This window comes from Miscanthus floridulus, chromosome 6 (genome assembly GCF_019320115.1).
Source record: "Miscanthus floridulus cultivar M001 chromosome 6, ASM1932011v1, whole genome shotgun sequence".
In the NCBI taxonomy this organism is placed as follows: Eukaryota; Viridiplantae; Streptophyta; class Magnoliopsida; order Poales; family Poaceae; genus Miscanthus; species Miscanthus floridulus.
In genome coordinates, this window is record NC_089585.1 from 114,634,920 (window position 1) to 114,774,919 (window position 140,000).

The 140,000-nt window shown below is 44.3% G+C and overlaps 4 protein-coding genes, 1 long non-coding RNA gene and 1 pseudogene across 12 annotated transcripts; 3 read left to right on the plus strand and 3 right to left on the minus strand.

Annotated features, from left to right (window-relative positions):
- The first annotated feature begins 14,331 nt into the window (after nucleotides 1-14,331).
- LOC136456652 (uncharacterized) lies at nucleotides 14,332-19,198 on the plus strand. Of its 5 annotated transcripts, none has more exons than XR_010759503.1 (5): nucleotides 14,332-15,040; nucleotides 15,204-15,648; nucleotides 15,821-16,126; nucleotides 17,259-18,116; nucleotides 18,910-19,198. It is a non-coding gene; the product is annotated as an uncharacterized lncRNA (long non-coding RNA). The 5 variants fall into 5 exon arrangements; XR_010759504.1 differs by having other exon boundaries at nucleotides 17,259-18,032; XR_010759505.1 differs by having other exon boundaries at nucleotides 15,204-15,730; nucleotides 17,259-19,198.
- A 665-nt stretch (nucleotides 19,199-19,863) lies between these two features.
- LOC136456653 (sulfoquinovosyl transferase SQD2-like) lies at nucleotides 19,864-23,850 on the minus strand. 3 transcript variants are annotated; one of them, XM_066456577.1, is made up of 9 exons: nucleotides 22,786-23,850; nucleotides 22,558-22,675; nucleotides 22,403-22,476; nucleotides 21,925-21,980; nucleotides 21,761-21,823; nucleotides 21,598-21,685; nucleotides 20,980-21,057; nucleotides 20,834-20,890; nucleotides 19,864-20,709 (listed from the first exon to the last, which is right to left on the minus strand). In XM_066456577.1, the coding sequence occupies exons 1-9, from the start codon at nucleotides 23,226-23,228 to the stop codon at nucleotides 20,190-20,192; spliced, it is 1,497 nt and encodes a 498-aa protein (XP_066312674.1). In that variant the 5' UTR covers nucleotides 23,229-23,850; the 3' UTR covers nucleotides 19,864-20,189. The 3 variants fall into 3 exon arrangements, with proteins under 3 accessions (XP_066312674.1, XP_066312673.1, XP_066312672.1); XM_066456576.1 differs by having other exon boundaries at nucleotides 21,761-21,844; nucleotides 22,786-23,849; XM_066456575.1 differs by having other exon boundaries at nucleotides 21,598-21,844.
- A 20,384-nt stretch (nucleotides 23,851-44,234) lies between these two features.
- Nucleotides 44,235-81,817, plus strand: LOC136459145 (protein SOSEKI 1-like; annotated as a pseudogene).
- LOC136459146 (uncharacterized) lies at nucleotides 79,809-80,988 on the plus strand. 2 transcript variants are annotated; one of them, XM_066459044.1, is made up of 4 exons: nucleotides 79,809-79,931; nucleotides 80,006-80,395; nucleotides 80,483-80,719; nucleotides 80,833-80,988. In XM_066459044.1, exons 2-4 carry the CDS (start codon nucleotides 80,228-80,230, stop codon nucleotides 80,920-80,922), a joined length of 495 nt encoding a protein of 164 aa, XP_066315141.1. In that variant the 5' UTR covers nucleotides 79,809-79,931; nucleotides 80,006-80,227; the 3' UTR covers nucleotides 80,923-80,988. The 2 variants fall into 2 exon arrangements, with proteins under 2 accessions (XP_066315141.1, XP_066315140.1); XM_066459043.1 differs by having other exon boundaries at nucleotides 79,822-79,931; nucleotides 80,009-80,395.
- Nucleotides 81,818-83,070: 1,253 nt separating the features above from the next.
- On the minus strand, nucleotides 83,071-94,578 carry LOC136456655 (protein STICHEL-like). Its single transcript, XM_066456578.1, has 7 exons — nucleotides 94,068-94,578; nucleotides 91,232-93,260; nucleotides 90,299-90,518; nucleotides 86,542-87,105; nucleotides 84,789-85,470; nucleotides 84,382-84,457; nucleotides 83,071-84,298 (listed from the first exon to the last, which is right to left on the minus strand). Exons 2-7 carry the CDS (start codon nucleotides 93,185-93,187, stop codon nucleotides 84,266-84,268), a joined length of 3,531 nt encoding a protein of 1,176 aa, XP_066312675.1. The 5' UTR covers nucleotides 93,188-93,260; nucleotides 94,068-94,578; the 3' UTR covers nucleotides 83,071-84,265.
- A 37,734-nt stretch (nucleotides 94,579-132,312) lies between these two features.
- LOC136459147 (uncharacterized) lies at nucleotides 132,313-133,054 on the minus strand. Its single transcript, XM_066459045.1, has 2 exons — nucleotides 132,952-133,054; nucleotides 132,313-132,846 (listed from the first exon to the last, which is right to left on the minus strand). The coding sequence occupies exons 1-2, from the start codon at nucleotides 133,052-133,054 to the stop codon at nucleotides 132,701-132,703; spliced, it is 249 nt and encodes an 82-aa protein (XP_066315142.1). The 3' UTR covers nucleotides 132,313-132,700.
- Between the last annotated feature and the right edge of the window lie 6,946 nt (nucleotides 133,055-140,000).

Sequence of the window (140,000 nt, forward strand, 5' to 3'; positions counted from 1 at the left end):
TAAAAATTCAACCCTTCAAAATGCGGAACAATTAGTGTTGGAGTTTTTAAGAGATTGGAAACTCATAATCAGAGAAATAAACCCCTCACGAGCTAACCAACAGAGTAAAGAAGGTATATAGGAAATATCTAAGAGCTACAAACTTGCACCACAAAGTTAGAACGATGAATAAATAAAAATAGCACAGGGCTAAAATACCGGACACGTCCGATATTCATGGGCTGGGCACTTTAGCCCTCGAAATGCTCCTTTTGATTCCTCCTTGCTTCCAAGCTGCAGGCACTATCTAGGAACCTGTATACAAACTTAAGCAACACACAAGGATCACAAATACCAAATGAAAAGGAAGATTGAGACACGGTATTTGTTTTACCAAAGTTCGGACTCCGTCGAGTCCTACTCTCCGTTGAGGGGGCGGCGAGCGACCCAACAAAGGTCAGCTCTAGAGAACCACGAAGGCCACTCTAGCCAGAGTCTTTTCCAACTCCTTTTCCTCCTTCCACTAGCTTGATTCCTTCCCTTGCGGCGGTGGAATCGGACCGTCACAAACTTCTCAAGGCACACCATAAGCTCTTGGGTGCTCTCTGGCGACGCCTAGCCGTCTAGGACCCAAGAGTCCAAGAGTAACAAATGCAAATCATGAGACCGACAAATATGCACAAGTGCTCAAGGGTGGCTTGCTCTCAATTTGAATCTCACTCAACCCACAAGATGAATTTTGCAAGTTTGAATCAATCACTCACTAAGAGAGGGTTGAAGAGTGTTCTCAAGGCTCAAAAACGTGTCTAAAAATTAGCAGGATCAGCAGCCTCTAAGGGTGGAGGCTTGGGGGTATTTATAGACCCCACTAAAAAACTAGCCATTTTCTAGCCGTTGGAATACCGGACACGTCCGGTATTGCCTACACACCGCCAACGGTCACTAAGTCAGTTGCGAGTGTGAGGTGTTGGAACTCCGGACGATTGTCGAAACTCTCAACTCTTGTCAAAACTCCCGACAAACAACCTCGAGAACACCAAAGAAGTTGCTGCGGCTAGGTCAATACCAGACATGTTAGGTATCTATACCGGACACGTCCGGTATCTGGACCTGCAGCACACTGAGTTAGCACTTGGCTCTCTTTTTCAATCAATTCTCACATGGGTTGGCTTGAGCACTTATGAATAAATATCTGTCAACATGATGCATTCCTCTTAATAGTATGACATACCTATAAACTTAAGACCAACTAAAAATGGAGTTTGAAACGCTTAAGTTGATTTCCTTCAAACCAAATGCCATAGCTTCTCAATCTTTATCAAGTGAGGATGTCATCATGTCAATTTTGATTTTCTTCTTGAGCATAGCCATCTAGAGCATGTGACTTGATTCCATTCAACAAATGTGAGTTAACTCCAAATGTATTAAGTCACTTCCACAATTCATCTAATATTTTTGATCCTCCATTTCAATGTGACCATCATAGTTTGATTGGTACCTCAACTAAATGCAAGTACTTTCTTCTTCATCCTAGCTAGGTTTCTCGGTCGCCAAGCCGTCGCTTGCCTTTCACTCTTGCTTAGTACCTCGAAGCCTTTCCTTGCTATCTTCACCATCTCAAGCCATCAAGTCACACTTGGTGTTGAATCATTCATTAAGATCATTTGTATAATTGTCTTTTAATATAGCAAGCTCTAAAAAGTGAGACCATTCCATATGCAATCCCTCATCTCTCATTAATTATTTTTCAACATGCTTGCTTTCATATGAGTCATCGAAATCCCACAATGAATAAGCCTTGTATGAGCTACATTTGCATTGTTGTCTTGTGTTTGAACAAGATTGTTTATACAACAACACATCATTTTGGCTTTCATCAAATACCTGTGAGATAACCTATTATCTGTCCAACACTTAGCAAACGGGTTAGACCTTTAATCACGTTGCCATTCAATCATCCAAAATCCACTAAAGGGCTTGATGCACTTTCGACATGCAAATCATCCAAATCAGTAGCCCACTAGCCCATGTAATTATTATGGCATCTATATATTCATGCAAGTTATCTACGTCAGCATACCACATTATCTACTAACATGTATTTATTATTTGACCAACATGTATTTATTTATCCACGTCAGCATACCACAACATCCACTAAAATTCATTTATAATAGTTTATTCATTGATGCAATAAATATAAGTCATCTAATGTCATTCAAAATCATTCGCGATCCTCGCGGCAATATGTGGGGTATCCTTCGAGTTATTAGGATTCCCTGCAAGCTATGGGAAAGCTATTGTGAGTTGTGACCTGTGGAAATGTTGATTTAAGCTACGTGTTGTGAAAATGGTGTATGTTTTGTTAAAACAACTATGATATCCGCCCTCTCTTTTATCTCCCTTGAAACGGCTATAAAACATCTCTCTGTTTTCACACATTTGGAAAAATAGAAAACTGAGAGCCAAAAATAGGGTTTAAGGTGCTGCAGAAATTGTATCGCACAAAAACAGTTGCTTCTGATAAAAGTAGCTTCGAATTCAATCCGTTTGGTTGGTGTTCTACTTTTTGATAGCAGAAGCATTTTTTATAAGCTAAACCAAAAATAGTTGAGTCCACGTGATCCACATGATGGAGCCTAACATTTTTTTATAGCTTTCACTCTCTCTCTTTGTTTCTATATTTCACATCCATCCTGCCCCATCTGCTTGAACTTTTTACAAGTAGTAGAATTTTTTTCAACTACTTTGTTTAGACATTTTTAAAATAAATTAAGTAAAAAACTTATTTAAATGACTTAAAACCTTTTTAGCAGTACAAGTTGTGATTGATAAGTGTTTTCTAGGAAACTTTAGTTGATGAGTTGTTGCAATAAAGTTATGTATATAAAATTAGTTGAAAAAGCTGTTCTATAAAGTTATTTTGAATATGATTTTCAAAGTTTTTGAATAGTACCAGTGTTCGTAAAAGTTTCTAGAAAAATATGAAATCTATCTATATCTATCTATCTATCTATCTATCTATCTATCTATCTATCTATCTATATCTATCTATACTATAAAAGAGCGAAGGAATTGAGAAATACTTGTTACCCAAAAGTTGTGTACCCATCTGTATCAGGACCGTTGGATTGATTTCACATATTTAGATCTAAAGTTTAAATTAGTTTTGTTATGGGCCACACAAAAATCTTACGCCTATAGTCAGTGTTTACGTGTTTCTGCAGTTGAGAAACACCAGAAACTCGTGATTTTTTTCACCCACCTCGCCCGTACCGATGGATCATCACCCGATCACTTTTTTGATCACCGACGCCAATGTCTCCCTCTCCCCTCCTGCTTCTCTGTTGCTCGTGCCGGCAGCATCGGTGGCAACACCGCCACCAACGCCCCTCCCCCACGGGAGCGCCCACCCGTCGGTGCGCCGCCACCAGTGCCCCTCCCCCATGAGAGCGCCCACCCATTGGCACTGGGCACAAACCACCCGCCTATAGTAGAACCGCCTAATCTAGTGCCTCCCGGAGTACTTGTCTTCTATTAGACACTAAGTACCCAAGAGAGGACACAAAACTGCGTAGTTCCATCGAGCACACCCCGAGAAAGAACTCGAAAATTCACATTTTTCATCAGGGTCATAACTGAGAGAATAAAGCTTACAACATTCTTAAGTCATTTCTTATATCACTTTATTACAGTAGCAGGATGTTACCTCAATTGATTATAACAGTAGAGTATAACAATGTTATCAGAGTTACAGAGGAAGCAAAGATTGATTTAATGACATGATAGAGCATTAACATAGTGAACATTTTTATACAAGATATGCTAGTAGATTTAACATCTTTTCTTATAAAAACCTTTCGTGAGGGTTAAAAATAAACACTACGGTCGTAGCATGAAAGGAATCCTCTCTGAGCCCACCAAGATGTTTCCACACACAAGAGTCAGCTCTAAGTATCCTCCAATCACCTATAACAGGGGGAATAAAACTCTAAGTACTCGAATATAATCAACAAGACTTACCCTATAGGAGGAAAATAAAAGACTTCAAGGATATGCAAGGTTATCTGGCTTGTGGGTTATTGCATCTACGGAAGCATTACTAAATGTGTGTCCTTATATTCACCTTTATTGGCAATCATCATTAGTTAATTAACTAACCATTCTATGTAAGCACCTATGCTACTTTCAAACAGGTGGTAAGCAATCAGAACCATTTTACCATCTTTCATATTCTAGTTCTTACTACGATGCTAGATTATAGCCAAGTCGTACCATATCACACGACGATTTGCGAATTAATGTATCCTAGCTAGGTACCCAAAACACACGCCCCGCTTGTACCCTAGGCACAAGCAAAACTAACCCACCACTCTCCTATCAAGGGGTCTAGGTCCCCGTCCAAACTTGGACTCCAAGCCCCCACTCCTGAGTCCCAAACTCAGTGTGGTGCCTAGACCTCCACCATCCCTGCCTCCAATCAGTCGGTTCGGAAAGAGCCAGAACCCACGACAAGAGAGCAACAAGCCTTTCCGCTCCCATAAGCAAGTATGTGCTCAGGATAGTAAGTCTGTGACCTGACTACCATCCACAGCAATGAACGGTCCTCAATCGACACAGGCGGAATAAGTGCAATTCGAGCTTCACTCGAATGCCTACCCAAGTCCAGATCCAAAGTACCATTCTGCCCGGTCTCCAATTATCATTCATATATATTCCATATGATAGTAACAATAATATCTTATCCATCTCTCGCGAATGGCAGGTAATCACTCGACTTATACCGGGTCCTATAGCATAGCAATCTACATGATCCTAACATACTAGTAGGACTCATAGGATAAGTATATATATATGCAAGTGGTTTTCATTCAACTGCTTAAAACTTAACGCACAAGCATAAAATAAAGTGCAGAATAATAGGGATTATGCACCGGGGCTTGTCTGGGTAAGATATAACCAAAAGTTAGCATTCCATCATGGTGACACGATCATCAAGGCACCATCTTTCCCGCTACTCTAGATGACTTCGCAATCCATCATTGTTCCTATTATGATATACGTGGATGCAACGCAGAACACGTAATTAATCAACGGTAACCGCAACTCTTAAATATACGATTAGGCTCCGCAAGCTAATGAGCTAACTTTAATGACTAACGTACTAGGCTACATATCCACGTCGTTAGGTAATGCTTCGCCTCTAGAAAAATGTTTTAGTTCTAAAATCCCAAGGTGTTTCGGTATTTTATTGATTAAATATATATTTTTAGACTAGAGCTCATTTAGCTATCTTAGCAAACTAATTATTATGGAGCTACAAAAATTACAATGAATACCTAATAATGCTAGGAATTTACTGTGAAAGTTTCAGAGCCAACACTATCATCAATTTATCACAATAATTCCTATAAGTTTATATTTTGATAATATTAAGTATCTCAATTTAATTATATAACTCCTAAGAATATTATAAAACTATGTGAACAAAATATACTAGCAGATAGATCATGATTTTAGGAACCTAAAAAATTGATTTCACAATTTTTAGACATCTATATCATTTTATATTAATTATCAAAGTTTAGCTCAGAAATAAAAATGAAAAGTTATTTCTATTTTTCCACGAAAAAGATAACCGAATCCGACCCAACGCGGCCCACGCGAGTCGCGGCCCGCTCGCGGATGCGGCCCACGACGAGGATCTCGCGTGCGCGCTGACATATTAGCAAAAGCGCCCCTAGACTCTGAACAAAACAACCCGCAATCCACGTTACTATTTCTAGAGACAGCAACTTTGCAAGAACACCCTCGCAATCTCCCTCCTTTACAATGATATGGTCCTCAACCATCCCCGCACGTGCCGGCGCGGCGAGCGGTGGCACTGGCGCTTGCGCTGACCACATGGGACCCATGCTGACCTATCTACGAGGCTGACGCTCACCTAAGGTTTGACACGAAGCGATGGGTGGTGGCTACACGAACCGAGACACGGTAGAAGGGCCTCTCCACGACGGTGGGAACCCTACGGCAATAGCGACGGTGTTTCGATGAGCCATAGTATTAACAAGGCAGTAGGGATAGCGGATGAGCAACAGGGACTCACCACAGACCTAGCAGAGGTGATGGTTTGGCCAGAGATGCCCCGAGCGAGCCTGGCCGCGTGCACGCGGCGAGCTCGACGGTGAACCGCAGCGACACGGTCGTGCCAGTGGTGAGGAGGCAACAGGTAGAGGTGCGACTTAGGTGCGCACGATGAGGAGGGGTTCTAGGCGGGGCTAGTGGTGCAGCTAATTCGTCTCGAGACGTTGAGGAGGGGTCTGACCACGGTGAGGATGGTGGCGGGTCTTAACTGGCACGGTGGCGGGGCGAAGCTCCAAATTAGAGCTTGGCCTTGCACAGTTCAAGTCTGGGTAGGGGCAGGCAGCGAGAGGACGTGAGAGCGTAGGCACAGGTACGTGGAATTGATGGGGGTGGCTTCTCGCATGCAGGCGAGCTAGCGTGGCTCAGCGGCTGCAACAAAGAAGAGGGTGGGGGAGGGGACGGGAGACCGTGGGGACGCAGTCAAGGCTTGGCCTATGCTTGCTTGGCAGGATGCGGTTGACGTGACCGGAGCAACCACGACCGGCACTAGCCGACGACACGCGCTCGAGGTCGGCGTGGCCCACGCGCTGTAATGCCATAAATGGCATGGCGACGGCGGTTCGGCCTCGTGTGTGCAACGTGTAGGCGGGCCAGTGGCGCAGCACAGCGCAGCCATGCGACGGCAGCGGCAGCGGCGTTGTCGTGGTGCGGCATAGAGGGCAGCAGCAACGCGCGACAACGGTAGCAGGCGGGGACAGCGCAACGTGGCGAGTCGGGCAGCCATGGCTCCGCACGGCGACTAGCCCGAGGCAGCCAGTGATGCGACCAGAGTGTGGCCACGTGCGCGCGCACTGAGCGCCACTGATGTCGAGGCCGCTCGGCATGGTGATTGCACATCCAGCCGAGAAAAACAGTCCAAGAACACGATGTGTACGGATATTAAAGCGTTCGAAACAACTACATAGTTGATCCAATCCCCAAACCACCTTCACTACTCTAAAGAGGGCACCTTAGGCAATCAACAAGAGCTAAAGAACGAAACAACTCCTAAACTCAATTTTTACAGAATAAATTATCAAACATAGCTTTGTCAATCTATTTTCAGACTTAAGAAATTAACTAAGTCGTGAGTTGGATTTGCTTCAAATTCGATTTCCAAGCTATTAGAAATGTTAGCTAGCGTTATTATCTTCTTAAAACAAAAGTTGCACTATCTTCTACAAAATGTGTACTTCAAACTTTATTAAGGAGTCACATATATGTTTTATAGCGTTTTTGTTCAATAAAAATTAGTTAACATCTCTACTTGCTAACTTTATAAATCGTGAATTAACTTTTCGTTTTACATTTTTACGACTCGTTTAAGTTACAATGCTTTACCTATCCATCACACCACATACAATATCACTTAGGTAGCATTTGGTTGTAGATATTCAGGGATGGGATTTGGAATTGGAATTGAGTTTTTTCAATTATGCTGTTTGGATGCCTTTAGCATTGCGAGATGGCATTGAAGAGCAATTCCACGGCATTCGACTGCAACTAAAATCGCTTCCCTTCAATACCAAGGCAGACCCCTCGTATTGGACACCATATTGGACAGAATCGAAAAGCACGAAGGAAAGACACCAAACTACCTCCGCCGCGAAGGCTCCTGCTTGACCGGCGTCGGTGCTAGAACTCGGCCCACCGTACGACGGAGGTGGAGCTCGTCCCAGCGCACCATTTCTTCTTCCCCGTGGTCGGCGAACCCTTCTCTTCCTCCTCGCCAACAACCCCATGCCCATCTCGTGGCACAACAGTACACCTCCACACTCACCGGGGCTAGGCCCATGGCCATGGCTGTCCTCCACGCCTGAGCTTCGTCGTGGTAGAGTCCTGGGGCCGCTTTCACCTCGTGTTTGAGCCTATTGTGGTCGAGGCCTCAGGGCCACCTCTGCGCCTGAGCCCGTCGTAGCCGGGGTCAGGGTCCACCTCCATCCGTCTAGGTGCTCGAGGCCAGATCCGCCTCCTGCCTCTATGCCCGAGCTCATCACGGTAGAGTCCACCTCCGTGCCCTAAACTCGTCGCGGCAGAGGCCGCCTCCACTTCTGCATGTGCGCCTAGGGCTAGGCCCCCTCCGCCTCCATCTACAGTGCCCAAGGCTAGGGGCCAAGGCTGCCTCCGCCTGCGCGCTTGGGTCATCGTGCGTGCGATAGGGAAGAAGACAGTGAATTCCACAGTATGTACATTCAAACAAGAATTAGCATTTGATGTGTCACTGCGATTCCAGATAGCAAATCCATTTACATCCAAACTAAGAGATTTGGTATTTAGTCCATTTCAATATTGATCTGATTTGGCATTGGTACCCAATATAATTCTAGTGCCTCAATATCTACATACAAACAGACCCTTAGGTAGCGTTTGGATGTAGATATTCAGGGATAGGATTTGGAATTGGAATTGAGTTTTTCCAATTATGTTTGGATGTCTTTAGCATTGCGAGATGGCAACTAAAATCGCTCCCCTAGAATAACAAGGCAGACCCCTCCGTATTAGACACCGTATTGGACAGAATCGAAAAGCACGAAGGAAAGACGCCAACTACCTCCGCCGTGAAGGCTCCTGCTTGACCGGTGTCGGTGCTAGAACTCGGCCCACCGTACGACGGAGGTGGAGCTCGTCCCAGCGTAGCTTCTCTTCTTCCCCGCCGCCGGTGAACCCTTCTCTTCCTCCTCGCCAGCAACCCCATGCCCAGCTCGTGGCACAACAGTACACCTCCACACCCACCGGGGCCAGGCCCATGGCCATGGTTGCCTCCATGCCTGAGCTCATCGCGGCAGAGTCCGGGGCCGCTTTTGTCTCTACGTTCGAGCCTGTCGTGGTCGAGGCCTCAGGGCCACCTCTGCACTCGAGCCCATCGTAGCCGGGGTCGGGTCCACCTCCATCCGTCTGCGTGCCCCAGGCCGGATCTGCCTCCGCCTCCGCGCCCGAGCTCATCACGGTAGAGTCTGCCTCCGCCTCCGCGCCCGAGCTCGTCGCGGCAGAGTTCGCCTCCACTTCCGCATGTGCGCCTAGGGCTAGGCCCCCTCCGCCTCCATCTGCGCGCCCAAGGCTGGGGCCAAGGCTGACTCCGCCTGCGCGCCTAGGTCATCGTGCGTGCGATGGGGAAGAAGACAGTGAATTCTACGGTCTGTACATCCAAACAAGAATTGGCATTTGATGTGTCACTCGATTCCAGATAGCAAATCCATCTACATCCAAATAGGAGATTTGGTATTTAGTCCATTTCTAATACTGATTTGATTTGGCATTGGTACCCAATATAATTCCAGTGGCTCAATATCTACATCCAAATAGACCCTTAAGTATGATGCTCATGACATGTTTTAGTAAGTGATTCTCTGGTAACATCAAGGGTGTTACACCGCCGTCCGCTCCTTGGCCACGGCCGCCAAACTACACCGCCGACCACTCCTTGGCCATTGGAGCCTGGGAGGAATCCGTTCGGAATGAATGTGTTAGCAGCCGAAGCCGTAAATCAGGAATTGAGGAAGAGGAACAGTAGCTATGGGAGGTTGCTGGCCGGCGACGGTTGAGTTCTATTGCAACGTAATGTAATGCGAATACAAGTATAGGGTTCCAAGATGATTCACTCTCCCTCACTAGACCCCTCTTATCTCACTCTTGAGTGGGCTTGTCAATACAAGCGGTGCAAGCGTCCCCTTCTGGCCTAGCTAGCTTCACGTTGCGGGAACGCTTCCTCTTGGGCCTTGGAGCTGCCGACAGATCCCTAGGGTGAGGCCTGCTGACATCCCTCCCCCTTGAGTGCCGGCATGTCCCCATGCCAGAGTACCAGGGAAACGCTGCATGATGGCGTCGGCGTCCTCCCAGGTAGCAAGCTCGTCATCGAGGTCGGACCACTTGATCAGGCAACTGCTTGACGGAATGGGTACCACGTTGGTGTAGCCTCAACTGCAGTACACTGATCAGGTACTTGCATGTTGTTGTCAGGGTCGGGGAGCCTTGCGGAGACTGTTGGAACAGAGGATGACACCGGCTTTCAGAAGCGAGACGTGGAACACCAGGTGGATTGAAGACGTCGGAGGAAGCTCAAGCTTGTACGCCACCTCTCCAATCTTAGACAGCACCTTGAACGAACTGAAGTATTCGAAGCATAACTTGTGGTGGGAGCGCGGCGCCAATGATGACTGAACTGTAAGGTTGCAGGTGGAGGTAGACAAAGTCTCCAGCCTAGAACAAACACTCTGAGCGCTTCTTGTCCGCCTGATGCTTCATGCGCTGCTGTGCTTGAAGAAGATGCTGGCATACAGATGCGAGCATAGTGGCTCGCTCCGCCAGCATGGAGGCCACGTCCAGCACAGGGGAAGCAGCAAGGTCAGTAATACCAAAATGACGAGGAGATCGATCAGAACAGTACCTCAAACGGCGACCTTCCTAGAGCTGAGTGTGTATTGGTGTTTGGTGTTGTACCAGTATTCTGCAAGTGGTAGCCACTTCAACCACTGTCTTGGGCAGGAATGAACAAAACAACGCAGGTATGTTTCGAGACAGTGCATCGGTGGCCGAATTTGACGTGCCGGGCTTGCAAATGACCTTGTACTGAAGACCAGGCCTAGTTTGTTGTGCATCTTGAGCTGCCACTGAGTCTGCAAGCGCTCATCAGTAATGTGCATGAGGCTGCGTTGGTCGGTGAATATTGTAAATTCACTATGCTACAGGTATGACCGCCACTGCTGGACTGCCACTAGGATGGCCAGGAACTCCTTTTCATAAGTAGACAGATCTCTAATTCGGGGGGCAAGTGATTTGCTGACAAAAGCAAGTGGGTGTCCATCTTGTAACAGGACTACGCCAACACCCGAGTCGCTAGCATCCGTCTGCAACTGAAATGGCTTACTAAAGTCTGGAAGTGCAAGCACCGGAGTTGAAACAAGGACAGACTTCAAAGCATCCAGAGCAGCTTGATGAGCTAGAGTCCAAACGAATATAGATCCCTTCTTTAGAAGATGCAGTCAGAGGTCTTGCCAGCGTAGCAAAGTGCTTCATGAACTTACGGTAGTAACCGGCTAACCCCAAGAAGCTGCGGAGCTCTTTGATATTTTGTGGTTGAGGCCACTGCTGGATAGACTCAATCTTGCTGGGGTCTGTAGACACGCCATTATGGCTGATAATGTGTCCGAGGTAGGAAATTGACTGCTGGGCGAATCGACATTTGGAGATCTTAACTTTCCACTGATCTCTTACCAACAGGGTGAAGACCTGGCGTAGGTGCTGAATGTGGTCTTCGAGAGTACGGCTGTATACCAGGATGTCGTCGAAGAAAACCAGAGCACACTTACGCAACAGAGGGTGCAGAGTGGTGTTCATTGCGCCTTGGAAGGTATTTAGTGCACCGGTCAATCCGAAGGCCATGATAGTAAACTCAAACTGACCCCAATGTGTTTGGAAAGCCGTTTTATGTTCTTCACCGGGTGCCAGGCGAATCTGATTAAAGCCAGCCCGGAGATCCAAGCAAGAAAACCAGTGGGCTTGTGACAACTCGTCCAACAGCTCATCCACTACTGGAATAAGGGAATTTACTCTTGACAGTCAAGGCGTTGAGCATCCTATAGTCGACACAGAACCGCCACGTACCATCTTTCTTGCCGACCAAGAGCACCGGTGAAGAGAAGGCGCTAGAGCTCGGCTGTACCATGCCTGGCTACAGCATCTCGGAGACTTGTTTTTCAATCTCATCTTTGAGCACCGGCTTGTAGCGGTACTGACAGGACTGCAACCGGAGGAGCACCGGGAACCAGAGGAATATGATGGTTGCACTGGCGGCGAGGTGGCAGCTCAGTCGGTTCTTGGAACAGCTTAGAAAATTCCTCAATGAGATGCTGGATGTCTTCAGGAAGCTCAGGTTGTTCAGGTAAAGGCGCAGAAGCAGCAATGTGACAAAGTCGCATGACAGAATGCTGATCGGAATCCGGTACAACATGCCCTGAAGGACAACATGGCGCTGACCATAAGGAACACTCATCCACTTGTGTTGCCAATCAACCTTCATAGGTGAGAAGGCCTCTAACCAATCCATACCTACAATCATGTCATAGGAGCCCAACTGCAAGATGCGTAGAGTAGAGTGGAAACTGTGGCCTTGAACTGTCCATTCAGCGCAACGAACTTCAGCAGAGCAGAGAATAGATCCCCCATCAGCAACTCTGACTGTCATCGGTTTAAAAAGAGGCTTTAGGTTTCGCAGACCGGTTGCAAGGAGGGAACTCAAGAAGGAATGGCTGCTTCCTGAATCCACCACAATGATGATCTCACGGCCCAGCAGTGAACCTTTGAATTGCATTGTTCTTGGAGCAGCAGAACCAGAGACCACTGCAGATGATAGCATCATGGGTGCCTGAGCATCAGTGGTCTGTTCAGAATCTTGGACAGGAGTATCGTCAGCTTCCTGGAATGCCTCGGAACACAGATCCCAGACTTCTTGTAAAGCATGAACTTGTGGAACCGGAGCACATCGATGGCCTGGAGCCCACTTGTCGTCGCAGCGAACACAGAGGCCATGAGCTCGACGGTAATTTCGTAGTGTTGATAGCTTGTCGTCAATGGAAGTAGACTTGTTCGGAACTCGCTTCTCAGCAACGGGTTTAGGAACAGCTTGGGGACGCCTAGGGTGGAGGAGGCAACGGAAGAGCACCCTTGATTGTTGCCGTACGAGCGAACGGGGATGCCTCCGAGCACTTGAACTCCTTGCGGATACCTTGGTCCAGCGCCTCTTCATGTAGCAAGGCGAGAGTACAAGCAGTATCGAGGTCTTGGGGTCGAGCAACCATAACAATAGACCGAATCTCCTCGCGTAAACCATCAACGAAGCGAGTGGTAAAGTAGAGCTTATCAGGGTTGGCATTATAGGCTTTGAGTTGTTCAAAAAGATCAGTGAACTTTTCGATGTAATTGGAAACGGTGGAGGTGTGTTTGATGTGGAAAAGTTGGCGTAACAGCAACTCATGCTGATCACGGCTGAATCTCATGGATGAGGTTAGAGAACGACTCCCAGGATATGTTCTGCACTTCAGACTCGACAGACTGAAGCCAGCGAGCTGCGGCATGGGTGAAGTGGTGAGTGGCAACGCGAACCCAGATCGTGGGATGAACCGAGTACATTTCAAAATGGGAGCGAGCACGTGACCAGCCACAGTTTAGGATTATCCCCGTCGAATTGAGGAAACAATATCTTAGGGAGGTGGCCTAAATTGGGGTTGGTTTGGTGAGGAAGGTAATTAGGCTGATGGGAATTGAGGATGAAATTGGGATGTGGGTGGGCAGGGTGGTGAACGGGGGGTGGATGAGTTGGGGTTATGGGCTGCGGAGCGGAATTGGGAGGATAGTGTGGAGGTGAAAACGGAGACGGCGGGTATGGTTTTGGCGGTGGTGGAGGAGGATACGGATAATGGGGCTGAGGAGGGTACGTAAGCGGTGGCGGAGGAGGAGGATACGGTGGCGGTGCCGGAGGAGGATATGGTGGCGGTGGCGGAGGAGGGAACTGTAACGGCGGCGGCGGAGGAGGAGGAGGTTTGGGGGCGGGGAACATACCATTGACCGGGAACGGGGCTATGGTCGTGACCAAACCATACCCCGCATCCCGTGTTGGTGAGGCCACGCCGTGCCCACTGGGCTAGTCCGTCATTGCTCCGGCAGGGGCTCGCCCGACGACCAACTCCGGTGTACCTTTGGGCTCAGGAGATCCATCAGTTTGAGCAGCGCAGGTTCGATCCAAGAGCTTGGACAACCGATCCACCTCCGAGCGAACGGTGAAGAGGGAGCTCTCGATCCGGGGACGCCAGGCTTCGAACGCCTCCGCTGCGGACTCGAGGGCGGTGACCCTGATCGTCGCACTCGTCCTGGATCTTGACGTAGCGCACCATCTCTAGATCGTGGACGCGCTCCTCCAACTCGCTGACGCGCTCGGAGAAGTGGCCGCCCTAGTTGTTGGCAACGATGGCTGCGGTGTACTGGGTGGAAGCGAAGTGCTCCAGAGAGTTGAGGCGACTGTCGACGGCGGCATAGCGCTAGAACCGGGCAGCTTCTAAGTCGGAAGAAGCGACGATCCAGGCGAGATCCGAGGCCGTCGAACTCGGATCGGAAAGAGTCGAATCGCTGGATCAAATCATCGAACATCTGGCGAACTACTGGATCCATGGCGCCGTGGGAGTGCTGGAGGCGAGTGAAGTGGGAGTGGGCGGGTGGGAGGGAGTCCTCCAGCATGCGCGGTGGCCGAAGATCGGCGGCTCCGATACCAGTGTTAGCAGCCAAAGCCGCTAATCGGAATTGAGGAAGAGGAACAGTAGCTATGGGAGGTAGCTGGCCGGCCACGGTCGAGTTCTATTGCAACGTAATGTAATGTGAATACAAGTATAGGGTTCCAAGATGATTCACTCTCCCTCACAGACCCCTCTTATCTCACTCTTGAGTGGGCTTCTCAATACAAGCGGTGCAAGCGGCCCATTCTGGCCCAGCTAGCTTCAAGTTGCGGGAACGCTTCCTCTTGGGCCTTGGAGCTGCCGACGGATCCCCAGGGTGAGGCCTTGCTGACAAAATGGAAAGCGCCGCAGGCGGATTCGGAGGGGTTTTCGCCCTCCGAGGCTGGAAATCGCCGTACCCTCGCCAACACACCAATAGAATCGCCATCACCAGTCAGGTAAACTTCAATGCAAGCCATTGTACGCACGTACTAGCTTGTCGATGTCCAGTTTCAGGCGTCCAACAGAATGCCATCTATCCATATCTTGAGATATGCTACAATTATACACATGGAGATAACTTTAATCTGAGCAAGACTTCAATGGGAAGGGATTGCTAAGTTGTGCTATTTATTCTGACCGGAAGGTCCCGGGTTCGAGTCGCAGTCTCCTCGTATTGCACAGGCGACTGACACCCTTCCCCAGACCCCGCACAGAGCGGGAGCTCTCTGCACTGGGTACGCCCTTTATTCTTATTTATATTCATATATGTTTCTACAAGATAGCAAAAAATTCAGGCATGTTTAACGTTGATTGGCTGAGATCTCACATTTGTTGCTCATACATTCATTGGTGCTGATGTAAACCAACAAGTTACTGTTCATGAATCAATTTTGTCAGGTAGACCAAGACAGCGTGTGTCGATCAAAGACCAGCATGTCTGCACTGCCAACAACAACACATTGGAGGAAGCAAGCAGGCCCTCTGTTGTTTTACTTGCTAATTTTATTTTGTTTCTCAGTTTTTTCATAGCAGTGTGTTGCTCTGAGCAGAAATGTTTTAATTCAAAAAAGAAAATCCAGCAATGAATTGTCATGATTGTTGTTGTCCATATCTTGCTCCTCTGTTCAAATGATGAGTTTTGGTACTGAATTATGAATCGTCAAAGGTGATGCCAATGGAGAGTTTATGTAGCAATTTCAGAAGATGATGTTTGGCTGTCATCAGTAATAGCAATTTGTTTTAGACTGAACTGATACATTTTCTCCAGTTTCAGAGTGACATTTAGATTGGAAATTAATACTATTGTTGGTTCGTGCAGCATCGATGCAAGTCAATGGGCAAGGTCAGTTTTTTTATATATTATTCTTGCTGCTTTGCAGCTGTTCACGTTGCACAAATGCATAGATATTGCACTGATGATGGAGGTAGATTTGCTGTTTTACAGTTGAATATATTTGTTTTCAATTCTTCCATTCGTTACATGTGCTTAATAAAAGACGACCTCATAACTGTAGGAGCAAGAGGTCTTTTTATAAAGAGGGATATGCTGAAGAAGATGGCGGTGATGCTAATGCAGCCATTTTTTTGTTAAGTACGATAGAATGCTCCATGGTCAGGATAGAAGAAGAGACAAGAAAGCCAAGCAAGACAGACTAATTGTCAAATTTCTGAAGAAATATATTCATTATGCGAAGAGCCTTATTCAACCGAAGCTTACTGATGAGTTGACCTTTTCCAATACTGCATACAGAGCCATACAAAGTTGGCGGAGATATTATTTTTTCTATTGTGCATTAACATACCATGCTTTCCTCACCAAGGTGGGGGCTGCTTTCTTCCTCTTCAATACACTTCTGTATTTCAATGTTTCTTTTTTTTTTTCCTGCGGTGCATATTTGTTGATCTATTTGCCTTTGTTACCAATGACATTAAAAATATCTTGGGTTTTTATTAACTATGCCCATGCAATTTTACTGATTTAGGAGAGGAGATATTGGACAGACAAATTGCTGTATGCGAACTTTACATAGAGAAAGATATATCAATTCTTCAGTTAGATAGTTCTAGATGGAGCAAGGGTGAAGTCTGAATTTTGGAAGAAAGAAATATGTCTTTTTGGTTTGTTAGATAGGAGATGATACTTGTGCATGGTTACTAAATAGTAAAAGGAAACCTGCTAGGAAGTAACTACGGTTCAGCAGTCCAGAACTTGAAATATAAAATAGATAGGCCACCAGCATTGCAATACAATGAGTCCTACAATAGGCAGTCTGCATGCCATACAACTCATTTTTTATTTTGTGTTGTTTTTCTTAATGCCAAAACAAGGTTATTACTGTAATTAGTGGAGTTGCAATGTAATTGTTCAAAAAGAAAAACACCGGAGAGTATACCAGTTTGTGAAAGTTCATAAAATTTTGAACTATTGTTTCAAAAAGGAAAACACTGGAATCTAATTTGAGAGAGTATACCAGTTTGTGAAAGTTCATAAAATTTTCAACTATTGTTATCTTTATTTTTTGACTTATTCACTGCAATATATGCGCTTATTCTAAATCTTTGTGATTATGTTTTGTGGATTAAAAATTACTATTGTCATGTTAAGCATGTACATATGTTGATTAGCTCCTTGGACAATTAACATAGCATTTATGCCCTTTGGAAAGTAGTATTGGCCTGTAGAAGTGATACTCTGAAGTTCCTTTGGTTTCAGCTACATGTTTTTTTTTTGAAGAATTGATTAATGGCATAAAGATGGAAGGACAACTTGTATGTTTGGCTACCATTGTTAGAAATAATAGGGATAATAATATGATGTGGTGCTATTGGGTTCTAAGAACTAAAAAATCTGAATAATTTCAGCTTCATATGGGAATCTAGAGCATGTGTAAATTACTTGACCTAACTGCTTGTTCACATTCATCTCCATTTATGTAATGCTGGATTTTTCAGTGAAACTCTGCCTCCATACCTCAAAGAAAATCACCAGATGGCATTGTCAAGCAGATGGCACTCTGCTGAATCAACAAGAAGAGACTGAGGAGAGTGAGCCTAGAGCTAAGGTCATTGACCGAGGAAATATGTGATGGACTTTACTACACGTATGAAGATGAACATGATATGGGGGAGGACAATGATGATGAAGAATTGTAAAAAATGACATTACAGTTCCTCTGATGTTTATAATTTTTTTTCATAGGCACGTGCATGGCTACTATATGCAGTAACTATCATACTACAGCTATGCCTTCCACTTATCAGGCATGCTAGAATTTGATCCTACAAAATATAGTTTCCAGTCCACATGTTATATAGCACATAATAGATTTCCGAATGCCTAACAGCATATTGTCATTCCAGGTGGTGGTGTTCTAGCTTGTCTGAGAAACTACTTATTTACATTTAAACATCCAAATTGTAGCGTTTAATTAAATGTCGACAATAAGGATTCGTTACCTTGATATTTTAACATTAAGGTTTTAGTTCTGAAGTTCTTTTCTTTGCATCATTTTTTAATTGTTTCAGGCATGGTATGACTGTACATGTGCAAGCATCATTTTTTGTTTGCAAACCATACTGTTCAAACTTCCTTTATTTGTATAGTGCTTTGAAGGGGTTCGAAGATAGGCAAGGGATGTTTATTGAGCAAATTTGGTGCCACCAGTATTGTTGAGTTCATGCATCATGATCAATTGTTGCTAGACAGCTGGAGCTTGATCTCCCAAGGTAATTGTCATTAGGAGGATCGGATCCCATCCAATTCATTTGGTATTGGACTATCAAACTCAATTTGGCTCACCTCTACCAATTGTGAGTTACTGGTATTACTTACTCCACGTCTCCACCTATTGTGATTAGACAGAACAATATTAAATTTAGGAAAAATCGAAGTTTAACAGGGTCTTAGGGTCAATACATGCATAACTGCACATCTATAAGAGACTAGGAGTCAATATTGTTTTCGGCTTCACTGTAAAATCTTGTTTTTTCCTTCTAATCTAATGAACATATATTGGAGTCGATATTGTTTTCAGCTACACTATAAAGTTTCAGTTATCTGTTTTTTTGATTCAGAGCCATGCTGGAGTCAATTTGATTTCGGCTTCACTATAAAATCTTGTTTCAGCTTCACTAGAGTTTCAGTTATCTGTTTTTGATTCAGAGCCATGTTGCTTATCCTCTAAAGTTTCAGGGCTATCATTAGAAGGCACTACAAGTTCTCTATAAAGTTTTTGACTCAATGTTTCAGTGTTATCAGTCATATTTAAGTTCTACAGCAGTCAATATTGTTTTCGGCTTCACTCTATTTTTGGTTCAGAGTCATGGTGCTTACCCTGTAATTTGTTGTTACATTCGAGTCTTTATTATAACCTGTTTCTACTATAGTTACATTGTAAATTAACTTGGTTACATACAATTGTTGTTACCTTTCAGTCTAGCTGTTCTTACTATTATACAGACAAGTTCCAGCCGGCGTAAGTGCAGAATTTTGTTGAGCGCTCTGTTTGTGTGTGGTCTTATTCCTTTCTGAAACCAATTCATATGTTTTCTTCATTATAAAATGTGCTCCCACTTCTCAGTTAATAGAGATGTTTAAATGCAGGGTAGCTGGAAAACATTCCGTAACTGGAATTGGATAGTTGATCCCGCAAACGGTGGTCTTCTCTTGAGATCGCGATGGATGTCATACAAAACATAGAAAAATCAGATACTGAATAAATGTGTATGCCCAGAGGTGATGGTAATTGTTTATTACTTTGGGCCTAGAATAATATTGATTTGAGTTTGTGATGGCTTCTACACAATAGAAAAATCAATATTTTGTCGTTGTGCTTCTATGCATTAGAAATAATATTCTTTCCGAGTTTGTGACTAGGTCAATGGTGATATGAGTTTGAGACTGCTTCTATGCATTAGATAAATCAAGCTTTATGGTTAAGGTATATGCATTCGAAAAATATTCTGATTTTGTATTTACAATAATTAGACTTACAAATTTGATTAGTATTCTTCTATTATGGAAGATTTTTTTTAGACACAGTGCGTGCCGCACGTGCATCTCCACCAGTACAATTTAAACTTACAAAAAAAATCCTTTTAAGCTCTTTGAACTACCAATTTTTCCTTAAACTTAAATATCATCTTCAACTCTCAAAACTGTTAAAATTACCACCTGCCCTGGTTTGAAGTGACTCGTAAGGTGGGTTCATCCTATTTTATTTTAAAAAGATATATTTTTTAGACCATGAAAAATGTGTAAGTTTCTAAAAATCTTGAGAAAAATCCTAAATATACAGCAATGCATGATAAATGCAAATAAAATGTTTAGAGCTCATGAAAATATCTCTAGAAGCTTCTAAAAATAGATTTAGTTTATAAAAGTGAGAAAAATATCCATAAAAAAAATCCAGAACATCAAAATTTTCCTTTAAACTTTCTTCGCCACAAAAAAGAGGAAATTTATTTTGCAGTCACTCTCACAGCACAAGTTTGAAACACTTTGCAGTTCGTTTCACCTTCTTTGCTACTAGAAAGAGAAAGCAAGCTGACTGAATGATTACAAAAAAAAACTATTTATTATTCAAGATATATTATTATTATTATCATTGTCGACTGCAGACCAAATTCCTACTAAAGGATCAATACTAGTACTATATAGTGTAGCAAGCCAAGAAGAAGCATTACATAGACACGGACGATTTACAATCTAACAACCTAAACTGTTCATTATATTCTTCAGTGAATCGGAATGCCGAAGCTTGAGTTTCCTCCCCCTCTAATCCTGAAACATATCCAATCATCTGCCATAGCGTCCTCCGCCCATTTTATACAAGGAAAGGGGGAAAAAAGGGACCACCAACCATAATAGTCTCCTCCTATGATTCATGATTGCTTCGCTACAGCATCAGCATTGGCAGCCCCAGGCGTTGTCGGCCTCAGCAGCCGCAGCACCCACTGGAGGGGCCGCAGTAGCTGCGCCCTCTTCTTGCGCCAGAACCAGATCGCAGCACTGTACTGCTCGTTCCGGATCTTCCTCGTCGCTGCTCGCCAGTCAAACTTCTCCATCTCCTTCCTGGCAGCCCTCCCCATGGCCTCCCTCAGGTCCTCGCTCGACAGGAGCTGCTCGATCTTGCCAACACAGTCATCCACATCCCCTGGTGTGTACAGAAAGCTCGTCTTCCCCTCCTGATCATCAGGTATGATATCAGGTATTCCTCCAGCGCGAGCCCCCACTACCGGAACTCCCGATGACATGGCCTCCAGCACCACAAACCCCAGCGTCTCTGACTCAGAAGGCATCACAAACACATCCCCGCTAGCATAGGCCTGTGATAGCTCTTCCCCTTGCAACATGCCCGTGAACACCGCCGGCATACCTGAGAACATCTGCTCAAGCTCAGCCCTGCACAGAAAGACAGAATCACATTCCCCCCTTTTTCAAATCTCCCCCCACTAATCCACAAGAAAACCAAATCACTTCTTGGTTCAATACTAAAGCATAAGGGCCAGGAAATAACAATGCTGACCTGAATGGGCCATCTCCAATAAATGCGATCCTTGCTCCTGGAAGTCGATCCATGACTCTGCAAAATAACAAACCTACGATCCAGCATCAACCTTGTACATACCATAGTCCATAGCATTCAAAATACCAGGCACATAAAGGGCTCACCTCTTAAGAAAATCCAAGCTTTTCTCAACTCCTAAGCGCCCAACATAAAATATAAGTGGCTTTTCTGGTTCGCCATTCCTGCTCCAACGAAAACCAGAACACATTAGCACCACAGTTAGGCATGTGTATCTAAGAAAATATTTGCTCATCGCAATAACTACTCAGACATTAACTCCACCTATGTTGTCTCAACATAGCAGGTCCCAAGCCCTGGTAAAGGAGTAGGGTTGTGATAGGCATGGCGAGCCAACGTTAAATCTAGCCATTCTAATGGAGATGAAACCCGAAAGAAAACCGTTGGGGCGTAACCCTCTTAGCGACGCGCCATATCGGAACCCGGGTATGGTGTTAAATGGGCAAGGGCCGGGTCGACACCCCCTTGGTGACGCGCCGTGTCGCGATTTGGGCATGGTGTCAAACCCAAAGACTTAGCCTTAGATAGGAGTGCTTGGAAAACAGCTATTCACGTGCCTGAACCTTAATTGCTTTTGCTGGGTTTCAACTCTAGCCTACCCCAACTTGTTTGGGACTTAAAGGCTTTGTTGTTGTTGTAATAACTACTCAGACATTGAAATGGACAAATACAAAACTGCATGATGGGTAGAAGAATATACATACGTTAGCCTTGAACGCATTTCCATATTGCGAAAACGAGGATGGAAGCTTTCTGAATCAACACCCTTGTTCCAAAGGCGTATTTTATTGGCTGGAAACATGCACCGTTTGAGAGATGGTACAATTAACAAGAACAAGAAAGTACAGATAAAATTGTTAAGTAAACCTGCTGTAACACGGGCAGCTTGAAGATCCTTGCCGATCGCAACGGATGGTACCAGTGTGAGGTCTGCAGCTCGGTGCAAGAATTCTATATCAAGTGAGAAACATATCGGTCACTTAATCATGCAAACAGAAATGCATTCCTGTGATAAATGATTGAAAACTTACTTATAATTAGCCACATGGGCTTGACAAGCCAGCTGAAAGTATATCTGGGTATATAACTGCAATAATCAAAAGGTTCAGTTCTCCATGCAGCCGTGCAGGTAAAAACTATGATGCTAGGATATGATTCACATAGGAGTCCTCTACAGAATGCCAACAAGTCCGAACAAAGATTTTTAAGGAGCCTCCAATTAGGTTGATGTGGTTTTAGGCTTTTAGCCAAGCTAAAGAGAAGATGACTATGCTTTGTTCCAGTTGCCATTCTCTTGCTGCACACTCAAATTGTCTGGGTTATGAAATACTAGAAATACTCACAGGCCTTGTTTTTCGTTTCACGTTTCAAACTGGTGGTTCGATGAGTATGCTGGTGAAAAGCAGTATATGAGAGGAGCAGTATGCCAAGTAACTGGCAGTGGAGAGCGGTGAATAAATCTGATTCAGTTCTTTGACAATTGAGATACATTTGGAAGGAGAAACTCACATTGGAACGTGCGTGTGGTATGACAGTACCAGAGGGACGCAGAGCAACTTTGCTATGATAAGCGCGCCAAATACCTGCCAAGAAGGAAAGAAACAGTTAGCAGAAATATGAAGAAGGGATAATACAGCGTAGTGAGCAAGTGTAGTGGAAATGACCATTATCCCAGGGGAAGAGGCGTGAATAATGTCAGGCTTGAATCTAGCAACTTCTCCGATGATTCGAGGACTGAGGGCTAGCGAGAGCGGAACCTTCTGATACCAGGGGCAAGGGAAGCTGGGATCAAATCAAACAGGGTTGTTATTATTGGTGGTATCAGCATTCAGCAGCAGAGACGATAGAGAGAGCAATAGTAAAAATTAGAAGGGGAAAGCTAGCAAGCTCACCTCCATGACCCAATTAGCTTGGCTCCGTGGAATTCCTGAGGCACGCCCTCATGCGTAGTGACCACAATCACCTCGTCGCCCATCTCCCGGAGGTACTTGATGAAGTTCTGGAAGCGGTTCTTGTAGCCGGAGACGTAGGCGAAGGGCGAGGGCTCGACGAAGAGGGCGATGCGGCGGGGCCTGGACTCCGGCGCCTCGTCTTGGGCTCCATCTCCGTCTCTATCGTGGGCAAGCTCAGGCTCGAGGTCCGGGTCCGGGTCCAGCATCAAGACGGAGGAGGACGGCGATGAGGCGCACGGAATGGGGCGGAGAAGCAATCTTCTCAGGGGATGCCACGGGGAGATGCAAGCAGGGACGAACCGTGAGGGCGATGGGGAGGAGGATGCAAAGGCCCTGGTAGGCAGCGAAGGAGGCGGCTTGGGCGCTAGGACGGCCGCCGCCATGCCGGTGCCGCTCGCCCTCCTCTCCCTCTCCCTCTCCCTCTCCCTCTCGTGTGTGTCTGGGTCAGCCGAGACTGACAGAGCGGCAAATCTGACTATCCGAGGGGCCGTTTGGTCCCGGAACAGCTCCGGGGGCTGTTTTACGACTCCAGCAACCAAACGGGCCTGCCGACAGCAGCTCTACGGGAGAAGTCCCGTAAATCGCGCTGAGAGAGAGCGGAGATGGGGGACGGAGCTGAAGCCGAAAAATGTAGCTTCGCCCGGCTCCCGTGAGCTGCTGTGGGCCCAACGCAGGACGATGGCGGATTTGCCCCCACGCCGACGTCCGCCGCCGTGCGGGCGCGGGACGCCGGAGCTCGGTAGCCGGGGCGCACGGGGCCGCCGGGCGCGGCGAGCGCGGGGCCACCGGGCGGTGGAGCTCTGGGCGAGGAGGAAGGGACACGCGGCCAGGGAGCACGAATGGACGCGCGGCGGGGAGGCGGAGCTGCTAGCGTGGGGGAGGGAGGCGCGACGGCAGTGGCCCGTGGCCGGGCGCGCTCCCAGGTGCGGGCGGCAGCGGGATAAGCATGCGACTTCCAGAGGTTGAAGATGAGCGCGTACTCGCGTGCGGATGTGCGGTTGCATACCGTGAGCGACCAGATAAGGTAGGAAGAGAGAAATTAAAAGAAAAGAGAAAAAAGAAAAGAAAAAAGAAAAAAGTTAAAATAATAGTATTACGGACTACCTGCGGAAACTGTTTTGCAATTCACGAAAACGGCTTCAACTTGCTACAAGAATCTGCTCTTCCGACGAGTCAGAACCGAAGCTGTTTTTGGAGGAGCTCCTGCCAGCTCTGATTTAGATCTGATTTAGAGCCCTCTAAATCAGATCTAGAGGGTGTTCTTCCTCTCAGCTCATGGGGCCATCTGTCAGTCACTTGTTGGCTTTGATTTTTCTTCCCTTCGGCTTCATTCGCTCTCTCCATCAGAGCTGGCAGGAGCGGACGCGCTCGGCTCCATTCACGCGCGACGGCGCTCTCTCGTGTGGCGCACCGTCCTGCGCGCCGTCTCGGATGAGGCTTCCAGCGACGAACTGTCAAAGCTGATGATGGAGCGACAGGGTCACCGGATTTTTTTATAATTTAGCCCTTTTTTTAAATTTCTCACAAATAGATACCTGACAGAAAGAATTTAGGAAATGGACTCTTAGCTCTACCGCCCACCGAGCTCCTAGGCACGGTCCATGACCTGCCAGGGAGCTCGGCGCCAGAGTGACTAGCGCCGAGCTCGGCGCCGTAGATCTTGGCGCCGAGCTCGGCGCTGTAGTGACTAGCGTCGAGCTCCCTGCATTTAACCCCGGCCCAACCTTCTTGCTCGAGCGTTCTTCCTCTTCTTTCTTCTCCCTCTCGGGTTTTTCTCTCCCCACTTCACCCTACATCACGAATCGACATATTGGACCTTGAAAACCTTGATTTGATCCGTAGATCTTCGAGAGCAAGGTATCCTCGCTCCCCTCCTTGTTTTTTCGCATCAATTAGGTATATATTAGTCGGATTTTTGGACCTAAGAATCGTCATCACTCAGGGTTTCATTGTATCCCTCAATATATGTATTATACAACCATAGGTTGATTCCAAGGCGTGGAAAAAGCTAGCAAACCTAGGCGCATGTAGTTATGTTATGGGTTCGTTGTTGTGGATCAAATGAGAAATCCTAGGTTTAGGGTTTAATGTTAACTGCTTTCGGTTCTTAGAATGAAATTGGTTGTATTGTAGTTATGGTTCTCATTGATATTTATTTGTGATGTTTTGATTTATGTTTGTTAAATTACATCTGTTTTGTTAGATGCAAGAAATGTTTTGGGAGGAGTTTTGGCGAAAATGGGGTCGTCCTCGAGAATTATACCCCGACACGTCTAGCAAAGATGCCCCCGTCCCTCCTGACCTCCCTGTCCCTAACTGTGACTGTGGTTTCCCGGCCCATGTTTTTTAATCGAAACATCCGGACACAACGGCGCGTTGCTTCTACACATGTAGTCAGTTTAATGTAAGAAATTGTTTGCACTATCCTTTTTCTTTATTTGTGTAAGTATGCTACTAATATTTTATTAGAATCTCGTTGTGTAGGACCATGAGAGGTGTTTTTTCTTTCAGTGGATCGATAGTGCAGACAAGTTTGATCCTAGGTACCTTTTGTTCGACGATTGGTTTAGAGGGAGACATCCACGTGAGCACTTCAAGCGGTAGGTTCCATCCCCCCTAACCCTCCGCCAATGACGGCTAAGGAGAAGCACCTAGCCGCAGTTAGACGACTCGATGAACCTCCTCTGTGCGATTACGGAGATCGAGCTATGATAAACCCTGAGAATATATTGGAGTTTGTGTGTCCAAACAAGCATGAAGTAAGTACAAAGTGTATGTGTTGAAATCTTGAGCTATATGTGTTCATGTACTAATGTCTCATTATTTAGGTGTTTTCAATGGCGAAGTGTCATTTCAAGGAGTGGTTGTATGGTCCTAAGAACCAATGGCCGGAAGAACCGCGGAGGGTTAAGGAAAAGAAGAAAGAAAGGGTAATCTGCAAAGTACATCCTATCATGTGCGAATGTGGTATAAAATCCAACTATGGCCTAGTCCCTTCGGAGCTTGGAACAGGCCATTATTACGGCCATATAATTGAGTATGATGAGGTTCGTTATTTTTCTGGTAAACATGAAATCGTATTTTGTTTGTTTTGCTAAGACATATATGATATAATATTTCTTTTGAACATAGCACTAGGAAATGCAGTTAGGAATATTATGATGGTCAAGCTAAGTTCTTGGATGAACTGAAGAAGAGGCAACTAATTGCATGGAAGAGGGGATATGGACCTGACTACGTCAACCTATTCGTTAAACATCACAAAGAAAAAATGCATGAGTTTGCTAGACAGCGCGGTATTTGTAACCCGATCGATGTTGGGCTTAACAAATAGGGATTGGAGAGGCGGATGACGTTAGAGGAGGAGAGGGCAAGGAATGAGGCAAGGGAGGAGATAAGAGTACAGATGCAGGTCTTGAACAAGCATGTTGCTACATTATGTGCCAGTGAGTGCTTGAAAACCTTTTTTCGTTGCCTGGTTTTAAATATAATATAATCACGTTGCTAACTGATTGCATTTTATACAAAAAGGGATTGGTTGCAGTGGGGAATATGCTACAGAGGTGGCTCGTGCAAGGTATGAGGAGAAGAAGTTAGATGACCATAGATCACGAGTTGGTCGCACCGTTCAATCACCGATTGTGTTGTCTGATGAGAGAGACAAGGATACGGACGACACTGCCAGACTGAGTGAGCTCATTGCTCTAGCAGAGGCGGGCATGCAGGCGTAGGAGGCTGAGGACAACACTGGCAGACTTAGCGAGCTCATCGCTCTAGTAGAGGCGGGCATTAGGTGCAGGAGGCTGAGGACGACACTGGTAGACTGAGTGAGCTCATCGCTCTAGCAGAGGCGGGCTTATAGGCGGAGGAGGATGACGATGCGTTCTTCACTCAGGCTGCTTACTACAAGCGACAGGCAGGTCAGAGCAACGCAGTTGAGCCTAGCCACAGCAACAGGGTTGTAGTAGAGGACTGGTACTCGGATGATGAGTTGCTTACTCAGTACGTTTTAGACTGAGGATTTGGAAGTGCATTTGCCCCTATGTCTACTGTCGACACGTAGTTGTAGTATTAATATGTTGTGTAATGTGGCATAATATTGAACTTTTCATTATGTGGTTGTTTTTATTATCTATGGTCTTAATATTCCGCTTAATGATATGGACGTATTGAAATGTGAACACGTGCTGCAAAAAAACCTAACGACGTACGACATTATATAAATCAACACACAAAACATATTAAATGGCATGTGACTATATGTACCGAACCTAGGTATAGAGTTTCCTTTGACTAAACCTAACATGCCTTAGGTAATTAAACCATGCCTAGGTAATTAAACCTAACATGCCTTAGGTAATTAAATATGGATACATGTGAAAAAGATAAAGTCATCCTAGTAGTGTGGCCATATAGCAAATTGTGTTGCACCTTCTCCATAGTAGCCTCCCATTGTTGGTGGTGGTGGTGGCGGGAGTGACGGGGGAGGCCCCTTGTTCTTGTGGTTAGGGCAGGTGCAATATGGATCATTGCAGAGTGCCTCCTGTGAATCGGCACCATTGTTGTTGTCGTCCTATTCGGCGCCCTTGTAGCCGCTGCTAACTTCTCTTTCTAGATCGAAGATACGATCCTGTAGGTAGTAGATGTACTCCGCATGCGGATAAATAGGTTTAGGATCGACCCACCTACTGAACACATAGTTTTCTTCGGCCAAGGAAGACTACAATAAGTATGTCGTGTAAGTGATATACAAGACAAACATATTGAAGAAACAAATAGTAATAGCAATTACCCATGCTCGTGGGCATTTGAAGAAACGACGACCTCCATCTATTCCCTCGGTGAACATCTGCACTAGGCAGTCCTCACCATGCATGCATTTTGGCCACTCTTCTTTTCTTTCATCGTATCCTCTCAGTGGTGTCTCTTTGGTGAAATCACTTTTGCTCTCAACTGAGAACCTCTCATAAAGAGCTTCCTCAAAGAAATTGGGATCAAGAGGACCCTCCCACCCCTAGGTAGTTTCCTTCCCCTTTTCTCTCCCTCTGGGCGACCCTCTAAACATTGGTACTGCAACGAAAGCAAATGCTGAGGAGTGTTCTTCTTCCTTGTTGTGTGTGTGAATGAGAGGGAGTGAGTGGTTATTTATAGGTTGAGAGGAGGAATGGAGGCCACTCAATGTGCCATGTCAGCGATCCATGTGCCTCTTCACCTCAGCCCTTGGATCAAACAATCATAAGATGGATGGTGGAGATAGAGTGGAGTTGTGCTTCCTTGCATGCCAGTACTATATCAGTGATGTGATAATTTGATGCTGTCCGTGTATCTAAAAAGTCTATGTTTATTATCTGAAAAGCATAGATTTGTTCACTGTTACTTGATAATCCTAGATTCATCTACAAAGCGTATGTACAATACATTTGGATTATACACGTTCTAATAAATTTATAGTTAATCTGTGTACTACATTTATGCCTTTGTAGAAGTATAGTATGATTAAAGGTTCACGGGAAAAATTCACAAGATACGGTCTTGTTTTAGGAGCATCCACAGTTACAAACAGAGACATCAATATATATTCCAAACATTTAATCATCCAAGGAGCATAATGCAACCACAACAAACATCACAACCAACATAATATGTCATGCAAAGTCCAAATAGTCCACAATGTCCATACAGTCCCAAATAGTTATAGAAAAGTAAATACAAAATCCATGATAGTTCATACTAACAGCTACCACATCCCTCACTGCCTCCTACTCTTGCCCTTACCCTTGTGACCTAGAGCGCTGGTGCCTGGAGTGTAAGGGTAACGCGGATGGCGTCGTCTAGTGCCTAGAGGCGGTGTAGGATGAGTCGAGGGAGCGTCATGGAGCTAAGAGGGGTCAAGCTCATCGTGCCTCTTGTCCACGTCATCGTCGTCGTCCTCCTCCTCGTCCTCGTCCCCATCCCCTATAGCTGCTTGACTAGAGGAACCCAAGCCTCCTCTTCCTGCGGAAGGAATGTACACGTCTTGCGTCGTGTCTGTCCTGCAACCACAATGACTAGCCACACGACGTAGACGACGTGACAGCCTCTGTTGTACAAAACTATGTTAACTGAAAGAATATAACGTATTAATGATATGTTTGAAAGAATATTTTTAATCTTATGTCCAGGAAGCCAAGTATGTAGTCGTCATTGACTCTTGGCCGAACGCGCTCGATCTCTTCAACTGAGCATTTCAATGTATTGCCCTACAACAAAGTTCTCAATAATAATACTTCTGAACAGATAGCATTAGGTTTTGTTTTCTTTTGTACAAGAATCTAACGTATTATAAGGGTTATATAACTCGAAGGTTGCACTAACTACAATAGATAACTCCTAATGTCGGTCCAAGAATGCCTAATGTATTGTTATGCAATTTAACGTACAAAAATAAGGCAATTGGCTTACCACTCTGTCCAAGATTGGTCCTGCCTCCACCTGTCTTCCTGCACGAGTCGACTGGTCGTACGTTGTGTCTTCATCGTCGGAGGACTCGATGTTGGCGTAGTTAGCTTCGGTCCACTGTAGCCTCAGCCTGCATCGTGTCGTACGCTGGTACCAAGCTTGGTACCGCCTAAACTCACGGTTCATGTGTGGCTCGTTGTTGTCGTCCACGTTGTCGTGCATCTCCTCCCATTCCTTAATGAAGGACTAGTGGTGCCTCTCCCAGTCAAAAATCTTCTTGTTCCTCTAGCGATCCAACCTGCACGTATGTCATCGTTACATGAATCCATGTACATGTCACCATATTAATAGAAATAGACCATCATCATGAGACATTTGAAATATCAAAACACTTACTTGTGTAAGTCAACGCCAGTCGAGAATAGAGCCATAGGCCAAAGCTGTCTCACTCCAAATTGGCGTGCAACCCTATCTGGCAGGTGGAACTCGACAGCATAGAAGCAGATTAGAGGGCACCTCATCCTATAGAAGTCATCGTCGGCCCCATAAACGTTACTCAGCTAAAAAGGAAGTGCGTCCTCTCCACCATACGGCTCCCACTCCACCTACAATATGTCCAAATAAGATGTTAGATGGTATACTAATCCTTTTCAAAGCAGCATGGAAAATAAAATTTACTTACACTAGACGCCGTCAGCGTATCTAGCTCGTTCGTGTACTCAATGTACGCCCGATCTATCCTCGTGTGCGGAACCCTGACCTGGTCCCAAAGGTACACCCACATCGGCTGGCGACTTGGAGGCTGACCTTGGAACCACTCACGACGATCCAGAACCTCTGGACGGCCCACTAGAAGACGAGCCCACATCCACAGCTGTAACAGGTACACGCATCTACCAAGTGACGGATTGGACGAAGACCGATGACACCCCTCGCACAACTACCGGTATAGAAAACACAAGACTATAGAGCCCCAGCTGTACTGACCCGCCTAGTCCCAGTCACTGAGGCAGTGGATCCACATCCAGGACGCACTGTCACCCGTGACGTCGGGAAAGAGAACGTAGGCAAAAAGGTGTAGGATCCACGCCCGGCAGTAGTACCCAACCGTCTCCTCATCTGCCTCCTCAGGGCACTGTGCGAACTCTGCATGTAGCCAGGAGATGGGAACTCCAGAAGTGCGAGCCCCTTGCTCGCCAAGCTCACGCCCAAGGAAGGCCTCCACTCGTGCTCTCCAGCCCTCTGACCTGCACTGTCCGATGACTGGGTTGCAATGAATCCTTAGGCCTAGCATCTTCTGACAGTCCTGGAGCGAGACTATCATCTCCTCGAAAGGTAGGTGGAAGCTGTGAGTCTCCGGCCGCCACCTATATTTAAGACAAAGCAAGATTACTTGTCAAAAAGTTAATCGCATGAACAAATGCCCATGAATGGAGGCAATGATTCACTTTAATACCTGTCTACCAACGCAGTTATCGCCGCTGAGTTAAACTTGGGCAACCCATGACGAACATGAAAAGAGATGACATCTAGGCCAGCTCTTTGCAGGAAAGGAGTATACCTATCGTCGTACCGAATGTCCAAGAACCCACTATGGGTCCTAGGACGAAGGTGCGGAAGGTCCTGCATCGAATAAAACATAGTCTCCTGTTACTTCACGAATACATGTACGAATAAAACTTATAGATTATTACCTACCCCAGCGCAACGAGATGTCCTCAGTGGGTCGCCTCGTACGTCAGGTCGAGCAGGTGGAATTGCTCCATCCTACAAAAAAGTGAATGAATTAGAATTCCAATATACAATGAAACATGAACTTAGAAATGTATAAGTAATTGACACAAATACAAGCATAAATTGAGACATGCATAATTAAATATATGAATACGACAAATATAAAATAATAATATAAACCAATAGTCCTACCTCACTAATCTACCAACGGCAACTTCGTGAGTTGTGGCCAAGTCTACCGCACTTGCCGCACTCGTACTGGTCGGGATCAGTAACAAATGGAGTTCCTCTCCCATGCCTAGTTCTTCCGGGTATCTGATCCATAACCATCCTGTGCCTCGTCCTCTGCCTTGATCCACGCTTATTCCAATGGTAAGCTGGATCCGTAATGTACTTCGGCCTATCATATGGAGGCCACTTTCCAGGGTCCTAGAAAGGCACGAAGCGGGGGCTCCATGTGTTCACAAGCGTGTCGACACTGAACTCGTGAGGTATCCTCCTCTCGATATTATAGTTGCGATGCCTAGCTGCTACCACCAAATAAGAACATACAAAGTGGTATTGCCTTGGTTTATCACAAGTGCACTTGAAATCTTGGAGGACAACCACATGTATCCTCGACTCTCTGTAAGGTCGAGATGACGGACTAGAGGGGGTGAATAGTCATTTATAAAATTAATTGAGTCGGCTAATCGAAACAAGTACGGAATTAAGACTATCGGTCTAGCCAAGACTACACCCTCTATCTATGTTCTCTAGCACCATGTTGAATTTCATTCTTCACCCATATGAAATGAATACCACTTATGATCAAGTGCACTTTCTTGTTGTGGTTAGCTTGCTTTATCTTTTGATCTTTGCTTGCATGAGAGCATCAATTTGAGAATACCACTTGAAATATCATGACTAGCTCTCTTTTGGGTGTTGCTTGCTTTTCTTGATCAACCCTTTTGATTTCTTCAACTAAGTATCTCAAATGTTCCTCGAATCACCACTTCCATGTTAGCCTTCCAAGTAACACACTTGGTTCACCTACACATAGACGGCAAGCCCCTACACTAGGGAGAAGTGACCTCTCTCCAAGAATTATTCTTGATACTCACTTGAAATGACTTGATTGATTGATCCAAGTGACGGACTTAACTTGGTGAGTAACCTTGATTCCTTCTTTAAGTCCTTTTCTTTCTTCTTGTTTAAGTCATTTTCTTTCTACCAAATGATTTCCAATAGTCACTAGAACTTAAACTTCAACTTCATCTTGAGTTTGATCTTGATCTTTCAATTTGAGTACCGAATATGTGCAAAGTACACTCCACAATTAAATAGCCTTGTACTCTTTTCTTGTCATGCTTCTAAATCATCTCAAAACCAAACTTATATGCCTCAATTACTTATAAACATGTTTCCAATTTGAGGACCTTTCAATCAAAGTGACTCTAGATCAATCCAATATTTGTTACTTTTCTGGCAGATTTTATACCCTTCAAAGAAATAAGCATATTTCCTAAAGTATAAATCCAAATACCACGAAATTTGGTGGAAGTGTGCATTACTAAGTTATCTAGCAGCTGTAAAAATTTGAGCTTCATTTGACTTTTAGATTGCTACCAGATTTCAATAATTCCACCACTGCTACATGCTGAAAACTGCTGCACTATAGCTGACAAGATCTACTCCAAAACCAAAGCATCTCTTATCCATTTTTCATCAAATTTGTACAGCATCTTATACTATAAGTCTAGAGCATGTACACCAATTTTTATGCTAATCCAATAAGTGTTGATTACTCAAACATAGCTAAGATCACAGCTAGCTCAGATTCTTAATTTATAGGATAGATTTCAACAATTGAGCTATACTTCATCAAATATGAATCAAATTTGAAACTAACTTATTTGAATACTTTCATAAGACATATATCCATTCAAACCACTTACTAAAAGTTATCTCATGAATTTATCCAACACAAATCAATCCAACCTTAACTACTAATCAATTATCCATTCAATCATCTCATAGCAAGCAACATTGCATATTTATCCAATTCAATCAACTCATATGCACCCAAATGAAATAATCAACAAAAGATATACCTTGGTTAGCTCATGATCATCCAACTTGCAAGCTTCAACTCAATTATTTGTAAACCATCAAATATATCCAATAAATTACCAACAACTTGAATTTGACACTTGTATGTTGTAGCACATTTGGACTTCACTCAATTTTTCACTTGGCATTGGGTTTGGATGTGCACTAGGCTTCATATCTTGACTCAACATATGATGATCAATATGAAATCAATTGAATCAAGTCTCCAATGTCGATGGTACCTATAAACAATCATCCACTTTTTGATGGTACCCAAATAAGTTTGGGTCCTCTCAAGTTAGGAGCAACATACTTAGGCATAGCCTTAGTATGAATAGCGGGATGTTTTGTAATAGCAACCATAGAGGTACTATTACCATCCTTTCTAAGCACATTATTATCAACAATTGAAATAGGCTTAGAAATGTCACCTAGGGGATATGAATGTGCCATGTGTCCCCTTTCCTAGCATAAGTAGCACTTTCTCTTTACTTGAGCCTTCTCTTCTTTGCTCATGTGGTGCTTCTCATTGCCTTGTCTCTCATGGATTGCTTGAGCCTTCTTCTCAAGCTTGATAGGATACTTAGAGATAAAGTGTCCCACACTTCAACACTTGAAGCACTTGATGTGAGCATAATCTTTCTTCTTATCTTCATTCTTGCTCATCATCTTGGCATCTTGAGTTTGCATTGGATGCCTTGCCTTTCCACCCCTTCTTGTTTTCCTCTTCTTTATCATCAAATCACCACCATCTTCATGGTTGATCTTGATTTTCTCTTGGGGTGTCTTCTCTTGCTCAACTTGTGGCTTTGGTTGAGGCTTCACTTGTTGCTTCACCAATTGCTTGGTTGGGCACATTGAGGTAAGATAACCCCAAGTGCGGCACTTGAAGCACTTAACATGCTTTAGCCTCTCTTCTTCTTTTATCTTCTTGAGCTTCTCAATGTTAGGGCAACCATTTACAAGGTGTCCCACTTCATGACATCGGTAGCACATGGTATGAGAGAGCTTTCTTTGTTATAGCTTCTTTATCTTTCTCTCTCTCTTTCTTTCGCCCTTTGTCATCTTCTTCTTGAAGCCGAGACCACACTTGTCACCATACTTTCTTTGAGTCTTCAACATGTGCTCAAAGGTGACTTTTGAGTTGTAGCACCTCTCTAACTTGTTGCTCAATTTCTTCACTTCACTTTTGAGCTCAATGTTCTCCTTCAAAATGTTAGTCCCACAAGACATGGAAGTAGAACAAGCATCTATATGTGAAGAGCATGGCATATCTAATAAATCATCATAAGAGGTGGATACATGCTTCTTTCCTACATCACAAGGGTTAACAACAATTTGTGATTTATCATTTGATCCATTTGATGAGCTCTCATTATTTTTAAGTTTCTTTGTAAACATTTTAATGAGAGAAGCATGTTGTTCTAATAATTCATCATAAGATGCAAGTAGTGTCTCATGATTCAATTTTAGCTCATCATGTGAAGATTTATAAGCATCAAGTAATTTCTTATGTTCTTCACAAGAGTTCTTTAGAAATGAGTTTTCATTTTCTAATTTCAATGTTTTAGCTTTCTCATTTTCTAAAGACATGGTCATGCTAGCAAGTCTACTAACAAGCTTATCATATGAATCAACATGATCAACCACATTATCATTTGTTACCTTGGTGTCACCTTGTGACATGAAGCAATGTGGTGATGTAGTTGAAGAGCTTGTAGTAGCATCTTCATCAAGGCTTGAGCATAAACCATCATCACCATCAAGTGTGCATGGGGTAGCATCATCACTTGCAACACTTGTGGCATCATCATCAACCTTGTCAAGTGAACTTATGGTAGATCGATCATCATCATCATCACTTGACCATGAGGTGGAGCAATCTTCCACAATCACCAAATTGTGGTTATGCTCAACACACTCATGTGCCTCTATCTTGGACTCATCATCATCATCATCATCGGAGACCGTCCTATATTTCTCATTGAGATAACTCCAAATCTCATGGGCGGTCTTCATGTCAATGATCTCTCCAAATATACAATCATGCAAAGATCTATATATGATGTTAGTAGCTTGGATGTCGAGATCTAGGCATTTCTCTTGTGCTTGAGTTAGATTATCTTCATCCAACACATGAGAAAAGCCTACATCTACCATCCACCACATTTGAGGGCAAATAAACTTAAAATTGCATATCATTCAATTTTTCCATCGTGTAAAGTGTGTGCCATCAAAAATGTGTGGACAATCAACATATAGCCCATAAGCCACCATCCTCTCGGGTCAGTGAAGACCACAAATGAGAGACCTAGCTCTGATACCACTTGTAAGGTCGAGATGGCAGACTAGAGGGGGGTGAATAGTCCTTTCTAAAATTAATTGAGTCGGCTAACCGAAATAAGTACGAAATTAAGACTATCGGTCTAGCCAAGACTATACCCCTCTATCTATGTTCTCTAGCACCTTCCAAAGATACTAATTAAGTAACAAAGGTGTTGGGCTAGCTAGAGCTCACCTAACCAATTCTAGAAGCAAGGTCACACAAACCTATGCCACTAGTACTTTAAGCAACAAGGGAGCTCGTACACATGCTAGTAAACAAAAGCATAAAGCCACCTAATGCTCACTAACAATGCTCAATAACAAGGCAACCAATGCCAAATTAGAGAGCGCAATTACTTAGCTACACAAACTAAGCAATGTGACTAACAAGGTCACACAAACCAAATTAGCCACGCAAGAGAGCTACTTCTATGCTACACAAGCAAAAGGTAACTAGTAAGCTACATAAGCTAACTAATTATAAGAGCAACTACACAAGCACAATATATGCAAAAGTAATTACAAGCTTGTGTAACGAGGATGCAAACCAACGGGAAGAACAAGGTTGACACGGTGATTTTTCTCTCGAGGTTCACGTGTTTGCCAACATGCTACGTCTCCGTTATGTCGACCGCTCACTTGGTGGTTCAGCGGCTAATTGGCATCACCTGCCAAGCCCGCACGTTGGGCACCGCAAGAACCTACCCTGAAAGTGAGGGTAGCTCAATGACACGCTCAACTAGAGTTGCTCTTCGCGGCTCCCGCGGGGTGAGCACAATGCCCCTCACAAAGCTCTTCTCTGGAGCACCGCACAAGCTTCTTGCGGGCTTCAACGGAGACCACCACCAAGCCATCTAGGAGGTGGCAACCTCCAAGAGTAACAAGCACCATCGGCTTGCAACTCGATCACCTAGTGCCACTCGATGCAACCTCACAATGCAATCACACTAGAATCACTCTCTCACACAATCGAATGATCACTATCAAGTATATGTGAGATGGAGGGCTCCCAAGCACTACTACACAAGCCACCAAGGCTCTAGTGTGCTCTGCTCACGGCCTAAGGCCAACCATGGCTTCTATTTATAACCCCACGAACAAATAGAGCCGTTACCCCTTCACTAGGCAAAAGTCAGGACGACTGGACGCTCCGGTCCGATCGATCGGATGCTGGACCTCAGGGTCCGGTCGTGCGATGCATGCCACGTGTCCCCTTCTTCAAACGATGTTCGCCCGATCTCAACGGTCATCTGTCGACTGGATGTAGCAGCTTGAACTGACCGGACTTAGCAACCCTAGCGTCCGGTCGTTTCTAGTAAGGTACCAGACATGACCGGACGGTCCGGTCGGTCACGATCGGACGCAGCACCAGCGTCCGGTCACCTCTAGCAACACTGCTCTGCCTGTGTCATCACACGTCACCTTGACCGGATGCACCCTGTCAGCGTCTGGTCACTTCCAGCGCCAGCGTCTGGTCGAAGACCGATGCCTGCCCGCTGACTGCCACTACTAACCGGACACAGGAACCCAGCGTCCGGTCACTACGTGACCAGTGTCCGGTCCACTCTATGAGACCCTATCTTTTTGGAACAGGGTGCCGGTGGCACCGTCGGACTGTCCGCACTCTACGTGTGTGAGCTTTGCAACATCTCCAAGTTATTTTCACCTTCATGGCGTATGTTGCTCACACATATGTACCTGTGGACTAATTACCTGTGTAACTCACATAAACACAATTAGTCCACCTAGGTTGTCACTCAATTACCAAAACCACACAAAGACCTTTCACTCTCAGACCTCGCCGTCAGATGTTGTACCACCCCTATGCTCTACCTGATAAGTCCATGTGGCATGGTCAAAGCATGCAACCTCATGTGTGCCAGCCCTTTCTCTTGCTTTCTCTAGGTGTGCCTTTGGTTTCAGAGCCCATATCTCTCCATCACTCCACAACTGCAATGCATGGGTGTGTCTATCGTTGAACCAGACAACAAGCTTATAGAAGGTGAATTGAACGATTGCATTCACGGGCAGACCACGTATCCCCAATAGCAACTTATTGAATGACTCTGCCTTGTTGCTACACTGAAACTTGTACCTTTAGCCACCGGCATCGTGAGCTCTCGTCTATTTCTCTAAATCCCTCATCAAACCTGTGAGCCATTGTCTACCTTCTGCATTTGATGCGGTTCTAACCTGCTCCAACTTTTCCTTAAAGTACTTATCCTCAAGCTATCGAGCAGTCTCCTGGAACAGATCAAAGTTACCCTTGACACCATCCTTCCAGAGTAGATTCTCGGCAAGGTGCCGAGTGCACCAACGATGGTGCAACGGTGCATACCCCTCTATCTGCTCTCGCACGGCATTAAGTATGCCCTGATGCCTATCAGATATGATGCCAACCTCCCTGCCAGGCCCAACCACGTGTATCTAGACTAGCCTCAAGAACCATTCCCAACTGTCATTGTTCTCCTTCTCAACCAAGGCAAATGTCAAAGGAACCAACTTGTTGTTCGCGTCACAAGATATGGCTATAAGAAGTGTGCCCTGGTATTTGCCAATCAAGAACGTACCATCAATGGAGAAGATAGGACGATAGTGCCTAAAGGCCTCGACACACTGAGGAAAGCACCAGAAGGCATAGAAGAATACCTGCCTCCCATCCTTCCATGCATTAGGTTTTGGGATGTACTCATAATGCATGCCTGGATTCACCGCTTTGATTGCATTGAAAAGAACTGGCAGCTGCTCATACCCATCCTCCTAGTCCCCATATATGATCTTCCACGCTCGCTGCTTAGCCCTCCATGCTTTACCATAAGTTATCATATATCCTCCATACAACGCTTCAACGGTCCTGATAATTGTCCTCACCTTCATGTTGGATTCTCCCTGCAAAATTCCCATCTACCGCTTGGTAATGAAGGTAGATGTCAACTGCCGATGCCTCAGTGTTAGCTCATGGTCAGCACAATTGTGTGGCCCGACAACTTTTGTGATCTTCCATTTTTCGGTTACCTGTTGCTTCCTTGCACAAACCCTCCATGGGCAGCGTTCCTTGTCACACACAACTATGTAACGGCGCTCCACATATAAATGCAATACCCTATAAGGCCTCTTTCGTATCACTGTAAAAGTCTGCAACCACCTCTTCAAAGCAGGGAGGTCATTGAACACCCTTCCATTCTCAATTACCATGTTAGGACCGACCTTAGGAGCTTCTAGGAGCTTATCATCACGTCCTTCTGTAAACGCCTGATCGGAATGAGCAAGATCGCTAAACTCGTGAACTCTAGGATCACGATGGCCGGGAAAGATACGCCTCATCATCTCAACATCACTCTCCGTCAGCTCTCTAACAGGGCGATCATCATCAGAATCAAGAGCCCTAGCCATCTCATATGGCTCTAAATCATGCATAATTTCAACACTATTTGACCCACGGAATCCATCTTCAAAGTGCATTTGCGCAGCAACAGGGGGCACATCCACATTCTTAGGAATGTCTCCTGCAACATCATTATAGAAATGAGGAAAGAATGAAAGAAATAGATGTAAGGAATAGGGTAAGCTCCCAAAAACCATGCGGTTAAGATACTTACTCGGATGACTCTGTGTCAAAGGGATCTCATAAGGAGGATCTACCACAAAAAAATGAGTCTAACAACCATCCGTATTGGGGGCAGATTGAGCATCGGGAACCGTAGGTGCAATCTGCACAGGCAGGTAAGGTTCTAGAACAGGAGGGTCGATGTATGCCTGATGATCCATTGCTGGGGTAAACCCATGAGGGATGGGATCAACTAACACCCGACGCACAACCACGTCCAAACATTGCAGCTGGCTCTTCATAGCCGATCTTACATAGTTCTCCCACTGATCCACACAACCAATTGAGATCATTCGCCTGAAGATGTTCGGAGGACAACCTAGGTGCAGTACACCATCAACTGCAATGCCATCATCTCCAAGGCAATGCAGCTCCTCCCGAGTCCTTGCAACCATGTCATTAAATGAAGGCCTATCATTGAATAGCACAGGCACGCTTTGCATGTCAAGAAACTCAACATATACATAGCGACCGCTTTCAACGGTGCCTCCATGATATATGGTCACTAGGTTGTCCATCTAATTCAAACAAGTAACGAAACACATGTCCTTTAGTCCAAATTAGACAATAGATAGTACCTAACAAGTACTTTCTAACTACAAACTAAGTAATCAAGATAATAACTACGTATATATTTACAGTGTACTCACTAAATAGCTAGATCATATGTAGATAACTAAAAATGTAACTACATATCTAAGTAGCTATCTAACTATATCTATGTGCCTATGTGTCTATATTTCTATCTATCTACATATATATCTTACTAGATTACTAACTAAATCAACTACCAGAGTCATCATATTAACTAATAAATAACAAATACCAACTAAGTAGGTACATTGCATATTCATAATTTTTACCTTTCTGGGCTGGTGGACGATGGGCGTGGGTCAGGCTGAAGATTCGGGCCGGCGGTGGAGGGCAAGGTGCAGACGACGGTGGAGGGCGGCGGAGGCGTCGCGGCGCGGCGCGGCGGCCAACCACGGGTGACAGCGTGGCGCGGGGGGCGGCGCAGCGCTAGAGCACGCCGAGGCATGGCGCGGGGCGAGGGGGGGCGACCTCAGCGCGGCACGGGGCGGGGGGCACGGGCACGGCCTCGGGCACAGGCGCGGGAGCAAGCGCGGCCTCGGCGCGGCGTGGGCGTGGCGTGGGCGCGGCCTCGGGTGCGGAAGCAGGCGTGGCGGCGCGGGCGCGGGCGCGGTGGGGGGCGCGGCGGTGCGGGGCGGCGGCGCAGGGCGGTGGCGTGGGCTCGGTGCGGGCACTACCTCGGGAGCGGTGTAGGAGCGGGCGCGGTGGCGCGGGTGTGGGTGCGGGCGCGGGGATGGCGTGGCGGGAGCGCGGGCGCAGCGGTGGCGAGGGCAAGGGCGGCGGCGTCGACGGGGCAAGGGCGTGAGAGGAAGAAGAAGAGAGGAAAGGCGCGGGCCCGGTAGATATTTCCGAGCTCAGCGCCAGAGTGACTGGCGCTGAGCTCGGCGCAAAGATCTACGGCGCCGTGCTCGGCGCCAGTCACTCTGGCGCTGAGCCCCCTGGCAGGTCATCGACCGTGCCTAGGAGCTCGGTGTCAGAGACGCTGGCGCCGACGCTAGCATCAATGGCGCCGAGCTAAGGGTCCATTTCCTAAATTCTTTCCGCCAGGGGTCTATTTGTGAGAAACTTTTAAAAAAAAGAGCCAAATTGTAAAAAATTCGGATAGGGTCACAGGGCACTTCCTCCTCTACTTATGCATCGCAGCCGTGATGTGCGGCACTCCATCGGCAAGGACAGCGCGGTGGCGAGCACGCTTCCGGCGTACAGGACGGCACAGGCCTCGGGTTGCGGTGAGCGCGCATGGCCAGCGCGGAGGGCGACGAAACAAGCGTGCATGCGTGGCCGAGGCGGAGGGCGGCGCAACAACCTAGCAGCTCGCACAGAGAGCGACGCGGTGAGCTGGCTCCTAGCACTGCAAGCGTGCGTGCCCGAGGTGGAGGGCGGCGCGACAAGCGGCCTGCGCGGAGAGCAACGCGGCGAGCTTGGCGAGCGTTCGCAGAGGGCAGCCAGCACAGAGGATGGCGTGGCGAGCTCTCGGTCAGCGCCGTGAGTGTGCGCGGCCGGGGCGCAGGGTGGCGCGACGAGCGGCCGGCCGACCGAGGTTCCGGCGGCGGACGCGCTGGTGCGGACCGAGTGCGACGCGGGGCTGGGCTGACGCGCGAGCGGCAGCACCGGGCGCTGGCGCTCGCGGCGGCCGTGTCCGGCTTGGCGCTACGGGTACGGGAGGCGGAGGCTCAGCCGGAGGCCGCACGACGGAGCTGGAAGAGCGGGTCCGGCAGGATGCCGTGATGGCGCAGGCGTGGTGCGGCGTCGCGCAGGGCGACGAGGCCGCCGTCGCCGCGAGGCTCCGCGAAAGAGGACGAAGCCGGCAATTCTGTGGCTGCACACACTGACATACGGTCCCCTGGGATGAGATGAAGGACAACGTTCCGATCGCACTTGGAGAGCTGGGATGATACGAAAGTTACGCTGTGACTGAATCCGCGTCCGATTTAGAGGGCTAAGACGGAGAGAAAGTTACGTTGTAACTTTACTGAGCAAAGTCACTGAATCTCAATCTGGGCGCGGTTGGGTATGGAAGACGACGCGGCGTGGCTGCGGAGATTTGCGAGACAAGAGGTGAGGGAGGCGTCCGGATAAGGAGAGAGTAAAGAAAGAAATAGAAAAGGAAGAAATAAAATAAGGAGAGAAAAGAGAGAAAAAAAGAGAAATAGAAATGGAAGAAAAAAATAATAAGGAGAGAAAATATTAAAATAAACAAAATGAGGGTATTATGGTTATATCGCTCATTTTCTGTGTACTGGTAAGTTGTTTTGCAAAACGTTTATCCAAAACAGTTTTAGCTTCTACAAAAAAACACTATTTTCAAGGAGCCAGAGCTAGAGCTGTTTTTTAAGGAGTTGGAGCCTTACCAAACGGGTCCTGATATTGTATCGTACTATATCGGATGATATGCTGAACAACGAGAAATATGTATACAAGTTGTCCGTAAAAATTTAAAATGAGAGTTTCTGAAAAGAATTTCTCATGATAACGTCCTGGTTAAAGTAATGTTGAAAATGTTAATGCCAATGAGTTGTTCTCGGAAGTTTGTTCTGGAAAAAGAATAAAAGGGTTGTGTGTAGAAATAATTAAATAGGAGTATATAACTTTCTAAAATCTAGAAAATAAACTCTTAAAACCTTAAGCTTACAGGCCAGTATAGTTGTAGAAATGATGATTTTTTTTAAAGAAAATAGATAGTGTCATGCTGTAAGGGATCGATCGCCGGTTTTGCTCGCGACCGGGACAGCGAGGCTTTCATGTTCGCACTGGAGACGTTTTTTTTTCATTTATAAGGGGGTGTTGTTCCTACAGGAAAATTTTAGTCCCTGTCCCATCGAATGTTTGGACACATGCATGAAGTATTAAATATAGACGAAAAAAATAAATAATTGCACAGATTGTGGCTAATTTGCGAGACGAATTTTTTAAGCCTAATTAGTCCATGATTTGACAATGTTGTGCTACAGTAAATATGTGCTAATGGCGGATTAAATAGGCTTAATAAATTCGTCTCGTAAATTAGTCTCCATCTGTGTAATTAGTTTTATAATTAACTCATATTTAGTTCTCCTAAATAGCATCCGAACGTCCAATATGACATAAACTAAAATTTAGTCCAGAAAACCAAACAACCCTAAGAAACCTGGAAAGTGACGCTGCAATGCTGCTTGAAGCTGCTGCAGCCGTCGTTATCAAGACAACAACGCCTAACCAGTAAGTCAAGCCGGGCGAACATTTTAAAATTAAAATAAATAATGAACTAAAGAGCCCGATTTTACCCTCACCCTCGGGCTGTGCGCCGTAGCAAATCCTGCGTGTTGGAAAACGGCAGCTGTCCCTTGTCCGGCAACGAGCGCGGGCAGTAGGTTTCTTTTCTTTTCTTTTGGCCCCCGGCACGCCCTGAAAACAAATGGCAGGCCCATGGTCAGCCCTGCACGGCTGCACCACAGTAGGTAGCACGTCTGCACGTAGCAGAGGCTCCACTCAGTTTCAGAAACAGACGGCGTTTGTATATGGCTCATGCATCGAGTGTTCCTGGACTCGGAGAGAATTGTTAACCGGATGATGCCTACCTTTGTGCTTAGTAGAACCCGTGGTTGCTGTAGTTCTCGAGGTTGGACTGCTGCTTCAGTAAAGGAACAACTGTTGAAGATAATGGTTTTTTTTTGGTGGCAACTGGCAACGAACTTGCATAGGAAAAAAAAATCCGTTTGTTGGCCTTGCATTGGCCAGATAGCTTTAAATTTCGGGGTATTTTTTACAAGCTCAAGCTCGGCTGTTACCGTCCACGTGAATCTCAATCTATCATCATGTCCGTACTGCGTTCCAGCAATTACCTGTCCCACGTAGGAGTCCATGTAGCACTGCGCTTGGCGTTTACTAGCTCAGTGAAATAAAGATCACTTTGTACGCCCTCCTTCCATATATAAGCCGTATTTTTTTTAGTCAAAGAATAGTATTTTTCTCTCACAATAAATCAGCCAACAGTACTTTCAGTCATAGCTTATCAGCAAGCGAACATGACAGTAGTATCAAGCTTTGTTCGGCTGGTCTACAAGCCGCTTGTACTGATTTGTACAGCTGATTTGTTGAAAAAGAAAAATATTGTACCATGGCTGATAAGTCGACTTATAAGTCGGTTTATAATGGCAGCCGAACAGAGCCAAAATCAGCGTGGAAAAATGACTGAGATGAACCCGAGCAAAGACAATCAGCCCGTTCACTTGTTGGTTTCAGCCAGCGTTTATCAGCCATGGTATAATATTTTTTTCTCATAACAAACTAGTAGCAACCAGGGTTATCAGCGTTGAAACCAACCAGCGAACAGGCTGAATGCCAGGATCTCAATCGGCGATGATTCCTTCTATCTCTACGAGGTGGGCCATCCCATCGCCATCGGTCACCAGACCCAGTCCGTATAAATAGCGATTAGTCCCATTCCAAACGCAGACATCGTCGTATTATAATCCCCTAGACTAGATTCCCAAACCTACACCAGGCAGGGAGAGGGGGCCTGCAGCAGCTGCAGGGGCCCTCTCCTCCTCCTCCTCTATAGTATTCTGCCACACCCTCCAATCCCTCGCTGGCGATACCGAGAGGTTAAGGAGGGAGGGGCATCATGGACGCACACAAGGAGGCGGGAGGAGGAGGCGGCGGGGGTGAGGTGAGGCGGATCAATGTGGTCTACTTCCTAAGCCGCGGCGGCCGACCGGACCATTAGTGAAAGCTCTAGTTTTGTTTTGGTGAGTTGATGAAACCCTAAGTGCTAACCTAGTTTATCAAGTGATCATGAGATAGGTAGCACATTCCAAGTGGTGAAGCAAATGAAGATCATGATATGATGATGGTGATGCCATAGTGATGATTAAGTGTTTGGACTTGAAAAGAAGAAAGAGAAAAATAAAAGGCTTAAGGCAAAGGTATAAATGGTAGGAGCTATTTTATTTCGGTGATCGAGACACTTAGTGAGTGTGATCACATTTAGAATCGATAGCCGTACTATTAAGAGAGGTGAAACTCGTATCGAAATACGGTTATCAAAGTGCCACTAGATGCTCTAACTTATTGCATATGCATTTAGGATCTAGTGGAGTGCTAACACCCTTGAAAATATTTGTAAAAATATGCTAACACATGTGCACAAGGTGATATACTTGGTGGTTGGCACATTTGAGCAAGGGTAAGATACTTCACCGGCGGAGTGCGGATAGTTCGATGGTGTCATCGGCGCTCTGTACAGAAAAGACGGAGGTCATTGTAAGTGACCGGACGCTGGTCTCGGTTGGACTGACGCGTCCGGTCAGTGGCAGTAGAGGGCGCGTAGTTTTGGTCTCATGACCGGACGTTGGCGCGAAAACTGACCAGATGCTCAGGGCCTGAGTCCGGGCAGTCTGACATATGATGACGTAGAGTGACCGGACGTTGGGTGTGTCCGGTCGAACATGACCGAACGCGTCCGGTCGTGATTTCTCGCTTCTGGATGCTTACTAGAAACGATCGGACGCTGAGGTCCAACGTTCGGTCACTTCACAGCAGCGCGTCTGGTCATTACTTGATCGTTGGGATCAGGCGCTCAGTATTTGAAGAGAGGGGACACGTGGCGTGCATCGTATGACCGAACACTGTGGTCTAGCATCCGATCACCCTGTGTTGTGCCCAATGAAAGGGTACAATGACTCTATTTCATGGGGGCTTCTATTTAAGCCCCATGGCCGGCTCAAGCTCAGTCTATTGGCCATTTGCATTGACATAGCAACCTTGTGAGCTTAGCCAAAGCCCTTCCACTCATCTCCATCATTGATCCATCATCTTTGTGAGATTAGGAGAGGATCCAAGTGCATTGCTTGAGTGTTTGCATCTAGAGGCACTTGGTGTTCGTGTTTTGCTATAGGATTTGCTTGTTACTCTTGGTGGTTGCCATCATCTAAATGGCTTAGAGCAGCGAGGATCGTCGAGCGAAGGTTGATGATTGTCTCTAGCTCCGATCGTGGTGATTGTGAGGGGTTCTTGATCTTTCCCTAGCGGAGAGCCAAAAGGTACTCTAGTGAATTGCTTGTGGCTTGTGTGATCCTCATCTTGTGTTGGTTGTGTGGCACCCTATTGAGGGTTTGGCGTGTGATGCCAATTAGCGCGTGAACCTCCAAGTGAGTGAATCACCACAACAAGGACTTGCTTACCGGTAAGCAAGTGAACCTCGGTAAAAAAATCATTGTGTCATCATTTGATTCTGAGGTGATTGGTCTTCATTGGTATTCATTCTTATGACTGATTGGCTTCTTCCTCGACACGGCGGTATAACCATCTTGCCCACTCCCTTTACATTATCGCAAACTAGTTTTCAAGCTCTTTAGTGTAACTAGTTGTGAGAGCTTGTTAGTTTGGTTAGTGTGGCTCTTTAGTTAGCATTTGAGAGCACACTAACTTAGTATAGTGATATAGCCATTGTGTGGATAGAAACCATATAAACTAGAATTATGGTAGGTGGCTTGCAATTTTAGTAGGCTAGCACAACACTTGTTTTGCCTCATAATTGTCTAACCGGTTTGTTAAGTGTTGTTGTAGAAATTTTTAATAGGCTATTCACCCATCTCTAGCCATTAGGACCTTTCAACCAGCCACTACTACAAAAAACGTTTGTAGCAACGAGATAATTTTTTGTAGGGCGGCTGGTGATGATGCCGCCCCTATAGTGGGCGTCCTAAGGACCCACAAGACCAGCCGCCCCTACAAATGGCACGGTAGGGGCAGCTAGTGATACGAGCCGCCCCTACAAATGTGTCGATTTGTAGGGGCGGTTCACTCACCAGCCGCCCCCGGTGTTGCGATTTGTAGGGGCGGCTCAATCACCAGTCGCCCCTACAAATGAGCCATGTATAAAAACATGTAGCTCATTCTTTCTCCTTCGGTCACTCACTCTAACCCGTGAAAAAAGGTAGAGAGGCTTTGGGCACCTCCCAAAAATTGCTCTACTAAGGAGGAAGGTTTTGGTCTCAAATCCTTTGGTGGAGAGGTTGCAGAAGGTAAGAAAATGCTATTTCATATGTTTTTTTTGAAGTTTTAATGGTTAGTTAGTGAGTAATTAGAGTTTTGCTTTTCTCGCTCTTCTATGGTGCTTGAACTACTTATGAAGCAAATTAGACCTAAGTTTTGAATGTACTAGGGTAAATTAGGTAGGAGAACAAGATCATATCCTTATTTGGTCAATGTTTCTTGATTTTGTGATCAATTAGTTAGTTTTATGGATGTTTCATGTGCATGTAGATCTAAATCTAGATCTAGGGTTTGGTGTTTTTATTAATTTCATTTTTGTAAATTTATGTTTGATGAAATTGGACTAGGGTTTGCATGAAAGATATTGGGTAAAATATAATTGTTGCTAATTGTTGTCTTTCAAATTGTTTATTGTAATCAACAAATATGTATTTTAATTATTTATGTATAAATAGGCCATTTATTAATTTTTCTCTACCATGGTGTGTTTGTATGCTTCATGTAATTATATTTGATTTATATTCATATATATCTGAAGTATATACAATTATTCTCAAGTAATTATTAGTTTGATTCATTTTTATATATATCTGAATAAGTAGTCCTTTAATGTTTGTTTTGTTGTTGTTGTTGTAAAAGATGGAGTATCGGAACTCTTGGATGTATGGTTCGTTAAGGTTCAAGGCAGGTTTACGTGAAGAGGTGGATAAATTTATTGAAGCTGTAGAGAAGCATGCAACGACGTTGACAGAGAATAATGATATAATTATTTGTCCCTGTAAAGATTGCAAGAAACGTATGGCATGGACATATGTGACTATCATAAGATCACATTTGATTATGCGAGGATTTGTTGAGGACTACATAGTATGGATTCATCATAGTGAAACGGTTATTGTTAATGACGAGGATGAGGAGGAATACGGTGATGAAACCCTATAATCCCTGTCCCAATATTCAGCAGAGCTTGATGCACGAATGAATCCTGAGTTTGGCAATGAACAAGGTAGTGATGCTGGTGGTTGGGATGGTAACAACGAAGGTGGTGCCAATAATGATGGCGGAGCACGTGTCGGGGATGAAGATGATTTGAAGAACATGATTCGAACCCTTGGACCAGAGATTTTACTAAAGAGCCCGAAAGGTCTAGAAAATTTGAAAAGGGTGACAAAAGCATCGAAGGAGACTATGTATGGTGTTGAAAAGGGTTGTCCGACACATTGGACATTGCTATGTTTTGTGCTTGAGCTACTCATCCTGAAGGCTAAATACGACTGGTCAGACTATAGTTTCAATGATCTATTGCGTCTCCTATCATGGGTGCTGCCACAACCAAACTCAGTTCCCGCCAACACATACCATGTGAAGAATATCATAAGTCCATTAACAATAGGGGTTGAAAAAATCTATGCATACCCCAACCAATGTTCCTTTTTTGTGGCGAAACGTTCAAGTCACTGAATAAATGTCCTCGGTGTGGGGCCAGCCGGTACAAGAACAATGACCTTTACGGTGGAGACGTAGCCTCCATGGAAAAAAGAGGAATAAGAAGGGTACGAAAAAGGTGGTACAAGAATCTCAGCCCCTAGAGAATACTCCATTAGGCAATGATGCAAAGCAGAGAAGAATTCCTACCTTAGTAATGTGGTACCTGCCAGTGACTGACCGCTTGAGACATATCTTCCTAACCCTAAAGAAGCCGCACTCATGACATGGTGGGATGATAAGTGCAAGGTGGATGATGATAAGATTGCACACCCGGTTGGTTGTAGTCAGTGGCAAAGGATCGATGAGAAGTATAAAGAATTCAGCGATGACCCAAGAAATGTATGATTTGGCTTGAGCACTGATGGAATGAATCTCTTCAATGAGAGGATGAGCGACCACAGCACTAGGCCAGTGATCTTGACCATGTACAACATCCCAATATGGTTGTGTTATAAGAGAAAGTACCTTCTCCTCACTATTCTTATTTCTAGCCCTAAACAACCAGGCATTGATATAGACGTGTTCCTCGAGCCTTTGATGCAAGAAATGGAGAGGCTATGGAGGCATGGGGAGCCGATGTACGATGCGTTTCGAAAGGAGGACTTCATATATAGAGCAATAATATTTGTTACTACCAATGATTACCCCGCATTGTTTGCTTTGTCTAGATAGATCAAAGGAAAGACAGGATGCTTAGTTTGCTTGGATGGTACTACATGGGTGTTCCTGGGTACATCCAAGAAGATAGTTTACCTAAGGAACCGACGCTTCTTAAAGACAAGTCACAAGTACCGCAGCAAATTGTTCTTTAGATTTTATGACAACACCTCGGAGATTGAACCCCTCTGGAGAGACGTCATAACGGAGAACACATGTACAGAATAATGAAAAACATACACGTCGTCTATGGAAAGAAGAATCCAGATGGGACGAATAGAGATAGAAGCACACCTCCTATCGAAGGCGTACCTTTCAAGAAACAATCGAACTTCTTTCAGTATCTACCTTATTGGCCAGACTTGGAGGTCCCCCATGCCATTGATGCTATGCACATGCAGAAGAATGTCTTTGAGAGTCTCATTGCTACCTTGATGGACACATGCAAGTTAAAGGATGGCCTAAAATCATGGAAAGACATCGTGCGGCTAAACGTGACGCCATAGCTTCACTCGATAACTGAGGCTAATGAAAAATACACTCTGCCCATGGCGTGCTTCAACCTAACACTAGAAGAGAAGAGAGCTATATACACTTTCCTAAGGGGGGTCAAAGTCCCAACTGGATTTTTAGCGAATGTGAAGAAGCTAGTGTCGATGAAGAACTTGTCAATAACACACTACAAGGCCCACAATTGTCATGTGATGCTGACAATGTTTCTACCTATTGCAATCATGGCTATAAAGCTAGAGTTCTTAAAAATAGCCATCACCCGCATGTACTACTTCTTTTCGAAGATCTCACAGAAGACGATTGGCAAGAAAGAGCTGAGTGACCTACATGAATTTGTGGTGGAGACACAAAACCAACTAGAGATGTGTTTATCTCCTGCTTTTTTTGATATAATGCCACATCTCATAATTCACATGGTTCATCAGATACAGGCGCTGGGCCCTTGCTACTTGCATAAAATGTGGTCCAAAGACATATTACCATGAGAATAAAAAGATGTCAAGGGAAAAATCGTTATAACGGGCAAGCTAATTGTTGAACGTGGAGTGTTTGTGTAAGTGTGTGTGTTTATAAGACTTCATTTATGCATGCGTGTGAGACTATATATTTAAGTATGTGTGTGAGACTATATGTTTATGTATGTATGTGAGACTAAAACTTTATGAAATCACTTAACACTTTATGAAATGAAGAAATGACCAAAATAAAAGTTAGAGGTCTTGATGAGTTATACAACTTTTATATTCGTCACCTTTACACCATTTAGTGGTTGAAAATCAGGTTTAAAGTTGTCATTTTCTGAAATTCAAAATTTGAATTATCCAAAATTAGTGACAAAGATAGATGACTAGACTAAACTGATAGAGCATGATTTTAGAAAAAAAAATTAGGAAAAAAACCATCATATTTGGAGTTAGTATGAGAGAGAAAAACTAGTTACAACTTTCAGCCATAGATTAAAAAGAGAAATCACACTTGTTCATCATTGATCATCATGAATAGTTGTGATTTTTTTAATCTCTGGGTAAAATTTGTAACTAGTCTTTCTCCCTCATACTAACTCCAAATGTGATGATTTTTTCCTAAAATTTTCTAAAATCATGCCCTATCAAGTTACTGTGTTGGTTTGGTCATTCTTTTTGTTTGACAAAGTTTGAGCAATTCAAATTTTCAAATTTAAAAAAAATGACAAGTTCTAACAAGATTTTGAAACACCAAATGATTTTAGCTGAAAAAGTGATGAATACCAAAGATATATAACTCATCAAGATCTACAACTTTTATTTTAGTTATTTCTTCATATAACAAAGTGATAGTAAACATTGTTCATAAATTAACATGTCTCTCATATAGTTCATGAAACTATAAGCGATATGTGAATTTATGAACAATATTTACTAATACTTTGTCAAATAAAGAAGTGACCAAAATAAAAGTTGTAGATAGTGATGAGTTCAATAACTTTTATGTTCACAACTTTTGTAGTTGAAATCAGTTAAGGTTTTAAAATCCTATTTGAAGTTGCCATTTATTGAAATTCAAAATTTGAAAAATCTAAATTTTGTCAAATGAAAAGAAGACCAAAATAAAAGTTGTATATAGTGATGTGTTCAACAACTTTTATGTTTATGACTTTCTGATTTGAAATCATTTAAGATTTTAAAATCTTATTTGAAGTTGATATTTATTGAAATTAAAAATTTAAACTGTTTAAATTTGGTCAAATGAAAAAATGATCAAAATATAAGTCGTACATTTTGATGAGTTCTACAACTTTGATGTTTACAAAATTTTCATTTAAGGTCATTTAGTGGAGATGAAATTATTTTAGTTGTTTTAAATTTCAAAATTTTAATTTTTAAAATATTCTTTTTTGTAAAGAACAAAATATATAATTATATCTATTTATATATATATATATATCATGAAATTGTTTATATATATATATTTATTTATACATATATAGAATAATCAAAAAAGTATTATATAAATTTACATTGTGTTCTTTATATATAAATTACAAAATTATTAATTAAAATAAATTGAAAAAATTTGTAGGGGCGGCTTACTCAGGAACCACCCCTACAAATCGCCTTCGGTATATAAGCAAGAGCTCGCGGGAGGCATTCTAAGTCCTGGGTGCTTTCTTCTCCACGACGCCGACAGGCTGCCAAGTTTTTCTCCGCCGCCGTCGTCTCTGTGCCCTACCTCCGCCGCCTCCGTGCCCTACCTCCGTCGTGCCCTACCTCCCCTGATCTGCCTCCAACCCCCGGTCCGTCTCCTGCCCTGTGCACCGCCGTTTCCCCCGGTGGCTTGGTTTTTGTCACCGTTCCCCCTCCCACGGCGGCTAGGGTTTCCAATGCTATGGTGCGCGTGGCACGGCCGGTGGTGGCGCTATTGTGTGCTGAGCCGCCTCCTCAAGTCTTCTGTCGAGCCACAGCATCCCTCCCTCGACCAGGGCAGCAGGTACTTGATTGATTCCTCTGTTCTGTATTTTTCTACTTGCTTCTGGTCTCTTCTCTCGTGCAGGATGGAAGGAAAAATTGAGGTTGTGTTACGTTCTATTATTGAGAATGGATTTGATGTCAAGGTGAAACTAAAACAAAGGAAGCCGATAATGGTATTCCATAGCACGTACTGTTGTATTTATTTTTTGTGACGTTGAGCTTCAGAGTTCAAAGTATTAGTTGATTGATGCACAAATGTGTTTAACTCATACACAACTGAAATTTAGGGCGAGCTCAGCATTAAACCTTGAAATGCAGAAGTGAACAAAAGCAGTTACCTAGTGAAAAGCTAATTACAACTTCTTTTGGACTCAATTGGGAACATGTGTTTTTGAATGTGTACATAGTATAGATTATTGATCTGTTCATCCTTTTTTCTGACTTCTTTTAAAATTCAGTTTGCTAATAAAGTAACAAAAGGACAAAGGTTAGGTGTGTAAAAAAGGACAAAGGTTTCTTCCGACCAGTTTTCCTAAGTAGAATGCCTACACCCCATATTGATGTATTTACCATTTAGTTTGGTTTCTTCCAATCAGTGAGTATGGTTCCAATGATGGCAACTGATGTAGCTTAGATGTTCATATATAAAAATTCCCCTTCTTTATTCATTAAATAGCTGATCTAGGCATATATAGCGAAAAAGCAAAGAATTGAAAATCATATACTAGCTTGAATTACGTGGGATCTTTGATTCATGGAAACATGTAGTTCTGTCAGGAGTAGTTCAAAAGGCTTAAGAACTGAATGCTGATATGTTACCTTAATTCCTTAAGTAAGTAGGATCTTTGATTATTGGTGTAACACCCCGGTGTTATGCCTGCATTTAGGCACTACAAATCACGCATATCATGCATCATCAAGCATCCAAATCATACATGCATAATCTTGCATATAACAACTGACACATTACTTCGAAACATACGAAACATGTTTGTGAAACGTAAATGGTACATACACTTATTATAGTTGTTTTGCCCTGATTTTGCTTGCTAGTTTAGTAGAAACTGTTTGGTTATGATTGTAAATCATCTAGAATTGTTTAGCACAATTTTTGGAGCAAGGTTTGTATTTGAATTATTGCCAAATTTTGCTTTAAAAATAATTCCCCAAAATTAGGGTTTTGAGTTAAAATGTAACTTTGATTCTATAATTTAAAATCTAGATAGAATTGGACTTTGGTCATAAAAGCAAAGTGGTAGGGAATTAAATTCTAAGCAACTTTCATTTTTGGTACATTTTCAAAAGAGGTCATTTTCTTGCTCAAAATAATGTTTGAAAGATGGCATTTAAAAATTTCTTGAAAATAAATTGAAAAAAATTTCCATTTCTATTGTTCTGGGCCGCCGCCTCGCTTCTGGCCTGCCAGCCGAAGCCGGCCCAGCGAGCTCCCGCGCGCCGCGCGCGCCTCGCCTCGCTCGGCCCAGCCCAGCACCGCGCCAGCCCGACCTGCCTCCGCGCGCCGCGCCGTCCCCCTGCTGCTCGCCGCGCCACGCCACGACCGCGGCAGAAGGCGTCCGCCGCGTGGCGACCGCATGCCGGCGTCAACCGCCGCGCGGCAGCCGTGGCCTGACACCGCGCCCACGCGCCCGCCTTGACCTGCTGATGCCCGCGCGCTCGCTCACTCACGCCCGCACTTCTTCTCCTTCTCCTCCAGAGCCGAGAGCTCGAGCTCCGCCCTCGCCGCGCCCGCCGCTCCGCCGACGCCAAGCTCTCGCACCGCCGCATCATTTTCCGATTGCTCGCGCCCACAGCCGCGCCTCACCTTCCTTCAGCTCACGCTCGCGCTTGCGCCGCCTTCCGAGCCCTGGGTAAGCTTTCCCCGCGCCTCGCCACCGACGTCCATGGCGCCGCCGTGCTCGGCCGCCGTGGAGTGCCCTCTTCCTCCCTTTTTTTAGCCGTGCGTAGCTGCCTGCTTGCTTTCGCGATGGCCTCGCACACCTATTGCGCTCGCTGGCTTGCGCTGTCTCGGCCGGAGACGGCCGCCGGCCGCTGGCCGAGCCGCGCCGTCGCGCCAGTGCGCGCCCCGGCGTGTCACCATGCCTCGGCTGGCCAGGCCGAGCCAGGCCGTGGGCTGACGCCCTGATTGGGCCGTCTCCCCCTCTCGCGCTCGGGCCGCGCAGGCCAGTGATGGCCATGGGCCAGCTGTTCCCTTCGGGCCGGCCCAGCATTTCTGAAATGAATTGATTTCCATTTATTATTTGTTATTTGAAATCAAAAATGGTTTGAAAAATGTTTGGATGGTCAAACTTGCTCCAAATTTGTTGAAACAAAAATTGCTAGGTTCCTTATCACCAGGTCTACTTGGGAAAAATAGTGCATGTCATTTTTTTATATACTTTTCTATAAGATTTTATTTAATCTTGAATATTGCTGATAACTTGAAAAATATGTAGAAAAATATATAGGCTTCAGAAAAATATGATTCCAAGTTTGTTAATCTTCTTATGTCATGTACTTTCTAGGAAAAATATATTTCATGCATGTGCTGTGGGAAAATTTTGAGGTGTAGTTCAAGTACCTTTAATGGCTGATATTTGTTATTTTTGCTAGAGCACAAATTTTGTATAAAACATGCATGTGACAATTTTTGTATAGTGATTAATTACTGTTTAGAATCTAGGAAAAATACTAATTCTGTTGTTTGACACTTTTCATAGTACAAAGTAATTTCATGCTCATTTTTATGCTATAGCTTGTCATTTTTGTGTAGGATAGTTTACTTATCCAAATGCCATGAAATTTTTATGGTAGTCTGTGTAGGGTAGTAGTATGCTACTGTAATTTTCTCAGAATTTTTGGAGCATCAGAAATATAGGTTGCTATTCAAACCTATTATTAATTAGGGTTTAAGCAAGTGTTGCTTTAAGTGTGATTAAGAAATTAGTAAAGCTTGGTGTATCTTTGAAGCATTTCATAAGATAGGTTAACTTAACATCTTAGTAGTAGAAGAGAATGCAGTAGATGACATGTGCTTGTAGTATAGTTCTTAGATGATGTTGACTACCTTGCGTTTCAACATATCCATTGCATGCGTCTCCTTCGATGCACCGTTTGCATAATCCCTTACGCGCATTGCATCATACAGGATCGCAAACCGAGAACCCAGTCGTCATTCCCGAGGAGTCCGAGGAGCAGTTCGTGGTGCAGCAGCAGGAAGTGCCGGAAGCCGACGAGGAGGACGTTGAGGAACTTCCGGAGTGCCCCGATCACCGTCCGAGCTCCTTCGAGAGATGCAAGCCCCGGAGCATTTTTCTCCCAGTTTGCAACAATTTAATTAAATGCTTTACTTTAAATTGATGCATTACGTTCAGGAGTTGTTTGCAACCGTTGCTGCATTATACCTTGCTTACCTTTGTTATACTATATCCTTGTTACCCCGGGTATCCGCAGTCGAGTCAATGCTTAGCTGGCTTAGACCGGTAGAAGTCGGGTGATTTCCTGTCACCTGCGAGCTATAGGTGGTTACCTGGATCTGCTTGGATGACTCTGAAGTCATGGTATAACTAAGTGTTAAATGAAGTTGAGACCGGACGGAGACTTGCAGAGTTTTGGACTGTAGTGTTTCCGTCTGTGTCGATTAAGGACCGACCGTTGTTGGGCCTCGAGTCATGTTGAACGCATGCCTTACATTTAGCTGGCCGGATAAAGTACCTTCCGACCGCGAAGCTGGGAGATTTTTCGGGCCGAGTAAATTGCCCGCAGCGCACTGTGCCGAAGCAGGTGTGGTAGGACACGGGGGCGGGATGATAAGGCCAAAGTGCAGTCGGTCGGCCCCCGGGTACATGTGGTTCCTGGCAAACTCGAGGTTCCTGGAAAGTTGACTCGGTGATCAATATCTCACTTTAGCGGGTGAGTGAGATTTGTGTAAGGAACAAATCACCAGCTGGTTAGGAATCGATTCGAATCGCCATCGCTCCTGGATAGTGAGCACTTGACTTGAGTTACTTCATCATAGTAAATGTTATGGAACACTTGGTGAGTGATAATGAATATGACAGTATGGAAGTTGTTTAATGATCATTGGTTATCATTATCTGCTTAATCACATGTTTACTCTAGTATAGGTGCAAATCTAGTTGACAGGTTAATAATATTTAACTTGGCAATAATGCCTTTAGAAAGGTTCTTGAAATGCTAAAAATGCTTCTTTTTGCAAATGAGTCAGCTACCCTACTATAAAGCCCTTCATAATCCTTGGTGTCAATTATTTTCATTTATGACGGGTAAGTCTGGCTGAGTACATTCTCGTACTCAGGGTTTTATTCCCACTTGTTGCAGATGGGCAGATGTACTATGGCTATTGTATCAACTGCCTGTATCCTGCGATGGGTGATGCTTAGGACCATGGGCATGGTCATTCCTTACGTCTCATCTGATGCTTTTGTTGGAGATGATCATTCGCTGGCACTATATTTGAACTCCGTGTGAGTGTGTGTGGTTTTAAACAAATGACTTCCGCTACTTTTTATTCGAACTTGTTTTGTAATAACTATGTTTAAACTCTGATGTATTTGTTATGCAAACTTTTATGTAATATGTGATTGGTGACCGCTAAACTTATTACGATCATGGCTGGGACATGAGTTGGTTTGAAATCCTTCGTGATTTCACGGACTACCGGGTTATACGGGCTTAAGTTTGCTAAAGCGTCTGCTCTGGCGGATGATTTTCTTACTTAATTTCGTATAATTGGTCGGTTCTGTTACAGCTGGTATCAGAGCATGGTTTAGCGTGTTACTGTTCACAAGTGTATTTAAAACAAAAAGGCATTTGAAAAACGTGATTTTCAAAATCTAAAGTGTGCCAGTGATCATATCCTTTATGCCCAGTTAAGGACTTTAGGTGGCTTAATTAAGTACTGACTGGGGTTCTTGCATCATATTTCTCTTTCGTCGCTCATACGGCGTGCTATTGTATGAGTGCCACTTGTTTGAGTGGTAATGAATGGATCATTTGCCTCTACGCCTCGGTAAGTGTGAGTTGTGAGAGCATGATCGGATACACCGCCGATCTAGGGTGAATGATTATATGACGCTGGAGTAATTACGTGTTCTACGCATGTTTTACAAAGGTATCTCATGAATGGGTCTTCCGTCTATGGAGGCGATGCCGTCAATAGGACGATGGTTCGGGTAGTTACTACCGTTGTACACGTATCTGGGGATTCGTGTAGAGCGTGTAGATAAAACTTTACTGCTTTTATGCATTTATTGGGAATTGGGCTGAAATGAATCTTCTGCAGGTACATAACAACGCTATCGTGTAGAACGTATTAGCTACGTATTGAGAGATCGTTGTATGCCACCGAATTCGTCGTTAGAAATTATTATTCCTAAGTTTGTGAGAACGTACGACCCGTACGTACATCATATTACTTGTGCATCTCATTCATCTCATGCATACCTCCCCTTATAAATTGATTATCTCATTTTGATAAAAGTTGTATCACCTAAAATATGTTTCCCCGAGGTAATAAGAGAACTTTTGCTACAGATGGCTCGCACGAAGCAGACCGCCCGTAAGTCCACCGGAGGAAGAGCACCTCGACGTCCGTTGGCCCTGAGGGAGCACCGCACCACGGACACCTTCTTGAGCGAGTTTGGCATGCCAACTTTGCTTTGGAGAGTGCTCCATGATGTGGGGTACCCAGAGGGTCAGGAGCCGGTGTACTCTTGGAATGAGAGCCAGTTAACAGATGATGGACTTGCAGTGGTGGAGATCACGGTTCCTGCTCTCGGTGATGCTCCAGATTGGGATGGTTGGCATTTGGAGTTTGAGGGTCGCACTCCAGCTGAGGGTGCAGAGGGAGCAGCTTTCCGTGTCATCAGGGACATTATGAGCAGATTTCCCAGTGAGCTTGCAGCAGCTTTAGCTGGTACTTTTCCTAGGGATGATCCTCGCGATGCCATTTGGGTTCAGCCTCAAGGAAGCGCATTGGTCAGAGGTCTAGCTGAGGGACAGGCTAGCGACAACCAGGCAATGAGTGCTATGTTCGCCGCCATCAGAGCGTATGAGGGTCTTGAGAGTACCTACTGGACTTTGACTGGCTTGCGCAGTGAGGATAAGCTCAAAGGGAAGAAGCAGAAGAAGAGACAGGCACGAGCTATAGCTAGCTTGCAGGAGCAGTTGGCTGAGATGAACTTACAGCGAGATCAGGCGGTTGAAAGAGGTGATAGAGCTATGCAGCGAGTGCATACGTTGACTCAAGCCAACAACAATGCAGACCGCATGATTGGACAGTTGGTTCAGGAAAGGAATGAAGCCTGGAACGCAAGAAACCTTCTGCTGCAGAGAGTCGATGAGTTAGAGGAATACAACGGCAACCTGCACGAGGAGTTTCACGCGCTCTACAATGGGGTTGGCCCATATGCTCCACCGAACGCCGCTGGCATGGACATCGACGACGACAACCAGAACGAGCCTGTAGTTTCACCTGGAGGCGATGGTGACGTCTCCGATCCCGACGATGGCCCCGAGGAGTAGGCTAGTTGCTTTGCGCTAGTATCTAGGTCTTGTCGCGATGACCTTTCTTTGTTGGCATGTAATCTATCGTATGTTGCTTCGAACGTATGAGACTTGGCATGTGGTTGGAACTTGATTTTCGAATGCGATATCTGAACGCATAAAAAGTCCAGTGTACGTATGCTGGCAATGTGATTGTATGGACGCGATGTTTGCCGTTTAAAGTAATTCGATTCAGTGCTGTTGTTTTAATTGGAATGCGATTATTGTGCCTCTGTTTTATTGTATGAATTTATTCTCTCCAGTAAATTCAGTACGGCATAAGTTTTTCTGCACTCGCAATTATTACAGCTTCACTCAATCGTTACTTGTTGCTGAAATATGCAGATGACAAACACTCGCCGAACCACGTATGAAGCCGCTGAGCCCGGTGCTAATGGTACGGGGACTGGTGGTGGTGGTGGAAACCCCGGCAACAACAATGAGCCTCCTCATGAACCGCATTTGCCACCTCCTCCCCCGTTCACCCCCGAGATGTTTCTCGCACAGCTGCTCGGGAGTCAGCGCAACGCGGAACAATCTCAGAAGAACATGGAAGATTTTCTGCGCACCATAGCCAACAACGTGCAACGTGGTAACAATCAGGGCGGTGGCATGGGAGTAAACCAATATAGCAGCTTCAAAGATTTCATGGACACCAGGCCACCCGTATTCAAGGAAGCCACAGAGCCACTCGATGCTGAAGAATGGATCAACACGATGGAAGATAAATTCCGTGTGTTGAGGATGACTGAGGTTCTGAAAACAGAGTATGCTGCACTTCAATTGCAGGGACCGGCGGGAATGTGGTGGAAGCACCATCGCACCACCTTTCCTCCAAACGCTCAGATTTCTTGGAGAGAGTTTGCTGAGGCTTTCCGTGGAGTCTATATTCCACCCGGGCTGACTGAAATGAAGTTAGGAGAGTTTCTGGCATTGAACCAGGGCACCAAGACCGTGACGCAATACCTGCATGCTTTCAACAACTTGTGTCGCTATGCTTCTGACATGGTTGACACAGATGCTAAAAGAATAGCCAGTTTCAAGAGAGGACTCAATCCAAAAATGATGAAGCATGTTGGTACCAATAACCGTGTCAGATTCAATAACTTCATCAGCGACTGTCTGAAGCAGGAGAAGAATAACAACGCCAGCACCGCAGCCAAGACACGCAAGAGAGCCTTTGAAGGTGGGCCGTCTCAAACTAGAGCACCTATGGGAGGTCGTCCTCCATATCGCCCATCGGCACCTGGTGCTAGATTCAGGCCACCTCAGCCAAGAAGCCAAAATTTCCGTGGACCTCAGAAGCCGTACAAGATGGCAGTACAGCCCAACAAAGCAGCCGCAACTGCGGTACAAGGCAGTTCCAAGGGAGCTGTGGGATCTGCCGGGACGGTGAGAGGACCCTGCTATAACTGTGATCAACTCGGTCATTTCTCGAAGTTTTGTCCGTACCCGCCCAAGAAGAAGCAGCAGACTTATAATGCTAGAGTGCATAGTACAATGGTGGATGAAATTCCAGAGGGAGAGCCCGTCACTGCTGGTAAGTTTCCTGTCAACGAAAACCCTGCAGTTGTTCTATTTGATTCTGGATCATCGCATTCTTTTATGAGTCAAGCATTTGCACAGAAACATGAACAACTATGCACAGAATTGGGTTATGGTTACCGTATAAGTTCAGCAGGGGCTGATGTTTTGACCAACCGGATGGTTCGAGGGGCAACCCTTGAATTAGGTAGCAGGAAGTTCCGAGTGAACTTGATAGTTATGCCTGGGTTAGTCTTGGATGTCATTATAGGGATGAATTGGATGAAGGATTGGGGAGCAGTCATAGATACTGGAAGTCGAGTACTTACCCTTAAGGATCCCCTAGGTGAGGGTACTTTCCAAGTACCATTGCCTCGAAGAACAGACCTTATAAGTGTTACATGCGCTACAGCAGTCATTCCTATTCATCAGATTCCGGTAGTGTGTAAATTTCCGGATGTATTCCCGGATGAGCTACCTGGTCTTCCGCCAGATAGGGAGATTGAGTTTGGAATTGAGTTAATCCCCGGAACAGCTCTGATTTCAAGGAGACCATATCGGATGCCTCCAGATGAGTTAGCAGAGCTGAAGAAGCAATTAGAAGATTTATCAAAAAAGGGATTTATTCGGCCAAGCAAGTCTGAATGGGGATGTCCCGCTTTGTTTGTGAAGAAAAAGAAAGAGGGCACGTTGAGAATGTGCGTAGATTATAGGCCACTCAATGCTGTGACCGTCAAGAATAAATATCCCTTGCCACATATTGATGTTCTGTTTGACCAATTATCCAAGGCCAAGGTGTTCTCAAAAATAGATTTGAGATCCGGTTATCATCAGATTAAGATTAGGCCACAGGATATACCAAAAACTACATTTTCCACTAGATACGGGTTGTATGAGTATCTTGTCATGTCTTTTGGCTTGACAAATGCTCCTGCATATTTTATGTTCTTGATGAATACAGTTTTCATGCCAGAATTGGATAAGTTTGTGGTAGTGTTCATCGATGACATTCTGGTGTACTCAGAGAACGAGAAAGATCACGAAGAGCATCTGAGAACTGTCTTGACCAGACTTAGAGATCATCAATTGTATGCTAAGTTTAGCAAATGCGAATTCTGGTTGAAGGAAGTCCCTTTCCTGGGTCACATTCTGTCAGAGAATGGAGTTTCAGTCGATCCAAGTAAGGTGCAAGAAGTTATGAATTGGAAAGCACCGACCACAGTTCCTGAGATTAGAAGTTTCTTAGGACTAGCGGGTTATTACCGTCGCTTTATACCAGATTTCTCGAAGATCGCCAAACCAATGACAAGCCTCCTTCAGAAGGATCATAAATTTGTGTGGACAGAAGAGTGTGAAGCAGCTTTCCACACTTTGCGGAAACTGTTGACCACTGCTCCTGTTCTAGCACAACCAGATATCGAGAAACCATTTGATGTGTTTTGCGACGCATCTAAAACTGGATTGGGTTGTGTTCTTATGCAAGAAAGAAGAGTCATAGCTTATGCATCACGTCAATTGAGAAAGCACGAGGTCAACTACCCAACACATGATCTTGAACTTGCTGCAGTTGTGCACGCCCTCAAAATTTGGAGACATTATCTACTTGGTAATGTGTGCAATATTTTCACGGATCACAAGAGTCTTAAGTATATCTTTACCCAACCAGAGCTAAACATGAGACAGCATAGATGGTTGGAATTGATCAAAGATTACAACTTGAATGTGCAATATCATCCTGGTAAAGCCAATGTAGTGGCAGATGCTTTGAGCAGGAAGTCACATTACTTGACTGTGCAGCCATTACTTGAAGATGGATTCGATCTAATGCATCCTGCTGTGTTACATAGTATTCAGATTAGTTGTTCTTTGGAGAGTAAGATAATAGAAGGCCAGAAAACCGACAAGGGGATATTCCACATCAAAGAGAAAATAAAAGAAAAGCCGTCTCAACACTTTAAAGTGGATGAACATGGCGTGTTGTGGTTTGACAACCGTCTTGTGGTTCCCAAGGATCGAGAGCTTAGGAATAAACTCATGGATGAAGCTCACCTTTCTAAGTTATCTATCCATCCTGGAAGTAGTAAGATGTATCAAGAACTAAGATCTCGATATTGGTGGACCAAAATGAAGAAAGAAATTACAGCCTATGTTGCCAGATGTGACACATGTTGTCGAGTGAAAGCCATTCACATGAAACCTGCCGGTATGTTGCAACCCTTATCAGTCCCTAGTTGGAAGTGGGACGATATCAGTATGGATTTTATCACGGGTTTGCCCACTACTCAAAAAGGACATGATTCAATTTGGGTAATTGTGGATCATCTTACCAAGACCGCTCATTTCTTGCCTGTCAAAACAGATTATCGACCACCTCAATATGCCGAGAAGTATATCGCAGAAATTGTGAGGTTGCATGGTATACCGAAGACCATAATATCTGATAGAGGCTCACAGTTCACGGCTCATTTTTGGGAACATTTACACAAAGGCTTAGGAACTAGTTTGATTCGCAGTACCGCTTATCATCCTCAGACAGATGGTCAGACTGAACGAGTAAATGCTGTTTTGGAGGATATGTTAAGAGCCTGTGTATTGTCTTCTAAGGGATCATGGGAGTCATGGTTACCGTTAGCTGAGTTTTCTTATAATAATAGTTATCAAGAAAGCATCAAGATGGCCCCATTCGAAGCTTTATATGGCAGAAAATGTAGAACACCATTGAATTGGGTCGAACCTGGAGATAGAAGGTATTATGGCATTGACTTTGTAGAAGAAGCCGAGAAGAAAGTTCATATTATTCAGCAGAATATGAAAGCTGCCCAATCACGTCAGAAAAGCTATGCAGACAAAAGAAGGAGACCCCTTGCGTTTGAAGTTGGTGACTATGTTTATCTGAAAGTCACGCCAATGAAGAAGAAAAGGTTTGGAATCCGAAGAAAGCTTGCCGCGAGATTCGTAGGACCATACAAGATCTTGGAACAAAGAGGTCCAGTAGCCTACAAGTTAGAGTTACCTGAAACAATGAGTACCGTTTTCCCAGTTTTCCATGTATCACATCTCAAGAAATGTTTGCGTGTTCCGGAGGAAAGAATAGAACCTCGAGGTATTCAACTCAAATCAGATTTGGTGTATCGTGAGCAACCAGTCCGGGTGTTAGACACGAAGGAACGTGCTACTCGGAATAGTGTGGTGAAAACATACAAGATATAGTGGAATCATCATGATGAGGGAGATGCAACTTGGGAAACAGGAGAGTATCTACGAAAAGCTTATGAAGAATTTTATAACAAATGGTTCGTAACCCAAATCTCGGGACGAGATTTTTATAAGGGGGGAGGGCTGTAACACCCCGGTGTTATGCCTGCATTTAGGCACTACAAATCACGCATATCATGCATCATCAAGCATCCAAATCATACATGCATAATCTTGCATATAACAACTGACACATTACTTCGAAACATACGAAACATGTTTGTGAAACGTAAATGGTACATACACTTATTATAGTTGTTTTGCCCTGATTTTGCTTGCTAGTTTAGTAGAAACTGTTTGGTTATGATTGTAAATCATCTAGAATTGTTTAGCACAATTTTTGGAGCAAGGTTTGTATTTGAATTATTGCCAAATTTTGCTTTAAAAATAATTCCCCAAAATTAGGGTTTTGAGTTAAAATGTAACTTTGATTCTATAATTTAAAATCTAGATAGAATTGGACTTTGGTCATAAAAGCAAAGTGGTAGGGAATTAAATTCTAAGCAACTTTCATTTTTGGTACATTTTCAAAAGAGGTCATTTTCTTGCTCAAAATAATGTTTGAAAGATGGCATTTAAAAATTTCTTGAAAATAAATTGAAAAAAATTTCCATTTCTATTGTTCTGGGCCGCCGCCTCGCTTCTGGCCTGCCAGCCGAAGCCGGCCCAGCGAGCTCCCGCGCGCCGCACGCGCCTCGCCTCGCTCGGCCCAGCCCAGCACCGCGCCAGCCCGACCTGCCTCCGCGCGCCGCGCCGTCCCCCTGCTGCTCGCCGCGCCACGCCACGACCGCGGCAGAAGGCGTCCGCCGCGTGGCGACCGCATGCCGGCGTCAACCGCCGCGCGGCAGCCGTGGCCTGACACCGCGCCCACGCGCCCGCCTTGACCTGCTGATGCCCGCGCGCTCGCTCACTCACGCCCGCACTTCTTCTCCTTCTCCTCCAGAGCCGAGAGCTCGAGCTCCGCCCTCGCCGCGCCCGCCGCTCCGCCGACGCCAAGCTCTCGCACCGCCGCATCATTTTCCGATTGCTCGCGCCCACAGCCGCGCCTCACCTTCCTTCAGCTCACGCTCGCGCTTGCGCCGCCTTCCGAGCCCTGGGTAAGCTTTCCCCGCGCCTCGCCACCGACGTCCATGGCGCCGCCGTGCTCGGCCGCCGTGGAGTGCCCTCTTCCTCCCTTTTTTAGCCGTGCGTAGCTGCCTGCTTGCTTTCGCCATGGCCTCGCACACCTATTGCGCTCGCTGGCTTGCGCTGTCTCGGCCGGAGACGGCCGCCGGCCGCTGGCCGAGCCGCGCCGTCGCGCCAGTGCGCGCCCCGGCGTGTCACCATGCCTCGGCTGGCCAGGCCGAGCCAGGCCGTGGGCTGACGCCCTGATTGGGCCGTCTCCCCCTCTCGCGCTCGGGCCGCGCAGGCCAGTGATGGCCATGGGCCAGCTGTTCCCTTCGGGCCGGCCCAGCATTTCTGAAATGAATTGATTTCCATTTATTATTTGTTATTTGAAATCAAAAATGGTTTGAAAAATGTTTGGATGGTCAAACTTGCTCCAAATTTGTTGAAACAAAAATTGCTAGGTTCCTTATCACCAGGTCTACTTGGGAAAAATAGTGCATGTCATTTTTTTATATACTTTTCTATAAGATTTTATTTAATCTTGAATATTGCTGATAACTTGAAAAATATGTAGAAAAATATATAGGCTTCAGAAAAATATGATTCCAAGTTTGTTAATCTTCTTATGTCATGTACTTTCTAGGAAAAATATATTTCATGCATGTGCTGTGGGAAAATTTTGAGGTGTAGTTCAAGTACCTTTAATGGCTGATTTTTGTTATTTTTGCTAGAGCACAAATTTTGTATAAAACATGCATGTGACAATTTTTGTATAGTGATTAATTACTGTTTAGAATCTAGGAAAAATACTAATTCTGTTGTTTGACACTTTTCATAGTACAAAGTAATTTCATGCTCATTTTTATGCTATAGCTTGTCATTTTTGTGTAGGATAGTTTACTTATCCAAATGCCATGAAATTTTTATGGTAGTCTGTGTAGGGTAGTAGTATGCTACTGTAATTTTCTCAGAATTTTTGGAGCATCAGAAATATAGGTTGCTATTCAAACCTATTATTAATTAGGGTTTAAGCAAGTGTTGCTTTAAGTGTGATTAAGAAATTAGTAAAGCTTGGTGTATCTTTGAAGCATTTCATAAGATAGGTTAACTTAACATCTTAGTAGTAGAAGAGAATGCAGTAGATGACATGTGCTTGTAGTATAGTTCTTAGATGATGTTGACTACCTTGCGTTTCAACATATCCATTGCATGCGTCTCCTTCGATGCACCGTTTGCATAATCCCTTACGCGCATTGCATCATACAGGATCGCAAACCGAGAACCCAGTCGTCATTCCCGAGGAGTCCGAGGAGCAGTTCGTGGTGCAGCAGCAGGAAGTGCCGGAAGCCGACGAGGAGGACGTTGAGGAACTTCCGGAGTGCCCCGATCACCGTTCGAGCTCCTTCGAGAGAGGCAAGCCCCGGAGCATTTTTCTCCCGGTTTGCAACAATTTAATTAAATGCTTTACTTTAAATTGATGCATTACGTTCAGGCGTTGTTTGCAACCGTTGCTGCATTATACCTTGCTTACCTTTGTTATACTATATCCTTGTTACCCCGGGTATCCGCAGTCGAGTCAATGCTTAGCTGGCTTAGACCGGTAGAAGTCGGGTGATTTCCTGTCACCTGCGAGCTATAGGTGGTTACCTGGATCTGCTTGGATGACTCTGAAGTCATGGTATAACTAAGTGTTAAATGAAGTTGAGACCGGACGGAGACTTGCAGAGTTTTGGACTGTAGTGTTTCCGTCTGTGTCGATTAAGGACCGACCGTTGTTGGGCCTCGAGTCATGTTGAACGCATGCCTTACATTTAGCTGGCCGGATAAAGTACCTTCCGACCGCGAAGCTGGGAGATTTTTCGGGCCGAGTAAATTGCCCGCAGCGCATTGTGCCGAAGCAGGTGTGGTAGGACACGGGGGCGGGATGATAAGGCCAAAGTGCAGTCGGTCGGCCCCCGGGTACATGTGGTTCCTGGCAAACTCGAGGTTCCTGGAAAGTTGACTCGGTGATCAATATCTCACTTTAGCGGGTGAGTGAGATTTGTGTAAGGAACAAATCACCAGCTGGTTAGGAATCGATTCGAATCGCCATCGCTCCTGGATAGTGAGCACTTGACTTGAGTTACTTCATCGTAGTAAATGTTATGGAACACTTGGTCAGTGATAATGAATATGACAGTATGGAAGTTGTTTAATGATCATTGGTTATCATTATCTGCTTAATCACATGTTTACTCTAGTATAGGTGCAAATCTAGTTGACAGGTTAATAATATTTAACTTGGCAATAATGCCTTTAGAAAGGTTCTTGAAATGCTAAAAATGCTTCTTTTTGCAAATGAGTCAGCTACCCTACTATAAAGCCCTTCATAATCCTTGGTGTCAATTATTTTCATTTATGACGGGTAAGTCTGGCTGAGTACATTCTCGTACTCAGGGTTTTATTCCCACTTGTTGCAGATGGGCAGATGTACTATGGCTATTGTATCAACTGCCTGTATCCTGCGATGGGTGATGCTTAGGACCATGGGCATGGTCATTCCTTACGTCTCATCTGATGCTTTTGTTGGAGATGATCATTCGCTGGCACTATATTTGAACTCCGTGTGAGTGTGTGTGGTTTTAAACAAATGACTTCCGCTACTTTTTATTCGAACTTGTTTTGTAATAACTATGTTTAAACTCTGATGTATTTGTTATGCAAACTTTTATGTAATATGTGATTGGTGACCGCTAAACTTATTACGATCATGGCTGGGACATGAGTTGGTTTGAAATCCTTCGTGATTTCACGGACTACCGGGTTATACGGGCTTAAGTTTGCTAAAGTGTCTGCTCTGGCGGATGATTTTCTTACTTAATTTCGTATAATTGGTCGGTTCTGTTACAATTGGGAACATGTGGTTTTGTTACTTAAAAGACTGGTCCATATGCCTATGCTGCTACATGACGTGGTGTCAATTTACTTGATTGGTAAAATCTTCTAGCGTGAGCAGGTCATAGTGTTAGAGATTAGTGGTGTTTATGTTTGTCGTGTTGGGTTAAGCGAGCTAGCTACGGCCTATGCTGCGCGCCATGGTGTAGCAGCTTGAGCATTAGGGTGCTTTGTTACTGTTATTTGTGTGCAATGGTTTTTATGGTCAGCAATGATGCTTTCTTTTTTTTTGCTTGGGTTAGCTCATCTATTGGATCTGATTGCTCTTGATCCATAGAACTAGTTTTTGCTTGGTGTGCTTGTTCAATGGTTTATTTGATCTATAGTTGAAGAGATGATTGTACCACAACATATTGCAAAAATCGAAAAGGGCTACTCTCTGCCTTAATGTGTTGCTTACTAATCTATTATTGATTTTTATCCTTAACAAAATGCTCAGTAATATAGACGATCATCATATATGTGTAAGGATATTTTTTACATTTACCAATACTTGTGCTTTTCAATAGTCAGATTACTTGCTTTTGGGTGGTTGTCTAGCCATGATTTATCCTTGTGCAGGTCCTCTACTGAACATATTTCCTGATCTATCTAAATAAATCACTGGTGTTTTATGTACATGCACAGTTTATTTCAAAATTATTCCTGATCATTGATTTTGTATTGCTTGGCTGTCTTGTTGCTGTTGTAGTAGAATAGTAGGAACTCACATCTTTTAACTATGTGTTACATATATTGTATAATAAATATGTGTGCAGAATCAATTTCTTGATTGCACATTTATAAGTAGTAAATTGCACATTTAAATTACTGCAATTATAGTATTTAACATTGCAATATCCAGTCTTTATATGTAACTTTCCCACTATTTTGTTTTCCTTTTTACATTTCATTAAGCAGGAAAACATATGTTCAGAAAGCTTGCACTAAGAAAACTTTTTACTCTAATAGTCCAAGTGTAGCATCATTTAGATTGTTTGACGATGAATAATATTGCTCTAACCTGGATCAATGCTTGTAGCTGAATTATATGGCTGACTGCTTCATTTCATGCTTTGTTACCTGATTTTTGAAGGCTAATGTGCATTTTAGGAAGCATGGTCTTCTAGTTTTATCATTAGTTCTGTAACGTGGAGAATAGAAATAGTGTACCTATTAGTTTAGTTCCATGTTTGAGGATCTGAATTCCTGCATGCTTGGTTACTCTGATGCCTACTTACTTTTGGTAGCCGCATCTTGTCTTTAGTAACTCATGTGTTGTTCTTGTTCCGGTCTTAATTGCAAATCATCAGTTACATGGTTGAACGTATCATGAGTACGGGCTCATTTGGGATCGTCTTCCAGGTATGGTGCTTGGTCGTGGGTGCTCTGCTTTATAGGTGCCTAATATTGGTTGATGCAACATGTATTAAATTTGTGGGGCCTGAATTGTTATTTTTTTCATTGTTTTTTGTTTCCTCTCAGTGATGTTCTCTCTTTCCCTTTTATCTAGCTTCAATTTTGATTGGTTTCCGATAGTTTCCGTAGTTCCTGGGACCCTACAGAATTTTAAAAATTTTGTGATCTACTATTTTATTTTGAGCAAATTGTACGACACTATGGACTGACAGAGATGATGCAATATTTGTAGTTCTCAGAACACTGCCCACTGATAGATAGAGATGAAGCAATATTTTCTAGCATTTGATCTGTAGTTTTCCCAAAAGAATTTTTCGCTCTGACCTGATGTTGTCATGTCCTTTTGCGTGTATTGTATTTTACGCCGTTTTTGGTCAAAATTAGTAGACTAAAACCAGAACCTTGTATCCAATAACAGGCTGTAGGCTCAACTCTTAGACATAGCCGTTGTGCTTTCCTTTTCTCCTATAACTGTAACTAATAAAAATAGAGTCAGTGAGGGATTTATCCCCACGCCCACAAACTACGTAACTAGATGAAACAAGCATTTTTTCCCTAGTATCTTCGATAAATTCGAAGCCAACATGGTAGTATATCTGACCTTTGTAGTCAACTATAAGTTGGTGTATGTACCTAGCCTCCTCATTTTGTTTCTTCTAGAAGTGGACCGACAACATCAGCTTGCAGGACTAGTCGTTTCTCTTAGCTGTTGCCAGACCTTCAAATATCAAGTTAGAGAGACTTTCTCGTTTCCGGCTGCAAGATTTGTTTGGAAGAAGCAACGTTGGAATGAAGATCAAAACACAGTAGCCCACCTAACATAAATAGAATTGTAAATTGTTTATTGTCTCTGTGTCCATACACATCAGGTTTTTGTGATTGCTTGTTTGTATGTGTTTTCATGTGTTAGTGAGAGAGCCATAGATGGAAATATGTTTTGTTTTTATGTCTAGATCTGAACAAATTAAGTAAATAGCTTGCACCTGCGGTTTCTAGATTCTCTATACTCTACTATTCTTCTCTCTATGTTTTTTAACAGTGAGCATATATATGTTTGTTAAGCGGCTGTTGTTTGGAGGATCTACATGGGTCTTCCAACCATGTGGCAGCAATCAGTCATTTTTTGGCAATTTTTGCCATCAGTTGCTCCATTTTTGCTAAGCAGCTGTTGCTTTTTTTTTGCCAAATCTCTCCTCTCCTCTCATCTCCTCTCCTTTGTTTTGCCGATGATGAAATTGTCCAAGTCCATTCATTATATGGAATATGATCCGATGATGAAGAACTTGTGAGGAACTTGACATCATTACCAGTTACCCCTACATTGTCTTCTCCTCTCTTCTATGTTATGATGCCTTGATGCTCCATGTTCATGATCAAATGATGATTGACATGTTTCTGAGGCCTTTACTACTGTTACTACTCATTTTTTTATATATTGTTGTTTTATAGGACTACTTTAATTTATAAACCTTTTTGATTTCTTATACCTTCTCGTGTATCTAAAGCACACTTTCTTGCATCGATTAGAACAAAGCGTGAAATAATATCACGGACACCAGACAGTGCAGCCCGATGCCCTGAGCATGATGAGCAGCCAACCTATGAGGAGCAAGCACTAGAGGACCAGCTTACTCAGGAGCAGTTCAATAACGAGTTAGAAAAGGATCTAGAAGTAATGCATATATATATATATGTTCTGATCGAATTTGAATTGTAAATTTGATTTTTTTGTGAAAAAATATACTGTAGGGGCGGCTAGTACTACAGCCGCCTATACAAATCGATTTGTACGGCTACAAATCTATTTGTAGGGGCAGCTGGTAACACCAGCCGCCTCTACAAATTGATTTGTATGAACGGTCTGGGAACCGTCCCTATAAATACATGATTTGTAGAGACGATTTGGTAGGATCGGCTGCCCAAACCGTCCCTACAAACCCTCTAAAACCGCCCATACAAACCCTATATGACGTAGTGAGCACCTCTTCCGCGTCAACCACCCAACCGCGCCGTCGGTGTCCGCCTCCACGGTACGTTCGTCGGCCGTTCTTCCCGCCTCCATTTGCAAATCCATTTTGCATCTATTATGTGTGATCGTCGATCAATGCCGCTCATTATTCTTTGCCGTTCGTGTTCAAACTGTTTCGTTCCTTCAGATGTCAAGAGGTGGCTCTCCGAGCTACGCGGCAAGGACATGCCGGACAATTACTCCTGGTCCTACAAAAGGTAATATGGAGTAGGAGTACTATACCATGATATGATGGCCAAAAACAAGCCGAAACATTGTTCCGACTGATTTGTTGTAAGAGGAAAACACTGTTCCGACTGAAAAAACAAGTTGAAAAATATGAATTATAAGACAAACGAACAGGGCCGGTGATGCGATGATCGATGAATCGCAGTGCAGCATTTCTTGCCTTCCTATGGATGATGAGGATTTTCTTTGGTTGCCAGTTAATTAAGTTAATTTCTTTCTTTGCCTGTGTCAATCTATATTGATTGAATTGTTACTAATTTCTTGATTCATATCGATTATTCTTATAGACTATAATTTCCTTATATATACATATATATGTATATGGTGTATTTTATATACTCCCATAAGTAGTTACTCCCATAATCAATATATCACGTTGCGTATATATACATACTCATTTATCAGTTTGAGTATGCTGACATACTAATATTAAGATACTCTAGATCTTTACTATGTGAAAAAAATTCAAAAGAGCACATATTTTTTAATATATTATATAATACTATGATAGTGGCATATAAAATAAGTATAACCATATACTCTAAGTATACATACATACTTGTCATACATAATACCCTATATGGTCTAGTATGATGATATACTCATAGATAGCCAACGGGTCGGCCTGGCATGGGCCCATGAAAGCACGACCCGATAGGGGTTAGGCCGGCACGGCACGCCGGGCCTCCCGGGCCGTGCTTCTTAGGGCCACGGGCCTGGCCTTTGGCCCAGGCATGGCACTATGGGCCGTTCTTCGTGTCGTGCCGACCCGCGAAGCACAACTAGAATTACAGGTCGTGCCAGCCCACGGCCTGTTACCCTTGCATTCACAGAATCAAACAGACCACAGTTTCACACATTCACAGAATGTCCAATATATTCTCAGATCACAGATCACAGTTTCAGACATTCACAGAATCACAGTTTCATACATTCATAGAATCAAAGTCCAAATGTCTGATACATTCACAGTTTCATACATTCACATATCATAGTTTCATACATTCACAGAATCAAAGTCCAAATGTCCAATACATTCATAGTCCAACAGAGATATCAAACTCCAAAACCAACAGATAATAGAAATAACCAAAATAAGTTGTTTAGTGCAATGCTGCCTCATTAAAAATCTTTCAAGGTAAAACTCACCCTTGTGAGAAACCTTAGAAAGGAAAAAATAGTACATCTAGCTCTTAATTAACTATTATTCAAATGATAGACAAGTCTTTCACAGTCACACTCACCCTTTCACAGTCACATATCACACACGCACACTCAAGAGTCAAGTCTCAACCTCACTAAGTACCACGAGAACCACCAGCAGGTTCATCTTCATCAAGGTACAAGTTCTAGAATGAGTCTTTCAACTTTTGGTTGTCAATAGCATGTTGTTCCCTTTTTTCTCCTAACTCCTAGTCCTTTATGCAGATCAGCATATCCACAGTCTCTGGTGACAAGCGCCACCGTCGTTCCTCAATTATCCTACCTGTTAAACTGAAACAAGACTCCAAAGAGACAGTAGATACAGGAATTGATATGATATCTCTAGCCATTATAGACAGGATTGGAAATGTTAGCTTATGGTCATGCCACCACAGAAGTAGGTCAAAATCATCCTCATAAGAAGTGACATTGTCACTGTCTAAGTAAGCTGAGAGGTCACAAACAGTAGAAGTAGATGAAGATAAAGTGGCAGGGAGAGGGGAAGGACCAACAACACCTGATCCACGGCCAAAGATTCTTTCACATGCCTACTTTTTCTTACCTGTATGATGTGATGGTTGTGCAACCCTTTGAGACCTAACTGCACCAAACTTGCTCTCATATTTGTTAAACAGTTTATACAATTCAGTTTTGACATCAGCATAGTATGAACTGTACTCAGAACCAGTGTATTCACCAAAAAATTACAGCACAATAAAGAAACCTCCCATCTTAGCTCTAGGATCAAGAATGAATGCATATGAATATAACAGAGGTATGTCCTGCCAATATTTAAGGAACTTAAACTTCATAAGATATACAATAGCTCTCAGATTTTGATCTTTTTCACATGCATGCAAATGAGAAGCAATCACTAGGATATGGTGCAGAACAAGTGGACTCGTAGGATAATAAACACTAGATAGAACAACAGTGGAGTCATAGAAGAGTTCCAGGAACTCCAATAACTTCTCAGCAAAATACCAATGATTTGTAGTCAATAATTATGAACCATAATGGGAATTAATGAACACAGAAAAGACATTTTTGTATGGAAGCAAGTGTTTAAGCATCAGCTAAGTAGAATTCAATCTAACATCTATATCCAAGCCAAACTTTCTAGGTCTAACACTCTTAGCACTACAGTATTCCTTAAACAATACAATTCTTTGATTAGAGGAATTTAAGAAGTTAATTGCAGTTCTAAAATCTTCTGTGTAAGGTTTCAACCTCTTTAATCTAGATTTTACAATGAGATTAATGATATGACAAGCACAACGTTGATGTACAAGATTGTACTTACGGTTACTAGGATCCAAAGGATCAGGTGAAAGATCAGGACCCAAGTAACCAGTAAATAGAGGTGTCAAAGTATTCATAGCCTTAACATTAGAAGAAGCATTGTCTAGAGTGACAGAGAAAATCTTATTAATGAGACAATACTCCTCAACCACAGCAGCAATTCTTTCAGCAATATTTTTCACCAGAATGATTAACCTCAGTCAGCCTAAGACCAATAACCCTTTTCTGTAACTCCCAATCAGCATTCACATAGTGAGCAACAACACTAATATAGTCCTCCTTAGCATTGTCAGACCAAATGTCTGAAGTCAAAGCAACCGAAGAAGCAGCAGGCAACATAAAATTCTTAAGCTTATCACGGCTTTCAGTAAACAGTTTACCAAGATCTCTAGTGATGGTTTGTCTAGAAACCTTGGCAAACCTAGGGTTATGAGTAAGAACAATGTAATCCTTCTAAGCCTATGTCTCACCTATACCTAATGGAAGGTCAAGCCTAGCCATCAACCGACACAACTCAGATCGAGCAACAGCAGGATTGTAGTCTCATTTATGCACAGATCCATCAGGATTGAAAGAAAGCCTAGACTGAACCCTAACAGCATGATCAACCTTTTTCCTACAAAATTCTTGGTGCCTAATCAAATGGCCAGTGCCAGCAGAAGATCTAGCAGACAATTTACTCTTACACATTTTATAGATAGCAGCAGTTTGAACCTTTTGACCATTCACAGTCTCATAGATCTCATCAAAATCAACTCAGACACCAGATTTACGCTTACCAAGACATGAAGTACCATATGTGCTATTGGAGCTGACCGACGTCCCTATCGTCGTCGCCGGCTCCGCCCCTCCACCACCGTCGCCACCGTCCAGATCGATCAGAGCAGAGCCGCTACCGACATCGATACCCAACAACACAACAGCGTCGTCACGGATGTCGTCGTTGTCCTCGAGGACCAGCCCTGCCGCGATTAGGTCATCATTGCCGGTGAGTGGATAGATGACATTGTCGTCATCTGCCATGGCGACCTTGACCGTGGACGGCTGATCTCCAGCACCGTTCCTCAACGGTGCGCACGGCCATCGTGCCTGGTCTATGCCACAGGAAGAGGACGAGGCATCGACAACCGACCTACGCAGAGGAGAAAAACAGAGAGCCAGAGAGATAGAGATACAGATCCAGGGTCAGTCGTTCAGTGGAAGAGACACAAGAAGTGAAGAAGACAGATCTAGGTTTAGGGTTAGGGTTAGGGTTAGGATTAGTGGACTACCTACGCAACCGGAGCTCGGTGCCGGAGATGACGAGGGCCACCCAGAGGAGAGACACCGATTAGAAACGACAACGAACGACGGAGGAGGGACGGACGAAAACACGGTCACGAACTCACATAGTTCACCGAGAGCGAGAGAGGGAGAAGGGAGGAGAGTGGAGATAGGGTCAGATAGGCAGATCGAGGTCATCGAAGTCGGGGACAACGGACGAGATCAGTAGATCACGAGAGAGCGCTCAGATTCGTCAGATCGTGGATGCGACCGATCTGCCGATGCGGGCGAGAGAGAGAGAGAGAGCCGAGATTGCGCCGCGCCGACGCGGCGAGCCGGCGAGCGAGTGGGGATTAGGGTTAGGGTTGGGAGCGAACTACGGAGCGGGCGAGGCGACTGGACGAGCGAGGATCGGCTGCGCCGTGACTAGCGAGTGAGGATTAGGGTTAGGGTTGGGAGCGGAGAGCGGAGCGGAGCGGGCGAGGCGACTGGGCGAGCGGGGAGTCCTCGCTTATATATGTCGGGCGCGGGGAGGCGGCAGGCCGGGCCGCCAGCGGGCCTCCGGTTCCGGAGCGGGTCGTGCCGTGCCGACCCACGTGCCTGGGGTAAGGCCCAGGCACGACCTGCTCCTCCGGGCCGTGCCAGCCCGGGCCCACTAGCCGCCAGGCGGGGCCAAAAAAACGGGCCTTAGGCCGGACCGACAGGTTCGGCGGGCTGCATGGCCATATATAGATATACTCTATCTACATACACTTCATCGGGTCATATACGCCATAAATCTATTGATATACACATGGGAGTAGAAAATAATTTTCATATATATATATATATATATATATATATATATATATATATATATATATATATATATATATATATATATATATATATAATCCTCCTGTTATTACCCTTCATCATCAGGAAGTACAAGGCCGGGTACGTGTGGCAGGACCTGAAGGACGACGACCTCATCACGCCCGTCTCCGACAACGAGTTCGTGCCCAAGGGCTGCGACGTCCGGGGAACACCTCCTCCCTGCGTCCAAGCTCCAAGAAGGACTTCTTCGCTAGGTGACTCACCCACGCCTGAATTTCCATCCCATTATATTTCTATCTGGCCTAGTTTTCTCATCATTTATTCTTTTTGTTTTGTTGGAATGGGTTTTGTTATCATTTCTGCGTTGAGGTTGTTGTTAACAATTCGACCCGCTGTTCATACCAGTCGAGAAGAAACGCAAGGAGGAACAGGAGGAGGAGGAGGTGACGACGCCGTGCAACGACGATCAGAACCGCCCCGTGGAGGTGGTACTGACGCCGGACTCCGACGAGAGCTCCCCAAAGCCGCCGCCGCCTGCGGACCAGGACTCGCCCGGAGGCTGCGAGTCGGCGCGGCGCAGTACGACGACGTTAAAGATCGAGAAGCCGCAGGGCCTCGACGAGCAAAAGCAGCAGGAGCAAGTGGTGATCAAGATCGAGGTGTCGCGGTCACAGAGCCGCCGCCAGCAAAAACACGAGGACGACGAAGAAGAAGCGGCGACCGAGAAGGCAGACACCAAGGCTGCGGCGCCCGCGCCGGTGGAGGAGGAGCAGCCGCAGGGAGAGGGAGCGGCGGGGGGGCGTCAGGGGCCACGCGGCGCACGCGGTGGGGAAGCAGGCGCGGAGGATGCGCGTGGTGCGGGCGCGGGCGCTCCACAGCATGCTGACGTGCGCGCGCGCCGACGCAGACGACGCCGCGGTCCGCCCCCTAGCGCGGCAGCAGGCCGGCGATGACTGGACGCCGCCCACGCCGACTTGTCCCGGCATGGAAGGCTGCGGCATACGGTGAGTTGTTGAAACGCATATTCACGTCACGCGCACAAGAATCGGTCGGCACGCAGGCCGATCCCATTCGATGGCTTGGTTTGGTTGGTTCCTTTTTGTTAACTTTTGCAAGCGCGTACGTGCGTGCGTGGCTTGGCAGCGTGAGCCGGAAGGCGACGAGGCCGCGGAAGGGCGGCAAGGAGAAGCAGCAGCGCAAGCGATCGAGACGGGGAGAAGAAGCACGACGCGCACAAGCTGGCCACCCTGCCGCGTTGCTCGTAACTGCCGCTGCCTGCAATGCCTTCTGTTACTCCCCACTGCCTGCAATGCCTTCTCGTTAACCTGATCGATTCGGTTCGGTTCTGAGTTCTGACCCCGTTGCATGCTGGTCGCTCGGTCTCGCTGTGATTTGGCCAATCGGGTTTCATTCATGTGCTCAATCGGTTCCGTTCAGCTCCGCCTGCCCGTGACAGCAGGGGAAGAGATTCTTATTCTCTTTACTAGACTAGATACTAATCCAGTAGATGGCTATAAATTGCCAGGTCCGTACTGTTTCATTCGTGGATCTTGTACAAGGTAGGGTCAAGTTATCCCGTGCGAGTAGAAGACGAAAGAGGGTGCATTTTTAAACATTCAAATTTATTTGTAGATTCTTCTTAGGTTTTAATATAGGAGTATAGGAGTATATTATCCAGTGACAAGAACATATACCGATACTGACGTGCTAACAGCTTCCCTACTTGCATCTGTTAGAACCCCACTGATCCAAACCATGGTCAGTCGTCAAGGCCTGCTCACCTAGTCGACCAGGCTGAACGACTACTGGTGTACATTTCTGAATTTGGTGTCTGAATTTTGCTTGGCCGTGCGGATGAGGAGCAGCACCAGCGCCCGGCCCAGCGCCGACAGGAGGCGCAACTGGCCAACCGCCGGTCACTACAACTCGGAGTCGGAGCGGCCGTCCTCAGCCTCCCACTACGGAAAACAGAGCCTTTATCGAGTGCAAACTGCTTTATCGAATGTTAAAAATCGAGCATTTGGCAAAGACTTTCTTTGCCGAGTGCCACACTTGGCAAAGAATTGTACTCGACAAAGAATTCTTTGCCGAGTGTCGGGCACTCGGCAAAAAAGGACATTCGGCAAAGGACTTTTTTTGTCGAGTGCCAGACTCTCGGCAAAAGATCAGCACTCGACATAGGCTGTCCCGCGTAACGGTGTTCGGCCACGTCCTTCTTTGCCGAGTGCCTCCTGTTACGCACTCGGCAAAGATTTTTTTTTTTTGGAAAATACTTTGCCGAGTGCCTCTGACACGGTGCTCGGCAAGATTCAATTTTTTTTTTCGAAATGTCTTTATCGAGTGTCTAACAGCTTCGGCACTCGGCAAAGGGAGGAATTAAAAAATTTACATTTTTTTTTGAATTACCTTTGCCGAGTGTCCCTGTGAAGGCACTCGGTAAAGGCCCCTTTGCCGAGTGCCATGCCCCGGCGCTCGGCAAAGTTTTTTTTGTTTTTTGCCTCCAATTTTTTTGTGCAGCCCTTCTAAAGTATCAGGAACTCCTCGTTAGAATTTAGACATTTTTTGTGGCTTTTTGATATATTTAGTTACTTTATTTTGTTTACTTGAATTTTTTCGAAAATATAAATTTGAACTGCACGTGGTACGAATAATAGAATTTAACGATTCAAAAATTGATAGTCATGTTAGTGAGTGTAGTGTGAGGCTGTATCCAGAAACGGACCCGAAATTTTGGACATCTTGTTCACGAAACATGACCGCGAACTTGCGTGCAAAGTGTTTTTAAATTCTATAAAAAATAAACGAAGTCCAAAAATTATGAAACTTGTTGAGATGTCGTGATATCGTATGTGGAGCCTATGATAAAAATTTCAGAAGATTTCGTGCACGTTGTCACGTACGATGCTTACAAACCAGGACATCTCTACATGTGGACACAAACGATGAAGATTACAAATTCAACCCAAACACATATAATGGAGAGTTCTATCAAAAAGAGGGAATACAAGGGAGGTTTGACATAGACTTAACCGAAGAGATAGGAATGGAAGTAGACAATGAAAGGGATGATGACGAGGATGCTGGAGACGAGGTGCGAAATCTGAAGGATATACAAATGCTTGAGCGATTACGTTTATGCAATGACAATGAAGAAAACATTCCTCCTTCGGATAGTGTTGATGAGTTGGACAATGTTGATAGTGATGACGAGACCTATGATCCAACTAATCTCAATTATGAAGATTATTTCTAATACATGTAATACTATATTTTTTATAATTATGTTTTGTTCATTTTTGCATATATTTCTAATACATGTATTACTATGTTTTTTTAATTATGTTTTGTTCATTTTTACACATTTCTAATTACGTCTTGTTTTTCTTTTTTATTGCAGGTGATTGAACAAAGATGACGGGCGACCGTCGTAGGTCCGTGAACTCGATTTACCAAAGACCACGCCAGCTGCAGGAGGAGACGGAGGGGGGCGACGGAGCGATCGGACAGGAGGAGGAGGAGGACCGCCAGCCGTAGGAGGGGGCCGTCTCCCACACCGCACGAGGAGGAGGTGGGGCCCGTGGATGAGTCGGACGAGGAGCTGGTTCGGCAGACGGACGAGGAGGAGGGGCCGCATGAGGACGAGTGCGAGGCGGCAGGCACGGGTTTCGCTTCCTCCGACTCCTCTTCGAGTGTCTACTTGCGAGGTCCTACGAGCCTCCTACAGGTTCCGCTTCCTCACCAACGCCCAGTGATTCACCTCGAAGGACAAAAGTAAGTAACTTTATATGTTATTTCCACTACTTCATATGATATAATGAAAAAAACTAATAATTTTTCTTAATCACTTGTGCAGGAACTGGGTGGTTATGTCGGGTGGTAGCGCACGACTAGTCAACGGCATCCTGAGTCTTCTGTGCAGGCAACACTTCTCCGGCATTGTCACGTACGCATCGAAGACAGAGCCAGCCTACTCGTTTGATCACTACGCCGTCGCCCTCGATGCAGAGTACCCCAACAAGGTGGCACGGGTGAAGGCAGAGTTTTGGGTAAGTCTCACTCGCACAACATTGCTCAATACGTCGCATTCATTGGACTTTTCTTGAAATAATGAATGGATACATCGCTTTTGTATGCAGACTTATTACAGATGCGATGAGGGATTTGAGCCCAGGGCGGAGCAGGTGAGTACCAAAGCCTGTAAAAAACTCGTCACCGACATACATCACGAGGCGCGCATCCAGGCCATCGTAACCTACTACGGGTCGAAGCTTGGAGAGAGGAAAACTAAGAAAGACGCAAGAGAGATGCAGCTGACCCGAGAGCAGTACCTTGAGGTAAATGAAGAACATCAATATTGATTCATTTTGAGATTAAGTTGATTTAATTTTATCTTCTTATATGTTCAATACTTGATGACGTGTAGATAATTCCCTGATGGTGCCAAGCGTATCCCGAGTGCTGGACGATGATGGTGGAGAGGTGGTTCACGGAGGAGTACCTCAAGATGCACAGGGATGATTGGGATCATCGTTTGCAGATGCAAGGTCCAGCACACCATCAAGACAGCCGCAGCCTCGCCGGATACAAACAAGCATGGGTACACGAATTTATTTATCTATTGTGACGCTCAGTTCTGCCTGATTTGTAATCATCGTGTTGTCTTTCTCGCAGTAGGCGTCACATAGTGGTCAGGTTTGCTTAGACTTCTAGGCATGATGTATAGCCCACAAGGGCAAGGCGACGTCCAACGTCTCCTTCAACCTGGAGGACCCGCCCGAGGCATACACGAACCTGAGTGTCCACTCCCGCATCAGTGAGTATACTGAGGTGGCGAGGTCGCTCCATGGACCAGACCATGATCCGAGCACCTAGGACTTCGATGGAGAGGCCGTCATGAGGGCGGGGCAAGGCAAGAAGCATGAGCGGTTCTGGCTTGGCGACGGCGTCATCGACACGGCCTCTACTCCCTCTCTCTCCCAGATCCGAGCATGGAGCACGAGCGAGAGCCCGGCCATTCGCACACGGCCGATCGCTGCACAACACCGGGTCGACGCACTCGAGGTTATTCCTGTTTTACTCGTCATATATTGATCTTTACACATCTTAATTAGCTTTGCATTACTGAAACATTGGAGTGAAATATTGCAGACCCGGCTGGAACATGAAATGAGGCAACGTCGGGAGCTGGAGGCCAGGCTTCAGAAGATGCCGGCCCAGCTGGAGGCCGAGCGGGCCGAGCGGGAGGCCGAGCGGCAGGTCCAGGCGCAGAGGCTGACGGACATTACAGAGTTCCTACAAGGGCTTGAGCAACGTGTGGGCTTCTCTCTGCCAGCTGGGCTGTTGGTTCCACCTCCGTCTCCGCGTCCTACAGCTCCAGCTACTCCTGTGAGTATGAAATTTTTTACTTTCGCTTGTGCTTTGCTTATATGGCCTCTACCTTCCTAGATTAGCTATCTAAATAATTTTATCTCGCATGCAATCTTTTCTTCTATGTGCAGTCTCCATCTGACGGTGGTTCGAATAATCCACCTCATGCAGCTCCGAATGATGAAGCTGGGCCTTCACCACAGTCGCAGTGGCAGAGATGAGTGCACGTTGTATTTTTTTCATTTGTTGTTCACTTGGTGATGGACTTGTGATGCACTTGTGGATTTATTTAGATGGACTTGAGCACTTATTATTATATATGTGATATATATTGTGATGGATGTGATATGTGCGGATGGATGTGTGGATGGATGAGATATATATGTGATGGATCATGGATGAAATATATGTGATGAATGAGATATATATGTGATATATGTTTGTATGAATTTATTTGTCACGATGGAATGTAAAAAAATAAAAATTACTGTTTTAGGCCACTTTGCCGAGTGTTGCACTCGGTAAAGGACCCCGTTGCCGAGTGACATGGTCACAGCACTCGGCAAAGCTGGAAAAATAGGCGTTCGGAAAACCATTTTTCCAGCTTTACCGAGTGCCATGACCATGACACTCGGCAAAGATTTAAAAAAAAATTCAAACTGTGCTGAGTGCTGGCCAGAGGGCACTCGGCAAAGAATTTTTTTTAAAAAAAAATAAATTTTGCCGAGCGTCGGAAAGGGGGCACTCGACAAAGAATTTTTAGAAAAAAAAAATAAAACATCTTTGCCGAGGGCCGGATAGAGGGCACTCGGCAAATAATTTTTTTTTAAAAAAATAAAAAAACTTTGCCGAGTGCCTGCAGGGTTGGCACTCGGCAAAGCGACCGTCAACGGGGCCGGCGCCGTGACGGTCGCTTTTCTTTGTCGAGTGCCCCGGGGCTCTCGGCAAAGCCTTTGCCGAGTGCCCGATAAAAAACACTCGGCAAAGAGGGTTTTACCGATTAATTTTTTACCGTGTGTTCTTTACCGAGTGCCGCACTCGATAAAGGTTTTGCCAAGTGCGGCAAAGAACCTGAATCCAGCAGTGTCCGCTGTCTTCCTGCTCACGGAATCCTGACGGGATCCGATCGTCAACTGAACTGATTGCTCTTCTAGCTGATCTCAGAAATGAATTCAATCCACTAATGTTGCGGGATGGGATGTACATGGTGCGTGCGGATCGAATGAAGAAGCGACTTTGGGATCATTTTGTCTAGTTCTGGCAGTGTGCAGCAATACATACCTGTTTGTCTCGACATTTTGGTTGCTTCTTCTGTGAATAATATATGAGTTTCTGTATTATTTGATCGCCTCTGTTCATCGATTTTTGGGTTAACAGTGTCTGCTTTCTGCTTTGGACCGTTCCTAAGCTTTCAGGTAGCCAAGTAAATATATAAACTCGACCGGTCCATCGGATCATGCCATGGCATGCGTTTGTCTTGAGCTGTAACGGTCATGACTCATCAGATACGGTGGTGGCGGCGCAGTTATTTTGCCAAGCAAACAGGGCGTGGGACAGTTACGTGCATTCGTGTATAGTACATGGTTCATCATGATTCATGACGTACGGTGCGGGGGAGTAGCAGCTATGAGCCTACGACGACATGTAGGCACGAATCGTGAATTCGTGACGGAGCACGTAGGCAAGCTACGGCCGGGCACTCTTCATGTAATTGTCGGCGGGGCGCGAAGAGAGGACCGAGCCCGGCCAGGTGGACGTCGGCGTCGGCAGCACGATGGGGGAGGGGCAGAGAGAGGGCGGCCGGCAATTAACCAGCGCGCGGAAGGCAAGAGGCATTGCGGGGAAGTGTGAGGGGATGCCCTCATGCCCGGGCGGCCGGGCCACGCCCACGCCACCATTCCTGCTCGGCGGGACCCATATTACGTGAGAAATCACGTAGCAGATGCATCATAAGTTCATCATAACCAAACAAACCATCTCCAGAACCAACGTTTGATTGGCGACCAACGTTTTCTTGCGATACTCGAACAACAAGGCGGCGGAATCAACCAAAAAAGCCACCGAATCCTTCGATGATACTGATGATGACTATTACTAGCACAAATAACACACCGGTTGGCGCCCGCCTTGGCACAAGAGACCAAAAAACTGACCATTCATTCAGATACTACCGCCCACGCAATCACCCCCAGCTAATCATAGCAAAGCCTAAAATTAAGCCAGCCCAGCCAGCCAGCCAGCCAGCCAGGCTGTGAAACTCCAAAGCCTCATCAAAGGCCACGCGTCCTCCGCCTAAACAAAGGCCCCGCCACCAGCTAGCTATATATGCCCGGCCTATCCCTCCCGCCCTTTCCCATCCCAACAAGCCCAGCTCGCTAGTTTCGTGCTCCTCTTCTCCTCCTTCCCATATCTCGAGCACCGAAACCTATCGAGAAGCTAGCTAGCGAGATGGCGGCAACCCTCAGGCTCAGGATCCTCGCCGCGGCCGCCGCCGTCGTGGCCTCGTCGCTCGTCGGCGTCGCCACCGCGTCCGAGGCGGCGCCGGCTCCCGGCCCCGCCAGCCCCAGCACCGGGGCCGCCGCCGCCGTGACTGCTGGTCCGGCGCTCGCTATCGGCACGTTCGCCGTGGCCGCCGTTGGGTACCTCTTCAGCTGAGCTGGGTTGCCGTTGCGCGCGTCGTCTTCATCGCTACTTACTTGATTGTTGTTGCCAGTATTTTCATGTTGGGTGTGCTTTGATCGGTTGACGTACGCGAGTTGCCGGTTGGGAGTGTGTGCATCTTGGATTCTTGGTTCATGTACTCTCCATCGATCGACCTGTTTACACAGCTATATATATGAAGTAATGCAGTGAGTTTATATTCATTGCGTTTTGTGTGAGATAAACATGGCATATTAAGCAGCAACACGTCAACATTGCAATCCACTGCCGGGGTACAACGGTAGATTAGATAGAGAATGTCCAGTGTTAGCATAGTAGTAGAATAGAGGGTTTTAAACCACCGATACAAAATGATAAATCTACACAAATGCAGGAGTTACTAGTATTTGTACAAACTTGATAAAATCACAACTTATCGACGTAAGGTCCTCCTTTGTTCTAACAAAAAGACTTGGTACAATAACAATGTAAAGTAAATTCAACTGCTGTCAAAAACAGTACAAAAAAATGCTGAAAAATAAGTGCGTCTCGTCAACTTGCTAATCAATGTTTCCTAACTGCGCTGACGGCCTCACGCCTCAGCCCTGTGACTTGGCAAGGGGTTACACATCCAAATGTCTGTACAAGAGGCATAGATGGATCAGAATGGCTTGGTAAAATCCGCATGTCCAACGTCTCTGCTGGGTATGAAGTATCTAACTTTTATCACCCTCTGCTGAGTTCAAGCGTTGAAAATGCTGAACCCTCAGCAGCATTAATGCATGGAAAAATTAACGAATCAGTCTTCATAAATCCTCTAGAAAGAATGAAGCAAGGCAGTCTTCGTGAGGCACATGCATATCTTCAAACGTTCCTCTACAATCCAGGGCCACAATACTCGTTTTATCGTCGTCAATTGCCAACTTAAGATGACCTCAACCGTGTCTGCCCTTTGCCCTGAATCGAGAACATGAATGGAATGAAATGTGACGTATGATAGCCAAAAGAAATATCTTCATATGAGTGCATTTCAAATTTACCTTTCTCCTTTTCATTTTTTCAGCTTTCCAGCATGGGAAGAGCCCATGGCAACCAGGTGCTCCGGACTCAGAAACCCTGTAAATCAGGCATGGAAATAGTGAGTGTTACAAGCTGAAATGTAGAAAGTAAAGAAGACACAAACTTTTGTGAACCATGAAACACATAGAAACTTTTGTTGAAAGTTGACTATGGAGATGTATAATGCTAAGGAGAGATGCTTCAATGCCACCTCCAAAGTCAGTTAATTTGACTAAAAAATAAGAAATTCTGTCAGTGTGCTGCCCTTTGTAAGTTGTATGCAGCTACATTTATGCAGTTGTTTACTTTTTCTAGTAGCACTGCCAATCTTCTAAAGACAAGATAAAAAACTATCATGCAGATTACAAATAGTAAATATGTTACTTACACGCTCTCATTGTCACAATTTGCCAAATGGTTATTTCTATGCAAAAGGCTTGGTGAAATGGCATAACCATTCTCCATCTGTACATTTTGACTTTTATGGGGACCATGACTGTCACTGATCTTTAAGGCTTTCAGTTCATCGGACAGATCCTTGTCAACATGCCTTGAGGTAACAATGCTGGCCACTAAGGACCTCCCATGATGCTGACCACCATTTTGTGGAAGAATTTGATTTCTCTCAGGTCTAGCTTGATTTAACATACCAGGCATGGTTTTTTCAGCAGCCTGGAGCCATGCGCTCTCTAACCTTTGTTCATCAAGAGCTGATATCTTCAACTGTTCAACAGAAACATCCTGGCCTCTTGTTCTGTGCATTCCTGAATTTTCATCAGAGATGATCATGGGAACATTGCTTGGCTGCACTCCACCAGCACCTGATAGATTCAGAACACCCTTTCGACGTTCACTGTTCGTTGAACAACTCAAGACATCAGATTCAGCTGTCTCATCCGGGTATGTCTCATGCTTTAGTCCTCCAGCAAGAAATTCTTGCATTAAACAAATCCTGACTTCCACATTGCACTTCAGTACAGTTTCCATTGCATTTCTGATGCTGCTAATAAATCTTTGGGCTCGAAACTTTATATCATTGTCCTCAAATGCTATAAAAGCAACAATGGTACCTGAAATGAAGTAATACCAAAATCAAGTTTGGGCAGATGAACAGCTGCGCACCAGGAAAGAACAAATAAGTGGCAAGAAAAACGAAGAAAATTTCCTTGTTGGTCTCTCGTTTATTCATGAGTGTTCCTATTTGCATGCCACGGATTTTTCAAGCATCATTTACATGCTCAACATACAGATTTAGTCACAATTACGCATCAAATATGCTGAACCTGTCAAGCAGCAGGGTCAGTATTGTTGCTTGCACTGCCAGTGACTAAGAATGCCGAATTTGGATGTAAAGAATTGGAGACTTCAAGGTACCTAGACTTAAAGTTGCAATAAAAAATAGGCTTCTTGAAAACATAGTAAGCAAAAGTTGATTAGTAACTTAGAGATACAGATACTAAATAGCCCAATATAAATTGCCTTTCTATCACATCTTTCTTTTAAACCATAGAACTAAGCTCGATACATCAACAAATAATTAGGTGGAATTCCTTTCCAGCCCGATGTTTGAAACATATATGCTCTAGTTCAATAAAACAATGAATGAATTTTATCAATTACATACATTACCATGGGCTAGTGTGTAACAATATGGTTAGTCTTTCTGCATCTTTCACCTAATTTGGACTTCGTATTCAGTATTTACTGATTCAACTAAGTACAGTTTGTCAAGCTATAGTGCAATTTCTGTTTTGAAGCTAATGGCTACAAAAGAAAAGCTGGAACCTGAACTTAAGTGTTGACAACTCTGACGATTGCATTTATTTCGTCATGGAGTTGGGACCGCAAGCAAAAGATGTAATGCAACTGCATTCAGCTTTTGCGGCAGCTTAGTTACCCTAAGTTTTCGCATATTGTAAAGTCGGAATCCAGAAATTCTCATTCTGGGTTTCTGACTCGAGCTTTAGGCCATCAAAGTTTTAAAATGATGCAGTGGAATTAAGATGCCCTACATGGTCAGGAAGCTCCAGCTCTAATCCAGTGGTCAGAAGTACTAGAGCAAACTTGTAACTGTAAGTTGTAAACGAAAGGCCTTAAAACATTAACATGGCTGGGACAAGAATGAGAATACAGTGCTTTACCTTCACATTCTTTGACAGATGCTAGTTTCCCATGATCATAGAGAAGCTGCCGCAATGTCTTGGAGTGGCAGTTCTCTATGCACTTCCTCCAAATTCGGGTAAGGTTATCTGAGATTCCACTATTCATAGCCTTTTGCTCAGAAGAAATACTTATTTGAGCAGAATCCAATAATGCTCTATCAACAGACCTACACTCAGCATAAATCATGTTTTCATTGGGTCCCATCCTGGAGGACAATGAAGCAAGGCCCTGAGGACTAGAGTGCCCACTGGTTGTTTTCAGATCCACTATTTTCTTTGAATCAGGAAAAGTGGATAATTTATGAGATGTAGTCCTGCTCGCAGAGGATTCTCTCACTGCTTCCATCACGGTTTCACTGGTTGCTTTAGCACTTTGCTTACTGCTGCATCTTGATTGAGTTATTTCTGAATTATGACCAGAACCAAGCTGGAGTAAAGCAGCAGTGAACCAGGTCGAACGCTCGCTTGAAAGTCTTATCTGCTTTTCAGCGTCAGAAAGAATCTTCAGCGCTTGTTGTAATCTTTCCAATTCAGCATCAGTTACTAAAGAATGCAGCAAACATGTTAGAACTTCAGAATTCAGATAAATCTTTCTTGTTTAGATCAACACACGTTCAAGAATGCACTATATTGCAACAGATTGACAGATCACAGATCCATTGTACCAATCTCAATTGGAGCGACAAGATAGATTACAAGTGCTGGTGCCACACAAAAAATACATAGCCATAATCCATACTGGCAAGGTTACTAAGTTTAAGAGTTTACATCTGTTTCTTGGCACAGATATTGCAAAGAAGTACAAAGTAAATTGGCACTTTTGACTGAGTAGTTGTGTGATAGGCAGATGCACATTATTAATAAGAGCGATACTGATGTGCACCATTGAAATAAGCCAACTGTTTATGTAAAGAATACATAATGAATTTGTTTCTTTAGGGATATAGAACCTTGTAAGTCATAAACAAACTGCGATAATTTCATTTTCTGACAGTTACACAGAAGAAATAAAAGTAGCCGAGCAACACACCTATATACAACAACAACAACAAAGCCTTTAAGTCCCAAACAAGTTGGGGTAGGCTAGAGTTGAAACACACTAGAAGTAATCAAGGTTCAGGCACGTGAATAGCTGTCTTCCAAGCACTCCTATCTAAGGCTAAGTCTTTGGGTATATTCCATCCTTTCAAGTCTCCTTTTATTGCCTCTACCCAAGTCAACTTCGGTCTTCCTCTGTCTCTCTTCACGTTACTATCCTGGCTTAGGATTCCACTACGCACCGGTGTCTTTGGAGGTCTCTGTTGGATATGTCCAAACCATCTCAACCGGTGTTGGACAAGCTTTTCTTCAATTGGTGCTACCCCTAATCTATCACGTATATCATCGTTCCAAACTCGATCCCTTCTTATATGACCGCAAATCCAACGCAACATTCGCATTTCCGCGACACTTATCTGTTGAACATGTCGTCTTTTCGTAGGCTAACATTCTGCACCATACAACATAGCAGGTCTAATCGCCGTCCTATAATATTTGCCTTTTAGCTTCTGTGGTACCCTTTTGTCACATAGGACACCAGATACTTGGCGCCACTTCATCCACCCTGCTTTGATTCTATGGCTAACATCTTCATCAATATCTCCGTTTCTCTGTAGCACTGATCCTAAATATCGAAAGGTATCCTTCCTAGGCACTACTTGACCTTCCAAACTAATATCTTTCTCCTCCTGAGTAGTAGGGCCAAAGTCACATCTCATATACTCAGTTTTAGATCTACTGAGTTTAAAACCTTTGGACTCCAAAGTCTCCCGCCATAACTCCAGTTTCTGATTCACTCTTGTTCGACTTTCATCAACTAGCACTACATCGTCCGCGAAAAGCATACACCAAGGGATGTCCCCTTGTATGTCCTTGTGACATCATCCATCACTAAGGCAAACAAATAAGGGCTCAAAGCTGACCCTTAATGTAGTCATATCCTAATCGGGAAGTCATCCGTGTCTCCATCACTTGTTCGAACTCTAGTCACAACATTGTTGTACATGTCCTTAATGAGCCCGACGTACTTCGTTGGGACTTTATGTTTGTCCAAAGCCCACCACATGATATTCCTTGGTATTCTATTATAAGCCTTCTCCAAGTCAATAAAAACCATGTGTAGGTCCTTCTTCTTCTCCCTATACCGCGCCATCACTTGTCTTATTAAGAAAATGGCTTACATGGTTGATCTTCCGGGCATGAAACCAAATTGGTTCATAGAGACCCGCGTTATTGCTCTCAAGCGATGCTCGATAACTCTCTCCCATAGCTTCATAGTATGGCTCATCAACTTAATTCCCCGGTAATTAGTACAACTTTGAATATCCCCTTTATTCTTGTAGATCGGTACCAATATACTTCTTCTCCACTCATCAAGTATCTTGTTCGATCGAAAAATATGGTTGAACAGCTTGGTTAGCCATACTATAGCTATGTCCCAGAGGCATCTCCACACCTCGATTGGGATACCATCCGGTCCCATCGCTTTACCTCCTTTCATCCTTTTCAACACCTCTTTGACCTCAGATTCTTGGATTCTCCGCACAAAGCGCCTATTGGTGTCATCAAAAGAGTCATCCAACTGAAAGGTTGTGTCCGTATTCTCACCATTGAACAATTTGTCAAAATACTCTTGCCATCGATGTCAGATCTCATCCTCCTTCACCAAGAGATGCTCCCTTTCATCCTTAATGCACTTAACTTGGTTAAAGTCCCTTGTCTTTCTCTCACGAACCCTAGCCTTTCGGGTTTCATCTCCATTAGAATGGCTAGATTTAACGTTGGCTCGCCACGCCTATCACAACCCTCCTCCTTTACCAGGGCTTGGGACCTGCTATGTCGAGACAACATAGGCGGAGTTGCAACATACCTATATACACTAAATTTAAACATATTGTGGAAAAATGATCTAAGGGTTGCACACATTTAAAAGCCATATGAGTCAGACCCTGAAGCTAAAGATGTTAGATAATAAAACTAGTAAAACAGAGAGCACAGTATCTAACAAATATGATGCAAGTGGAAACAATTGTGCTTCTCAATAAAAGTGTATTAAATTATGGTCATTGAAGGCATCCAGGCCTGCATTGATTCATGAGAAAAGTATTAATTATATTTAAAATGGTGGGCATGACTGCATAACTGTTTTGTTCTACATGAGTCCTTGAAAAATTCATCATCTCCTCAGCAAGAAAATTAAGTACTATCCAATCAGTGTATTTTCTTAGTATAAACATAAGCATTACAGCTCAATTGTCAATTCATTTCATATTTTTTATAAAAGGTGCTAAAACATCAAATATCACTAAGTTTCATATGTTTACCGTTGCAACCAGACAAGATAATAGTAGAGAAGCTGAATGTATCAGTTTACTTTGTCAGACAATCACATTTACTTGTCTTCATAGTATTACTAATGCAATTTCATAAGATCAACAAAGTTGTTAATTAACATCTTTATTCTAAAAGGAAAGAATTCATAAACATTTATCAGGCATTAGAATCTTAAGTACAGTGTGTTACCTCCACAACAAAGGAGTGGAAACTCCAAATACACTAATGCACAACATTAAAAAAGAATGATGATACTGAATGCCTGGCTCCATAAGAAAAACACACTTAACGAGTAAAGCATGAACAGTGAGTCAGCGACACAAAAGATGGATTTTGAAAGGATTGCATCAGAAAGTTGACTCACTATTTCGACCACCGATTCCATCTCCACCGCAAGTAGGGTCCGCCAATCTATAGGTCCCAGCAATGATGTCCATTATGAGCCCAGCTAATTGTGACATTAATGCCATTGGATCGACACCAGAATCCATCAGCTCTCTCGACCTTTTGACTGTTTCGGCAGTGTCTGATGACATGGCTATCTCCAATAGGTCAAGGAGTTTCTCCTCAGACACAACCCCAACCTGTAAAGCATAGTTAAAGTTTGTGTGACTGATCTAAATATGGCATTACCATTATGACTTCCAAGTTGCTACAGCTATAGAGGGAATCCTATAGGGTGTTTGGTTTGAGAAATTACTCCATTCTAGAATCTAGATGAGGTGGTGCATTATGAGTCCATTACTCAAATTTAATGGAATGACTCCATTCCTCATACTAGTACTAATTATTAGCTTGTGAGGAATGAGGTGATGATGGATCAACCCATTCCATTCCACAAACCAAACAAAAAAGCGAGGAGGAAGAAGATGATGGACTAACTCATTCCTCAAACCAAATGCCCTATTAGAGTTCTGCTTTCCATTAAAGAATGAACTACAAACGTACAGTAAGTGAGAAAGGGAAGGAGGGAGAGTTCAAACAATCTAATCCAACGAGTTTGTGATTTGTGAATGTTCATTCCAGAGAAAACAGAAAGAGAAGGCTCATGAATCCGTAATCGAAAAACAAGACATTGAGTAGAGTACATTGAATGAAAACAAAGCCTATTTTGCATATATCTACATAACATATGGTAATCACTAATCAGTGTGTTTATGTCTTCATACTTCACGATGAACTTATCTAAGCATAATCCGTTTAGACATGTGCAAGTCCCAATAATACCTCATTGAAGCAACAGAACAGAGAAATTTCATAGTTTAAAAAATATCCAACAATCTGAAAAATAACTTACCAGATCATTTACAAGTGATGGTGTTATCTTCTTCCCTAGTAAACACAACTGATCTAACATTGTCTCTGCATCTCTCAATGATCCATCCGAATTTAGCGCTATTAAATCTAGAGCAGCCAATTCAACGTCAAGGTTTTCCTTCATAGCAATTTTCCTCAGCCGGCATACTATGTCAATGTCTTTGATCTTGGAGAACATGTACTTTTGACAACGTGATATGACAGAACGGGGAAGGTTTTCAGGGTCTATTGTTATAAATATGAAGACAACACGAGGTAATGGTTCATCAAGAAATTTCATAAATGCTGACCAGACTTTAGAAGATACCATATGGCATTCATCGACGACAAATACTTTGTACCGCGAAGAAGTTGCAGATGCTGGTATATTTTCAATCAAGTGCCTTACTCTGTTTATACCTTTTCTGTTGGTAGCATCAACCTCAATTAGATTAATTCCATTTCCAGTGAAAAAATCACTACACTCGGTACAAACTCCACAGGGCTTGGTCTCTCCAGTAGCAGTACAACTTAAAGCTGCTGAAAGTATTCTTGCAGAAGATGTTTTTCCTGTCCCACGAGGCCCATGGAACAGATATGCTGGAGCTATTCTTTCCCTTGTGATCGCATTACTAAGTGACTGTACAACAAAGTTTTGACCAACAATTTCAAGAAATGACCTTGGTCGATATTTTTGGCTCAAGCTTCTGTGATCTGAAACTACATGATCAGCTCCACTCACAGAGAGTGCAATCCCATCCTGGCTTTTACAGCTTGACCACCTTCTGCCATCCAAACGGCTCAAAGCTTCCAGATCTAATTCTCCAAAGATGGTCGATACTTCATCACTAGCTGAATCAAATGATGAATAAGCAAAATGACTACTATCACCCAACAGTGGTACACCTTGGGAAGATTTTTTAAGATATCCATATTTATTGGAGCCTGATGATTTCTTTCTCCCATGCATTGTCTGACTTCCACACAAAAGACTGCTGCCTTTTCTTCTAAGTGTATCAGAAAGTGAAGGAGAACAACTCCTTTCAGATCCCTTGTGTTTACTCCTCTTTGACCAATAACAAGGAATGCCACACCTCTGATTTGCCAACAGTTCTGGTTGGTTCAGCCCATCGTCATCAAGTGAAGCAGCAGTTGTTCCATCCCATGAGCCTACAGTGCTAGGATTCCTCCCTTTGTACCTGTAATAGGAGCTAGTGGAGACCGGAGTACAGGAGAAGGAAGATCCTTCTCTTCTTGGCACTCTCAACAGCTTAGAAGGATTTGTTGAGCTAAAACACCCTGATGCAGCAAACAGTGGTGATGTAGAGCGAGAAAAATACCCTACTTTCTGAAGCTGCTCATGAGTCTCTGAGTTGTAGTTCTCAGTATCCTCAGACTGCTCACCAGAGTTCACATGGAGATCTAGCAACTTTGAAACGGTCGAATTTCTCATAGCTCCTTTCTTTGAGAATGAACTTCTCCTCACCCTTCTAACAGTTCTTTTAACAGGAGTGCATGAATTCGAACCTTGAACACTGTATATGCTGACAGGAACTTCCAGACATGTGTCACTCCTAGAGTCCATACCGTTAGAAATACATGGGCTTTCCAGACTACAGTCTGCTGAGGCTTGTCTGTCGTCCACATCTAACTTCACTCCACTTTCACTAGATTTGTTAGAATGGTGTCTCCAGTTGTAGAGATAAACGTTTTTTCTTTTCTTTTCACTTTTGGGCGGTGCTGCAGCTGGCTCTGTGTGCTTTTCTGACAAACTACTGCCAACCTCATTGTGATTTATAACACCAGAAGTTATCAAGAATGATTTAGAGCTTAACGGGGACCTCCAGGATGAGCATGTTTCAGGATCACGCAAGAAATGTGCCTTTCTCAAGGCAATAAGTTCCTTCTTCAGGTGAAGCTCACTGGGACCAACACACCCTTCAACCATAGTGGCCATAACTGAAGAACGAGATATATTTACAAATTAAAAAGATAGGTATTGTCCAAGCAGGCCAATGTAGTATATCCCACTGCAATAGATCGGTTATGAACAATGTCAAAGATTACCTTGATTAAACCTGAATGGTATATGCAAAGCATATATAAGAACAACAAATGTAATAATTAACAAACATAAGAGTTCCTATCTACCTAAGAAGGAGTAATGTGCACAAACTATGGAACAATGGATCCATGAACCAGAGAGCAATCCAGAAAGTGCACTCTACTGTGGTATAAGTCGAAAATCAATACCCACATTCCTTTTACATTTAAAAGTACTATAAGGTCTTGTTTGGATGTAGTCGGATTCACATTAATCCACATGTGTTGGGGTGGATTGGAGTGACACTTAAATTAAATTCCACCCCAATCCACCTCAACACATGTAGATTGAGGTGAATTCGACAACATCCAAACAAGGCCTAAACAGTAGAATTCACATGTATTTTGCTACCTTGATTAAAAAAAAAACATGCTTTATAGAGCTATTCCATATAACCACATGCAATTCACTCTGCAGTTCCAGAGGAGACACCTCTTCTGTTGTGCGTGTATCTACTGTATCAACTTAGCAGCAGAATGCAGCTCGTGCTGCCAGTTTTCTAAGACGTAGGGGTTGGCATCGTCTGACGTTGTCAAGCCAAACAGCCAAAAGTGCTATAACCTCTAGTATCTCGACAGATAGGAGTCGAAGAGACCTAAATCCCTTCTCGATTCTCCAAGAGCTGCTCCTATTACAATCCCCATTATTGTAGCGTTTGTGTACTTGTTGATCAATATTAATCAAAAAAAATTGGCATCATCCACCACTCAAGAAGTGGACGCTCTATCCGTACCTGTGTAGTCGGACTGAGGGAGTGCGGCAACTTCAGCCCAGTGAGTCGGGTTCTTCCCTCCCGGCGGCGGCGTGTCCCGTGGAGAGAGGCAGCGGTGGCGGCTCTGCGCTGCAGGCGGAGGGGCTATTTCTTGAACGGCGGCGGCGGGCGGAGCGGGGAACAAGCGGGTGCTCTGAACTCCAGGGTGCACTGCAGCGACGGCTGCTCACGCCAGGACTCCGGGCGGCGCAGTGGCCTGTATGGCCGGCATCACTGGGTGGTGGGGCGAACAGGCGGTGGGGGAATGCGGAGATCGCGCCGGCAGTGGGGACTCCGGGGAGGGAGTGCGGGATCAGAGGAGCGCGGCGTGGGGCAGGGAGACGGGCAGCGGTGAAGCTCCCATCTGGATCTGGACAGGGCTGGGACCTGGAAGAGGGGCAGAGCCGCAGAGAAGGCTGGGGTGCTGAGGGAGTGATGAGTGAGGTGATGGGAGACGGACAGCGGGACAGGGAAGACTGCTGGGAGGGCTGGGGACAGGATCGCAACTTGGGCCGGGCCTTTTCCATTTCTAATTTGCGGTTGGCGGGAAATGAATATGATTTCTAGCACCCCCACGGGAGAAAAAAAAAAGGGGGGGAAAGTACCATATACGGAGTACGTTGCTACGGTGAAACACTAATTGCGTTACTTTTTTCATGAAACAGAATTATGAAACACTTCGCTTTACCTTCTTAATATATGAAACACTAATTGCTACGGTGATCTCATGCACTAGACACAATAGCAACATTCAGGAACCACTGGCCGCGTCGTGGGCGTGGCGTGCAGGCGGTCAGCAAGTGCATACTACTCCGTACATCGCACGCTTGATCGGTCGCATCCCAATCGGTCGGTCCTTGCTGTCAAATCATGTGCAACGATTGATCGGGCATAGAGCCCCGCGTGCTTTTTGTTTTGGGACCACCACTTGATATTGCGAATCGCTCTTAAAAAGTACCGATGGATTCGAGTATATACTCCGGCTGTCCTAAAATATCTATGGTTTTTGTTTTTCGAAAAACAAATTTGATAAAATATATATTAAAAAATATTAATATTTATGGTACATGATTGGTATTATTGGAAAGATCTTTGAATCTAGTTATTTAATAAATTTATTTAGAGATACAAATGTTGCATGTATTTTCCACAACTCGAGTCAAATTTTCGACATGAAAATCAAAAGCGACAAATAATTTAGGCGTATATGCAACGGAAGTAGTAGTAGGTAGTACAGTATTTAGCATCACCACCGTAAACATGATCACAGATCACGTACAATGAATCCGGCACCAAATAAATAACGGATCACACTTGTATCGGTACGTCGTACGCAGTGTCATCATAACCTCCAAACGAAGAGCATGTGGGCGTGGGCGCGCACATCATGACCGCGCGGCGGCGGCCATGCACCCAAGCACATGCGCCGCGTATTTCCTTCTCCCCGCCAGTCCGGGCCACCTGGTAGCAGAACAAGTAGCCGAAAACCGCCGCGGCGACGGACACCGCGGGCCGTTCGGTTTACCGTTCGTGTTTTTTTTTTTTTTTTTTTTTTTTTTTTTAGCGGACGGTGTTTTTCTCTCACAACATTTCAGCGAGAACAATGTTTTTAGCCAATTTCAGCTAAGATTCAACGAGCCGAATGAAGCCGCTGCAGCAAGGGCCGGTGCGGCGGCCATGGCGCCGGACGTGGGCGCTGGGGCGGGCGCGTCGGCCGCAGAGGCCATGCCCAACAGGGACGAGGCGGCGGCGGCGGTGGCCATGGTTGCTACGAGGATCCTGCCGCTGGCCATCGTCTTGCCTAGATGAGGAGCTGAGGCAGGCGAGAGAAGCTAGTATCAACTTGTTGCCGTTGTTGTTTCCAACTTCGATGGATGGGCAAGCGGGAAGCACAAGAGGTTATAAGTAGCTGCGCGGCTGCGCCTGCGCCGGCCGGCGACCGCCTGTTGCCTAATGGAAGCTGGTGGCGAACAGGAGGGTGGCCGGCTGTAGCGTACCTGGCTTGCGTTCGAGAGCTTCGGGTGGTTACTTGATTGGCTTGGTAGTTGGCACTTCCAAGGTGGTTTTCGGCGCTGGTGCCTGTTGGCTTTGGTGCCTCGCCTGCAGGAGTGTGGGCTTTGGTCGGCGGGACTTATTATTGTTGCGAGAAAAATATACTGTTTTCGTGACTGAAAAGTATAACTGATTCTAGCTCTCAAGCCAACAGAGCCGTGGTCTGTGGCTGACGAGTTTGATGGAGCGGCGGAATTGTTTTTGGCAGCGCGAGCGAGCATCAGATGGTAGGAACTCGCGAGTCGCGTGCGAGCAGAATGTCGTGCCGGCTCGTGCTGTACTGCCATTGGGTGTCGCGTCGGGTCGGCGGCGGTGTAAACGATAGTGACCGTTGGGGTCTGAGATTGGTCCACGCCTCTTGACCCTGTTGGTCCAGTCTCAACGACTATTTCACGAGGTTTCTTGCACATTAAATAAGGTGATACGTCACTAAAAATGAAATCTTTGCAAGCGACGTTTCCAAGCCATCGGAATCCGGACGACGCTTGCGTTGAGGGGGAAAGTTTCATCCCCATGGATCCCGTGGAAAAAAGTCTACTTAACCCTCCACCTATCATACTTGGTCTACTTCACCCTCTCAACTATGAAACCGTCTGTTTTACCCCCTGAACTAGACGGTTTTAGATAGTTCAGGGGATAAAACAGACGGTTTCATAGTTGAGAGGGTGAAGTAGACCAAGTATGATAGGTGGGGGTTAAGTAGACTTTTTTTCGGATCCCGTGCGTCTCGCCTCCGCTTCCTCTTGCACCGCCTCCTCGATCAGCGGCGCGTCCTGCAGGGAGCTCCCGGACATTGCTCCAGGCTTCGCTGCGCCCGCCTCGACCTCCTCCTGCCGCTCGCGCGGGGGCGGGTCGGCCCGATCCGCGCCATGAACCGGCGTCGGAGCATGCGACTACTAGTCTTCTACTGTAGCAGCAGCAGAGCAGGAGCAGACGTCCGACGACGACAAGAGGCCGGACGGCTTGCCTGCTTCGCTTGCTGGCCTGCGGCATCTCGCGAAGTCGACGTCGATTATAGCATCGCCCGCGCACGTAGATCCAGCCTCTCCGGCTGAATCGGCGTGCCTGCCTCGACTAAGTCGTCAAGGCTCCCACCACCATCGCACCTGCGGGTTCCGCGGCCACCGAGCTTGACGACGCCCCAGCCTCTGGCCATGCACGCATATGGGAACTGCTCTGGTGTAAGGTGCGTGAGGAAGGGGGCAGCACGGGTCACGACCTCACGGGGAGCTTTTGGAGCCTCCGTTTTTCCAAAAAAAAATTATGAGTTTTTTTATTTTCTTGGCCCCACTCGCTGGCACCAGGAAACGTGTGGTACTTGGCCTGAGATAGACTATGCGAGTGCGTTTTTCATAGTTGATCCCTAGCATGCAGCTATACGGGGATAAAGTTTGATCTGAACACAACAAACGCTACAAAGTCATCTAGCATATTTGATCACAGAAAAACACAAGAATTAAATGCTATGACAAATCTATGAAACAGCGAAATGAAACTATCTCATTAAGAGAGAGTGTTTCATATTTCAGTTTCCAAGTGTAATAGTATTGGAAGCAGTGACATGAAATGTTGCATTGAGACTAGCCTTAGATTCTAATAAAAAAAAGAAGAAGCAAGTGACATTCTCAAACGCGTTGCTTTGGGGCTGATTCTCGATGCAACATTAGAGCGGGAAGTACGTTACTACACATCAGCGGTATCATACTCCATCTCATACAATACCACATAGGAATTTTGCTTATGTGGAGGAAAGAAAGAGGTGAGAGAAAAGAGGTCGTTGTTTTTCGAAACAACCACCTCATGAGATAAGATTTGGGACTATAGTACAATAGTTGTCTCATAGTAACATCACAGGATAGGGAACATGCAACGTCCCAACAAACTGGGCCCTTGTCTAGCCTCGGATGCACTTTTGCATGTTTTTACCTCCTGTGACGTTACTATATATATTTTTGACATTGCATATGAGGTGTATGCGGTGGTGTTGACTGGCTAGATCGACCTCAACCATTGCGAAGTGGTGTCGCTCGAGGTCACCCTCCCGACGGGCCACTACATCACTCTGTCAGCATTTGCAAACGTTGTAGTGACAACCTGGAGCCCTCAACCTTCACCGACCCCTCAGGTGTGAAGGCATCCGTAGGTGGCGCCTTCCCCTTGATAGCAATAGCAACGATGCCGCAATGGTAATGATACAATTAGGGCGTTTGTCCGTTCATCTAGACTACTCGCATCGCCCGCGCCACGCGCCCTTACCCGCATAGATTCGCCGTCTCCACCGCGCCTCCCGCTCGCACTCGCACTCGCACTCGCACTGCCCGCCACGGCCGCCTCCATCCGCTTGCCGTAGCCACTGCCCATGCCGCCGATGAGCTCCGCACCAGTGACTTTCTCTCCACTCCGTGGCATTGAGCTCCGTGTCGACGTCGAGCTCCACGTCGACGAGCCTCCATTCGCCCCAAGCAGCAAGTAGATGTTGCGCTAAAAACACATGTTACAACCGTATGTTTTATGTGTTTCAGATACATGGTGCAAATGTTTAATCTGGATGTTGCAAACATAGAACTAGTGTTGCATATTGTCGGTGCAGAAAGTGACCAACACGTAAATATTTGTAGTTTTGCCGTACGTTGTGATCGGATGTGGCCTAGCACTCAATGACACAGGGTTTATACTGGTTCAGGCAACGTGCCCTACGTCCAGTTTGAGTTGATCGGTGACTTTATTCCTGAGCCCAGGTGCTCAAAGTTTGTTGTGGGGTTACAAACGGAAGGGAGAAAGATGGGGGGTACAAGAGGTCGGGTCGGACTCTGGTCTAAAGGGCCGAGAGTGACGGGAGCTCCGCTATATGTTAAGTGTTCGAACGTTTGTTGTTCGTTGGGATCCTTCGTCGCTCGGATCGTGTGTGTTGTTCGAGTTGTTGTGGACTGATTCCTCTCTTCTTTGGGAGAGAGCGCATCCCCTTTTATAGATGAAGGGGATGGCCTTATAAGCGAGAGAGAGAGAGTGTATGTATGCTAAGTCTTGTTGCCCACGCCGTCGGGTACAGGATGATTGTAGGCGCTCATAACACTGTTAATGTCAGATGCATGTGGGAGGTTGCGTCGTCTTCTTCTAGCATGGCAGACGTCGGTGACTGCCATACTGTTGATGCCTAGAGGCATGCAAGGGGTGTTACCGTGTTCGTCTAGTATGTGAGTGTTGCGGGCGCCCACAACATTGTAGGGTAAATGTCGGCGCCCACAACACTACTTGGGATCTGACATGCCTGGAAGGTTGCAGGGCACTCTTCTGACATGTCCCGCCGGTACTGTCCTGTAGGTGTACAGGGTACGGTCCTTGGTATTGTGGTTGACTTTGAGTGCCCTACCTTACTTGCTCCATCCGTTTCATGGTCCTCACCGAGCGGGCGTACCCCATGATCATGCTCTTTCATCTCTATTTGAATAAATCTCTATAATGCTTTCATGTTATATTTGTCTGCTATAGTATGCTTTAGTTTGGGAGTGCTGATCTCACTTGCAAAGGCTTTTTAAATTAATCGTGGTGCTTAGGTTAAAATGTCTTCCTTAATCAAAATTAGACATGAAGTTTAGTTTGGTTATTGAACTAAAACTTGTTGTAGTAGATACTGGTTATTTTGTTGGACTAACTCCTACAGAAAACTCTTAAACTCAAATTGGAGAAGTCCTGAGATAAATTCACACCGGAGATGAAGCAAGGCACATGAATTCCAAAAACTTTGCACAAAGAAGACCTAGCTCATTCTTCATGGAAAGAAGAACTGTGAGTATCAAGATTTATTCACTTATCTTTTGTTGCAAGTTATCCTAGCCTTAAACCATGCTAGAATGCAGCCAACACATAAAAATTGTTAATAAATAAAATCTATGCTAAAGCAATCCTAAAACCGTCCTTTCATTAGCATAGAGGAAAACTACAAAAGTTATGGACAACAACCTATAATGCAAATTTGTTGTATTCCCTTGGGAATATGTCCACTAACATTTTGTAGGAAAGAATGAATATAAGCTATGCATGTCCATGGTTTGGTATGAACATGCGAACCCAAACCAAACCACCACTTCAGCTATGAAACAAGGAGAAAGATAAGTGCCACAAAAAGGATCTACAATAGAAGCGCTCACTCATATGAAGTGGATGAACAAATCAACGGGCTACAGTAATGTCGAAGGCAACCTAGCATTGAGCCTTTCCAGGACTCAAGCTAGGAGGCTAATGAGAAGCAAGGTGCAACCCACCTCGTATTAGCCAGAATACGCCCGCTTCCATCATCTTCAAAAAGACCAGCTCGCACGTCATCAACAAGGACAAGACAACGAGATGCCACTACATCATGGCATACATTCCTGTGCCAATAGACATCATCAATCAATGGTTCACTGCCAATTATGTCCCGTATGTTCGAGAAGGACCATGGTCACACAAAAGACATCTCTAGGTCATTGAAGATGAAGCTTTCACGCAAACACCAATGAAGTTCATTCTTTGATCTTCAAGACGGCCGGCGTATCGCTAACAAACAAAGAAGAAGAACTTTCTACAACGCCATTAGACAATCAAGGAAGAACTTGAGTTGCATCTCTAATGAACACCAATTCATTAACCAAGAATCAATAGAAATTAAGAAAGGTTGATGGAAGAAGAGCATCAAATTGTCTGTATCCTCATCTCTAGGATCGAGGCTTAATACAAGGAAAGGTCCTGCTTAACGGATTACGAGCTCTCGCCAACAAGTAAATCGGATAAGCCTCCTTCAGGTATGCTTGTCACTAATCATTTCAATAAAAAGAAGGAAAACATAAGGTATATCCAACCAAGCATTATGAAATATAGAATCACATTCATAGGAGAATTTTATCATCCAAACTTGATTCAGCATTTCACAAAATTCAAGTATGGGGGTAGAGTTCTTCAAAACATCTCATGTCATGTTGCTAGTTTGTCTTGGCCATCCCTACATTTATGATGAGCTCAACCACTAACAAGTAAAAATTTAAATAATCATGCTCCTTTGGGTCACCATATATAATCTTGTTTCTACTTGAATGAATCTCTTTAGTCTTTTAAGCTTTCTTGTTCTGTTACAAGTATGCTTTAGAATATTATTCAGACATGATTATTGAATCAAAACATACTTGTATAGAATTTAGTTGTATATATGGAGTAACCCTTGTAGGAAAGTATTCAAATTTTGTTGGGAATGGTAGGAGATCATTCGTAGAAATAGATCAAGGTTTAAGGTATTCTTCAAAATGATTTTACACATCTTTGCCTTAACCTTGTTGAAAATTTGAAGTAGTGGTGAACAATCAAGGAACATTATTTAAAACATGGGATAAAGATTCTATGTTAATTAAAATATTAAAACTAACTCTGTTATAGCATAGAGGATGACCTTCAGCTCTATGACAACACTATCCTTGCTTTGAAACATATATTCCTTCGGGTATGTGTTGTCTACTAATATTTTGCAAAGAAGAAACAATAAATGGAGCAGAAGGTCCAAACAAAGTGCCGAGATCCACAAAAGAAAGGACAAAAAGATAGCATGATAAAAGAATGAGAAAGGAGTGCGACATAGGAGACAAGATGCTCATGAACAGCTCAAGCAAGGAAAGCTTCAAGCATAAAGAAAAGACCACCATAGTCATCTACCTTCATCACATGGTGTCATCATGCTCCAATGATGAGGTAACATCTTAATGTAAGTGGTCATTATTTAAAATGCTTTCCTTTGACCTTGCTATTCATACAAATAAAGAAACAAACATGTTTGAGTTACAACTTTGCTTGATCCAACCTGATTAACTCAACATGTTTTGTTCCTTACGTTTGTTCATAGTACCACTTTCTTGATCTTATAGTCTTAACCAAATGAGCTAAAATTTTGCATATCTTATCTTTGGAAGATGATAGTCATAATCATGTAAAGTCTGATATATTCTGTAAAGATAGACCATCCTTCCATAGGTTAAGTAACTCCACTCTGTTTGACAAATGTATTCAAATGCCACATTAATACTCATCCTTCTGATCTTATCACCCATGTTATAAGAATAAATGCACATAACATCAACCGTAACATGATTTGATGTGCCTAAGGTTAGAGAAGAATAAATAAGTTTTGGTTCTGTTGGTGTTTTCCACCAACAGAGCCCATGCATTTGATCTCTACCCTATCTTTATGAGCAGAACACACTTCGAGCAAGTGTGGGGGAGTCGATCCCCTAAATTCTACAAGTGAAAGTTCTAAACCTACAATAATAATGCACACAAGATGTCACCAATTTCTACTACTGATGGTTGATTTCGACATGCTGAACAAGGAGGAGGAACAAGTCAAGAAAGGATGAACCTAACAAACCTAGATCAAACTCAAAACTAGAACATGTTTGGCAAAATAAGGAGGCACCACCAGTGGAAGCGCCACTACTGGAGGCACCACCTCAAGAATCCTCATCTTCAAGAATGAACCGAGGGTATCATGACTCTTAGGTGGCCTATCACCGATTCGGCAACAAACTCACAACCATTGAAGAGACAAATGATGCCATACAAGGTATGTTACATAATCATGCACAATGGCAGGTAAGCATGGGACACGAGATGGCCAGCATCTAGCAACAACAACAATAACAAAATCAAAATTTGGAGCCTCTGTTCTAGCACCTCCACATTTGGCACCTCATTGAGCAACCACGACAACAACCAGCTTAGGGGAGAAGGCATCCCCCGTGTATCTAGATAAGTATTTATTTTTCTTTTATTATTCTTAGTTTGCTTTATATATTAGAAAAAAAGAGATGAATAACTGAAAACAAAATAAAAAGAGTGTGTCTAGTTTGCTTTAATTTGTTTTTAGGAGCTAAATAAAATAAAAAAAGGACTCTGAAGATAATCTCTTATAATGGAAATGATGAATAGTTGCTCTGTTGTAATTCCTTTCAAGTACCTAGTTTTTAGCCTTGAATTCTCCCAAGTTTTGAATAAAACTGTTTTGATATAAGGATTTACTCTAAACTTGAAACTCGTGGGTAGCATATACTTGATCTAAGTCTAGGTAATTGACGGATATGATATGAGAAGGTCTGAGCTGCTGTTTATCTTGTTCCAAGTGATACTAAAGTTCTAGAGATTTATCTTTTGAAAAACATAAAAATGCTACATGATGAGTTCCTATATGACAAAGCTTGAATTCCTACCAGAGCCATACATATTATTTAGGCTAGGAAAACTTCCGCATATATGTTGCTTGCTTTTGCAGTGAGTTTTGTCAAGCTTTGTTGACCCTTATGAGAGGTTTGTCATGCTCTTAAAATCAAGATCACGTACACACCACCCAAATACGCACTACTCCTACTCAGGGGGTAGGCGCAAAAACATGCCATCCATCTAGATCTACCCAAAAATGTTCTACTCCTACAGTGGGGGTGAACACAAAAATATGCTTGTTAGGTTTTCCATCCACCAAATAAATGTTCCAAGTTCTTGTTGATATCTCTCTCAAAGTTTTGTTGCAGAAAATATGCATGGGGCTATGCAAAAGTTATTTATAGAAAAAAAGAAAAAAAGAATTGAAAAAACTAGACAAGTGTCCAAGATATCTAAAATAATGGGTACTTAGATGCCCGCCTGAAAAAAAGAGATGAATAAGATTGCCCGTGTTCTCTTGCAAAATTGTTTCCAAGTTTCAAAAGAGAGATAAGTTTTTAAGGAGCAAAGTAGAATTATGTTAGCACCATATATATTCACCATATACATCCACACACATGCACATCTTGATTTTATTGTATGACTCAACTCTCTTTGGATCTATTGTTTGACTTTACAATTTATGCATTGCAAGTATGCTCTAGCTTTCTCCCTACCTATGAACTCCATATAAGCTTTAGTGGTAGGAAGAGAAAAGGCATAATATCTTTATTGACTTGGTGAGGATCCACAAATACCACATATATTGAGAGACTTGAGAGTATCATACAATGGTGTTGGTATTTATAAGTGTAAATGGAATATGAAGAATTCTGCAAGCGCACAGAATACCATTGTAGCATTTTACCGGGAGTATTCCAGGAATCATTATTTATATTTTACCACAGGGAAACAATGAAGTAAAGACTTATTGAATATCGAAGGAGTATCTATCGGTCAACATACTAGCATGGCTAGAGCAGAGGTGAAGGTAATGATAAGAATTAAGGATAATGATACTCAAGGGGTAGATCTATAAGATAATGTAAACTAGTCAACTCGGGAGAACAGCGGGTGAGGTAGATTCCTATGATATTCTTATTACATGGTCAAAGTATATATACACCCAACTATAGTTAAGACTAACTCTACTCTTATGCACTTTGGGATGCCGCTTAGACGGTAGAGTACCCACAATAGATAACTCTACCGACGCGACTACAGTCCTACAATTTAAGAACCTACTCAATTCAGAGTGGACAACAAAGGATAGACGGGGCTATCACCTTCCGCTGCTACCACCCAACCAGAGAACAGGGTGTACTCATAGGCAGAGCATCATATAAGCATCATGCTTACACAAGGCTCGGCTACTTAGCCCAATCGATAAACTAGCAGGCTAAGCGCTCTATGAACCATCACACAAAAGTAATGATAATCTCAACTAAGTAAGATACATATTAAAAGTAAGCATAGCCATGTAGATAGGAATATAATAAATTGATAATAAGTCTTACAAGATGTAGAAGTGAAGATACAAGGCTTTATATGTCATAGAACCGACCAATTTATAAGAGCACAAGTACAAAAACAATCACCGAAACGATCAAATTCTCGCACTTGAGCCCATATAAACCCGGTAGTCAACTGAAACCACGAAGGATTTCAAACCAACTTGCATACAACCAAGATCACAGTAATTCAACATAACATATCATACGTTACAACATTTCACAGATGGTTTGCAAATAGATTACATCACCTTAGAGTCATCGTTATTACAAAACAAGTATTGTAAAATACGCGGAAGCAAATAGTTTAACTTACACACCCGAGTTCAAATACAAATACCAGTTTGCTGATCACAACCCGCAAAAGTATTCGGATAAGAGAAACAGAGATCATGCCCATGATCTAGTCTTCGTCACCCACCAGATGGAGACAATACTTACAGAAGCCCTGATATAGAAGGCCATCTGCAACAAGAGGGAATAAACCCTTAGTATGAGGAGGTACTCAGCTAGACTTATCCATCAGAAACCAAAACAAAAGACACCAAGGATCATGCATAGCTTAATTTAGTGGATCTGACTGACACTTTCTTTTTGCGGAAAAGCATAAGTAATAATGATCAACTCTTAACCTAAACTAGCAGTGACTTTTAGCCATTAGCCTATCATCTATATTGGCACCTGTAACAAACAATCATTTGATTAAGTTGCAAACATTAATAACCATAGCAGGTATAAATTATGGCAACCTTTATCATCATCATCCATTTAACCATACCATTAAATTAATTGAATCTACGTTGCCGCTGCTCAATCAAGTTCTCACTATTCGGGAGAGACGGCGATTCGAATCGATTCCTATCCAGCTGGAGGGGTATTCCTAACACAAACCTTGCTTCCCCCATTAGGGTCGCAAACAAGTCACCTTTGGTACAATTCAAGAGTCGTGAGTCCGATCAGTGCCGCAAAATTAGAGAACCACTCTGCCATGAGTGCTCGGTGACTTAACCCGCCCTTGGGCTTACGCCAATGGCTCTCTGCACATCCTTACTTTCATCCAGATTGTGACCCCTGCTCGTGTCCCCGGCCTGAATCAAACACTAGGCTTCGCGGTCGGAACGAGTTATCCGGCCAGCTAAATATTATGTTGTGTTCAACATGACATAAGGACGTACAACGTATCGGTCCTTAAACGACATAGACGGAGTCACCACGTCCAAACCTACACAAGACTCCGCCTGGTCTTAATTCATTATTAACATGGTTCTTTTCCACGATAGCAAATATAGCCAACCGTGATCCACCTCATCCTAAAGCTCGCAGGTGATAGGAAATCACCTGACTTCTACCGCACTAAGCATGGCTAAGCATTTAACCCATTCCTGAACTTAAATAGGATTCAAGTGCGATATCTGGACAAGGATGGATATATAATGCAACAATTGGTTCCAACCAATTCCTATACTTAATGCATCATCAACAATAAGAGATACTTAAGATATTTGTAAAAATATGAGAGACTTAATATGCTCTAGGGCTTGCCTTTCAGGAAAGAGGAAGGACGGTGGTCAGGGCACTCGGGCAACTCCTCCTCAGCGGCTGCTTCGTCGATTGCCTGCACCTCGGGCTCCTCCTCCTGGCTTGCTTCCTCAAACTCCAGAAGCATCACTCCCTCCGGCACACCTATTGCATGTATGTGCAAGATAAATATCATGGATGCACATGAACAAAGTTAGGAATGCTCGGGGAATGCACATGCTTACTGTAGTCCGCATATACTAACTTAAGCTCTATTCAAAACACTTTAACTTACCAAGTTTATACAACCTAATGTACAATTGCTCATCTTTAGTTAAGGACCTAGCACCTGCACCTAAGCATGTTCTCAAGTTAGGCTAACACCTAAACAATCAACAAGAACATTGCAACTGAGCACACACACAATCATTCGTAATTCTGCAAAATAGGAACTTATATAGCGGTACAGTAAACTGATCATAACCGGAGATCTACAAATCGAAATGACAGGTAACAAGAGAATTTGGAAAGCTTATGAAATTTCCTACAATTCATTCTCAAACCTCAAGGCATGATTCCAACCTTTATTCGGTCGAATTTACAGAACTACATAATCAGGTCCAAACAAGACAGAGAGCAAGCAAAACTATGATATAACTTTAAACGACTGTAGCTCCAAAACTACTAGGCCAAATGCCACCCAATTTTGACAGGAGCTTGATACATAATTTATCTACAACTTTTGTATTCACCATTTTCCCAGCAAACCAAAATATCATGGGGAACTTTGTAAAGTCCCGAGAACTGTCCAGAAAGACATAATGCAAGGAAATATTTATTAACTCATGTTGTAAATATATAATTGGATAAAACCAACTTTCCTCACTTATCACACATATCACAAGAACACCAGAAAGTAAAGTGTTCACTCCCAATTTATTTCTTTTAATGCCTTTCTTAATTTATTTAATTAATTAAGAGGAATGATAAACATATATGAAATCTACACCATTTAATCTATAAAAATTACAGTAGGTACTACATGCTCCAAGTAGACTACTGTAACAATTTTGCATCATTTGAGCAAGTATAACATCCTACACAAAAATGACAAGACATAAAGGCTTAAAATGACATAATTAGGAAACTCTAGTTAAAAGTGTCAAGCAACAGATATTATATTTTTTCTAGCATTCTTAAGGTACTAGGACATTCCCCACAAAATTTCATGGTCATTGGATTCATAGATAAATTACAAAAATTCACACAAGGATCATTCAATGATAAAATGAAAATCTATAACTCAAAAACCATACATGCACTGTCTCTCAAATTTTTAACAGAGCTTCTACTAAGTAAGAAGAGCTCACCAACAAAATTTCATAATTTTTGGAGCACAGGAACTCAAGATATAATTTAAACAAATGTGCATGCATTTAAAAACACATTTCAAGTTTCAAGTTAATTCATCCAAAACTTCCACTACAAGTGTTCATATTAAATTTTTCCTAAATACTACACTTCACTATGATCCTAATAAAATTGGAACCACCCAATTTGGAGGTACCAAACTCTAGATATAGATTTTAAAATATAGCATCAAAATTGGAAATAATTGAACTGGCTTTCAATTCATAGTGACTGACAGTCGGGGTCCACATGTCAGCTGGCCCACACGTCAGCGATACGAAAAAATAGAGATGGCGGTTCGCTCGACGGGGATCGGCGAAGCTCGCTGACGGTGGCGTCTCCGATGACGACGATGGCACCAACATGACCGCCTCGACCTCCCGCATCGATTGGTACCCTAACCTCACTCTCTACCGAGCCCTAAGCACCCCGGCCACGGAGCTTGGCGGCTCAGCCATGGCGCATGGCGGCGCGCGGCCACGTTCTGGCCTGACCGGACCGGCGGGGATGGTAACATCATCACACAAGCATCGGTGAGTGACAGAGAAGACAAGACGGAAGCTAGGGATGGAAAAGGAGAGCAGTGCAGTGTTGGCCACAGCGAGCACCACTCCGGCGAGGTCCGGACGGCGGCGGAAAGCTAAATGTGACCACTACCTCAGTTCACCGGACCAACGGCGTGTTGGATGAGCTAGGTGAGGTGATGGCGGAGCTGTGGGCTAACTAGTGGCGGTGATTATGCGGTGGCAAGTGAGATTGGCGACGGTGCTTGCTCGGCGTCGATGGCGGAGCCGACACGCTGCCGCTGCTGCTCCTGCTGTGAGCAGAGGAGGTGAAGGAGGGTGAATGAGAGTGAGTAGGGAGGGTAGGAGGACGTGGCTTCAAGCAAAGGACACCGGGTAGCGGCGTCAGGCCGGCCATGGCTCGTGGCGTCCATGGGGCGGCAGAGCTCTACTGCTGGTCGACACTATAGCATCGATTCAGTCAAGCCATCGACGCCTAACAGCGATACTTGATGACCTTCAAACTCCTAATCGGTGGCGAGTTAGCAAAATCTCCTTGAAGCAATAATGTAGAGCTATGATAGGGCTACAACATTGCTTTAGAAAGTATCAGCTAATTCTCAAAGAATCACGAGTTACATCAAGCCAAAGTCAGCCATAGTAATCGGTGAATGCAGTTAACACTTGGAAATTTTTCAGAGTCTCCACATCAACCCCAAAACTGACTTGTGGGTCCCTTTAGAGCATTTTCTACACATTTTCATGAATTGGCTCCTAAACAAAGTTTGTTCCTTATAAAATTTTCTATAACTTTGCTTTAGGTTGCTCAGACATGCAAACACTCTAAGCTATACTTTTTAAACAGTCAAACTTAGGAGCTCTAGGGGTCCACAATAGTCAAACCATGACTTGGAAACCTAATTAGGCAAAATGATCAACATGAACATTGTTCCTAATGACATTCTAAGTATAACTAAGTTTCTTAAGAGGATAATTAGCCACATCACACATTGGTCACACCAAAATCAAGCATCACATGTATTGAAACAAGGACAAACAAGTGACTTTGTGACTTCTATTTCAAAACCATGTTTCATGTGTTTCATGAGTTTGTGGCATTGTACTAACTAACCATGTTTCACTAAAGTATGTTGCACATGTTGCACTTGAGTGTAGGGTTACACACTATTCATTTCCTAAAACAATCACACATAGAATGTAACAATATGTTGTAATGTTTCAAAAGCATATTTCATACAATTCTAACTCATGAATGAGTGAATGACGCTTATGTTTATGAAATGCAAGTGCAAATGTGGAAGCTAAACACCTGAGGTGTTACATTACCAAGCCTCCAAGACTAGATCTGGAACTTGAGCATGAGCCCTACTCGACCCTCACTCTTGAGCTACTAATCTACTACATTGGAGAGTCTAGACCTAATCTTCCTAGTGTATCTTGATCTATGAATAAGAGGTATGAATTAGGGTTTTAGGGATGGCTCTAGGGAGGGGGAGGGGCTGCTATATATAGGCCGGAGCATCAATTCTGGACCCTCAGATCAAACTAATTTGAAAGAATGGCGTAGATGAAATCTAGGAGGCGGTGGAGAACCGACATTCGAAGGAGGGGCTGATAGGTGGGCCCAAGGGGCTGGGTGGCCTACAGGTGGGGCCAGTTGGCCCCACATGCCAGTCACCTGCCCTCTGCTTCAGTTGTTTGCCTTCTAGAGTCTTTTAGAGTCTTCCCACATTGGTTTCGCTGCGGATAAACGTGATTTGCTTTGACGAATAGACCCTCCTCGATGGTTTCCTGAGTAAATCCTCCTATAAACATAGATTCATCAAAACTTGTGGAATTTATTAGTTTAAACGCCTAGACCTATGTTGGTGATCCTTTTTATGCATTTATATAAGTTATATTGATGGTTTATGATAAACTTTAACTACCGTCAACAAGTTCCCCCACACTCAACCTTTGCTAGTCCCTGAGCAAAGCCAAACTCAGCATTGGATTAGGAGTTGCTACAATGCTTTCACTCCTCAAAAGTACGTAGGTGTTCAATCAAAAATTCTCCTCTGGATTAGAATAAACTGATTTGACTTTCAGACTTATCCATATTACCTTCAACCATGGGGCTTCTTAGCCTTCACTTGGGTCTTGAGCAATTGAAAGACAGAACGACCAAGCCAAGCACTATGTCTCAAGGTATTTGTTCCACCATTGTTTTAGAGTTTTTATAGGTTCTCAAAATAAAACTCAGAGATTCCATTGTATGACACTCTCAAGTCTCTCAATATATATGGTATTTGTGGATCCTCACCAAAGGTAGTAAAGATGTTATGCTTTTTTTCTCTTCCTACAACTAAGGCTTATGTAGAGTTCATAGGTAGGGAGAAAGCTAGAGCATACTTGTAATACATATATTGTAAAGTCAAACCTCAGATCCAAAGAGAGTTAAGTCATGCAATCAAATCAAGATGTGCATGTGTATGGATGTATATGGTGTATATATGTATGGTGGCTAACCTAATTCTACTTTGCTCCTTGAAAACATATCTCTCTTTTAAAACTTAGAAACATTTGCTAGAGAATAGGGGTTATCTTTTTATCTCTCTTTCTCTCTTTTTTAGGCGGGCATCTGAGTACCCATTGTTTAAGATATCTCAGACACTTATCCATTTTTTCTCAACTCTTTTTTTCTTTTCTTCTTTTTTTGAATAACTTTTGCATAGCCCATGTGTCGGTGCAGAAAGTGACCAACACGTAAATATTTGTAGTTTTGTCGTACGTTGTGATCAGATGTGGCCTAGCACTTAATGACATAGGGTTTATACTAGTTCAGGCAACGTGCCCTACGTCCAGTTTGAGTCAGTCAGTGACTTTATTCCTGAGCCCAGGTGCTCAAAGTTTGTTGTGGGGTTACAAACGGAAGGGAGAAAGAAGGGGGTGCAAGTGGTCCGGTCAGACTCTGGTATGAAGGGCTGAGAGTGATGGGAGCTCCGCTATGTGCTAAGTGTTCGAGCGTGTGCTCAAGGTTTGAACCTAGTGGTTCTATTGTGGTGTGTGAGTGAACTGATCCCGCTGGAGTTGATCGATGATCCTTGTTGGGAGAGAGCGCATCCCCTTTTATAGATGAGAAAGAGAGAGTATGTATGCTACAAAGTCTTGTTGCCTACACCGTCAGATACTCAGGTACAAGATGATGGTAGGCGCCCACAACACTATTGTTGTCAGACGCATGTGGGAGGTTTTACCGTATTCACCTTGTATGGTAGATGACGGCACCCACAGCATTGTTGATGTCCAGAGGCATGTGGGGGAGCCTTACCGTGTTTGTCTGGTATGGGAGTTGATGACGCCCACAACACTATAGGGCAAATGTTGGCGCCTACAACACTGCTTGGGTTCTGGCATACCTAGAAGGTTGCAGGGCACCCTTCTAACATGTCCTGTCGGTTATTGTCCTGTAGGTGTGCAGGGTACAGTCCTCGGTATTGCGGTTGACTTTGTGTGTCCTGCTTTACTTGCTCTACCTGTTCCCTAGGTCCTTACTGAGCGGGCGTCCTCGGTCGGTTGGTCCCAATCGGCTCCGACTGCGCCAGTTAGAGAAGACCTATAAGCAGAGGTTCAGTGCATCCCTGGTTGGAGATGCTGGTCGAAGTCGAAAGCGAGCGTCGCTCCTTTTTGGCCAGGCCTTCTAGTCAGAGAGGCGGGCCAGAGTCGGAAGCGAGTGTTGTTCCTTCTCGGCCAGGCCTTCCAATCGGAGAGGCGGGCCGAAGTCGGAAGCAAGGCCTTCTGGTTAGAGAGGTGGGCCAGAGTTGGAAGCGGGCGTCGTTCCTCCTTGGCCAGGCCTTCCGGTCGGAGGCTGGTTCGCCCTTCTGTCCTGTTGTTAGGTTTTTGGGCCATCCTAGTAGTTGTGCATTGTTCATGACATCATCTGCTGGGCTAAGCCTTTGCTAGGAAGCCGGTCCATAAGGGACCCCAGGTTTATGAATTCGACACCATGCCTCTTTTCTGTAACAAAACTTTGAGAGATAGCAACAAGAACTTGGAGCATTTATTTGGTGAATGGAAAACCTATCAAGCATGTTTTTGTGTTTACCCCCAGTGTAGGAGTAAAACATTTTTGGGTGGATCTAGATGGAAAGCATGTTTTTGTGCCTACCCCTAGTGTAGGAGTAGTGCATATTTGGGTGGTGTGTATGTGATCTTGATTTTAAGAGCATGACAAACCTCTCATAAGGGTCAACAAAGCTTGACAAAACTCAATGCAAAAGTAAGTAGCATATATGTGGAAGTTTTACTAGCCTAAATAACATGTATGGCTTTGGTGTGAATTTAAGTTTTATCATACATAAACTCATAATGTAGCATTTTTATGTTGTTCAAAAGATAAATCTCTAGAACTTTAGTGTCACTTGGAACAAGATAAACAACAGCTCAGACCTTCTCATATCATATCCATCAATTACCTAGACTTAGATCAAGCATATGCTACCCACAAGTTTTAAGTTCAGAATAAATCCTTATACCAAAATAGCTTTATCCAAAACTCGGGAGAATTCAAGACTAAAAACTAGGTACTTGAAAGGAATTACAACAGAGTAATTATTCATCATTTCCATTTTAAGAGATTATCTTCAGAGTCCTTTTTATTTCAGTCAGCTCTTAAAACAAATTAAAGCAAACTGGACACACTCTCTTTATTTTGTTTTCATTTTTTATATCACACATTATAACTATATATATTTCTATAAAAGATAACTTTTACTTCATTTTTAGTTATTCATCTTTTTTCTAATATATATAAAGCAAACTAAGAATAATAAAAGGAAAGAAATACTTATCTGGATACACGGGAATGCCTTCTTCCCCAAGCTGGTTGTTGTCGTGGTTGCTCAACGAGATGGCCGGAGTGGAGGTACTAGAATAGAGCCTCCCAATTTTGATTTTGTTGTTGGTGTTGTTGCTGGAAGCTGGCCATCTCCTGTCCCATGCTTACCTGCCATTGTGTATGATTCTGTAATGTACCTTGGATGATATGTGTCCTCTCATCAATGGTTATGAGCTTGTTGTCGAATTCTGAACTTCCACTTATAGAATTTGAGAGGTCGACTCCCCCACACTTTACTAGAAGTATGTTCTGCTCATAAAGACAAGGTAGAGATCAAGTGCATGGGCTCTGTTGGCAGAAAACACCAATAGAACCAAAACTTTATTTACTCTTCTCTAGCCTTAGGCACATTGAATCATGATAGAGCTAATGTTATGTGTATTATTTATTCTTATAACATGGGTGATAAGATCAGAAGGATATAGCATTTTGACTGTGACAAAAAAATGGAGTTGCTTAACCTATGAAAAGATCGTCTATCTTTATAATATATCAAACTTTATATGATTATGACTATTATCTTCCAAGGGTAAGATATGCAAAATTTTAGCTCATTTGTTAAGATTATGAGATCAAGAAAGTGGTGCTATGAACAAGCTTAAGGAACAAAACATGTTGAGTTAATCAGGTTGGATTAAGCAAAATTGTAACTCGAACATGTTTGTGTCTTTATTTATGTGCATACCAAGATCAAGAGGAAAACAATGACCACTTATCTTAAGATGTTACCTTCATCATTGGAGCATGATGACACCATATGATGAAGGGTAGATGACTTTTGGTGGTCCTTTCCTTCCTTGCATCTTGAGTTGTTCATGAGCATCTTGTCTCATATGTTGCACTCCTTTCTTATTCTTTTGTCATGCCATCTTTTTATCCTTTCTTTTGCGGATCTTGGCATTGTGTTAGACCTTCTACTCTACTCATTATTTCTTCTTTGCAAAGGATTAGTGGACAACACATACCCGAAAGAATATACAAATGATTCAAAGCAAAGATAGTGCTGTCATAGAGCCAAAGGTCACCTTCTATGCTACAGAAAAGTTGGTTTTAATATTTTAATTTGCATAGAATCTTTATCCCATGTTTTAAATATTGTACCTTGATTGTTCACCACTACTTCAAAATTTTAACAAGGTTAAGGTAAAGATGTGAAAAAATCATTTTGAAAAATACCTCAAACCTTGATCTATTTCTACGAATGATCTCCTAATATTCCCAACAAAATTTGAATATTTTCCTGCATGGGTTAGTCCATGTATACAACCAAATTCTATACAAGTATGTTTTGATTCAATAATCATGTCTGAATAATATTCTGAAGTATACTTGTAACAGGATAAGGAAGCTTAAAAGACTAAAGAGATTCATTCAAGAAAAAACAAAAATATGTATGATGAACTAAGGGGCATGATTATTTAGATTTTTATTTGTTAGTGATTTAAAAAGTCGAGCACGTCATAAAGGTAAAGATGACCAAGATGAATTAGCAACATGGCATGAGATGTTTTTAAAGAATTCCATCCCCCAGACTTGAATTTTGCAGAATGCAAAATCTAGCTTGGATGATAGAATTCTCCTATAAATGTGATTCTATGTTGCATAATGCTTGGCTGAATATACCTTATGTTTTCATTCTTTTTGTTGAAATGATTAGTGATAAACATATCTGAAGGGAACTTGTCCGATGTACTTATCTGTGAGGGCTTCATGGCTTTAGGTCCATTGAGTTGGACTTCTTCTTGCCTTTAGCTTTTCTTTGCACCATCTGATCTAGGAGATGAGGATGCAGATAGTTGCATGAGCTTATTCCATCAACCTTTCTTGATTTTTGTTGATCCTTGGTTGACGAGTTGGGGTTCATTGGAGATGCAAACTCAAGTTCCTCCTTGATCATCTAACGACGTGGCGGATAATTGTTCTTCTTTGTTTGTTATCGATATGCCAGCCGTCTTGATGATCAAAGAAAGATCCTCATTGGCCCTCGCATGGAAGCTTCATCTTCAATGACTAGGGGATGTCTTTGGGTGACCATGGTCGTTTACGGCCTTATGAGGCACAGTCATCAATGAACCACTGATTGATGATGCTTGTTGACACAATGATGCACGCCATGATGTAGTGGCATCTAATTGTATTGGTCCTTGTTGCCAACGCATGAGCTGGTCCCTTTGAAGATGATGAAGGTAGGCATATTCTGATTAATACAAGGTGGGTTTCATCCTGCTTCTCATCAACATCCTAGCTTGAGTCTTGGGAAGGCTCATAGCTAGGTTGTCTTTCATGTTGCTCATAGCCTGTCGATCTGCTCGTCCACTTCCACAGCTGTAGTGGTGTTTTGGTTTAGGGTTTATGGATTCATACCAAACCTTGAACATGCATAGCTTCTATTCATTTTTTCCTGTAAAATGTTAATAGACACATACCCGAGGGAAATAACGAATTTGAAACACGGATTGTGTTGTCTATTTTTTTGTGATTTTCCTCTATGCTAATGGAAGGATGGTTTTAGGATTGTTTAGCATAGATTTTGTTATCATGTTTTATGTGTTTGCTGCATTCTAGTATGGTTCAAGGCAAAGATAACTTGCAATAAAAGATAAGTGAATAGACCTTGATACTCACAGTTCTTCTTTCCATGAAGAATGAGCTGGGTCTTCTTTGCGCAAAGTTATTGGAGTTCATCGCATGCCTTGATTCATCTCCGAAGTGAATTTATCTCAGGACTTACCCATATTGAATTTGAGAGCTTTCTGTAGGGGTTAGTCCAACAAAATAACCAGTATATACTAAACCATACTATCGGCTCAAAAATTAAACTAGACACCATGTCTATTTTAATTTAGGAAAACATTTTATCTTAAACACCATGCTTAATTTAAAAATCCTTTGGAAGTAAGATCAACACACCTCTTGGTTCAAAAATAAAACTAAACACCACGTCTAATTTGAATTAAGAAAATGGTTTAAACTAATCACCATGCTTACTTTAAAAGGTGTATGAAGATACTCCAAACCTAAGCATACTATAGCAAATAAAGGTAGCATGAAAGAATAAAAGAGATTTATTCAAATGGAGATGAAAGAGCATGATCATGGTGAGATTCTTTTTTTAATAAAAGATGCAAGTGGTATAAATGTATGCAAGGAACTAAATATGTTGTGGATTTGATATGAGAGAATTTAAACTAAACGGAGTGGATGCATGAATCATTGAAAATAAACATGCAATGGAATGCAAAAATTAAAAGATAACTACTCAACAAGTTTAATTTCCAAGGACCGGACGCTGGGGTGCGTCCGGTCAGCCGAGTCCGGTCAGCCCGTGAGCAGAGCAACAACTCTATTTCGAGGGGGCGTCTATATATAGTGTTTGGCCGGCTTGGGGCTCACTCTCTTGGCACTTTGACATACTTGATATCCTTGTGAGCCTAAGCAAACACCTCCTACTCATCTCCATCATTGATTCATCATCATAGTGAGATTGAGAGTGATTCCTAGTGCATTTGCTTGAGTGATTACATCTAGTGGCACTTGGGGATCATTGGAGCTGTAGATTTTTTGTTACTCTTGGTGGTTGCCGCCACCTAGATGACTTGGAGCAGTGGAGGAGGATTGGCACAAGTTGGTGATTGTTCGTGGCCATCTCCCGATGATTGTGAGGGGTCTTGTACCTTCCCCGACGGAGCACCGAAAGGTAACTCTAGTGGATTGCTCATGTCATTGAGTTACCTCACTTGTGGGTAGGTTCTTGCGGTGTCCAATTATGTGGACGAGGTTCGTGCAACACCTCTTAGCCGCCGAACCACCAAGTGTTGGTCGACACAACGGGGACTTACGTGCCAGCAAACATGTGAACCTCGGAAGAAAAATCGCTTGTCTCTTGCCATTGGCATTCTCCCGGTGATTGTATTTGTGATCATATTATGATTGGTTCATCCCTCTATACGGCGGTATAAACATCCCACTCACTCATTTACTTACTTACAAAGTAGTTGTAACAAGCTATTTAGTGTAACTAGTTTTGAGAGCTTGTTTGCTTGCTAGTTTAGTTTCACCTAGTGGAGCTCTTTAGTGTAGACTTGTTGAGAGCTCTTAGTGAGTAGTGACAAAGCCATTGTGTTGTGCCTAGTGATCATAGCAACTAGAATTGTTGGATAGGTGGCTTGCAACCCTTGTAGAGCTAGAGCAAAATTGCTTTTCGCCTTTTAGTGTACTAATCTCTTGCTCTAATGTATTTGTAGAAATTTTTATAGGCTATTCAGCCCCCTCTAGCCATTTAGTACATTTCAGAGGTGGACATTGGAGAGGGGGCGGAGTGTGTAGGGGCACATGCCCTTAAGAGCACATTTAACTTTCCCATTTGGGGAGAAGTGCCGTCGTCATCACCGCCCACGTTGATGGAGACGGAGTCATCGTCGCCGCCCACGTCGATGGAGATGGGGAAGCAGCATCGCTTGCGTTGTCCGTCGCCACCCACGTCGACGATGGAACCAGCATCACTGTCGAAGGGATCCTCGGCGTGGTTCGACGCATGGCCCGCTACCTTGCCCATGTGGTACGCAGCGGCCGCGAGGTGTGGCGGCGCTCCATCGCGTTCACAACTCATTGGTGAGCAGCAGCTTGGCTCATGCGTACCCAGGTCGCTCGACTGACTTATGGTGGCTACAGGATAGCCTCGCTCACGCCCTTGCTTGACGTGGTGCAAGGGTTGTAGCAGCTTTTGTAGAGGGAACAAAAGGGGGGAGGGGAGGGAGGGGGGCAGTGCGTAGGGGCACGTGCCCTTAAGGGCACAATTAACTTTCCCATTTGGGGAGAGGTTTAGATCAACAGCGCGTGAAGTGCATGCCATTTTTGGATGTCCAGGCAACTAGTACCATGAGCTAGCGCTTGACTGCTGTCTTCTGCTGCGTGTATCAACTGTTGTAGGTTCTGATCACGTACCATGCATTGGGTACTTCGGAGGGCTGCCTAGGCTAGGGCAATGCTCAAGTCACCATCGTCCTCCATCCTGTCTCACCTCACCCAGTATTAGGGTCCAAATTAGGAGTGCCTTTTCCCCTCCCTGCTTTTGCCATCCTTATGTGAAAAAAAGAGACCAGTACGTAGGAACTCGTGGAGGACACTAGTCGAACTAGGATGCATCATGCATGGCGATAGTGGCTAGGTTGGCGGCGCGGGCATGGTTGGCTTCGACGACATCCTAGCGCCCAGAGCTCTCGCCTCTCAGCCTCCAAGATCCAAGCTTGTGTGTGTCTTGCCACGTGTACGTCGTCCAGAGGGCTACGGCACATCCGATCCTGGTCGGGTAATTGTAACACCCTAAAATTTGAATTCTTTTTAAAATAGTAGATTTGATTTAAATATGCAATTATATGTGCATTTCAAATTTAGGAAATAATATTTCTTTTATGAAATTAAAAGAAAATACAAGAATAGAAACATGTTGATGCATTCATGCTATTGCATATTTATTTCTGTGACGGGTGGTTTTGTTCAAATGCTAAAAGATTCTAAAAACCTTTTGAAAATGAGTTTGAAAATTTTATTTATAAAAAGAAAAAGGAAATTTCCTTCCATTCCCTCCCTTCCTCAGTTTCGGCCCGCAGGCCTTTCTTTCCGCCAGCCCAACTCGGCCTACCGCTGGCGCACCGTGCCGGCCCAGCCCAGCCGCCGCTCTCGGCCCAGCAGCCGCGCGCCTCGGCGTCGCCAGCCCAGCAGCCGCAGCCCAGCCGTGCCTGCGCCCGCACCCGGCAACCGCCCGCGCCCAGCCGCTGACGCCCGGGCCCCGCCTGTCGGCGCCGCCCCCAACCTCCCGCATCCTGCGCCCGCTCCCGGTCAAGGCGGAACCGCCGTTCAGCGCCCTGGCGTCGTGGGAGCGCCCCCCTCGTGCCCCTCGGCCTCGTTAAAAAGGCAGCCGAGCCCCCTCGCGCGCCCCCTGCTGCCCCCGTTCCATTTTCGCCTCATTCCCGGCCGCAACTGCCGCACGGAGGAGCTCCGAGGATTGCCGTCCGCCGTCCGTGTCGCCGTCGTCCCCGAGCTGTCTCCGCCTCCATCCTTCCCCGCTGTGAGCTTCACCGTGGTCCCCTCTCTCTCCCCATGCATTTCATTTTGCATTTCGTGGCTTTTAGCGCCCAATCCGCGAGCGCCGTGAGCTCCATGCCACCGGCCATGGCGCCCGCGCCCCGGCTTTCCCCTCCGGCCGTCTTCTCGACCTGTGCGCGACCCCCTTCTTCCCCCCCCCGAGCTCTCGGGTGCCCTCGGTTCCCCGTTTGGCGGACCCTAGCCTCCCTAACCGAGCTCGCCGGCGTGTTCCATGCCGCCGACCATGGCTAGCCTCACCGGTGTTACTGTTCTGGCCGGCCGAACCCCCCCAGGCCGATCCTAGCCGTCCCTTGCGTGATCAACGGCCAGGAATAGAAGATACCCCTTCGCGGGTAGATTTGCTAAAGAGCCCTCCTAGTTTCACCGAATTGAACCCGCAGTCCAAGGCGTATTTCCTCGAGTACGCATTCTCATTTTGAAAGCGTAAAGTTCACTGTTTAAGTCAAAAGTATGCTTTCAGTATTTACAGAAATGCCATTCGAACTGTTTCGCTTATAAAATTGTCGTTTTAACTCCGAATTGATCCATTCAAATCGCGTTAGTTTCGTAATTTCATAAGCTACATGTTGGAGCTACTGTTAGACAAGTTTGGAACTTTTTAATTTCATGATTAGAATTAATTAAATATAGGGCTATAGGAAAACCCGTTTTAATCATAACTTTCGCATTTTAGCTCCATTTTTCGTGAAATTCGCGTTGACGTGATCGTAGCGAAACGTAGATTAGTTTTACAAACATTTTATCTTGATTTCAATACTGTTGATGTACTGTTCTAATGATAGGAATGTTTGCTTTGCATGAATGCTTTTGGAATGTTGTATGTTGCCGTGTTGGTCGCGTTCAGACGGTGAGGAAAACGTTGGAGACCAAGAACTCTTCGACGACCAGCGGACCAGCACGAATTTGTGAACCAAGGCAAGTATAACATGGGCCTTCCTTGATGTCCTATTTCACTCTAATCAATTACTCATTTGCATGTGTCTAATTTTGATACCCGTAAGGACATCCTAGTGATTGTTATCCTGTTCCTTGTCTCCTATGGGTTAAATGCATATGGGTAGATTGCTAGTGCTCTAACTGAACTTGATATACATATTGATGAAGGATACTATGGAGCAAAGTGAGTAACATGAATTATAACAACTGTTCCATAGGGCGAAAGTGCAAATGACCTTTGTTCATGTTGCTCCCGGCCCTCCATAAGGACTTATCTGTCGACAAAAGCTGGGACTGACAGTGCAACCGGGAGAGTCATATGGCTCTGACTTTAGCTCAGTAATAGGACCTTTCCTAGCTGGTTAGAGGTTACCTTTTTGGCGCAAATGGGGCTTGCCACTTTGGGTATAGGGCTGCCTCTGTTCCTATGAGTATAGCCACGATGGATTTGTGCCATAGGAAAGGGGGGTCCCTACATCTGCCTGCCAAGGAAACCTAGCGGCCCTAACTTGTTAGGGAAACCTATGAAATGGCTTCATAGTGTACCCTGCCCGCTCACCTTGGTAGTGACATGGGAGTAATTAACCCGGGCATAAGGGGATCACGACTCGCGGTGAATGTGCACCACCTCTGCATAGGGTAACAAACTGTTATAACAGCCGTGCTCACGGTTACGAGCGGCCCGGAAAACTCACAGAATAACTGGTTACTTGATGATGATCATTTAAGTTGTTCTATGATGAAATATGGTAAACCTGACCTTGATATATGTTCTTATGGGAATTAAATGGGAGTTTAAGCATAACTTGATAATACTTGAGAATAAAAGTTTGACCTATTAAAAATGCTAACTGCAGTAAACCAGAGTCTATCCTTATTGAGCTTCATAACCCCATGTTAGCTTGCTAAGTACGGAACGTACTTACACTTGTTTATTTTCTTTACTTGGATAAAAATCCCGGATGGGTAATAGATGACAACGGGTATGAGGATTTCCCGGAGGATTATTAGGCTTGTGGTCAACCAGTTGACCTTCCCTATGATGACGGCCATGAGAGTTTATTATCTTTTTATTATTCCGCTATGATGTATAAGACTAAGTTTTATTATAACTCTGATGTATGAGACACCGTGATGATACTATTGTAATTTGTCAGCTTGTGTGTGTGATTGATTCCTGGGCACACACGAGTTTTGTGCATTCAATTTTATCCTTAAAATTGGGTGTGACAAATTGGTATCAGAGCCGTGTTGACTGTAGGACGCAAGCCTAGTTAGAAAAAGGTCGTTTTAGCATCTTTACTCCTCTGGTTTCTTGCTTACTGACTTATTCTTGTTATTTTATTAAAACATTTATGCTTTTCATACCTTAATCTATTATTTAAAATTGTTGATTCTAATTTCTATCTCACTTTAAATCTTTAGATGTCTCATAATCCGAAGACTGCTCGACTCAGCACAGCCGGCTATCGTGCCATGTTCACCCCGCGTGCCCCACCGGCGGAGAGGGAGATGGTGATCATCTCCGACGACGAGGAGATGGCTACACCGATGCCTACACCTACTCCTACACCAGTCGCCGTGCCCATCTATCCTGTGGTAGCTACACCTGAGGAGTCGACGGCTACTTCCCCTACACCTGCACCCGCCCCAGCTGCCCTTGTGGAGGACGAGGAGATTGGCTGGAAGTGCAAGTACTACTTCAAGCCAGCTCCAGAGACAGCCTACTACCACACTCTCCTCACCCACGTGCTGGACGACTACTTCCCCGACTTGCACGCCTCCATCAGCTACCATTGCGCCGAGTACAAGCACCCACTGGAGGCTACCTTCTGGAAGGTAGAGCTAGTGGTCACCGCATGGAATGATATCATCAATGGACATGAGGTGGAGACTGTCCACAGTGCCCCTGCCAGAAGAGCCCATGCTTTGGATGGCATGGAGGATGCAGCACAGAATGCCTACATCCACTACCATGGTCGTCGCTTCAAGGCCATGAGGGAGGATCGTTTCAGGTTCCTTCCTCGAAATGATCATGAGGGTGTTTGGCAGGTTTTGGCTCCACCAGAGAATGACCCCACTTTGGAAGCAACGGTGTAGCATGTCCACGCTATGCAGGGAGTGGATGATGAGGTCAAAGGAGAACTACGTGCATCTCAGAGGGCGCAGAGACGTCTTCAGAAACAAGTGGATGAACTTCGAGCACAGCTGGGATAGCCTTCCATCTACAAGAAGAAGCGCCGTTCCTTCACCATGATTGACACCGCCCCATAGGTGTTAGGTGCCTTGATCTAGATTATCACGTTGTTAGTTCGTGTCCTTATTTAGTCTTGTTGGTTTTGTGAACTTGGTTGATTAGATGTTTGATTTGTGAACTTGGTTGATTTGGTATTTTGCTTGGTTGCTGGAAGTTTGTGGGCATGTCCACAACTTCCATAGATTGGAACTTTAAATTTAGAATGAAATCTTAATGCAGAAGTATCATTTTATCTTATCTCTGCTGTGCTGATTTCTGGAGCAGCCTGTGTTCTTTATCTGGTAACTCGAAATCTGGGATGATAAAAATTCTGAAATTTTTGTGGAGATAACTAGACCTCTGTATCTCTCAAGTGTCTTTGGAATCACGTCAATAGCTATTCAGGTTTGGGAGATCTAGCTGGCACAAGTTGATGTTCCTGCGCTGTCTGGAACTCAGAACAGTTTCGGTTTAGCTCTATTTTTGACTATGTGCGAGTTCGAATCTGTAAAAATGGTCTAAATGAAAGTTGTAGCTGATGTCCTAAGATTTCTAACGAATCTTGGTGCACCTCTGTTGGATCTCGGAAACTTGAGTTATAACAGTTTTACTGAACTGCTGAAATTGAATCTTGCCCAGAAAATTTTCAGCATTGTTTCTTATCTTTTGTAAGCTCTCTATAATTGGAAAAAAAATCTCTAAGTTTTGCACATTTGTTGGAAAACAGATGGCCGCAAGAGGAGGAAGAGGCAGATGCCGCGGTCGTGGGCGTGATGCTCTTATGAATCCACCACCGCCACCGGTGACCATGGAGCAAATATTGGGAATGCAAGCGCAGCTGATGCAAGCTATGATGCAGCGCTTGGACAATGAACCTGCAAGAGGTCCACCGCCTGTCCAGGTTAGAGATAAGCGTGGAGAGTTTATGAAAGGTCGTCCACCGGTGTTCACACATGCCACAGACCCTATGGAGGCCGATGATTGGTTGCGTGCTGTGGAGAAACAACTAAACATAGCACAATGCAACGACCTGGAGAAGGTGTTGTACGCTTCCGGGCAACTCCAAGGAGCTACTCAGGATTGGTGGGAATCATTCCAGTTTGGACGTCCCAACAATGCTCCTGATATCACTTGGCAGGAATTTAAGGACAGTTTCCGATCATACCATATTCCTGATGGACTAGTGGAACTGAAGCAGGAAGAATTCAGATCTCTCAAGCAAGGATCAATGACTGTGGCAGAATATCGGGACAAGTTCGCACAACTATCTCGCTACGCTCCTAATGATGTGGCAGATAACAAGGATAAGCAACGCTGTTTCCTCAAGGGACTCTATGATGGACTGCAGCTCCAGCTGATGTCTAATACTTATCCTAACTTCTAGTCTTTGGTGAATCGCGCAATCGTGATTGATGATAAGCGCAAGGAGATGGAAGCTAAGAAGAGAAGGCTCCAAGGGCAAGCTTCTGGAAGCAACACTCGCCCACGTGCTCATCCCCAGCAAGGTTTCCAGCAGAGGAATCAAGGACCAACTCATCAGGGAAACCGTGGACAGTATCCTCAGCGGAATCAGTTCCAGCAACGCCCTCAGTATCAGCAACAGTTTGGAAATCAGCGTCCTCCGCAACAGACTAGCAATCCTGCAACACGCCAGGGAGTGCCTACCAATGCTCCTGTGAAGAGTGGTGCACCCAACAATCCCAATGCCTGTTACCGATGTGGAGAAGTAGGTCACTATGCTCATCGGTGTCCTAAGAAGCAGAACCAACAAGCACCTCAAAACCAGACCAATAATCAGAAGTTCAACGCCCGACCACCTCTCATAGCGAAGGTGAACTATGTGTCATCTAATGCAGCTCAGGAGACGCCTGAGGTCATGTTGGGTACGTTCAGTGTCAACTCTATTTTTGCTACCGTACTTTTTGATTCTGGTGCTTCGCATTCTTTTATCTCTCAAGCTTTTGTTAGAATGCATAGCATACCTTTGTGTGCCATGAAAAACCCAATACTAGTGAATTCCCCGGGAGGTAGTATGCCCGCTTCTTATTGGAGCCCCTCAACTAGCATTTCCTTAAGGGGGGGTAGACTTCAAGGTGAAGCCTATTGTGTTGAGAACAGCGGGAATTGACCTTATCCTGGGAATGGATTGGATGAAACAACACCGGGCAGTGATTCAGTGTCAGGAGAAATCTGTGGTTGTGACCTCACTCAATGGGGATAGAATCTGTGTAGAAGTAGTAGTGCAAGGTCAGCCTACAGCCACAGTGAATCAGCTAGATGGTGAAATCAATGAACAAGATCGTGTCGTGGAGGAATTTCCGGATGTCTTCCCCGATGACTTGCCAGGTGTGCCACCTGACCGAGACATTGAATTCATTATTGAATTATTACCTGGAACTGCACCAATAGCTAAACGTCCATATAGAATGGGAGTTAATGAATTAGAAGAGCTTAAGAAACAACTAAAAGAGTTGCAAGAAAAAGGTTTCATACGCCCCAGTTCTTCCCCGTGGGGGGCACCTGTGATCTTTGTGGATAAGAAGGATGGTAGTCAACGGATGTGTGTGGATTACCGCTCACTTAATGAGGTTACCATCAAGAATAAATACCCTTTGCCTAGGATAGATGATTTGTTTGATCAGTTGAGAGGAGCTCATGTGTTCTCCAAGATTGATCTCCGATCTGGTTATCATCAGCTTAAGATTCGGAACTCGGATATACCCAAGACAGCATTCACTACACGGTATGGATTATATGAGTACACCGTTATGTCTTTTGGATTGACCAATGCACCTGCATACTTCATGTATTTGATGAATAAGGTGTTCATGGAGTTTCTGGATAAATTTGTGGTAGTATTCATAGATGACATACTAATATTCTCCAAGACTGAAGAAGAACATGCGGAACACATAAGGATGGTCTTGCAAAAGCTTAGAGAGCATAAGTTGTACGCTAAGCGGAGCAAGTGTGAGTTTTGGTTAAAGGAAGTCTCTTTTCTGGGTCATGTTGTCTCCAATGGTGGTATAGCAGTGGATCCAGGCAAAGTGCAAGATGTACTGAATTGGAAACCACCAACTACTGTAAGTGAGATTCGTAGCTTTTTGGGATTGGCTGGTTATTACCGAAGGTTCATTGAAGGCTTTTCCAAGCTAGCCAAGCCTATGACAGCTTTGTTGGAAAAGAATGCTAAGTATGTATGGTCGGATAAATGCCAGGCAAACTTTGAAGAGCTAAAGAAGAGATTGACTACAGCTCCAGTATTAATTTTGCCCGATTTAAACAAGAACTTCTCTATATATTGTGATGCATCCCGTTTGGGTCTTGGATGTGTGCTTATGCAAGAAGGAAGAGTGGTTGCTTATGCATCTAGACAACTAAGGAAGCATGAGTTGAATTATCCTACTCATGACTTGGAATTGGCAGCTGTGGTTCATGCTTTGAAGATCTGGAGACATTATCTGATTGGACATAAGAGTGATATCTATACTGATCATAAGAGTTTGAAGTATATCTTCACCCAATCAGATCTGAATTTAAGACAACGTCGTTGGTTGGAATTGATCAAAGACTATGATTTGGAAGTGCATTATCACCCGGGAAAGGCAAACGTCATAGCTGATGCACTTAGCAGAAAGAGCTATGCCAATAGAATTCAGACAACACCTATGTCAGCAGAGTTGTGTGCTGAAATGGAGTATCTCAACTTGAGCCTGGTCACTAATGCAATGGAATTGGTAATAGAGCCTACACTGGAGTAGGAGATACGCAAAGGTCAATTGGAGGATGAAAAACTTAAAGAGATAGCAGAGAATGTAGTGCTTGGAAAGGCACCCGGATTCAGAATGGATGAGAATGGAACTCTTTGGTTCGGGAAAAGGATATGTGTACCGGAAGTGAAAGCTATCCGAGATGGAATTCTGCAAGAGGCCCATGAGTCTGCTTATTCTATACATCCCGGAAGTACCAAGATGTACTTGGATCTCAAAGAAAAGTATTGGTGGTATGGTTTGAAGAGGGATGTGGCAGAATATGTGGCTTTGTGTGACACTTGTCAAAGAGTGAAAGCTGAGCATCAAAGACCTGCAGGGTTACTACAACCAATGAAGATCCCTGAATAGAAATGGGAAGAAGTTGGCATGGATTTTATTGTAGGATTACCCCGCACTCAAAGAGGTTATGATTCAATATGGGTAATAGTGGATCGACTCACCAAGGTCGCTCACTTTTTACCAGTCAAGACTACTTATAATGGTGCAAGATTAGCAGAGTTATACATGGAACGAATAGTGTGCTTACATGGTGTTCCCAAGAAAATTGTGTTGGATAGAGGCACCCAATTTACATCGCAATTCTGGCATAAAGTACATAGATCTTTGGGAACAAAGTTGAATTTCAGTTCTGCTTACCACCCGCAAACCGATGGACAGACTGAAAGGATCAACCAGATTTTGGAAGATATGTTGAGAGCCTGTGCACTTCAGTATGGTGAAAGTTGGGATAAGAGTCTGCCTTACGCAGAGTTCTCATACAACAACAGTTATCAAAAGAGCCTCAAGATGGCACCTTTCGAGGCGTTGTATGGACGTAAGTGTAGAACGCCTTTGTTCTGGAATCAGACTGGAGAAACCCAAGTGTTTGGTCCCGATGTCCTTAGAGACGCGGAAGAACAAGTGAGAATGATTAGAGACAATTTGAGAGTAGCTCAGTCTCGACAGAAGAGTTACGCTGATACTCGCAGAAGAGAGCTGACTTTCGAGATTGGTGATTATGTGTACCTGAAGGTGTCACCAATGAGAAGTGTGAGAAGATTCAATATGAAGGGAAAATTAGCACCAAGGTATATAGGACCTTTTAAGATCCTAGAGAGACGTGGAGAAGTAGCTTATCAGTTGGAATTGCCTGAGAGCTTGTCCGGTGTGCACGACGTGTTCCATGTTTCTCAGTTGAAAAAGTGTTTGAGGGTACTAGAAGAACAAATTCCTTTGGAAGAACTTGTTGTCAAGGAAGATCTTACTTATGAAGAGTATCCGATAAAAATCTTGGAAACTGCCGAAAGAGTTACGAGAAGCAAAACAGTAAAGATGTGCAAGGTAAAGTGGAATCGTTATACAGAGGATGAGGCTACTTGGGAAAGAGAAGAGGATCTGAGAAAGACTTATCCCCAACTGTTTGTGTAAGCAATCACCCGAATCTCGAGGACGAGATTCATCTTAAGGGGGGTAGAATTGTAACACCCTAAAATTTGAATTCTTTTTAAAATAGTAGATTTGATTTAAATATGCAATTATATGTGCATTTCAAATTTAGGAAATAATATTTCTTTTATGAAATTAAAAGAAAATACAAGAATAGAAACATGTTGATGCATTCATGCTATTGCATATTTATTTCTGTGACGGGTGGTTTTGTTCAAATGCTAAAAGATTCTAAAAACCTTTTGAAAATGAGTTTGAAAATTTTATTTATAAAAAGAAAAAGGAAATTTCCTTCCATTCACTCCCTTCCTCAGTTTCGGCCCGCAGGCCTTTCTTTCCGCCAGCCCAACTCGGCCTACCGCTGGCGCACCGTGCGGCCCAGCCCAGCCGCTGCTCTCGGCCCAGCAGCCGCGCGCCTCGGCGTCGCCAGCCCAGCAGCCGTAGCCCAGCCGCGCCTTGCGCCCGCACCCGGCAACCGCCCCGCCCCGCCGCTACGCCCGGGCCCCCTGTCGGCGCCGCCCCCACCTCCGCGCGCGCCCGCTCCCGTCAGGGGACCGCGCACGCCCGGCGTCGTGGAGCGCCCCCCGTGTCGTGCCCCTCGGCCTCGTTAAAAAGGCAGCCGAGCCCCCTCGCGCGCCCCCTGCTGCCCCCGTTCCATTTTCGCCTCATTCCCGGCCGCAACTGCCGCACGGAGGAGCTCCGAGGATTGCCGTCCGCCGTCCGCGTCGCCGTCGTCCCCGAGCCGTCTCCGCCTCCATCCTTCCCCGCTGTGAGCTTCACCGTGGTCCCCTCTCTCTCCCCATGCATTTCATTTTGCGTTTCGTGGCTTTTAGCGCCCAATCCGCGAGCGCCGTGAGCTCCATGCCGCTGGCCATGGCGCCCGCGCCCCGGCTTTCCCCTCCGGCCGTCTTCTCTACCTGTGCGCGACCCCCTTCTTCCCCCCGAGCTCTCGGGTGCCCTCGGTTCCCCGTTTGGCGGACCCTAGCCTCCTTAACCGAGCTCGCCGGCGTGTTCTATGCCGCCGGCCATGGCTAGCCTCACCGGTGTTACTGTTCCGGCCGGCCGAACCCCCCCCCCCAGGCCGATCCTAGCCGTCCCTTGCGTGATCAACGGCCAGGAATAGAAGATACCCCTTCGCGGGTAGATTTGCTAAAGAGCCCTCCTAGTTTCACCGAATTAAACCCGCAGTCCAAGGCGTATTTCCTCGAGTACGCATTCTCGTTTTGAAAGCGTAAAGTTCACTGTTTAAGTCAAAAGTACGCTTTCAGTATTTACAGAAATGCCATTCGAACTGTTTCGCTTATAAAATTGTCGTTTTAACTCCGAATTGATCCATTCAAATCGCGTTAGTTTCGTAATTTCATAAGCTACATGTTGGAGCTACTGTTAGATAAGTTTGGAACTTTTTAATTTCATGATTAGAATTAATTAAATATAGGGCTATAGGAAAACCCGTTTTAATCATAACTTTCGCATTTTAGCTCCGTTTTTCGTGAAATTCGCGTTGACGTGATCGTAGCGAAACGTAGATTAGTTTTACAAACATTTTATCTTGATTTCAATATTGTTGATGTACTGTTCTAATGATAGGAATGTTTGCTTTGCATGAATGCTTTTGGAATGTTGTATGTTGCCGTGTTGGTCACGTTCAGACGGTGAGGAAAACGTTGGAGACTAAGAACTCTTCGACGACCAGCAGGACCAGCACGAATTTGTGAACCAAGGCAAGTATAACATGGGCCTTCCTTGATGTCCTATTTCACTCTAATCAATTACTCATTTGCATGTGTCTAATTTTGATACCCGTAAGGACATCCTAGTGATTGTTATCCTGTTCCTTGTCTCCTATGGGTTAAATGCATATGGGTAGATTGCTAGTGCTCTAACTGAACTTGATATACATATTGATGAAGGATACTATGGAGCAAAGTGAGTAACATGAATTATAACAACTGTTCCATAGGGCGAAAGTGCAAATGACCTTTGTTCATGTTGCTCCCGGCCCTCCATAAGGACTTATCTATCGGCAAAAGCTGGGACTGACAGTGCAACCGGGAGAGTCATATGGCTCTGACTTTAGCTCAGTAATAGGACCTTTCCTAGCTGGTTAGAGGTTACCTTTTTGGCGCAAATGGGGCTTGCCACTTTGGGTATAGGGCTGCCTCTGTTCCTATGAGTATAGCCGCGATGGATTTGTGCCATAGGAAAGGGGGTCCCTACATCTGCCTGCCAAGGAAACCTAGCGGCACTAACTTGTTAGGGAAACCTATGAAATGGCTTCATAGTGTACCCTGCCCGCTCACCTTGGTAGTGACATGGGAGTAATTAACCCGGGCATAAGGGGATCACGACTCGCGGTGAATGTGCACCACCTCTGCAGAGGGTAACAAACTGTTATAACAGCCGTGCTCATGGTTACGAGCGGCCCGGAAAACTCACAGAATAACTGGTTACTTGATGATGATCATTTAAGTTGTTCTATGATAAAATATGGTAAACCTGACCTTGATATATGTTCTTATGGGAATTAAATGGGAGTTTAAGCATAACTTGATAATACTTGAGAATAAAAGTTTGACCTATTAAAAATGCTAACTGCAGTAAACCAGAGTCTATCCTTATTGAGCTTCATAACCCCATGTTAGCTTGCTAAGTACGGAACGTACTTACACTTGTTTATTTTCTTTACTTGGATAAAAATCCCGGATGGGTAACAGATGACAACGGGTATGAGGATTTCTCGGAGAATTATTAGGCTTGTGGTCAACCAGTTGACCTTCCCTGTGATGACGGCCACGAGAGTTTATTATCTTTTTATTATTCCGCTGTGATGTATAAGACTAAGTTTTATTATAACTCTGATGTATGAGACACCGTGATGATACTATTGTAATTTGTCAGCTTGTGTGTGTGATTGATTCCTAGGCACACACGAGTTTTGTGCATTTAATTTTATCCTTAAAATTGGGTGTGACAGGTCACGTCGGCTGGATGAGTGGAGTTACAGTGTCTCGCCTTGGTGACCATTTGCATTGGTCGACAGGGTACTTTGGACATCTTTTTTATGAAAATGACATACCAAACTAGCTCTAACGTGACAAAGAGCGACGTGATTCCCTGGAATGGCACATAGGAGACGGAGAGGGGGTAAAGTAAATGGGCAATGCTATGGTACCCTTCTTACTTCCTAGGAGGTAATATTTCAAATAAATTTGAGTCATTGATTTTTTTTAATTTTTTAAAATTAATTAATTAATTAAAAAAATGAAAACTATTCTCAAATCCCTCTAATCATGCGAGACATGGGTGGGCATGCAGCCCCTTCCTGTTCTTGCACATGGCTGCACCCTTTCTTTTGTGCGATTGTGGTCACGTCCTCTCTCTTTTTTTTTTGGTTCCCATGGCTAAACTAAAATGACAACTATCACTCTAATGTCATGATGCGTATAAACCTATGACATTATAAGGTTAAAATTGTACACCAACAACAACAGGGTACCAGAAATAAATTTTTAGCGACTTCATCGTGTATAAAGCTTGATGATATTTTTATGTTAAAATTAAAAACCGGTCATATTTTGACTATCTTAAAGTTTGCTCTGGGCTGACCTCAGGAATTTTTTTTTTTTTGCTCTGGACTCCTCGTAATAGGTCGCGTCAAGGCCCAGTTATGCAAACTAGGACGAGAGCCGGCCTGCGAACCACAAAGAAGCCCAGTATATGCAGAGGAGTTCAATGGCAAAAGATGATTGTAGTTGTAGAGTTCGAGCCATCTTTCTCCTCATATATATTAGGGCCGTGTTTAGTTCCGGTCAAAGTTGGCGCCGCCGGAAAGCAAGATGCACTTAAGCGCACTGTAGCATTTCGTTTGTATTTGGTAATAATTGTCCAAACATTGACTAATTAGGCTCAAAACGTTCGTCTCGCAAAGTACAATCAAACTGTGCAATTAGTTTTTGATTTCGTCTACATTTAGTACTTCATGCATATACCGCAAGTTTGATATGACGGAAAATCTTCTTTTTGCATAGTGCCAAATTCAGAAAATTGAGGGAACTAAACATGACCTAGGCCAAAAAAAAAAAATTGAGGATCGGATATTGTCACTTGCCTGCAGATGATAAGAAAATCGGCCACCTTTCCTAGCTAACCACCAACGTGAAAGCTACTACGAACAAACAGGTAAATCCGTGAATGAATCCCACAAGTAATAGGTTGCGCCGGCGCAGCAGTCGGCCCAGAGGCCAGATCAAGTCCAATAGAACAGAGCAACTATAAGTGCAGCAACCCTGCACTCATCAGAATTCAGAAGAAAAAAAGAGACCAAGCAAATTATGATTCAGCCTGTTCGTTTCGGCTGAAACGATCGTGGATTATTACTACTGACTGGTTTAGTGTGAGAAAAAAATATTATTCTGACTTATAATCCACGATCATTTACGACTAAGCGAACAGACTGATCATTCTTTGAACAAGTATTTCTTTCTGAACTACTCCGTAGCTCCGTAGTCCGTACGATGAGGTTTCAGGGCAGAAGCATTGTGCTATTCAGCGAGTGCAAAGTGAATACATAAGCCAAAACTGAAAACGGGAGATACCAGATTCAGAAAACCGTTGAGGATTCATTTCTGCCCCTGCTACTCCCTTCCAAATTCCAATAGAGATGGGCTGAAGGACCGCATCCAGATGCAGTCTTATACGTAAACTAGTAGAAGTCAAACGAACGAGGGGTGCGCTCCAACTCCAAGAAGCTCATCACCACACTCATCAAGGGACACGCGCAGCAGCTACATTCCCCGAAGCCGCAGGCCACTCCTCGTCTCGGCGGCCTCCAACAGAGGCGCCAATCCAGGCCGACAGCAGAGCAGCACACCGGCGACACACACTACTAGCATCATCGGTTGATCCCTATGTACATCAGAATTCAGAATCACTGCTACTTCAATTCACCTCCCATAGCCATGTCGAGGTATTCCATCGACCATTCGCTTATTCAGGGGTGCAGTGGCCCAGCGCCCGCCGCCGGCCGACCCCTCATCGCTTCAGGCTAAGCACAGGCGGCGACGGCATCGGGGTCGGCGGCGGCAGGCCGTGGGACTCCACGAGGATCGACCACAGCACGTGCACGTCCTCGCATTGGCACGACTTGACGTCGTCGTACAGGATGTAGATCCCTCTCTCTGCACAGAGCGGCAAACAAGAAGGATTTCTCATTCAGACATTCAGAATCCAGAGAACCGGAGGAGCAGAACAGAACAGAGCGTGTGAGTGATTGGGCAACGTACTCTTGCGGTGCACCGCGTTGACGCGGCACCAGAGCTTCCTGAGCGGGGAGAGCATGGACCGGAGCCACCCCATGCCGAGCCTTGGCCGCCTCCTGCATCTCATATCTATAGCAGCAGAGCCAGAGCCAAACCGTGTGGGTTCGTCGTGAAGACGAGCACGTTAAGGGTGCGTTTAGATCAAAAAATTTTTGGATTTTGGTTCACTGTAGCATTTCGTTTGTATTTGGCAATTAGTGTCTAATTATGGACTAATTAGGTTCAAAAGTTTCGTCTCGCGATTTCTTGACCAACTGTGTAATTAGTTTTTTTTTCGTCTACATTTAGTACTCCATGCATGTGCCGCAAGATTTGATGTAACGGTTACTATGCAAAATTTTTTGGGAACTAAACGGGGCCTAAGAACAAGAGCTGCCGCTGCTGCTGCTGCCGCCGCCGCTGCAGAGGAGGGGCAGGGGGCAGGTGTTGTGGTGCGGTCACTGGTCATGGTCAGTGCAGTGGTGCTGTGTATATTTAGGGCCTGTTTGTTAGGGCTCTGGCTCCTCTGAAAATGGCTCCGACTCTGGCTCCTCTGAAGGAGCAGCTCCTCTGAAGGAGCTGAAGTTATTCTGAAAAACGTTTGGCAAAATAGCTCCTTCTGTTTTTGTAGAATGGATGGAAGAGGGTGAATGTCCATAATGCCCTTGCTTTAACTTAGTTTTACATTTTATTTATATTTTTGTGATTTATTACATATTTTACAATAACCAGGCGATTTTGAACCTGTAATGAGAAGCTAATAGTTGCTTTTTCTATTATTCTTGCTACAGGGTCCTCCTCTTCTTTACGTAAGGCAAAGCATGCGTACGCAAGGAAACCAGTTGGCCTGGCTGCTACGCGGTCAAGCAGAAGGGCCACCGCGTCCTTTCACGCCCCGAGGAAGGAGGAGCCAGGAGGAGCCTGGTTTTGTGGCTCCGTCTGCGCAATAGAAAAAGGGCTCCGGCTCTGGCAGGCTTCGGCAGCGGAGCCGTTGTTCCCGTCACCCGTTTGGCAGGGCTTCGGCAGGAGCCGGAGCCGGAGCCGTTCGCGGAGCCCTGCCAAACTGGTTCTTAAAAACAAGAGAACCGCAGGAGCTCAACCTCAATGAGATCCTACGCCCGTATGGGCTGGTTTGGCTTATAAGCCATGACTAAAAGTGTTGTTGGCTGGTTTAGTGTGAGTGAAAAATATTATTCGTTAGCTGATAAGTCATAGCTTATAAGCCTAATACGACCAAACGAACAGGCTGCTACACGTCACTCCGATTAATTTTGGTCGTCTCATCTTTGATCCTACGACAGATGTTGCTTGAATCTGCTTCTTTCCGGAGCATCTTCTTGTAGCTTCAATTGCTTCCGCTTCTACTCAACATCGAATACATATCTGGCTTCCGATTCACAGCACACACTCCTCTCTCTCTCGTGCCCGCCTCTTCTCCAGTCCTCCCTCTCCCTCTCTCTTGGCTAGGGGCGGGCCCCGTCATGCGCATCCGGGCGACGGCGGCGTGGCAGGCCCCCAGTGAGGAAGGCCCCTGGCGTGGTGGCTCGGCACGGCCCCCCGGGGCGCAGCAGCCCTGGCATGGGCGGGCCCGACATAGTGGCGGCACGGTGCCCTGGAGCGGGCACGCTCCAGCGACGGCCGCCGGCTCAAGGCGAGCGCGCCTGCCTCTCCCACCTCCCTCCTCCTCTCTCGTTGCTCCGGGCGCGGTGCGAGGGTGCTCCCCGGGGTAAACGGGTGTTGACCTTTGCTGGGGTTTGATCCGGGGCCTCCATGACTGGATCCAGGACCTCCATGGACGGATCTGTTTGTTCCCCTACCAGATCTGGCCTGAAAGCGTCCTCTCGCAGCGTCCAGCGTCGAGGGATGCGGCATGGGGGCGTCCTGCTGATGTGTGCTTGGTACATGGTGTTTATAGACTGCAGTTGCATTTACTGAATTTACGTGTGTCCTTATGAGCCACTGTTACTGATTTTCAGGTCATTATGCTGAAGGGGTTATTAGTTGCTGCTTGTTGGGTTTTGTAGCTATCGTTGCCCTCTCTTCTGTGCATATGTAGCAGTAGCATATTGCCATTGTAAGTTGTCTTTATCTTGCATACATCCGGCAAGGTTGTTTACTTTAGAAGTAGTAAATTTAACGAACCAAGAAATGGTCTCCAGGTCCATGTGATTTGAAACATGATTTTTATTGTAGTGAGCTGTGCGACGTTACTTGCGACTACTGAAACAAAAAAGAGGCAGTGTGTTAAACAGCTTCGAAGTGCATAGTTCATATGGAGTGAAAATGATGGCCTAAGTATTCTGGAATTTCTTTTGGGGTACTCTGTAGGTCTCATGATTGATTTTTTTCATGACCACAATGGCCATTGCTAGATTATCAATTTAGACTTGCCATTATGCACGTGTGCAAGATTAGCACGATTAGCACTACTACGACAAGGAGCTCCTGGCGAGCCAATCTATGCAGGTTTTGTTTGTCCTGGTAAGATTCGTGTCGTACCCCTATAATGTTTGTGTGAATTTCTCTTATGTCACCCCTGGGAGTACCCTGTACACATCATGCTTCTTGTGCCACAATCTTTGTATTCCTCACCTAAGTTTGGCACTTATTCTTATTACTCTTTACTGTTAGTCTACAACAACTATAGTACTAAGTTATTTTCCTTCCTAAAATGATGTTGTCTTTTTTTGCTATTACTGTTTGCTTCTGTAAATAACCGGCTGCAAGGAAAATACTCTTCTTTTTTATGCTTGATGTATATTTCAGTTTTAAGTTCTCGGTGCTAGATGGGAACTGATGTATATTCGGTTGCATAGAAAACCTTCAGAATACATTACCACTTGGTTTGTGGTGTTTTCCGATCTGAATTGGTCAAGTTGACTCAGATTTCTATTGTGTGGTTTCTAGATGACCTAAAAATTTAGTTACCTTGGAAACTCCAATCATTCCCTGTAATTTATTTTCTAACTTGGAAAAACTTATTTGGTGTGTGAGCGTTTCTAACTTTTCATAAATCAGTTTAGAACAATCAGCTTGTATTTTAAATTATTTCAGTTGTCCCTTGGGTTTCTTTAATTCAACCAATATTTGTCATTCATTTATGGTCCAAATAACAAGTCAAAAATTCTATATGCATGTTGGTGCTAATGGATCAGGATCATACATTTGACCACATATGTAGTTACCGGATGCCTGAACCTGTAACATCTTCGTTTTATAGCCATAAGAAAGTCTTCCTTTTTCCAGAATAGTTGGTTTGAGTAGATGAAAAGGTGAGGTTATTCCAATTGTCTTTTTTAATGTTAATTGATGATATACCCTTAAGGTATTATCTGGTTCAGATTATAATAGTCAAGTCAATCAGCGAGCGTATTGTGCTATATCTAATTAAAAATTATGTGTTCACTTATCTGAGCGAATTCCTTTATAAGTCTAAGCCTGAATTGTCAGTTGTGGTTGATAATTTTCTACTTGGCTGGTGTTCTACTAACTGCTCGATGAGTGTATATTTTTTGTTGCTACCTATAGATGCATTGTTGTGTCATGCACAAATGATTATCAGTGGTTTAGCAAATATAATGTCTGGGCTGACATCTCTTTTCCTATTTCAAGTATGGAATGAAATGGTTCAATCCAATATGTTTTTTGTGCATGTCATAGGAATTTTAATGTAATACAACCCTTCGATATTACCATTTAATGTTTCATGACATGTGGAAGTTGCTTCAGGGTTAGTTAATAATCTTATTCAAATGAAAGATTGTTAGAACTTCCCTATCTAAAACAGCTCAAATATTTGTGCTATGATATTATTTTAAAATCTAGCCAGCAATGGATTGTTTTACTACTCTTTGTAGGGATACATATTTGTAATGAATTGTGTAACCATAGATTTATAATGAGTCCCTTTGTTAAATCCCAGTAAGGTAGATTTATATGATAGTAAAACCTGAGACTCATCCTTTGTTATTTGTAATTATTCAGGTCTAGAGTTCAGAGATCCGCACGCTCGAGAATAAGATAGTTTGTGTCTCCAAAAACAAGAACCCTTGGTAAGTCTGCATGAAATGAAATGTTGTTCTTCCCTGATTTAGGGTTGTGATAGCAAGTGTTTTTTTCCAAGGCTAAGAGGGGAAATTATGCTGGCTCCCTCTTCGGTAAGCTGATCAGATAGAGCAGTGTTCTTTCGTCCTCTATTCTATGCTCTATATTTCCAATTATATTTGGCCACGACAATGGAGATACATGTATATTTGTTGCTTTGATAGTTTCTGGTAATATACATGTCTCCTAATAATTATGAAAAAAGTTTCATGTATCTATGCTTGTATGACAACAAACTTAAACAGTGTTGCTCAATAGTATTATGACTTGCCTTATTCTAAGTTGAGAATTAACTATGCACTTACAGAATACAATAATATTAATGCATCGCCTCATGCCTTTTTAGATATCTAATTAGTATCGGTGATTCAGTACTTCTACTCAGTGATTCAGATATTTCAAATGGCAGCAGACGTAGACTGATCGTAATATAAGTTGTGTTACCTAACTATTCTACCGTTGGGTGATTATAGCTGCCTTTTGGGTTAATATCAACTATTCTATCTCTTATTTATCTTCCTGATTGTAAAGTCTTTAGTATTTCGTTCTCAGTTTATTGTATAAATTATTGTTTTATCTTCTGTTCGATGTCTTTGCATATATTTTGTAGCTTGATTTCCAAATTTTTATATACCTCTCTACTGTGTAGATTGAAACTGTGTTTTCCCTTTAAAAAATGTTTTAAAATCAAACTTATTATGTTTGCAGCCTATGTGAGCCATTTGTTCCCTTTACTGATAATATATTTCATTATATAATGCCTAGGATGTCAATTTTATGATGTTTTGATTTCTGCTTGCCTTTACGGTATACTATTCTTTTAGCGGTTTAATTAGACATCTCGTGATGTCTAGGATGCTAATTATCACGTTCCACGCACCTTTCTGAAGCACCACTAGACTTCAAGGATGGCGACGAAACATCTGATAATTCTGGCTGTATGTGTTTTTTCGACACATGTAACATCACAGTATTCATATAGATGATGCATACCATAGTTCCTAATACTTAGCTCCAATGCATGTTTTTTTTACGTTGATCCAATGCATGCTTTTCCTTGAATTTCTAGCAGCGGATGAATTCAATGTGGATAGAGAGGCTCTTGACGAATCCTACAGACATCAGCACGAAGGTGATGTCACTTAGACCCTATACACCGTATCTTAGAGTGCTGCTATGTTTATTTTAGTTAGTCACTTAGCCTGCATATACTATCGGCTACGCCCTCATCACATGCCTAGACACTATTCTCTCTAATATACAGCTCATCAGGCATGCTAGTGGCCAAGCTAGTGTGGCGTCGGTTTGATCCACCACCATTCAAACACTGACAACGAAATTACAAGCTACAGTCCTTGCTTTGAAACCAAAGGTACAGCTCCTAACCAAGCTATATAACTCCTAATGCATTTTCATTTACAGTAGTACATATCAGATTCTTGTGTAGTTAAAAAAGTAACATATGTTGTGTTGATTTAAGCAGCCTTCTCGCCCACTCCAACCTGTGAGTCTGATGGTGCTGACATATCCAACCGGAACTGGAAAAGCACCACAGCGCCATGGCTCGGTAGCATCCCCTAGGAACTGCTATTTCTCTCCCGCATGTGATGGCTATTGTGATCCCGTATGTTTAATGTGCTGCCTTAGGATCAATGTATCAGTATGTACTAAGCTTGTGACTTTGAACATTTACCTTGGCTATGTTAGAAATTATGCTACTAACGTCTAATGGTTCTAATCCCAGATATCTATCTGTCTGCAATCTCATGTGATGAAATCGCAAAGATGTTATCACAGCGTGCATGGGCACGCGCAAATTACTAGTGAACAATGCAACCCGCCGGTGCAGTAACCCGCAAAGCTTGCCTTTCGCTTGCTTTACACTTGGGTAAAGCCTCTCCCACACTATTCTCCACTCCCTTCCGTTGGGTTCCGTCTGAGTGCTCCCTCTGCCACAACGGACTCCCTTGCCGCACAATCATGCTACGCCGAACGGCCGAAGCCGCGCGCACCCGCGTCCGCAGCTGATCTTTACATTGCCCCGTCGCTGTCGCGGATCGATCGAACCCTCGCGTACGTACGACCCTTCGCTCTCAGGATCACCGCGCCCCATTAAACTAGTGCACGCCGCAGCGTCTTGTTTCTTTGCCTGATACTGTAATAAAGAAAGCAATCCGGGCAAAAAACAAGCCATCAGTCGTCGTCGTCGTTAATTAGTTTCTTCTGCGCCTTGTTCACCAGTGGATTAAGCAAGATGCATCATATCCCCCGGGGCTAAATTAAGAAACAGCGTCAGGCGGCCGAGGACGTACGTACGCCGGACGCGTGCGCCGCAAGCTCCTCCTTTTCTTGGCGTCAATGATGCTTGCTTGGACCGACGCGCCGCGGAGGCGTGTGAACGCACGCATTGCGTTGGGTAACTCTTACAACGCACGGCATCGATTTACCAGACAGGTGAGGTGAAGCGAGGTCAGGTGAGCGAGCGAGCAAGCAAGCAATGCAACAAACCGACTCAGCCCTTGTTTAGTTGGACCTCAAAGTCCAAAAAGTTGCTACAGTACCTGTCACATCGAATGTTTACGGCTCGTGTATGGAGCATTAAATGTAGACGAAAAGAAAAACTAATTGCACAGTTTGGTGGGAAATTGCGAGACGAACGTTTTAAGCCTAATTAGTCAATGTTTGGACACTATTTGTCAAATAAAAACGAAGGTACTACAGTAGCCCCAAATTCCAAATTTCGTGAACTAAACAAGGGCTCAGAAAAAAAGTTTTCATGGCCGGTGAGAGTAGATGGCACCTCCATCAAGACTCACCATCTGGCCACGGAGACGGGCTCGCTGCCTCGCTCGTTATTCACATTGCCGTCATGGCGTCTTCATTTTCTTCTCTTCCGCCCCATCGCCTGGATTGCGGCCGTGGTGGTCGTG

Excerpts from the sequence above, each read along its gene's own strand:
- LOC136456653 (XM_066456575.1), bottom strand. The coding sequence starts at position 23,228 with ATGGCGGCGGCCGTCCTAGCGCCCAAGCCGCCTCCTTCGCTGCCTACC. Across the intron at positions 22,676-22,785 it reads AAGCTAATTGGGTCATGGAG|CTTCCCTTGCCCCTGGTATC; the intron begins GTGAGCTTGCTA and ends ATTTGATCCCAG. Across the intron at positions 21,845-21,924 it reads GCCCATGTGGCTAATTATAA|AATTCTTGCACCGAGCTGCA; the intron begins GTAAGTTTTCAA and ends CACTTGATATAG.
- LOC136459146 (XM_066459044.1), top strand. The coding sequence starts at position 80,228 with ATGAGGGCGGGGCAAGGCAAGAAGCATGAGCGGTTCTGGCTTGGCGAC. Across the intron at positions 80,396-80,482 it reads ACCGGGTCGACGCACTCGAG|ACCCGGCTGGAACATGAAAT; the intron begins GTTATTCCTGTT and ends GAAATATTGCAG. Across the intron at positions 80,720-80,832 it reads CTACAGCTCCAGCTACTCCT|TCTCCATCTGACGGTGGTTC; the intron begins GTGAGTATGAAA and ends TTCTATGTGCAG.
- LOC136456655 (XM_066456578.1), bottom strand. The coding sequence starts at position 93,187 with ATGGCCACTATGGTTGAAGGGTGTGTTGGTCCCAGTGAGCTTCACCTG. Across the intron at positions 87,106-90,298 it reads TGGAATCGGTGGTCGAAATA|TAACTGATGCTGAATTGGAA; the intron begins GTGAGTCAACTT and ends TGCATTCTTTAG. Across the intron at positions 84,458-84,788 it reads AATTGTGACAATGAGAGCGT|GGTTTCTGAGTCCGGAGCAC; the intron begins GTAAGTAACATA and ends CCTGATTTACAG.
- LOC136459147 (XM_066459045.1), bottom strand. The coding sequence starts at position 133,054 with ATGAGATGCAGGAGGCGGCCAAGGCTCGGCATGGGGTGGCTCCGGTCC. Across the intron at positions 132,847-132,951 it reads CAACGCGGTGCACCGCAAGA|AGAGAGGGATCTACATCCTG; the intron begins GTACGTTGCCCA and ends CGCTCTGTGCAG.